At 35.2% G+C, this 144,179-nt stretch overlaps 1 protein-coding gene across 1 annotated transcript; it reads right to left on the minus strand.

The window, feature by feature from the left end:
- Positions 1 to 15,468: 15,468 nt before the first annotated feature.
- Positions 15,469 to 76,515, minus strand: LOC145681360 (gamma-aminobutyric acid receptor subunit beta-like). Its single transcript, XM_081753015.1, has 7 exons — positions 76,499 to 76,515; positions 73,731 to 73,843; positions 70,399 to 70,466; positions 63,820 to 64,024; positions 51,457 to 51,603; positions 45,143 to 45,344; positions 15,469 to 15,655 (listed from the first exon to the last, which is right to left on the minus strand). Exons 1-7 carry the CDS (start codon positions 76,513 to 76,515, stop codon positions 15,469 to 15,471), a joined length of 939 nt encoding a protein of 312 aa, XP_081609141.1.
- Positions 76,516 to 144,179: the final 67,664 nt, after the last annotated feature.

Consider the following 144,179-nt stretch of genomic DNA (forward strand, 5'->3'; position numbering starts at 1 on the left):
GCACTGTTTTTCATGGTTTCTAGTCTTCTCTGCTCCTTTCACAAATGTATTTTCCATCATTTTGTCACCGTTTTCGGTTTCTTTTCACAAATGAGATTTCCTCAGCATTAAAATTTCTATTTATGTAGAAAATGAAATTTATTTTAAATATATTTTAGTAAACTTTTATAAACTCGAACACCATCACAATATTTGTTGTACTTCAACCCGATTTACACCATTATCACACATTCGCTCATTATACTAACACATATAAGTGATTCACAATCACATTGCACCAGAATTCCAGAAGTATGTATGATTGGACACTGCATGATCACACTTTATCACACTTTCACACATTTTGTGTTTTGTTTTCGTCCTTAAATTTTCCTTGTATTTTTGATTTCTTTTACCGTTTCAGGACTCTTGTGGAGGTTTAAGAGGTGGGATTGGAGTAACTAGTCACGCTTAGTACTTATTTTCTTTATGCAGTTATCCCTCATTATGAGTAATACTGTAAAAATTAAGATAAGTCTTATCCTTATTTAGTATTTCATTTATTGGAATATTTTAGATGTTCTCTGAGGGTATCAACTAATGGGTTCCTAATGTGTCTACAAAATAAAATTTTGTGCTCCGCGGTTCTACTTTCCCTACAATCATATATTGTTATTCTCCTCAATCCTAGACGTTGTAAATTTTGATCGTATGGGCTGTGTCCGGACACGTAATTGATGAAATCTCCATGTGGGTTAAAGTATTTTAGTTGTACCTCTTATTGATATTTAGGTTTAGTTCAAATATCCATCTTTCTTTGATACCTTTTTCCGTTTATGCTAGTGTATAACATTATAGTTCAAATCCCTATCTTAGATCATTTACTTTTATTTTATACATTTTAAATGTCCCATTGACCAAATTTACAATCAGAACAGTAAAATAAAAGGAAAGATATTGATATAAATTACTATTTATTGTAGAAAGTTGTTGTTAAAATTCAGCAGATGTTTCAACTCACATTATAATAAGTTAAAGATAATATATAACATATTATCTAAACTCGTTAGTGAAGTCGTTTGTTCATAAATTACATAAAAGTAGTGAAAATGAAATGAAATCTTTAAAATTTACTTCTCACAGTTATGCCGGTTAGGCCAAAGGAGACGATGATGATGAGAAATGTATGAAATGGTGGAATGAAGAAAATGGGAGAACCGCGAGAACAACCACGCACACGACGTTTTTCCATCACAAAGCTCACTTGTCTCGAAATGGGATCGAACCAAGAACCCCATGCACTAAAGATAAACATTCTACCACTGAACCACCGCTGCCCCTACATGAAACAAATACCACTATAGATTTGTGTGTAGATAAAGGTTAGTGATATTACTTGAATATGAAGAACGTTTACTGTACATTAGTAGCCAATGGGTAAATTGACATACGGAATGCCAGAGATAACCCTTAACATAAATTATAACCCTTAAATATTAATAGTTCCACCCAATATTTCTTCTTCCATCCTTGTGTAAAAGACATATGTGTATGCATACTGAAAATATAGTTGGAGCTTTTAGTTTTAAAAGGTACTATTTCCAAAGTAGCAATATTATTTCCAGTTTTCACATTTCTTCTTGTTAAGAAATGTTTATAAGCTATTTTACCATGGTTTAATATAACTGAACATCATAACACTATTCCGCGCAAAAGTACAACACTCACAAAAAAAATGGCTTGAACAACATAAAAGTCGAAGAATTAGTAGAACAAATGTACCAGCAATAAATTATTACCTTTGCAGAAATATGGAAAAGGAATACCAAATGAAATTTATACGGCCAAATGACTGTAACCTCCTTTAATTTCCATACAAACTCCACATCTTCAGATGAATAACCACATAGCTTGAAACTCTCAAATAATGTGATTCTCAAATATTGAAGAAACTACCGTAACAGCTAAGATTCCTCACTTCATGATATCAACTTTGTTCAATTTTCTCTCCACTGTATGAGCAACATTCGTCTCCCACATATTTATCTAAAAATTTGTAAATTGAAGCAATTCATAAGAAAACTAACGAATATTTACAGATGCCTCTGAAACGTAAGTACTTTTTGTTTTACGCTTTTTAGTACATAAACACTTTAATCTGTTTAATATTATGTACAGCTCCTATTTACGAACCTTGGAATTTACGTAGTTAAATTTTCGGATAAATTTGCTTAATTCAATTGTTCATCTCATGTATGTACTTAAGGTATACTTTCAAGTTATTACATAACTTCAAAGTGAACCAGTTTGTCTATGTGAAACATAAATATACGTAAATAGACGTATACATCCTTTCAATTACTGCATAACGTCATATTCTATAATTTATTTTCTCATCTTGTTACTTGGTTTTTCAAACACAAAATTGCTGAAGCAGAGAAACTTTAACAATAAAGCATCGTAATCTGAAACAAATTGCTACACATTTGAACTACACGTTATAGGTGCTTTATATTAAGTCATAACATCCATTCATTTACATTATATTTCAAGTGTGTGGTAAATTTCAAATCGATCTCTAACATGAAAATTATCTGTCGTACAAATGCTGTGCAAAGTGAAGCATGGCATAAGTAAAACTAGTCAGCATAACATGAAACAAGTTGGGATTTACCACAAAAGACTACTGCAGATTGTCCAGCTAATCCCATGCATCGAGGTCCAAGCCAAATACTTTGTATGGTCTCTGTCATCAGGTACTTAATGCAGGATGAGAACATTCACTGGGCAAGTAGTATGACATTAGAAAAACTTTTGAAGTACGACACCATACAATACAAAATCACTATTTTTTTATTTCTAATACTTCAGCATGTTATTAGTTGAAGACACGTATATTGTCCTCAGATTTCTGCATCTCAATTTGTTATACACTTATAAATTAATCTGGTTTCAAGTAGAAACACTTTAAATAGAGTATCCATAATACTTGTCATATATACGGATTAACATAAAGCTATAATCATTTAAAAGTATATTTTCTAAAAGTGTATTGCCTATCGTACTTTCTATCAATAAATAATATTACCAAACTGTATATTTAAAAAAAAAAACCTTTACTCACGAATAAATACGTACGAAAGTTTAAGGATTACCAAGCAATATCCTACAAATTAAGTTACAAAACTGACTTTGTAGTTGTCGTGGATATGCATGAAAAAGTAATGCACGTTTTAGTATGAATTATTACTTCACAACTAATAAAGAACTTCTTTTTACAAAGAAATATAACACTTATATTAAAAAGACAGTTATACAATAGTCGCGTATATGTGTCATGTTGATGTAATAATAAATTTCTTTATGCTAATAAATATACAAATGTTGACAATAGTATAAGAAATCTAACCAACTTCTTCAAGACTTGGAATAAAGAAATATAAAGTAAAATCTTATCTTCCATTTTACATATTACAGTAGTTGTCTTGGTAATGATAGTTTTACTTTCCATTTGAAGACATGTGTGCGGAGAGTAAGTTAGCTAACTATGAGACATGGTTTTCAACATTTATAGCTGGAGTTTGTTTCAGTTCTTGCTTTCCCAAAGAAAATATTTGTTTATAGCAAACAAATATCCTAAAATTTTATCTCTAATTATGATGTGTTGAAGCAACAAAGTCGCATCACTTTTAGTACTGACCCCTTGTGATGACCGGTGAAATGATTGATAGGCTTTTCTCTATCAAACACTGTTCTATTGTAACCAACCTAGATATGTATCAGATAGGTTAATCTAAATACGAACGAAAGATGTATTAAGCTTTCCTTGTTTGATTGCTTCTAGACTAGTATACAATCAACAGACTAATCCTGATAACAAAGAAAGAAACCAAGTTAAAATGGATAAAAATTTAATTTATATACTACTTCCTTGGGCAAGAACAAAACCACTGTAAATCATGCATTTGCATCTGAAATTCAATTAACGTTATTACATAGTTTACGCTTCTTTATCAACAGGCCAACACAGAATACGTTCAGTCGAACATAGAATACACCACGAATACATACCGCATAGTTACTCGGTTTCCATTAAACTATTTTTGCATACACATTTTATTTCTTTTTTCTTTGAGCATTGCTTTAAGTTTACATATATCAGACACCTTTTATTCTTGACGAAATGCAGTTTTATAATCAGCACCTCCATAAAAAATACAAATACTCCTAATAAACTTCCGAACACTAAAAACAGAAAGCAAACATTGACATGTTCTAGAGTTAAAACATATAGAGCAACTGACGAACAATGTTCCTCGCACTTATTTAGATCAACTTTCCACATAAATTGTTTGAACCACAAGTCAACTAACCCACTCTCTCGTGCTCTGGTTATCAAAGCGTTAATCCTACCCAAAAATGGAGACCGTTTAGGTAGGCAAAATGACTGCATCAACTGTGAAATGATCTCTGGAATTATGAAGTAATTATTGCTACATTCAGCGCAAGGCGAAATAATTTTTACATAATAGTTAAGGAACTCAGTGAACTGTATAATGCCAATAGAGTTGTTGGTTCTAACCTGAATCAGTACATGTGTTATGTTAGATGTCACGGTGGCACTTGTATACAGTGCACGGAGGTACGGATTGTCACTGTGTTCAAGCAAAGGCATTAGAGGTTTTATTGTGTATACACGAATTCCTGCATTAACAACGTCCTCAAAGCTACTAATTTGAGTAAAATATCTTGGTACTGTTAAAAAAGACAAAATAGATCCCTGGTACATTGCAGTTATAAGAAGAGTAAAGTATGCCCACAATATAAAGAGGAAGCGCTCAGATCTTCTATAAGGCTGGACAACAGATAACTGAAGGAAAATTCTAAATATGTTAAGATATATTTTCAAAGGATAAATATTGATTTTGTTCACTTTATGAGCCATTGCTATAAGAAATCCTTCCAAAAGAAATATGATTAGTATAAGTAACCAAGTTTGTGGTAGAAATGGAAGGAAAATACTCATCCACTTAGGTATAAGTTTAGCTTTCTGAACTAATATTGCACAATTGGTATAGAAAATCGGGGTAGCGTAGGCAAAATCTTGATATCTGTCCTGCGTGAACATTACAGGACGAAATGCTAAATCTGCACGTCTTGCTTCAATATCGCCCAGACTGTATGACCAAGAGCCGTTGTCGAAACGGATTCCCGAGTTTGGATAATTCAACAGAGGTGTCACAAGTATTGGGGTAAAATTCATGTATTTCATAAGGCATTCAAACATAGTTCCAAAGACTCCTTCAGTAACAAATCCTGATTTGTTTGGGTTGGGAATGATTTTGAGCAAAGGCATTAGATTTGTACCTGCAGACACCTTCAGAGGATAGCCATACATATCTCGTAAATACACTTGTAAGTTATTTTGACGTAGAGTAGTTTTATCTTCCAAAAAATTGTCAAGAGTTGTTTGTTGAACTTTCCTCAAGAAAGGGTTAAATCTTGCGACGACAAAATGTTCGAGAAAATTATGATACTTCTGATTCGCTACTCTTCGTCCCAGTATCATACTATTGGTAACTTCTTTATTCCAGGATATATCAAACACTCTCTCAAAATCTGAATCAGTGTCTTCATCGTAAGATTTAAGAACAATGGCAATCAGTGGTTGATGATAGTTGAAGTGAAACATTGAGTGTATCTTCTCCAAAATATCAGCCATTAAATAAGTATTTTCCGTAAATATAACGATTACACTATTATCTCCAAGCGGCTGAGAATAGAAAAATTCCTTGTTCCTTTGAATGGAAACTCTATCAAATGTCATATTAAATGTTAAAACATGAGTGACTATTGGCAAAGAACTGAATATCTTTGTACTCACAGGTAGGATAGTATCTGTTAGAATTATAAGTTCTTGTACATTTGAAGTGTAATCATTGGTTAGCGCAATTAAAAACTTTAAAATTGCTTGTTTATCTGTTAATGTAAATGTTTCAAGTTGATTTTCGTTAACGGTTTTCTCCTGCACGTGGCAAATTATATGTCCAATGTTTAATAAAAGGAAATTTCTCCCAAGATACCACATCATTTTCAGTTCCCATATATATTCCTGTAAAAGAAATCGACATATTTAGTTATCAGTTCGTTTTCACATAAATTAGTATAACTAAGTTTTTCTTCAAAAATCAATTAATAGTTGAATTAAATAAGTACTTTTATTCATGTTTCATATGAGACCATGATAGTTCAGTAGTAGAGCTCTAACTTGTGGCACGTGATGTCCTGTTTTGATTGTAATTACTGCCAAGTAGGCTTTGTGAATTTTCTCGGGATTTTACCTTTTCCTCCCACTATTGTTATTCCATTATTATCATCTATTTCATTATCACCACTTCCATTGGTAGTACATAATCATAGGGCGCTAAAGTCAAAAAAATTGACAAATTATCATCATGTTCAAAATTATCACATGAAAGTAGTTATATATTCTTAATCTTCCACTGCATTTTAAGCATAAGTTTCTGGTTATTATATTCATAATTTATGTTCTTATATACGTACTTAATACGATGATTAAGAACCTGACTTACTAAAAAAATATACAAAATTTACCAATTTCTTTGGTTGTTTTTCACAAGTGAAAGAAGATCTTGAAATGCAACTTACCACAATCATTGGTAATGCTATTTCATAACAGAAAATATGAACCTGAAGAATCTTCAGTGTTGCCAACCATAGAAATTACAGTGTTGCCAAAATATCAATTCACCAAATTCTAAATTAAGGCAGCGACTAGAAGAACGAAGTCAACTACATTTCATTACGTACATGTTGTCTTTGTATCCCGTGAACTTCTTTTTAAATAACATAATTTTTAATTTTTGATAACTGTATGTTAAAAGTATTTTATTTATTACAATCTAAATACAACTGTTACTTTAACAAGTAGTCCAGAGGATACCAAGACAACATGATACGTAATCAAATGTAGTCGAGTTCGTTCCTCTAGTCGCGGCCTTAACTTAGATTTTGGTGGAATTGTTATTCTGGCCGCACTGTAAATTCTGTAGATGGTAAAACTGAAAATTCCGATACATATTTTCTATTACAGAATAATATTATCTATGGTTGTGTTAAGTTACATTTCATTATCTTCTTTCACTTATGAGAAACAAGCACAGGAAAATGGTAAATTTTGTATTGCTTTTAGTACGGCTGACTCTCAAGGAAGTGGAAGTGTTTTTATAACAGGTTCAACTGTGATTGGTAATAATTTAAGGTGACGCAGATGTAGACTTTATCGAAGGAAGATACCTAGAAACATAAGCAATGTTTGTAGATTAGAATGTAATAATTTGCTGGGGTGGTGGGACGAAAAACAATAAAAGAGAAGATAGTAAAACTAGAGATACGTCCAGGAAATTGGATCTAAAACAAAGGAGAACAACTAGTTAAGACAAAAACTAAGAAAAAAACAGATGATAAAATAAGCTATACATTATGTGGTGTAATAAATGACGAAGAAAATTGAAAATTAAGAATATTAGAGGAGGCATATTATTTACCCCATTGAAAATTCTATGGAGGGCCACCAGCGGCCAAACAGCGGGTCTAAGGCCAGTATCGGCAGCGGCCCGCCAACGACTTTACACTTTGTCCGCCGGCGGCCTACTCAGCGGTAACCTGTCTGCTGCCGCCAAAATGTCGCAGGCAGGTTGGTCAGCGATTTGTGGCTTCTACGGCCGCAAATCCGTACGCAAACAGCCGGACACATTTGTGGAGGCCTAAGATGTATTAAAGGATATGAGATCCCACGAATTTTCTTGTTTCCGTATCTGTTCCTTCAACGTTGAATATCCACTTACAGTATATCAAATCGTTCTAAGGCCATTTGCTACAATTTTTGTTCTTTGTGGGTCAACATTTCAGCCGGGAGTCGTATTAGAATCCTACCACTTCCGGTTTTACTAGAAGAATAGGACCTGGGATGAATTGTGCTCTTAGGCACACGATCCATTTCAAAATAGAGACTCAACCTCTTCACTACATGGGGAATCAAAATTGAAACTAGATATAGTAATAGATTTGAAGTACATCTCTTCTTAGTAGACATATAATAGTGAAAAAAATCTATTCGCGAAACACTGAATAGATAGCAAAAAATCGTTTCGTGCTATATATTGACAATTTTGTTCAATACTTATCAGAGTAGAAATAGTAACTTTCTATCTCCTACGATTTAAATAGCTTTTTAGAGGAGATACAATAGACTTGTAGGATGTAGAGTCCGTAATTTACAAAACATTTCTCATTATATCTTATTATTCTCATTCTGGTACAAATCTTGGAGACAAATCGATATACCTCTTGTACAAGACTTCTCATAATCATTCATACCATTGTTCAGAAGCCTAGAAAATTACTTTTAAAACCAAGGAAAAGTTAAAAGAAACTTCCAAGCGTTGTTATACAACTGAGATTAGAAATTCGAAGTTGACTCGATATCATCCAAACTACTAATACTATAGATCTCCACAAGACTGTTAGGAAGTTCCACAGATCCAGTCCTTTCGACCAGACAAAAAGACTAACAATAGAAATGTCAAATTTAATGGAAATATTCAAAGGATTTTCCTTGGACTTTATCACCTAACACTCCTAATACTCACAGTACTAACTTTTATCATAATCGATATAACTCTGGATTTACTTTTGTATTTTGATATAATATACCTGTCAAAAGCTAATAATTCTATATCCAAAGTTGTCTTGTGATTACACAATAAATAGTGCAGGAATGTTCCATAGAAATTTGGCAGAAGATCCGTTTGCGAGAAAACGTGCCATTTGGAGGCTCAAATATCGCAATACTGGCGTCTCTTTGGTTGAAAGTATGTCTATGTACTGTGAGTATATTTTTCTTTTACTTAATGTTATTTAAAGACACTTTCTTTTAGCTTTCATTATTATATCAAACAATAACACTTTTTAATGGAAATTCCTAACATAAGCTAATGTATTATAAAAATAAAGTATAGGAAAATACATTAAAACAAAACACGTATATCATTTTACGCATTCAATGCAACTTTGAATGAATGTTACAAAAACGTCTAATTATGCAAAAAGCTAAATCGTGTACGTCTGCTTAAAAGACATAAAATAACAATTGACGAGCAAACAAAATATTTAAAAACTTTGGTTGGTTGTTTGTCTGTGAGCGAATACTTTCCTTAGCTTTTCTAGTAATGATTGAAAAGATCTATTAGACGATTCAATAATACATTTGATGCAATTCCAAGTCATTAAGAAGCATTAAGCCATTTGCACTATTGAATCTAGGAAGTAGCTTTTCGATATCTGGCAACTAATGAACTGTAACAACTATTAATAGATTTTTATACAAAAATAATTCCCTTTTTCTTTAATTTAAATCCCACAAATATTCCCTTTACGTTAAAGGAGACGATGAACAATTAAAGAAATTAGAAAGATTATCGGCAATAATTTACGTGAAACTTTTCCGATATCAAATATACTTATGGTTACCAAGTATATCTAAAATTCACGAAAAAAATTAATGTTACTTGATTACGTCGGTTGTACATAGTACCGTAATTATGCGTTCTCACAACTTTCATTTGCCGCGTAATGGAGGCATATAAGTTGTAAACGGTTTCCAGGAATTGCTCAATGATTGTAAAGTCTTTTTATTGAACAAGTCTTTGATGTTTTATAATGCATTCCGTTGCTAATCAAGGCACTTTTCAATAGTGTAGGTTGCAGCTTTAACAGTGTGGATTCCTGCGTTGTTTTCTTTCAAAATTAGATCGCAAGCTAGGTAGATCTGGATGATCTTATTCACGTAGGCACATAGAAGTTTACATTATTACTGTCAGTAATGTTTTGTTTGTAACTACATAACTAATGAATGAACATTAAAGATTAATAAAATGAAGTTACATGACACTATTTACCTATTTGAATACTACTATTAGTAATAGTAAAAATACTACTTTTATTATAAAAGCAAGTGGTGAAAGTAAACACATTCAATAATGCATACAACTAAAATAAAGATCACTGGCCTTTATCATTTCTTTAGAGAAACTGACTGTAAAAATATTAATAATAGGCTTGTGTTAAAAGATCGTTTTTTATTTTCATTTTTCCCAACCAACTAGAATAAACTTTCGTAGAGTTATGCTCAATATGGTCTTTATCCACTTCGGTTGGCTACTGCTTATCATTAAATTTATTGATGGTGACATATACTGACGTGGAACCTAAAATACAAATACTTAGGGATTAAATCAAACCACAAACTCTCATGCTCAAGGTGGCCATGGAATTGAAAATTCATGTGTACAGTCACATTTCAGGTTAGCTCTTAACTGAAAGTTGATCGTTAAAAGTTGCATATGTAATTAGAAATTGCTAAAAAGGAAAGGACGAATATGATTGGTTCATGAAAAGACCTTCTCTCATTTTAAGAATTATATAAGCTGTAATCTTAGAAATTGTATTTCATAATGTGTCCGATAAAGGCAAAGTTAATTTGCCGAATCTGTAACGCTATTATTTATTAGTTAATATATGCTTTGGTCAGAATTTGTCTTTTACTTTATTAATAGTGATATTTTGTGATGCTGGTAATTTAATTTATTTTGTCAAGTTCAATTTGCAAGTCTTGTTAAAAATGCGTAGTTAACCAGCTTGACCACCCAGATTGTCGGGATGTAACTGAGGATTATATGAGGTTAGATTTAGAATTGAAAGTTTCGAACGTCGAAAATAAACAAGAAGTAAAGACAATTTTGAAGAAATGATATACTTGTTGCATTTAACTTACTCGTAGCATTTTCTTACTACCTTATTATTACTAAGAAAAATTCGGATAAAACATTATCCTGGGCTACTATCGCGAGCGGCCCATGACGGTGTTTGAATACAGTTTGTTAGAATATAAACCAGGTAACCCTTTCGGTCTATAATTGCTATTTTTGTCCAATACTGACACAGAAGGAATTATAAGTTTCGACTTTTTCGATTTGAGTAAACTATTTGAAGCGAGCTACACTAGAATATTAAGTTGTTGTATCCATAAGATATAAAACATTTATCGCTATATCTTGTTTTTCTTATTCTGATATAAAATAGACAGAGTGGCGAAAAGACATATATATTTTAAAAGACTTCCGTTCTCATGCTTACTACTTGTCCAGAAGTCTAGAAAATTGATAAAAATAAAGCAAGAAAAAATCAAAGAAACCTTGAAATGTTGTTATACAACTAAGCTTGAAACTTCAAAACGGACTCGAAATGAACCAAACTACTACATGTCCACGAAACTTTGTTAGGAATTCCCACAGATCCTATCTTTTCACAAGTTACTAAGACTTTCAGTACAAATGTCAACTAACAGTAATATTCACAGGATTTTCCTTGACGTAACATTAATACTCACACTATAAACTTAAATGATGGTTCATACAAATCTGGGTTTTCCTTTGGATTGTGATGCGACGTCCATTAGTGGATAATATTTTGATATTCAAAAGTTGTCCTCTGCTTACGCACTGAATAGTTCAGAAATGTTCCATAGAAATTTCGCAGGAAGTTCCTTTGTGGAAGTAAACGTCATTTGGGTATACAAGTATCTCAATACTAATGCCTCTTTGGCCTAAAGGATGTCTATGTACTGTGAGTACATTTTTCTTTTACCTTATGTTATTTAAAAACAGTTTCTTAAGCTTGTATTCTTTCATCGAACTGAGCAATAACAACTCTCTAATGGAAATTCCTAATACAAGCCAATGTATCATAAGAATAAAGTACAGAAAAAATACATTAAAGCAAAACACGGATATCATTTTACGCATTCAATGTATCATTGATTGGATATTTAAGAAAGCGTCAAAATATACAAAAGAATATCGTCTGATTAAAAGATATAAAAATAACAATTGGCAAGGAAAATAAAAAAATAAAAAAAGGTTTTGTTATTTGGTTGTGAGTGAATAGATTACTTAGCTTTCCTACGAATGATTGAAAAGGTCTATTAGATTATTCAATAATACATTTGGCGCAATGCCAAGTCATTAAGAAGTATTAGTTCATTTGTATTTTGAAGCCAGGAAGTAGCCTCATAACATATGGCAACTAATGACCTGTAACAATTATTAAAAAACCTTTTTTTAAATAATCATTCTCCATTTCTTTAATTTAAATCTCACAAATATGCCCTTTAGGCTAAAGGAAAGGACGGAGAATTATAGAAATTAGAAAGATTATCGTAATAATTTTAGTAAAACTTATGCGATATCAAATATATATCACTAACGTTACTTCATGCTCTTTGCCGAATAATAATTGGTGGAAAGTCATACGTGACGTGGTCTGATAGGTTGCAACACATAAATCGATTATTGTCTTTGCCCCTGAATTAATACTTCATTAAGTACAATTTAACAAATATCTCCTTTTATAACAATTGTTCAAATATTTTGCAACGTAAATTTCTTAAATAAAAATTTTAACTTTAATTAGTGGAAAGTTATGATCGCTACATTTGGTGGCTGAACTCAGTAGGGACAGGATCAGTGTGCCTTGTATGTGGCACTTCTAGATAGTTAATGGTAAATACGTAAACGAACTTTCATGTGCAGGTAGATTATTGTTCATGGAATATAGATAATTATATTTAGTAGCTAAGCTTATTCAAGGACCATACTTGCTTGTCTTGAGCTTACTAGTTTGGTTAACCTTCTGCGTACAACTTGTCGAATGATTCTACTTATTTTTATTCTTTTCAGCAATACAACATGTCAAAAAAGTTACAACTCACAACAACAGAATTTCAACGGTGCAACAATCCTTGTTACAATGCCAATATCTCACTACAGTGATTCGAGAAACACAGTGGTAAGTTTCAATTGCTGCAACTAGACTGCTCAACCAATTTTAACTCGCTTGGACATATTTGGCATGTCATTGATCAAAGCTTGATTTCCCCTTCTGTCAAATTTAAAGAAATAGAGTTGTGTGTGTAGATGAAGTGCACCACGCCTCTCACCACCTACAAAATTACAATGGCCAATCGTTTTGCTGCTGTTCTGGGAGCTAAAGGTTGACAGACCATCTCCTTGACTGTTTAGTGTATGTTCTCCTAGTACACCAATATCAACACATGAGTTTGATGGACTGGTCGTATGAACCAGCTATCTTCGAAGCTAGGTAGTATGATGCTAAAATACGTATATTCTGATAATTTATCTCCCTTGTGAGGCTGTACATCGCTAATTGCTCCGGCTAAAAGCCAATTTCATGGTCGAAGGGTATCCTAATAACACCCCTGCTATATAAGCTGAGTGTCGAATAAGAAAGTTAATTACAAGAAACTACAAATCAACACCAACAATTTGCCGCAGTATGTGCATTCTCAGTATTACCATCTGACGAAGCTTACGTGCTACAAACTCGATTATTTTCAAACCATTTGTCGAACGAAGCAGAACAGAAATTGTTGTTCTTGAGTCGAGTCCAAAATAAGTGAATTTATAACGGTCGATAAATGGGTAGTGAGATTTTTTATTTTGTTCCGCTTCATCCTACATCTGCCATTGACCTTTCCTTTCATTGAGATAGGTTGTGTTGATTTTAGTTTCAAAAGAGGTCTCCGTAAACAATATGTTGTTCATTTTGAGCTCAGAAAATACAAAGGTTCAGTAACTGTAGTTTGTCTCTAAAATGACAGAGGGTTACACAGAACTGGAAATTTGACGTTTTTGAAAAATACAAGAGACGTTTTTGCAGAGTCTTGTGAGATTTGGTGTGCTGATTTCCAAATTAATCTCCATTTGTGCCAATAGCATCAGAATATTTTGTAAACTCGATACCGAAATCTTCGCTAAAATCCTATTTGAAAATGAATTCTCTCAATGTTGCATGTACTATCTGACACCAGTTGCTTTTATCCACTTAAATATATGTGAAATACTTGATTCTTGTAAGTCAAATTGATTTTTCAGCAATCAATTTATTACGATAGGTTTAAATGGATAAAACTACTGTTGCCAGATCTCACGAGCTGCCTTTGGTCGAAAGAGTATCAAAGACTTTCCTTCAGGTTAAACTATTAACATCAAATTAAGGTACAGTTTCTGAAAAGAAATCACCAACATACTAATGTAATTTGCTTACATTAAGGTAAATGACATAAAATAGACTATTCGTCAACAGGAGCAAATGTGTAAATGCAAATTTGAAACAAATCTTACACTGAGTAAAACCAAACCAAAAGAACCAAAAGTGTCATTTTTGAGTACGTACTCTTTTTCCTTTCAAACTTCTATTTGACTTGAAACTTCATTTTGACGTCCTCTTTCTACATTCAATCTAAAACCTATCTCGTGCTAACATCCAACAGTAGTCGACAGCATATTCTTGTCCTATTTTCCTTGATATTTGCGCTTCATATCTTTGGGGTCTTGACGGAACCTTTCACTCTGTTATTCACTGATTGATGCTAAATTTTCTGAGAAAAGTCCACATTTGAGTGAAGAAAATGTAGTTCGACACTCTTGGAGCAACACAAAGCTTGAAATTAGTCAAGCATAATCATAACAATTGCTTGTAATTATCCAGAAATTTACTGACGACATCTTTGAAGGCAAAACAAACTTCCTTTGTCCTGCTAGGTTCAAAATGTTTATCTTTCATAAGCCTATGGATATCTGGACCAAAAAAGATGCTCTCTTTCAACTTGGCTTATGACAAACCTGGAAACGTTTCGCACAGGTATCTGAAACAATCGTCATCTTTTGGAATAGCCTTCACAAACTCCTTCATTATACCTAATTTTATATGTAGAGGGACTTATAACATTTTTTTTATATTCTAACCGTTCCGAAACACATTCGTTGTCTTTTGGGCCAGTCTTTTTTACCCAATTATGAATCTTATCACGGCTATCTCACAAACAAATGAAATATGAGAATTTTGTATATCCGCCTTGTTGACACAGATGCATGAAGATAATTTCAAATCACCACAAATGGTCCAACCGATGTCGGCATATATCATTTTCTTGAGGACGAGAGCCACGTTTTCATATACTTCTGTTAAACACACGGAATGTCCAACTGTTACAGATGCATACCGGCTTCCGTAATAATGAAGAACAGCTTAAAGGCTCATTTCCGATGCATCTATAAACAGCCTCCATTCATCTTTACTGTGATATTACATTTATTCAGCAATCCGGGAACATCAGGAAAATAGACCATATCTTCTCTTCGTCAAAATACCTAACAAATTCCTTTTCTTCATTCCTGTACGAATAAAACGAAGTTCCTTTGGCCAATAAGTTTTTTCTTTCAATTTGGCTCAAGAAATCAGCTGTCTCTTTCGAAAGCTCAAGTCTCGAGTCATATCACTAAGTTCAACCTGAGAGAAAAGTTGAGATGATTCGCCTCTAAACAGCTTTTATTTGGTATCGGAGCCTTGAGCTTTTGGATTTTTCGAGTCTGAAGACTGAAAAGATGACTGACAATTCAGCTGAGGTAAAGGCACTGGCACATCAGGTCCATGCGGAACGGGGCGTATGGCCGATGGAATATTCTCAGGATAAGAGATTAGCTTTTGATTTTTGCTGTTATAACCACGAACATGGCTGGAACAAAAGTAACAATCATCACAGTGGTTTTGCGGCTCCCTACACATCATTGGATTTCCAAATCGTAAAGCAGTAATTTTCCTTTGAGCCATAAGCGTAAATCATTAATACACTATACATAAACTTTATGAAGAACCCACGATTTGTACTGGTCTCAGAGTTGCATGCCAAAATACATGAGATACAGTTGTCTTACATAAGCTGTAATGCTTCTTATTCGACTTTTCATAACACTATATTTGCCGCATTTGTAACAAGGCCATATGGCACATTTTCATGTCTCGAACTCAAAGCCATGTTTCACGAAACGCGCAGAGAAAAGCAAGCATTACAATTGTTTCTGTGATGAAGTTTCCGCTTGTCACTGTATCAGCGCAAGTGCAACACTGCAAATGAAACGTTGATACGAACACGGTACGCACACGATCCTCTGAGTTAAAGGGAAATAATCATAGTCCCTCATGAGGATAGCTCTTTTGTATATTTTCTGATGACTCGAGAACAGTCGAGAGAATTTAGTCTTTCCACAGATAGCATGTCCAGGATCAATCCAGGTAAAGCTCGAATAAATAGAAACTGATTCCTGCTAGCTTCGCTAACGTTCCTGCGAGGTCAGCGAACGAAGGTCAAATTCTGAGATCAAGATTCGCGCGGCGCTATTGATAGTGAGAAATTGCTGTGGGGAGGCGAAGGGAAGCTATGGGGAGGTGTCACAGAAGGGCATTCTGTAGGTTTCACCACTGTAGAATGGTAGTCAGATAGGAAGTGAAGACATTCAACACCGATAAAACACGTTTTACGGTAAATGTTCATACAAATCCAGGTAAAACTAATTTTTCTAAGAAAACGTAACATGATAGACATTTTAAAATTATTTTGCTTTAAATCAGCACCAAAAACTACATTAAGTTCAGCTATCACTTTCCTTGTAGTTTTTCATTGCATATCTGTATTACCAAATAGAAAATGTCCACATATGTGTTTATCTACACCTTGCCGCGATGGGGAGGCTGGCGTCCTTTAATGATCCCAATAGCAAACCCAGAGATAGCTTCTCTATCAGAGGGCTTCGCAGGCGGACAGGTCTTTAGGGGTAGGAGCCAGACGAAGAGAGATATTATGATAGTGGGCAGCAACTCTAGCATTAAAACACTAAGACTGAAGATGATTGTCATAGGCAAGACTCAGATGTGGACAAACACTGCCAGTGGCAGGACCGTCTATGGCTGTTTCATTGCAAGGTGGAAGGACTTGGGACATCGCCATCTTTACTCATCAATAGAAAACAACATGGCAACAAAAATATCAAAATGTTATATTAGGAAATACGACACTACTGTTTCATAAAGGGTCCTCCTCGGCAGTGGATGGAAGCAAATCAGGTCTTCCTGGGTCTTCATTATTGAAACCCCTACAGCATAGGAACTTGGAATGTGTGATCCTTGTTACAGTATGGAAAACGGGAAAACCTGAAGAAAGAAATGGAATGCGTGAAGATAGACATCTTGGGAATCAAAGAAGTTAGGTGGCCTGATGGAGAAGACATGTGGAGGAGGGACTTCAAAATGATTTTGTTCAGTTGCTGTAAACGATACAGCAGGTGTCTGTTTTGTCTTGAATAAGAAGATAGAACAAATAGTTATAAGCAATTTGAGATACAAAGAAAAGATAGTATTGTTGAACATAGTAACAGAACCGAGGAATATGACGATAATCCAGGTATATATATGCCTACATCAAGCTACACAGATGATAAAGTAGAAGAAACCTATGAGAAAATAGGAGAAACTTCAAGACAAGGGTAACTGGAACGCAGTACTCGGAGAAGATACGAAGAGAATGTAACAGGGAGTTTCGTCCTAGGAGAAAGGAATGCGAGAGGCACATCACTAGATGAGTTCTGCAAAAGCTATAATTTGACTGTAATAAACACTCTCTTCTAACAACCACTAAGAAGAAGATGCACATGGACAAGACCAGTAGAGAAAGAAAGATATGAAATATACAATATACTGATCTTACAAGCATTTAGAAATCAAGTGAAAAGCAGTAAGAGTTACCCAGGTGCATATGTTCACTTATACCATAATTAGGTTTGATAATGAGCGAACTCCGACTAAAGAAGAAAAGTGTGGTAGCACCAAACAAAAGATAGAACACACCCAAACTAAGAAGAGATGGAAACACGAAAAGGGAATTTGCAACTCTGATAGATTAAGAGACGTCTAAGGTAGCTTTAGCGGGTGATGACACCACCTCGAAATGGGAAGCCATGAAAGCAAGAATTATAAAACAACAGCTGACGAACACATAGGAAGAGAATATAAACCATATATAACAGCAGAATATATTGGAAATTGGAAATAAATGAAATGATGGAGAAAGAAGACAGTTCAAGATAACAAACAAAGAAAAGGAGTACAGAGGATGTTGAAATCACATCAACACAGAAGTAAAGAAGGCCAGAGGAAACTAGATAAAAAAATTGTACAAGTAAATTCAGAAAAATGTACTCAAAGGTAATACTGAAACGTCATGGAGAAAGGTTAGAAAACGGGTCGGTGAAAAAAAGAAATGCACAGACATTATCATACACAAGAATGGGTAACGCTAATAAAAGAGAAGCAGATGACAGGAAGATGGAAGATATACAGAACTGTACAAAGGAGACAGAGTGAACGAAGAAGAAAGAGGTGGAAGAAGCCGTCGATGAAATTGAATTAAGACCATCAATTTTACAGTGCGAACTTGACAATGCTTTGTAGAAAATGCGACATAGTAAACCCCCAGGAGTAGACCAAATACTAACTGAAGTTATTAAGAATCTCGGGATAGCAACAAAGAAAAATACTATTTAATCTTATTAATGAATGGTATATCTCGGGTAAAATACCAAGAAACTTCGAGAAAAGCATCTTTGTGCCAATCCCTAAGAGAAAAGGCCCACGGAAATGCGAAGAACACAGAACGTTAAGTTTGCTTTCACATGCATCAAAAATCTGTGCACAACGAATTGAAGGGAAAATCGAGAAACAGTTATCCGAGGACTAATTTGGATTCAGAATAAAAAGAGAGACAAGGGAAGCAATACTGAGTGTACGATTGATAATGGAACAGCATATCAGAATAAGTAAACAAATTGTAATAACATTTGTAGATATAGAAGAAGTTTTGATTGGAATATCATATTCAGAACCTTGAAGAATCTGAATGTAGATTACATTTGGATTCCAAAGATAGAAGAAAAATATGCCAACTTTACAGGAACCAGACAGATGCTATAAGAAGGGATCAGAAGGAAGCAAGATTAAGTAAAGGAGTAAAGCAAGGATATGGACTTTAACCTCTCTTCTTCAACGTCTATATAACAGAAGCTGTGAAAGAATTCTTTGATAAAAATAATAAAGGGTAAATGTAAATGAACAGGTTTTCAGTTGCCATAGAACTGATAGCGAAGAATGAAAAGGACTTGCAAGAAGCACTTTCAAACTTGAACGACTAACTGGAGAAACATGAAAAATGAAGGTAAATAAGAAAAAAACAAAGTGATAAACTATACAAGAGCAGGAGAGAGTGACAAACATTTGGGTGGAGGGAGAGAAAATCGAAGACGTTAGGACGTTTGCCTATTTAGGAAATCAAATATCCTCGGAGGGAAGAAGTGAAAAAGATATTTTCAGGCTAAACAAAAATTCAATAGGAAAAGATGACTTCTAATATCAAGAAATCTGTCATTGGATATTTGTAAACGATTTATTAAGGCACTGGTATGGAGTGTTGCGCTTTACGAATGAGAGACATGGATATTGAGAAAAGCTGAAAGCATTTGAAGTGTGGTGTTGGCCTCAAATGCTGCGCATATCATGGACAGAAAGGAAAAGGAATAAACACGTACTAAAGGAAGGAAATGAAGAACCACAGATCATGAAGTTATTAGGAAAAGGAAGAAACAGTGTGCTTGGCCATCTTATTCAGCACTCCGCTTCGATCATCATCTTGATAGAAGGAAAGCCAGAAGGAAAACCAGGAAGAGGAAGACCAAGGATAGAATATCTAGATTCAGTTACGAGGAAGAGACAATATGAAGAATAAAACAGCTCTCCCAAGGGAGAGAAAATGTTAAAACCTACATGTTGTCCATCAACCTATTGTTGAGGTGACAAAGAAGGCTATTATTTTATCTAAAATCTTATAGGTTATACAACCTAATAGATAAGAAATTCTTATTTTGGGGGTAGAATATAAGAGGTATTTAAGGTTGAATTTTAAAGAGTATATCTTCATAGACGAAAATTTGTTACTACTTCTAAGTTGTGATAAACATAGTACTTATATTCGAAATGATGCAATGCATACAATTCTTAATTTTGTAAAGAAGACTTTAGAGAATCCCTACAACTGATAAAATGTCCCATACAAATTGTGGTACAATACTTTAACAAATTGCCTCTATATAACTTACTTCTGATTAAAATCATATTGTAGATATTGTATAACAAAGTCCAATATTTGCCACAGCAGAGACAGGAGTTTGTTATAACAAATAATTAGCAGCACATATTATTTCACGTACTTATATGTATGACATATATTATACAAAATATTAGCTCTCAAATAAATGAATCAACACGCAGGTAATCGACATCTTTGGTGTCAATAGAATTTGCTATCTTCCTATTTCATCACACATTCAATTAACCAACTACAATAACACAAGAAACGGGAAGTGACTATGACATATAATTGATATCCCAATTATGACCAATACGTAACAAGTTTCTTATTTCACGTGTCTTAACACTTTCGTTCCTAAGCCCGAGTCAGGCTCGTTTTGTATGTTTATTCCAAAACGCCGAAGCCCGAGTCCAACTCGTTTTTCTTTCTAACAGCCCCTTATGTAACTTATGGGTTCCGGTTGGTTGTCGGTCGTATTAAATACTCATTGAGACTCAGTTCTTGAAGAAATATTATTCACCTGACATCCAGCAAAGAATAAACGACCGTTTGGAGGTTGATTGTTGTGATCAACTTTCTGCGTTTGACTGAAGCACGTTCGATAATAGAGTGGAATATTTTCTTTCGGAAACCATTAAATTTTACAGACGTTGTCTTGTTTGAAGCAAGTAAAACGAATGTAGAAGAAATTTCACAGATTTTAGAAGAGTACAGTTTAGAACCCGTTCGGAAGGTGAAATTGATAATTCAGATTTAGATCCTGATTTCGAAATTTGAAAAGCAGTTGAGCACATCACCAGTGTCATGGCGTGGAAAATCAGCGTCCGTGGCGAGAGTATACGACGGTGATCTCCCATACATATAAGTGAAGCCAACAGACCAGCCACGAACCGCCACCATGGTTGGCGCGAAGCGCAATAAACTTTTCAAAAATAAACCTTACTTTTCCTTGATTTTGAACACTTTTTATTACTTTTTCCTTCCATTTTATATATCTTTTCTTTTTACCGAATTTTTCGCCCTCTTACTTCTTCGCCCAGGGCCATCGCTCTGCTCCCCGGTACTGTACATTAGGACACCCATATAAAAATACATGTCGAGGCCAATCTAGAGAGTAACTTTCCCATGGGTTCCATGCCTAGGAAACTGTATGTTGCGCAAAACGACTGCATTCAACTGAGAGAGTAAGGTTCTAGCTTTGCGAATGCGCCAGTGGAACTTTCCTTGTGCTCTCTAAAGCGTTGTGGCAGTAGTTGAAGATGGAACTGCTCGGGGCGTGTGAAGTTTTGGAATGCACAGGGCATAGCGCCGATTGAAACCCACCTTCAGTTCTGCCTGTTCAATGGGTCTAACATCATAAGCAAGCAGATGATACGTTGTTGGTGTAGACAATTTGCAGCAGGACGCTACAATTTGAATGATGGGGAGTGCAGTGGGAGGTCAACCGTCATCGCAGATGATTTTTTTGGCCTTGTTCGGGAAAGATTCATGCAGAATCGTTGCTGCCCAATAAGGGAACTCAGCGGTCAGTTTCCGCAGATGTCCCGCTCCTTATTACCCTATATTGTCACTGCTGGCAGTTCACACGCAGCGGGAGTATTATTTTTCTAATGTTAATTTTTTTTTCGTTTGTTCAAAAAGTACTTATTTCAAACAGCAGTGTAGCAAACTACCCCTTCTTACATCACCAAATTATATATTCGTAATAAAATTATTATTTAGCAATGTGCTATATTTTTGTAAAAACAAGCCTAAAAACCCTGGTTACTGGAATAAACAAGGTCAGATTAGCCCTGAATCGAAAATGTTAACTTATTTTAATCAATCATTATTGTAACAGCTATAACAATTATTTCTGCTTACTTTTGATTAACATTATTCTTTGTAAACATTACTTCATTAAATTCTATTCGGCCATGATAGAAACCATATAAATTATTGTAGTTTGAACATGGAAACAGAATATTTCTTCTTTGTACCTGGACAACAACATGCGGAAAAACAGATAAAGAATAATTAAATAAGCCTTTACTATGATTAATTATTCTAAATTTAGGTTTAGATATAAACACCTATCTTATGATTTTTTGTAGAAGTAATCCAGATTCACTGTCAAAACATCCCTTCCTGAAACACGTTTGGATCGCAAATTCCAAATGTAGCTAAAGGTTAGCGCAATTTCCCTGTTAGAGACTATAGTGCATTCACCCTTGATTTACGAGGTCCAGGGTTCGCTTTCCGGTAGGAACGTAAAAAAAATAATTTTGTACTCATTTAGTTTCATTACTCACCCATGTCTTTTAGCCTCAAGTGCATACGTGTGGGACATTAAACTGAAAAAGTTATTTTATTTAAGTTGTGCTTGAAAACCCGGTAGTGTTGCACTTCCATCATGGCACGTTGAAAATAATTTTACAGTCAACTAATGGAAGGAGTTGAAAAAAGAGTACTCTTTCAAACCGAATTTAGAGATCAATTTTTACAAGCAACATATTTATGACACACAAATAATTATTATTATACGATGAATAAAGTGTCCGTTTTTAGGATACACACCTCTGTTAGGATACACACCTCAGCAACATAATAAGGAGATGGCATACGATCATACGTCTAACATCAGAAATTCTGTGAAACATCCAACAAACGGTTACAGCATCCAGATTACCAGGAGGTTGCGTGTTGTTGAACAAGATCATACGGAAGTGCGCCTTACGGAACAAACAATAACAAGCACTTATTTAACAAATTGAAAATTAGACATTCTGAGCTGCAAGCTCCAGAAATTAATAGCGTATTTCAGAACGACTTCAGAAAGACGAAGGAACTCAGAATTAGACATTGATTTATGAAATTTGTTCTGGTGATACGGCATAGCAAAATAATCCCTGTGGGTATGGACCAAAGTCATGTCCATATGATCTTCTCAGGAACACTGTGATATCTGACCGTAGGGAAGATGTTCGTTCCATTACAGGCTAAATACGCGTATACAAGTGTTGTTTGGTAACTGCATCCAATCAATAATAGTAAAAAGGATGGACACCTGTCAATTGTAATTCATGTCTTCAGGTGTAGAGATTTTCAAGTGAAAGGAAGTGGTGATGTGCCTTCATACTCTCATCAGTAGTGTCGGATTACTTTCTTTTAGATAGCGACCAGAAAGTGTGCTCCCAGGATTTCCAAAATGAAATTCCTGACATGCAATTCCTGACATTCCTGTTAGTACTCTTCCAACTTCCTCGTCACTATGGGTTACATATTTTGCATCTTTGGTGCGGCAGACCCAGATCAATTCCCAGTAGAAGCACATGATATTTGGATCCTTCGTTCAGTTGTAAGTACCTACCTCTAAGTGTTACTATGGATGATATTGTTTCTCGCCTTCTATACCTGCGTTTCACTTATTTCTCTTCGGTACTGCGTGCAAAGTGAATAATACAAACACGACAAAAACTATGTCTGCTGTTCGCAATCTCCCGTAATTAGTGTCTTCCAAAGCAGGGAAAAGAACGATGTGACCACGACTGGACGTAGAAGGGTTTGGCGGCCAAATCTTATTTAAAAAATGTCGAAATTGTTGACTGTCGAGATTAATACAGTTCTCAGTTATCAAAGTATGACATTATATGAACCGACTTTTACAATGAAAAGTTCACAACATAATCTTACACTCTTAAATATCGAAATCTGCAATTGAAGTCCTCTATGTGCATCAATGGCAATTCCATGACATCCTCCACCTCTAAAATCTTAATAGGTTTATACAACCTAAGAGAAAAGAAAGTTTTATTTTGGGGATGGTGATATAATGGGTATTTAAGGTTGAGGTGTAACAGAAATGGCGAAGCGTAATCCCATAAGTAGGGTAGGCCCGATAAAGTAAAGACATACATAGCATTTAATGAATCATAAAATATTTAAAATAATAGTCAGATTTCTATTTTCCTATTGAGTTAAAAAAACACCAAATCTGTTTATTTTAAAGTGGTTTTCTATGTCTATTTCCAGCACTGCTTAGAGCTAAATTTGTGTGCATATATACATAGTAAGTTTTTGCTCTTGTTTAATTTAACAAGAATGAATAATTATTTATATAAGCAAAACTAGACGGAAAGTACTTTTTTATTCAACAAATGTTTACTTGAGGAGAAAATGCAACGTGCATTAATGGAATATTCATATTTAGCTCGACTACAAATATTTTGAAGTACAGTTCATATTTTCTTCTGTCTGGGATTTACAGTGGGGATGAGGAGATTTCCTCCTCACTTACTGTTTTCATTTTCTGCATATTTGAAAATAGAAGGATAAAAATGAAAGTACAAATTCAAATTTCTTCCATAAGCATTTGTTACTTGCATCTCCCACTTTAAACTAAGTGCAACACTAAATTTTAATTAATGTATCACGTGATAATGATTTCACTAGAAATGTTAATGCTCACAAGTAACTTCATTTGAATGAATAAAAGATGTTTAACATTGTATTCCATTCAGTGGCATATTTAAGGAGGTGGCTTCCGGCCTTAATGGAAAATGTTCCGTTATATATATTGGAAAATGTTCACATTTCCAGAAATAAAGTTAGTAAAGCCCCTTACGAAACATAATTGTAAATACCTCACTGATTCTATGAAATGGAAAATTCAACTAAAATCACACAAAATATTGGTATTTTATACTCTACGGCAGCATTTAGTAAATTTATACATATGCTTAATATATCAGAGTTATATTCTAGAAACTATTATGGACCATACCCGATGTAGAAACAAAACCATCTACTCTGAATAACTCCTGGGAGTATATACCTAAATTAATGAAGTTATCACTAATAGAAATGCATAATTCTACACATAAACTTCTTACTCTCTGTTAAGGAAGTCATTTTATAATATGTTAGCATTGAAAGATGCTTTCAACGCTAAAACTAAACTCCCAGAGGCGAGCTTTGCAACTTCCCAACAATGCACGAAATCCACAGCGATAATAGCTTTGCTACCTGAGCAGAATAGTCCGTAAGCCTGACTAGCAAGCTGGCAAGACTCAGATGGAAGGGTCTCCGAGTGTTTCCAACCTACTATTTTGCTACCGAAGGACCGCGGTGGTTCAGTGGTAGAGCGTTCACTTCTGGTGTTTTGGGTCTTTGGTTCGATCAAAGCTCGCGCCAAGAGAACTTTGTGGTGGACAGATACCGTGTGCGTGGGTTTCCTCGAGGTTCTCTCGTTTCCTCCTACTTTTCTCATTCCAGTTTTTTACTCATTTCTCATCACCACCGTCTCCTTTAGCCTAAGAGACATAACTGTTGGACGTAAAACTAAAATATTTCATTTCATTTCATTTTGATACTTAAAAACGAAATGATAAAGTATTTACTTTATTTTATAAGAAACCAAAGATAAAGAAAATACACGGTAGCAAAACAGGGTAGGCCCAGCTTCACAACCTCATAGTACGCTTCGCCACTGGTAAAGAATATCTTCACAGATTCGTTAATATTTCTAAACTATGACAAGTATATTACTTATATTGGAGAAATATCATAGAAACTACGGTACAGTACTTTAACAAATTGCCTCTATACAGGGTGTTAATGAAATATACGGACAAACTGTAAGAGGTGATTCCTCACATCAAAATAAGAAAAAAAGGTAATATGGACCTATGGGTAAAAGTGTATAATTTCAGAGCTAGGGCTGTCCAAAATCGCGAAAAAGCTAAATTTAAACAGGCCGTATTTCGAATTCCAGAAACTATACTTGGTGTTCTTTATCCGTGTAAAGGAAGTCATGCATACGTAGTTCAAAAATGCACATTTTATTAATGTTCAATGGGTGTGAAGAATATTTCCTGCAGGATGAAATTCTCAGATTTGCCATCAACCGAATTTTTAGATATGCTCTGTCTTTATGATTAGTCCAAAGTAAGGAAATGATAAGTCTTGATAGTAATGAACACGGAATACTTTGGCACGATGTTGGAAAAGTTAAAGGTCGTCAGCAGCATGGTCTTCAGAACTCAGGAAAACACATACTATGGTGTTTTCTTTCACACTTATAAGTGAAAAAAACGTGAAATATACCATGCCGAAATACATAGCATCACACATTATTACGAACATGAAAAACATGGAGCTACTGATTCCAAACACTTCCGACTTCCCACCGAAGCACTGGATGCCTATTGTTGTCGAGGCTTACCTCCTGCGTACTTTGGACTCTCCTTGAATTCACGATTTATCTGAAAACTCTATTGAGAGCATATTTGAGAATTATACCCTCTACAGAAAACCCTGCACACCCATTGAAAATTGATGCAATATTCATTTTTGGATTGTGTATGCGTGACGTCCTTTATACTGATAAGAACGACCATCCACTGTTTGTGGAATACAAAATAGGGTCTGTTAAAAAATTAGCGTTTTCGCGAATTTGGACAGTCCTAGATCTGAAACTATGCAGTTTTATAGATAGGTCCATATGAACTTTTTCTCTTATTTTGATGTGTGTAATCACTTCTTATAGTTTCTCGGTATAGTGCATTAACACCCTGTATAACTTGCTTCTGATACAAATCACATTGTAATGGCTGTATAACAAAGTCCAATATTTCTTACCGTGGAGACAAAAGTTTGTTGTAATAAGCAATTAGCAGTACATATTATTTCAGGTAGTTACAAGTATGATGTCTATTATCCCAAATATTAGCTGTCCCATAGATGCATCAACACTTATTTTATTAACTACATTCGTGTCTACACTATTTGCTATCTGCCCATTTCATCATACAATCAATTAGTCAACTACAAAGCAACATCAAACGGGCAGTGACTATGACATATAACTGACGCCCTAATTGTAAATAATATGTTACAAGTTTCTTCTACATGTATTTAACTTATATTTAATCAATCATTGTTGTAACAGCAATAACAAGTATTTCTGCTTACTTTTGATTAAAATTACTTCTTTGTAAACAATATCTAATTACATTCAATTCTGCCATGATAGAAACCATACAAATTAATATACATTGAGCAACATTAAAACAAATTAACTTTTGTGTCTATACACCAAAATACGGAAAAAATAAGAAAAGTTAAATAAGTCTTTCGTACGAATATATCTTATTGTTTAAATAGAACCACTTGTTGTAGGATTTCTCGTAGAAATAAAGCAGAGCCTCTGTCTCACCTCAAACACGTTTGGATGGTAAATTGCTAATATAGCTAAAGGTTAGAACATTTTTCCTATTTGAGACCCTAGTGCATGTGCCTTGGTGCACGTGTTTCGGGGTTCAATTCCCGGTAGGAAAATAACAAAATTTAATTTTGTACTCATTCAGTTTCACTTTTCGTCCGTCTTGATTTAGCCTGAAGTACATAATTATAGGATGTTAAACTGAAAAAAAAATCATTTATTTCAGTTGTGCGAGGGAAAGGAGTTGAAAGGCTACTCTTTCAAACTGTATATTGAGAACAGTTAATACAAACAATACAATTATACAGTATATGATGGACACCTATAATTATTAGGATGCAACGAATGAAATATCCGTTAGGTAAGAGAGTCCCCTCAACAAAAAAAAGGAATGGACTAAGGTCACACACACCTAACGTCAGAACGTACACGTCCAACAAACACGCTGGAGTACCCAGATAATCAGGAGGTTGTGTGTTGTTGAACAAGATCATACGGAAGTGTGCCTTAGAGAACTTCAGTTACGAGTACTTCTTTACAAATTCAAAGTGGGACATTCTGATCAACAATCTCCAGAAAAAACTAACAGAGCATTTCAGGCGAATGGAATTCAGAATTAGACACTGATTTATGAAATTTGTTCGGATCACACGGCTCTGCAAAATAACCTCTATGGTTATGGACCAAACTCACATCCGGATGAACTTCTCATTAACACTGTAATAACGGTCCCTTGGGAAGGCGTTCGTTCCATTAAAGGGCAAATACGCAATTCAACAAAAATGTTGTTCGGTGACTACATCCAATGAGTAATAGTAAAGAAGATGGATATTGGAATTCTCAATTGGAATTGATGTCTGGATTTGTAGAGATTTCCAAGTGTAAGGAAGTGGTATTGCGCTTTCTCAGTCTCATGAGTAGTGCCGAGTTACTTTCTGTTGGATAGAAACTAGAGAGTGCGCCCCCAAGATTTTCAAAATGAAATTCCTGATATTCACTTAGTTGGTGCTTTCGCAGGTCCCTCGTTACTATAGGTTACGTATTTTTCATCGTCGTCGCGGGAGACGCAGATCGATTCCCAGTGGAAGTACATGATCTTTGGATCCTACCTTAAGTTGTAAGCACCTACCTCTAAGTGTTACTGCGGATGATATTGTTCATCACCGTATGCTATTGTACGTATTTGTGTTATCCATCCCTGCATTCCATTTTTCTTTCTCTTTGGTACTGAATAAAAAGCGGATAACACAAATAGGCCAAAAACTATGTCGGGTTTTTGCAATCTGCAATAATTAGTGTCTTCTGAAGGAGGAAAAAGAACGATGTTACCACAACTGAACATAAAAAGGTTTGGTGGACAAACCTCATTAAAAAATGTCGGACTCGTTAACTGTCGAGGTTGATACAACAGTTATCAGTTGTCAAATTGTGACACAGTTATGAACCGACTTTAGCAATGCAAAAGCCACAATGTGACCTTACCCTATCAGATATCGACCTCGGCAATTGAAGTCACACATGTGTATCAATGATAACGTATGACATCGTCCCCCTCTAAAATCTCAATACATTTATACAACCCTTGGATAAGAATGTCTTATTTTGAGAGTGTGATATAAGGATGTTTAAGGTTGAGGTCTAAATAGTATATCTTAATAGATCCAGATTTGTTAATACTTCTAAACTATTACAAACCTATTACTTATATTTGAAATGATGCATTCTCCCTTAATTTTGTAAAGAGTACTTCACAGAATCGGTACAAGTTATAAAAGGTGTCATAGAAACAACGATACAATGCTTTAACAAATTGTCTCTATATAACTTACTTATGACAAAAATCACATTGTAGTTTTTGTATAACAAAGTCCAATATTTGTTAACGTAAAGACAAAGTTTGTTGTCAAGCAATTAGCAATATATTTTATTTCAGGTAGCTATAATATGATGTATATTATCCCAAATATTAGCTGTCCCATAGATGCATCAACACTCATTTTATTAATTAATTTCGTGTCAACACAGTTACTATCTTCCTTTTCCATCATACAATCAATTAGACAACTACAGTTCAACATCAAACGGGCAGTGACTATGATATATAAATGACACCCTAATTGTAAACAATATGTTACAAGTTTCTTTTACGTGTCTTTAAATTATTTTAATCAATCATTATTGTAACAAGGATAACAATTATTTCTGCTTACTTTGGATTACAATTACTTCTTTGTAAACATTACTTAATTCGATTCAATTCGGTCGTGACGGAAACCATGTAAATTATTGTAGTTTAAACAACATGAAAACAAAATCATTTTCCCCTGTACCTGGGCAACAAAATACGAAAAAATATTTTTAAAAGTTAAATAAGCCTTTCGTACGATTAATTATTCTAAATTTATTTTTAGATAGAAGCACTTATCGTAGGATTTCTCGCGAAAGTAAACCAGGTCCACTGTCTCAAAACATCTCTTAGTCAAATACGCTCCAATCTCAAATTTGTAAATATAGCCAAATGTATATGCAATTTCTCTGCTTGAGACCCTAGTGCATGTGCCTTTGTTGAACATGGTTCAGGGTTCAATTCCCGGTAGGAAAACAATAATATTTAATTAAGTAATCATTCACCTTCATCAATCATCTGTCTTCTTTAGCCTAAAGTGCATAATTGTGAGACATTAAAATACAAAAAAAAAAAACATTTAATTTTAGTTGTGCTTGAGGAACTAGTATTGTTATGCTTCTATCGTCACATGCTGAGAATCATTTTACAGAGGGCTAGGAGAAAAGGTTGAAGGAAGGGTACCTTTTCAAACTGAATTATAACAACAATTTTTACAAACAATATAACTGTGTATAGTACACACCCATCATTATTAGGATACGGTGAATGAAATATACGTTTTGAAGTCTTTTAGTATACTCACCAAATCAACACAATATAAAGATGGACTAAGGGTCACACGCCTAATATCAGTAACTCTGTACACAAATAGGCTGGAGTACCCATAGAGTAAGAAAGTTGCCTGTGTAGAAGAAAATTGTACGGAAGTGCGCCTTAGGAAAGATTCAATAATGAGCACTAATTTTAAAACTCAAAGCGGGACATTCTGAGATTAACAGTGGATTTCAGGCGAATGGCGAAGGAACTCAGAATTAGACATAGATGTATTAAATTTGTTCTGGTGATACGGCATTGCAAAATGATCCCTGTATGAATAGACCAAACTCGTGTCTGGATGAGTTTTTCAGGAACATTATGATATCAGACCCTCAAGAATGTGTCTGTGTACAGGCTACTACTACTACTACTACTATTATTATTATTATTATTATTATTATTATTATTATTATTATTATTATTATTATTATTATTATTATTATTATTATTATTATTATAGGTTACTATTACAGGATAAATAAGTATACACAACACAAATGTTGTTCGGTGGCTCCATCCAATCAGTAGTAGTAACAAATATGGACACCTGTCAACTGGAATCGCTGTCTGGAGATGTAAAGGTTTCTAAATATAAGGAAGTAATATTGTGCCTTCGTACTCTCATCAGTAGTGACGAGTTACCCTTTGCTTAAGCGACTAGAAAATACTCTTCCAGTGTTTTTATTCAGTTAGTTCTTTTCGACATCCCTCGTCACTACATGTTACCTGGCGTGAATCTTCGATATAGAGACCTAGATCGATTCCCGGCCAGAGCACATGATGTTTGGATCCTACGTTCAGCTGTAAGCTCCTCCCCCTAAATTTTTCTGCGAATGATTGTTCATCTTCTCCTATTCGTTGTTACTGATTGTCAAGTGAATAATACGAACACACTAAAAGCTATTTAAGTCCTCATCACCCTTAAGAATATGCAATTTCCAAAGCTGAGTTATTGCAGCCGAGGGTTATAAGAGAACATTTATACATAAAATTCCAAGAGTTTACGTTAAGTAGTTTCGGGGAACCATCGGACGCCAAAATACTATTTAAGATCTCTGTCCCCTATAAGGTACCCACCTCTCAAAAACTCCGACTTACTCGCAGACTAAAATGGAAGGAAAATGCAAGCTTCTATACTTTAAACTTTCAGAGATTTAACAAATGCCAAAAAGTAAACTATTTACGTATTCATCCCTCCTTAGAATATGAAATTCCCAAAATTTCAACTTATTTCAACGCTAGGATTTAGTAGTCACATACAACAAAAAATTGTAAGTTAAGGGTCAGCACCAGTTTGAAACTGAACTTAGATTTTTTCCGGTTAATCTATATGAAGTAGCATTTGTTGTGTGATTAATTAAAATCTGTTAAAACAGTTTGGTGTCACACATCTTAGATTATGTCGTGGAAGTTTCTCCACTAATTGTAGAACCTCCAGGAATATTTTCCAATATGAGAGAACCATTGTTCTTCAGTTCGGGCGAAGTACGTTTTCTTTAAATATTTACGAGAGATAAAAAATAAATAAAGATATTTTCTTAGGTGTTTTCCTTAGTTCACTGATGAAAGAAGTTTTGAGAAATCTAATATTTTATTTTATTTTTTCTTTTATTATTTTCTTCTATTTTCTTAGTTCAATATTGTTTCTTCGATACATGAAAAATAATCTGAGATACTAATATGTAACTTCCTTTCTGTGTAATATTATACTCCTTCAACTACTTTCTTATTTTGCGAACTAATTTCCGGTATAACCAACAAATACACATATAAGTAACAAGCAAAATAGTGCAAATGTTACACGGGTTAACTTCATTTACTTAAACCTTTAAACAACTGGGATTACTGCTGCAAAGAAACAGCTAGTCTATCATGATCAATATTTAAGGATTGTTCCCAAATATTTGTTTCTGGGTTTAAAGTAGGTCTTGGTTACTTTTTATACTCTCATAAAAGATGAACGATAAAGTAATTTTCTCCTGGCTGTCTATTTTTCATTTTTGGTTCGTTGTCGATTATTGTGTTTCATCTATTTATCTGTACATAATCCATTTCATTCATTTATATAGTGGGTGGTAGTAGTAATAGTGTATTGGTATCTTGTTGATAATTTGAGAATGGAAACATATGATCTGATTTCTGCTTAAGAGATACTACTGTCGTAATGTGGAAGTCTAAATAATATATTTCTGTATGTCTGCATATTAAAAACAAAACTTTTCATAAAATTTGTAATTGGAGAACATTGACAAGCATGGAAATAAGTATATTGTCAAGACAGCCAGACATTGCATTCTGAATGGTCAGTATAGGAAGAGAGAGAGAATATTTACTTAGCTTAATGTAATTCATAGAAGTGACAAATGAATAGGAAGCAAATCCATTTAAAATTTAATCCATTAAGATGTAACTTCTATTCAAGTTTCCTTGACCAGTTTGTTTGGCGGAGAATTTAATGTATCTTTTGCTTTAATGTATCTAAAAGGTGCTTTCTAACCTAAGACGGAAGTCGTGAGATCTCTTGTAAATGATAAATAGAAAGGAAGTCGTGTTCCAAAATATAATTTATTTAAGAATCATAAGTGTGAAATGTAATTTTTTTCTACAGCTTTTTTCTTTTCAACATTTGTTATGGATTCGACTAACAACTCGCTAAGTCAGTCAAATCCAAAACCACACATACATTGATTTTTAAAATGTTCTTTCGTTTGTTTGTCTATTATCAATTGCAATATATATTATATATTTACCCTCCGTGATCACACTTGGATCAACCAGACCTCCGAAAAATAATATTTTTTGTTCTGATGCTCTTTTTGTTTGTTGTTTCAAAACTTTTCCACCCATGAAATTCAATTGAGAAACTGACTATTTTTATGGCTGGTACACTGTATCAATTTCGATCTGTCTGCTGTATAAGACGATTGTGAATTGTATTTGGGGCCCAATAGACCCCAATGTGACCGGCATGTAAGCGTTTGTTCGCTTTTTAATTCCATCTATTTTCCTTTATTTCAGATATTTCTATTCATGAAGTATGGCTCAGAGTAAGTTAAAACAAAAAATGAGATACTTGAACGTTTGCTTAACAACTGAGGGTAACAGTGACACAGAAGATATGTTAGGTGGTGATGATTCTGAAGGTAATCCTGGTTACTATCATTGCTGAAGTACAAAATTGAAGCTTGAAATACATACATTTGGAACTATCTTACTAATGACCCGCAAATAGGACTTCTATTTTACCACACTAATAATAACCACACATGAAATTGGGTATTGCTGCTAGTGTGTTATAAACTTCTAACCTCCCTCCCTTCTTCAAGTCAGTAAACCTAATCAATCTGAACGTTAAATGACACTAGGGGGATCTGAACAAAAGAAGAGAAGAGGAGAAAAAGTAGCACATTTAGATACAGATTACTTGCCTTATAACATCCATGTACAGTATATATTGGTCCTAAGTTTGTTATATTATAATTTCTGGATCTAATTAAAACGTAGTTTACTCACAAAATGTTTAATGATAACACTCAAAATATAATTCGCCTTATGCAGAGTCGTTTTGACGTATGACTGACGTCAAACTAAAGGTCATACTACTACAGGAAACATATGTTAGTCGAACTCTTTAGTATGGCACTAGTCACCCGTCAGAACGACTCTGAATAAGGCCCAATATATTTAAACTGATGTATTTTCCGAAAGTTTCTGCATTTCCCTTTCTATTTTACACAAAATTACTTCTTTCTATTATAATGAAGAATACATCCACTATTAGTGGCTTTTTTTCGTATTATATCTAGAAAAACTGTCTAGAAAAACATTTTTATATGTGTCTAGCTACAAAACTTAACAAGTTAAACATTCAGATCTGGCCGTAAAGAAAAATGATATCATATGACACGGACTGTTGTCCATATTAACATATTCATATTTATAAATATTATCGTTATTTGGAACAATGCTAAACAAGTTATTTATTACCTGAAATCACGTGATTTCCTTAGGAAATTAAACACTATGGACCTTATGCAGAGTCGTTCTGACGTGTGATTAATGCCATACTAAAGAGTTCGACTAACATGTTTCCTGCAGTAGTCAGGCCTTTAGTATGACGCTAATCATACCTCTAAACGTTTCTGCATAAAGCCTTATCTATCTACTATTGTAGTATTGTGCTATGTTTTATAGATAATAAGTCAATAAGATACAAAATTGTTTGAACATTTTATTATGATCATTAGAATGAAAAACACTAACATTTTTTCCTATTTCCATACATGTATCACAGAATTTAATATCCAAATTTCAAACAGTAGGTTAAATTTCTTTAAACCCTTAAATTGAATTATTCTTGTCTAATATTTTTCTCAAATACCGAGATAATGACGTGTATAATTTACTAATGAGCTTTAGAACAATGAATAGATCTACCAAAGCTCGACAATATCAAACGAAAATAAATTGGATACTTTTTGTAACATAGAAGTAATAACACACAAATTACACTTGAATAGAATAACCAATTAGTAGCAAATAAGTCGTTACACTAGCTACACTGATAAAACACAGTAACGCGAAACCCAGTGGCGTGCATGTACAAAAAGGCCGATAATTTTTACACGGGGTTGACAGCATTGACAATGTTAGCATACAAAGGAGCATACCCCAGTACTATCCTTGTAAATCGTTCGAGTGGAGTTACGTACATGCGATGTTTTCTGTTACTAACGCATGCTATTATTACATTGTGTTCGATAATGCTGAAGGGCTATTGCCACGCATGACCTGTTTCCCGATTGAAGCATCACGGATGGCACTGCACTACGAGCATGAACCCGAAATTATTTACTCGTTGAATGAATATACGAAAATTAGTAAGAATCGCATACGTTACTTCGGAATTTTAAGTAGAATACACACACGCAGTGGATAGACAGAATTGTATTATTCAATTACATTACCTTAATCCGAGTGATCCCGTATGTGATATCCCAATTTTCAAGTATAAAAGTAACAACTCCAGTTCAAGAACAAGTTAGAAAACAATTACATCTATAACAAAGTAATTCCTAAATTATTTACTGCCACATAGCCAAACTTCGAAGTAAATGGTAAGTAACCATGTGCTCTGCTGAGTATTCTCATTGAAAATTACCGTAGAGACCTTAAAAAATTATATGTAAAATATTTGTTACCTGCACTTTCCAACTGTTTGAGTCACTTTCAAGTGTGTAGCTGCTGCATTTTGAGATCAAGTCTATTTGAAACTCGCTATTACACATGCATAACCGTTCAATGATGCATTTCAATTAACAAATTCAATCATCCAATAGCAAACACACGCGACAAAGAAGATGGTATTTCCAACATACAATTATTTTACTACATTTATAGAATATTTACAAATTATTTCTCCCACCTCCTTGTGTCCACTTCTTACATTGATATTTCACAACCTTAAACAAGATTAAAATCTGTTTGGCGGTGAATCCAAAAAATGATATTTTGCACCAGAGACGTTTGCCTAGCTTTTATGAAATACAATGTTAGATTAGGCAACTGGCCATCCTTTTCCGGAGTTTTGACATCACTATGGCTCGTAATTGGCTGGTCTCAATATTTTGGAATAAACGTTCGTTCTTCTATTCTTCTTATATTATAAATTTTCAACCATTCTTTCAGAATAAAAATTGCATAAGTTATACTTGTTGTCGCTACTCGCTTTCCAATTATGGCTTAGCAAACGAGATGATAAAATGTAACTCGCCACAAACTATTACGAGCTAGACCATGAATAACCAAAAATATAAAGAGCCTAATTTGCTAAACAATTATTTCACCTTGCTCATAAAAATAGCTGGTGAACAAGAAACACATTTTGCGATGTGACGTAAATGTTAAGTGACAAATCTGATAAGAATAAACAAAATATTCTTAACCTGAAATCATAGTTCACACTACTTGCATAATAAAGGAAATGAAATAAAATTATTTTGAATATAAAACATTGCTTAGTAACTCCACAAAACCTTAACATCAATAATATAATAATCAATTAAAGGAACTTTTAATTTCAAGATGATACAGTATTCATGACGTTTAACATTTTTTGGCAATGTTGCATCCAGCAACAATGGTTAATAATAGTAATTCTCAAGTTTGGTTGATCATGTAAGCTGGTCATTATAAACATCATTGATGCTACCTGCTTACCCTTTGCTCATAGCACAATGAAAGATTTTTCAGAACTTATATTTACTTATGACTTAAATATTTCTTGACATATAACATTCAATAATTTTATCAAATCCTGTAGCGGCGCAAAGCGTATTGTGATATAGCGCGTATTTCTGTTGGCATAGTCAAATACATTGTTCTTCGTTAAGAAGACTGAATTGATTGGAAGTCCACGCACATCCTACGTATGAACTTGTTTACATACAGCGCAGTAACTTTGATTTTTTTCTGGGTGGAAAGCATCAATACGCGTATTTGGGCCCCCTCTTTCCATCTTTCTCTTACTCTTTATGGCCCCCTGGATCCTGTGGGCCCTCCCGGATATTAAGGTCTGCGGGGCCGTTAGTTATGCCCTTGGTCCCGTTCCATACATGACAAATTAATTTATATCACAATATTGACAAATCTGAAAACCATACGATTAAATATTTCTATTGTCCCTAATTGTAGACATGTTTTGCTGAAATGGGCCCACGACTCATTTTTGTTTTATTGACCTTTTGTGTGTTATTTTGTTTATGTAATGTAGTGAACCTGTTTGATGGTTCATTTATAATTTCATGTTCGTATCGTATATGGAGTAAGAAAATTGTGTCTTAAAAGGAAGCCCCCTCGAACGATTGGGATCTTCCCTGGGGAGGGAGGCATTTGCGGTCCCTCAAGTTACGGCCCTGTTTACATACTTGAGTTTAATTAAAAATTTTACTTATAATTTATGATTTCATAAATATGTGTTCGCAATCTTATCAATATGAAAATCTCATTAAGATTAAAAATCTCACTGTACAGTGTTAATCTTATAGTGTCGTACACGAACTTCGCAAGTAGCAAAAAAACATTCGGTAATTTGGCGCGTGCTTGACTTTGGCTTTCTACGTTTGCACTTTCAACGCGTACTCTCATACATTCTGTCTTTTGTTCTACTTCCAAGCGATGCTTTCGATCCTTCACAGAGCGTCATAGGACTACTTGCTTTTCATTGGCTATTGCCTTGCCGCCAGCGCACAACGCTTACGTCAAGCTCGAATGGACCACTGAATGCAATGTTGCCCACATATAACTTCGTTACTGGAATCCAGCTTGTGGCATGTTTGAACGCTTTCGAATCAAGCCGGATGCAAACTTGGCTGACTTGTAATGCAAGATTACAGCAACCTATTTGCAAGTCGTCTCTGCTACTTGGGTTTAGCCCTTGATTTCATAACACATCCGCATCCAATGCAGATCGTAACTCGTAACAATTTGGTTGGCCCAAACCATTGTATTTCTAACGTTCTCCCTGATTGGCTTAAAGAGGTCTTATGACTAATCAGTTCTGCTGAAAGAACAAAGAAAGTACGCACAATGCTTGCTTTCTTTGTTGTTTTGTTTGTAATAATTATCACAGTTTGAACCTCAAGGACGATCACTATAAACACACACATTACTGGAACCAAAGTAACCTCAATGAGCAACACAGACCCATACTATGCTTCTGTCACACTAAATGTTTACAGGTGATACATAAAGTAAAACATTTCACTGTATGAGTACTACCAAGATGTAACTTTACCAAAATAGCAATGATGCAACAATGTTAGAGTAAATAGAGTTTTTTCTTCATTTACGGTAGTATACAAAGTAAATCGCTGGAATTAAAAGAACGAAAGACTAAATTACGACTTTAACCTGTCACGATTTTGAATATGAATGCAAATAACAACACTCGCAAGGGCGCCCAAGTTGTGGATTTCAGAGGAGAGGAAGAGCCAAGTTGTGGGCAAGTATAAGCGACATTTCAAATATAGTTTCAAATTTTGCTGCAACTATTCTAAAAATTCTATTGGGTTTTTGATCTTGTGAAGTACAATTTTCTCTAAGGGGGGCGATCACCCCACCTTGCCCCCCCCGCCCGTGATGTGCGCCCTTGATCACTTGTAATTTGTTTCGAAATCGTCATCACAAAACAAATTGTCAATGTAGAGATTATTTTAGTCTGTGCTGTTTGCCAACACCTTCTCCCATTTCATCTCCATCTTACCGAGATAATGATGCCAGTAATACAGATTAAATATACAAAACGCAACAGGAAACACAATTATTGCCGTTGTATCTATTATTCCCTGACTTCTGCACTTTGTTCTCAGATTTCGACAGCATTTTCTAATGATGTTAGGTTTCTTTTCCTTTTTATGTAGATTGTAAATTGTAGATTTCTGTAAGTAAAAATGTTAATATTATAAAATAATCACTGTATAAAGAAATATTATACTCAAATGTTTAATATTTCACAAAAATACTAAGAAATTTTGGAGTTAGGTTTATTCTGTTTGATATGAATGATTATAACGTGAGTTGTATCAATCACACGAATAGGACATCGATCTTAGAAAGGTTCAGCATTATCGACATCGATACAATGAACAGAGTTATATGTACGAAGACAGTATGCTGTTTGAATATCACGTTAAACTAAGGATTTATTTCTTACAAAATCTCAGTATTGAAAAGAGAAGATACGTTTTAATGAATCGCTGATTTCAGAAACGTTATACGTCAGCCATATACCGACAATGAGTTTATGTGAAGGATTGGTTCTTGTAGGATAGCTACACTGTTGGTTTGTGATATGTCAGAAGTCACGCAAATAGTACGTACAATATCGAGCTGCAACAAGTGTCCCTTAGTTGAAAAACGTCCCAAATAATTGACTTACGGCATTATTGACATTATTGCCTTACGACGTTTTTCAAATCAGTGATTCTAATATAATATCTATCAAGAGAAAAAATGTTATTTTCTAACATGTGTTTGACGTAAATTCATTTAGAAGCTCCGTATTTCTGAACCATAACACCACAACTACCAATATACTATCTTAAAGAATTATGATCTGATCTGATATTATTTAGTACCATAACTGTGTTTTTTAAACTTGCAGTATTACAAACTTGCAGTTTAAAAATTACAAATATCTACAACAAAACTTGGCTGTCAACGAACGAAAATATTGTAAATATTTAGGTATTTAAGTATTGTATAATAGTGAGTAGGTAATAATGAATTAAACCCTTACTAATAATTTATCCTTAACTTATTAACAAATACTATTAAAATGTATATCAAGTTTGATCAGCTTTATTGTTATTAACTTAATTTAAATAATTATCTTTTTGGAGTCCGGTCATTTCTACTAGGCGTAAATACACAATATGCACACAGAAAAATCCATTCTCCGGACAGCGGCCACAAATATACGGTTTCCACTTGCTTACTATAGAAATCAGTACGGAGCATACGTTATTCGTATGCTACATAGGCACTACCCTTAGATGTTACATCATGCCGTTGCAGGATGTCTGACATTTAACAGTTTTCTGTATATCACATACATATACTTATGTAACCTTCGTCGGCTATATGTTATATACTTCCATTTGTATGTGAGATCCTGACCGCCTATATTGTTTCATACGGAAAGTATGTATAGATGGAACACTTATACAGAAAGTATTATAAAACATACGTTTTCAGTTATACGTCTCGTGTACGTTGAGTCCAAAACCAACAGAAATTACGTATGTAACCTATCTTTTTAAAAACGCCACCTACATTTTTTTCTCAGTGCATATCAATCGACTCAGAATAACGACAGAAATAGATTGAAGGCAATTGTGGCCACTGCCGGTCTAGAGTAACAATTTACTATCAAAGACTGGAGATATTTTATTGATCTTTCATATTCAATATTTACATTAATCGATTCAGGATGACGAAAAGAATATTGAGCAAATATTACCACTTTCAGTTTAGAGTCACGATTTAGTTTTCTGGATCTGCCATTTCTAGTAGTCCTTTATAGACGATACACATTTAAATTAACTCAGACCAAACAAATAAATTGATTGACAACCTATTTTGGCCACTTCTAGCTTAGTCAATTTGCTTTCCGATTTCTGGACATTTCTAGTGATCCAGTATACAGTATACAACATGCTTAACTTCTAATCAAAGTGACGATAAAAACGGATTGACAGCAAATTATTTCCGGTTTAGTCATATTTTACTTTCCAGGGTATGGAATTCTCTAACGAATCTATATATACAATATGCTAATCAATCATGCGAGGGTGAAGAATGAGGACGATCCACACCTTTTGACCATTTCCCTAAAATTAATTACGGATTCGAGTCACAATTTACATTCCAAGGCATGGACATTTCTAGTGAGCAGTCATCAATCTGTAAATATGATCGGGTGATAACAAACATGACCATTTCAGGAAAATCCCTTTCGGTTTAGTCACATCATATTTTTCGGTACCTACACATTTCTAGTAATGTATTATATAAATAGGCAAATTCGTTGATTCAAGGTGACGAAAGAAATCGACTGATACTAATTTTAAACATTTCCGAAAAGTAACTTCGGATTTAGAGTCACAATTTACGTTTTGAAGTCCATACATTTCTATTAGTCCTTTATACAAAATATGTGCATCAATCGATTTAGGACAACAAAACAAATCGATGGACATCAATTTTAAACGATTCCTGAGATTCATGTTCGGTTTAGAGTCACAATTTATGATTCGGGAATTTCTATTGACCCTGTGTATGGAATATGCACATCAATTAATTTAGAGTGATTGATAGTAATCTTGACCATTTCCAAAAAAATCCCTCCGATTTAGAGTCTGAATTTATTTTCAGGTATCTAGACATTTCTAATAACTCTACGGCATATAATGGATCACTAGAATTGTCCATGTGATTCTAGACTGGAAGTGACTGCTGAAAAATCTTCCAGATTAGTTTCACTGAATTTCTTTCGATGTTCCCTACCACTTGATGTTCATATTGTATACGTATTGTGAATAGAAATACCATGGCCAAGTATATTAAATTGAAACTGAGGACAGGGAGTGACTTTTCGAAAGCGTTAACTTTTGTTTCCATTCAATTCGTTTCTCACCCCTGGATAGAAAATTATATTATTTTTAATCAATATTTCTTCTGGTGAACATTTGAAATTTAATTTCGTCTCTAAACAAATAGAGATGTGGATTTGAATAAAAACTATACAAGAAAATTTAGCAAAAATATGGTTGGGGACCGACACATTATTCACATTCTATGCTATATTTTACACCAGCTTGAAGCAGTTGTGATCTGAGTTCAAGATGCGTTTATTTCTAGCAAAAGTCATATTGAGTAAACTGACGTAGCCATTGGATCATGGATGTTTCTTTGTCTGTTGTTGAAGTACTTGTTTTTCATTTTCACGTCCCGGATCAGTACAATATAATATGAAAGTAAAGTTGTGCGTTCCTTATAGATCTGCCCTTGTGTTTCATTCAATGTTAAAGTTCTGACAAATATCTCCGTGTACAATGATTAATAGATGATAATAAACTACGCAGAGGCGTCGTACAAATCTTCTCATGACATTCGGGAGAAAGTTTTGCTTACTCTTCCAAATTAATCAACAAAAGGTTTGTTATTTCTAACAACTCTTAGACGATTTTCCGAAAAGTTCTATTGCTTTCTGTGGAGGTCTCTGTTCCATTGGTCCTAACACCGTGAGTTGAATCGGATTGGAGATAAGACGAAGGTCAGTTATTGGTGTGAGTATATCCAACATGCTATCTGGTTGTGGCAGTTCAGTTACACCATGAACTTGTGATTGTGTGAGTGAACATGGGACCTCCACGGAGTGTCATAAGTTCGTGTATGCTATATGAGTTTAAAGTGGGATCAAATGCCGCTGCAGCAAGGCGAAAGAAATGCATGGTTCTGGTGAGGGTGTCGTGACTACGCGGACAGTGTAACGGTGATTTAACAAGTTTAGAGACAGTGACGAAACACTTGAAGACGAACCACGTGCAGGAAGACCAACACATGTACAAAATGAAGACCGAGGCGAACAGTTGCCAGGTATGTAGGGAACTGAGACAACACTTCCGTATAAGTGGTGAAACCATTCAGCAGCACCTCCATCCACTCCATGGGAAGCACTACAAGCTGGGTCGATGAGTCCCACATGATTTGACTCCGGGCCAGAGGGCAACGTGAGCAGACACCAGTGTTTCTTTGCTGTCTCGTCTAAAAAAGGAGCCAGTTCTGCACAGGGTGTTGACATGTGATGAGACATGGGTCCTGTACCAGTCTCCACGGTGCCATCATCATTGATTAGCATCCCATGAACCGGTTCTAAAACAGCCAAAACCAGCACTGCCAGAGGAATGTCCTTCTGTGTGTTTTTTTGTAGACTGCTCGCGTCATCGTACATCGGAAACTGTTACTAGCTGGTGAGAGCATCAATGCAACTGTGTCCTGTCAACAGTTGAGTCGTGTTCAATAAAAACTCAAAACTCTGGAGCCAGCACTCCTGAATCGCAAAGATGTCCTCCTGTTACTGGGCAACGCTAAGCTCCATGTAGCTAGAAGATCCGGGACAGCATTCCACGCCTTGGATGGAAAACACTATTGCATCCACTATACTTCCCGGACATTGCACTGTCTGATTATCACCTCTTCCATTCCTTAGGCAACCACCTTAGAGGACGCCAGTTCAAATCCCTAGTACAGGTGCAAAATTCACTTGATACCTTCTTCGCTTCACGACCCACTAAGTTCTACCGCGATGGAATCCATGGCCTTCCAGAACGTTTGCAGAAGATCGTCGATGCTGATGGGGTGTATTTTTGATCTTCCAGGTACGTTTCTGGTGACATATTGATGTTGGAAGATGGTAGGCGAGAAAGAGACATAACTTTTTTGTTGCCTTTATATAAATGGTTATGGCGAGGTTATGTTCTAATGGGATTTCATTCCACGAGGTTGCGGGTAGTAAAGGTTTGTTTATATACATTTTAATACACGTACTTTTGTTACGTGGGGATTTGTTAAACACTTTCATTTCGTCCTTCAGAAAAAAATAATTTGGTTATCAATATATTGTGAATTACTTCACCTATTTTATGTTGTGTTTTGTCATTTGAGGGTGTATTCCTAATCTGGAAATGAATTTGTAATATCCCTTAAACTTAAGTGATAAAGTGAGCTAACTAACAACCTTAAGAAACATGTCAAATAGAAACATAATATGTACAGTTACCAAGGGCAAAGGCTTACCACATTGAAGAGACCAGTAAACACTTGGACCTCAGGCGCGACTTGGTTGTTTGTCTTCTTGAAAGAATTGTTGCACCTACTTAGAAAGAGGATCAATGCATATTCCACAAGAACACCGGCGACAAATACCATGCACACGATTAGCCATATTTCAATTGGCTTCACGTGGAAAGAAGGTTTCAGTCTCTGCCTGCCAGATGAGAAACTATTTATTGTCAACTAAAATGATTTGAAATTGCTTCTGGATTAGAAGAAATCCATATATAAACTACAATCCTTGCAACTATCATCTCTAATGCTAAGCATATGAATCACTAATAGGCCAGAAATTGTATACAAAAAGTGTATTGCGATATAATATCAATTAGTAATAGTAGAATTTATATCGTTCTAGCTTTAAAATATATTTAAAGTACCAATGCTGAAATGCCATATTAGGCCTTTCTCTATTCATAATCAATATACTAAAGAAAACCAAGATAGCGCAAATGAATAGAGATCAAATGTTTGCCTATTTCGCTTTACAAGGTAAAATGCATATTCAAGTATTAAATTGTGATATGAAGTGTAATGAGCCGCGAGAAATATCACATGTATTTTGTGATTGACAGGCGTATACAAGCCTTGGATTCATCATCAAGATCAGTAAAGAGTTTACTAGTGTTGCCACTATCCGAAAGCTATACAAGCACTACGTTCGTACCAAACTTAATGGTACGAACGAGTACGAGCAATACTCAGCCACTATATAGAACCCTCACACAAAAACAAACATAAATAATATGAAAAAGTGCAGAAGAAATATTTAATGTACTTGGTATATAGAGAGACACAAGTATATACGAAGATAAACAATCTTTAAATTAAAACTTTAGTACATTAAGTCTACAACAACGACGAATAATACAAGATGTATCGTTTATATATAATTTATTTAATAATAAAATTGACTGCGCCGATTTACTTCAAAAATTTAAAACACAAATGTATGTCGTCTTGAAAATTTAAATTTCTTTTACTGCGGCAGATTACACCCGAATGCAAACAAGAGTTCGCCAGTCTGGAGATTGAGTACAATCTACAATAGTTCAACAAAATACAAAATAGATTTTGATATTGATATTAACAGTATAAGTCAATTCAAGACAGATCTTTCTAATGTAATAAGAAATAATTGTGGATGAAAGAACATTAATGATATTGCAACTACAAGTGCAATATAACTACAAGTGTTTTATAATATGAATACGAATGTGTTATAATTGCTTAATACCCGAAATTAACACTGTGATTGGGTAGCACACAGCGATTTGTGAAGTAGCACTATTACATTAATCACAGTGATTGTATGAGAGACCGTTCAAACCAGAAGAGACGTTTTGGAACAATTTTTTTATCTAAAATATTTGTCATATATATTAGTTTCTGAAATAATTATTTACTCAGTTGGTAAGGAGTGGGTTTATGCTTGCATCTTCTAATGTCTCAACATATTATATTAGACTGAGAATAATATAATATTTACCTGAGAGAATTGAACATAGTGACCAATGTAAGCAACGACGTCATGACTACAGCAATTCTTCCAGGGACAGTCTCTGGGTTGATGATGAAGCTGCACCATGAAACAAGAACCAAAAGTCCACTCGGAAAATATGTCATCAGCAAATGAGAGGAGAGTTCGCGGTATAAATAGACAGTCAGATACAGATCCTTTTCGTACTCAACTGAGAAAAGAAAGAGAAAACACACGAATATAATAAAAAATACCACCAATATACCAGCAAAAACATTCGTTTTTAACCACATGACGCTATAACTAAGAACTGCACATCAGAGTGCCATGAAGTCCGCGTAGATTCAACTTTAAAACTGCTAAAATACATCTTCCAATGTGTGAAAACGTTTTAAATTTTGTTTCCTTTATTATTCTATGAACCCAAGTGTATCTTACATACTCAGGAATGTCTTGTAGGTAATCTCTTTTAAAGTTTGAGGACTACATATATTTTATTCAATATTATCATAATGTACTAATGAAAATGATGAATCCTACTCATATCTGAAAATACTGCTTTTTCCACTAACAAAATCTAAAATAAAGCTGTGGTATCATACTGCAATATATATATTACATAGAACATAGTATATAGTTATGAGTATGTACCAAGACGTTCTATTGAATCTGTTAAATTGATCACAATCCATCAACATTAATTTAATTAAGGTTTGCCAGATTTTCCGTACCCGGTGGATTTCTATATTTGGGACATTGTGTTTTTACTTTCTATCTCACCTACTGAAAATTACCTTTGCCTCTTTTCTAGGCTCATTTGAGTTCTAAACCAAACTCACTAAAAGCTTATTTGACTTCTAGATTTCCTCTTCTATCAAAAGAAACCCAAGTCCCAAAACATATATTATTGTCCTATGGGTTTTGATAATGATTAATTATCGATGCTCCCATGGAAATGGACCGTTGCTCCCATCCCTAAGCCATTAAACATGTTAACCATAGGCTAAGGCCTAACTTTTCATTTGTACGAGACGCATCCTTTTTTGTATATGATATGGAATATTTAATCAGAATTACTTCTTTATACTGAATATTACTGCAACTCTCTTCCACCTCATATGTTTCGACATCGCTTTCTTGCAACATATGAGCCTTCTTAAAGGCTCTTCTAACGTTAAGTTGCTAGTAGCGTAACCTCCTCGATGATATCACGCCCAAAAAAGTCGTTATATTTCAGGTTTTGTTTTTCTTGTTCACCTCAACCATAGGTTGGTGGCATGGGTGGCGATTCAGGGGGACAAAGGCGGCAGTTGCACAACCACTTTTTTGAAATTACCCATTAATGTATATAGTTTCATTTGGAAATATAAAGTTTTGTAGGTGTTATTGGTTCATAGAATAAAAATGGCGCCATAAAATATTTGTCGTTATATGAGTACGTATTGGTTGTCTTCCCGTGGAATTAAGAAAGCTACAGGAATTGAGTTTGAACTGCCATTCCAGTTTCAATATAACTTTTGCAAAACAAGCCTCATTATTCCTTACTATGATTATTTGATTAATATTATACTTTCTGTATATTTGTTTTCCAAATTTGTTATTAAATAGGCCCCTAATCTGATCACACAATTTTCCAGACAGGTATTCATGAGCAAGGAATCAAATCTCTTCTTACACCTTCGTTGTTTAAGAGTACAAAGGACTTGTATCAACTTGCGTTACTCTTCTCAATTTACTTAATAAAATATGAAACAAGATATACGGTATAACTGAAAAGATAGTATCCTAATAGTTACACAACCTTTCGTCAAACAAAGTGTTACAAGCAACCAGGAAAACTAATATTGATATGAAATATTCATATCATGTCTTGCCCCCCCACTTTTAACGTCCAACTGCCGCCACTGGTTGGTGGGCAACATGGAAATTTTAAAACTTTTATCTCCCTTGGGAGAGCTGTTTCATATTTTGATAAGGCCTCTTCTTAACTGCTTCTAGATATTCTATCCTTGGTCATCTCCTTCCTGGTTTTCTTTCTGCCTTACATTCCATGTTCCTATCCTGCAGGGGTTCGTTTGATGATGACCGAGGAGACTCTACTTTCTTTACCTTTACTGTTGGGAATGACATTCTGTGAAACAGTAGTGTCATATTCCCTAATATTTACATTTTCTAAAGTGGTGTTGTCCCAGGTCCTTCCACATCGCAATGAAACAGTCATAGAGGGCATTCTGTCCCTGCCTGTTTTTGTCCACACCTGAGCCTTGCCGATGTCAATCATCTTTAGCCTCATTGTGGTAATGATAGAGCAGCTATCACAATATCCACTACCATAATATCTCTCTTCGTCTGGCTCCTACCCTTAAGACTCGTTTGAGATGGGATGCCCTCTGATAGAAATGCTATTTTTGGCATAGCTCTTGGTATTATTAGAGCACTAAAGTCACCACTACCGCGGCAAGGTGGAGATATTAGGGAGATATATTTTAGTTTTAATCGTTTTTTTCTTCAGGAACAAATCCGTGATATGTTTGCTGATAATTATTTTTCTATCAATTAATATCTGAAATAGTAGCATCTCCGAAAAAGATTGCAATTATATTTTACAAATTTGTGTAAATATGTAGAACAAAATTTACAAACAAGACATCCTCATTGTAATATAATAAGAGAATGGCCTGCTGCTCATAATTGTTATCCTAAACAAATAGGCAAAGTAAACCACTTTATCGAAAAATATTGTTATTTACTTTTATCTCTCAAGTAGTGCGAGTTTATGGTATCTGAACACAAAACATATCCAGGGTTAACACATTCCGGACAGACTGCGAGTATAGCTCGCAGTGAAGGTTTTGTTCCATTAGAGAGGCTGCGGGCTATGATCACACTGCAATATTTTTTTTTATTCCTATGGAAAGGTGGGTGACGCTCACACCTTGTTTCATGTATTTGTGAATTGTGACTAGTTCACACTCCACGCGCTAGATAGCGGGGTGTTCAGTTATTATGGCCACTTAACTGTAAGCGTACCTTTGTAGGAAGGCGCTGTTTTCTGTCTTCAGCTTCTTTGGTTCATAGGAATGACTAACTGGTGAGCTTCTACAATTTCAAACAAAGAAATTGAAATGATGCAATACCTTTTTTTTCACCTCTTCATAAGGTCAGTAGTGAGTGCATGCATAATTTTCAAGAAACTGAAACCAGAAAACAGTACCATGCTTCTGGAAGAATTCATAGTTGACGTGGGTGAAGCTCCTATTATAAAAGCATATGATGATCTTCAATACCAACCTCCAACTTCATCCACAGCTGATTGACTCACAGTGCGTCACTTTCCACACAAAGTACCACCTTTGGACAACAAATCAATACCATGCTGATTGTGCAAAATTTGCGGAGACAGACATAAAAAAGAAATAGAAAAGTGGGGACGAAGGCAAAGTACATTTTACTGCCCAAAATATGTTGTCGGTCTATGCGTCCCACAGTGTTTTGAACTGTTTCACACAAAGAATAATTACCTGCGATTTATCAGTTTCCATGTGCAGATAACAAGCATCATTGCTGTAAACTCTGACATTGTATATTTTGTGGCTCATTTCCAACACTAACGTACATATTACGTACATAAAGGGCATTTCTATACTTTTTGTACATTGCAAAAAAAAATTCTCGATTTCCATAATTAATTTATACGTTAGAAAAAGTGAGAAAATAAATATCAAGTATTCCATGTTATATGCCTGAGTAAGGTGAACGTTCTGTAGATTATAGAATGATATAATAAAACACAATGTAATGAAAACTCTATTTTCTACGAATTTTTAAAATATGTCAAAAAACCTTCGTCTAGAGAGAAAAACCCTGTATTTAAAGGCTGTCCGGAATGTGTTAAATCCAGGCAAGTCATCTTGAGGCATTTTATATTTCTGAATTAACCAGTGATTCGTTCTGAAACGAAACAACACTAAATATAGTTTTGTACCGGTGCTTATATAATCTTTGTACCACAGAGATAAAATGCCGGGTATCAACTTCTCGGAAACGAGTTTCATTTATATATATATATATATATATATATATATATATATATATATATATGTGTGTGTGTGTGTGTGTGTGTGTGTGTGTGTGTGTTTGTGTGTGATATGCTGTGCTTTTGCCAGGGTACAAAGACAGAAATTGGAAAACTTCATAAAGACGTAAGTACCTAGTGACAAAATGTCGGGCGATAAAAGGCATTTACGTGGGAAGAAACACGTTTTGTCTTCTCCAAACTTTCAGGATTGTAACATCTGACATTACACCTCTAGGGTACAGATTTACAAATACTACTGATTTTTCAAACATCTCCATAAATTTCCAGAGCTTCTTTTGGGAAAGGTCTAGATTCACATCACTGGATGCGAACAATTAATTTGTACGCTGATAATATATAAAGAATAATAGATACTGTTCTATCATTTCTCTTTCTGTAACTTGGATTGAAAATCATTGGGGTTCACACGAACCCTAGCTTGACGAAATACAACCACTACTAAAACTACATATAATTTGTAAGCAAAGAGGACATAAGGGAAATTTTAAAAGTGTGCTGCAAACATCATAGATATTCTAAGGCTTCATCAAAAAAATTGAAAACAAAACGAAATACAGAACACAATCAAACCTGGAACCTGCTCGGATATCAGGTTGCAATTAGGTTACAATTCTCGTAGATATACCGAACTAGTTTACCTCACATATCATGTACAATTCCATATGGAAGTAATAGAGGAAACGAATAACGTAAAAGGTGGCAACTTTGCACTACAAGAATACTCCAATCAATTTCTTTTATATTATGGAAATCAGCACAATATTTATAAAAATTATGAAAAGACCGCTCTGTGGGACGACGCATGAGTCACTTTTCCTAAATAATAATAATACTAATACTACTACTACTACTACTACTACTACTACTACTACTAATAATAATAATAATAATAATAATAATAATAATAATAATAATAATAATAATAATAATAATGTTTATTTCTGTGCCATGAACAGCCTAACGGCAAAAATACAGCACTTTATCAGGCAAGCTAAACATATATTACATACAATGTAAGCTACATACTAAAACAATAAAACATAATGACAAAATAAAGTAAAATAATATCGGATTAATAATTCCTTGTCAAATTAATACCTTTTTTTAGTATCAAAATAAATAGTAAAAATAATATTTGTCAAGCTCTAAAATTCATGCTTTTATACTGATAATAAATTAAACTAAATTAAAAGAATTGGTCAATCTTCTTAAAATTACAGATTTCAGATTCAAAGGAACTAATGTTGACATATTTCTTGTATTATACATTGGTACCCTTATACCTATATTATGCAAGCAATATTCACTATGATAGCTATTGTCTAGTAGTTTCTTAATAAAATGTCTTTCAATAACTTTTCTCCTGTCGCTCAGTGCCTGCAATCCCCAAAATTGACACCAGTATTCATAACTAGGTGAGTAGTAATCTCTATTCATTTTATAGCAGAGTAACCTAATAAAACATTTTTGTACTGATTCAATTTTGTTTGCCAATGTTATACCTATACTATTCCAAATAACTACACCGAACTCTAATTTTGATCTTGCTAGCATCTTGTATAAATATACATATGAACTGGCATTTCTAAACTCAGGCCATTGTTTGAAAACAAACCCTATTATTCTTCTAGTTCCTTGGATTGTATCATTTATATGATAGGTAAATTTCATGTTTCTGTCAAACACTATACACAAATCTTTAATCTGTTCGGCTTTATGCAATGTTACTCCATTAATTACATATTTGCTCACGTAGTATTGGGTTTTGTTAGTATATGGTATGTATTTAGTTTTCTCACAATTTATTTTCAGTAAGTTACTTTTACACCACGTACTAACAGTATCTAGATCTTCCTGCACTAAGTAGTTGTCATACTCACTATTTACTATTCTAAATAATTTTAAATCATCGTCATACAACAGAATATTTGAGTATTTAATTTTCTCAGGCAAATCATTAATAAATATTGAAAAAAGAAGGGGTCCCAGAGGAGCATTATAATTTAATATTATAATTTAAATAATAATAATAGTAATAATACAGTCAAAGCAGAGCCTAATAGTTTCTGTTTCGTGTCTTTGAGTTCAGTCAAAAATGATATACGATACTAGGTTTTAACTACTAAGTTTCAAATTGTAGAAAACTTTCTACGTTTAAAAGATTTTTTTGAATTTAAAAACCCAGCTTTTTAAGGGTGAATACTATTGAAATTTAAAACCTTACCTGTTAATTCCTTTCCCTTCATTTCTGATGTACCAAATCTACACATAAATGTGGGCAATTCTAGGTCAGTTGTGCCCCATGAAAGTTCCTTCATGCGAAGAGCTCCACGAGGATCCCATGACATATTCACATATCTGTAAGGGGCGTCTGAAACAAATTTACGAAACGATAAGTAAGAAGTTCCAGAAATAAAAAGGCTCTTCTGAAATATGAATGTTGTGTGTAACAAAGTAAAGAATGAGTCAGAAAAAACTTGGCCAGTAACTTTGACCAAAAAAGTAGGTAAAGAAATGAAAAGAAGAAAGGTCGTTTTAATACTTTAGTTGACTATAAAGTAAAAAATATTAAACACACAAAAGATATCATAAAAAACTAATTATGGAAAAATGCTCGTACATTACTTTTAATCCGCTTCATAAGAGTTTGCACATCTTCTTCTTTTATTTGATTGGCAGCTGCAGTCCACTTGCGACGAAAAGTTTTCAAGTCAGCTGCCTTCCCTTTTGATGCTTTCAATGTTATTTTAATGTGGGCCCAATATTTTTCAATTGGCCTAAGTTCAGGGCAATTTGGTGGATTTGCCTCTCTTCGAACTGCGACGATACCATTTTCTTTATAACAATCAGTGGCTACTTTAGAGTAGTGAGAGGTAGCAAGATCTGGTCAAAAGAAAACAGAGTTACTGTGTGACATCACAAATGGATACAAGCGTTTTTGTAAACACTCCTTTGTGTAAATTTCGTCGTTAATTGTCCCTGTTGTGATGAACGCCTTGCTTTTTTACCGCATGAACAAGTAGCTTGCCAAATCAAATATTTTTTGGGATATTTGGATGCCTTCCGTTGTTTAAATTTATCCTGCACATTTCCCCTCTTCAGTGCCACGTAGTACTCCTTTCCGGGAATTTGACTGAAATCAGCGACACAATAGGTTTCGTCGTCCATAATGCAACATTCATATTGAGTAAGGTACTGATCATAGAGTTTTCTTGCTCTGGATTTTGTCGTCAGTTGTTGCTTTTCGTCTCGGTTAGGTACCTCTTGCACTTTGAAAGATCGTAAACCTTTCCTTGCTTTAATTCTGTGCACTGAAGATTGGGACACTTTGACCACACCAGCAACTGCCCTTTCCAATAAATTCGGATTCTGACAGCAATGCAGTAACCCTTTTCTCCAGCTTCGGTTGGCTAGTCCCCGGTTTTCTACCTAAGCCAGGTTTTCTTTCAACAGTTAAATCTTGTGTGTACTTTTAAATTACATTTTGCACAGTAGACCGAGGGTTCTTTACGAGTTTGCTTAATTTATTTAAGGACATACCTGGATTTTCGAGGTATTTGTTCACAATTAGTTTTCGTTTTTCTAACTGACTCATCGTTCTTTACCACACCACGCGCACTTCACAACTGACAATCTATTCGTGAGTAAGATCGGCAGTCTGTCCTTGCTTATGCACAGTGCTGCCAGTGTTCATCCTATATACTAGAAAATATGGCGGGAGGAAAGCGGCCAAGTTTTTTCTGACTCATTCTTTATCTCAACAAATCAAATAGTTGATAGGCCTAAATTAGGCCTTATTATATTAGGCCCTTATTTCAACGATACTATAGTATGTCCTTATTTTAACTTACTATAAATCAAAACAATGAAATTTCCTTCTATTATAAATGTGGAAAAAATTATCAATCTTACTGGGGATTTTCATAGCGTGTGGATGTAATGTTCTTTCTACATTAAATTGCATTGTATTTTAAGGCGTAATTATTTCCATTGTTAAAAGAAAGGTATAGGTATGAGTTTTAATGAATTGATGAGTTATGGTACCAATAAAGTCAAGAAATTATAAATGAATATCGTAGTTGAAATAAACACACATTGATTCCTGTTTTGTTGCTTTTGGTACGGACATTTTTTTACATTGACAGCTTGAAGTAAATAAAATAAAACGAAACTAAATTTGTACCTTTTTCAGCAACTTTGAAATGAGGTGTTTATCAAGGACTAAAACTTGGTTTATTTGTCATCATTCTATACATTAACAATTTACATATTCATAAATAATAACAGTACCCTAGTATTCGGTGATGACTTAACGCTCCTGGAACAATTGATTGCACAAAACACAGTGAATTGCAAAAAGATTTAACTAGTTATGTCAAATGGTGTAACAATAGCATCACACAAATAAATAATGATACATGTAATATACACTAACCAGCCAAAACATTATGACAACCAGATAATTTTTGAACAAAGTCTTTGACGAAACGTAAGAGACACTTGATATAGTAGAATCGCTCGCCAGACGGTGACATTAATTTCACTCAATCAGTGCTTGTCCATAGAACAATAAAGATCCACACTTTACCGGAGTTATATTAGAACGAAATTTTGATGGCCAGAGAGCTGAGAACGGGCATCTAGAATCAGCGCGACTTGTTAGGTATTTGCAATTTGTAATGATTAACGTCTTCTATTGGTAGGAAAAGGACGAAATCAGTACCAACCACAGACATGAGGCGATCACACCTCATTTAAAATACCGGACGTCCTAGACTGTTGAGTTTGGTACAACAGGCTATTGTGCAAGCTCTGGCACAACGATAGCAGACTTTAACAGACTTTAATAGTGGACAAAGCAGGAGTGTTTCTGAACACACAGTTCACATAACACTATTAGATGTAGGCCGTCAAACGTCCTATAAATATATCAATGTTAATCACATGGCATCACACTGGAATGGGAATGTTTTTCTCATTATATATTGCAGAGTAATAATACAACGTTGTATGGTCCGTCCTGTCGGCTGCGTCAGAATCGGTCGTCTACCAGAAGCACAGCAACTCGAAACGTGCACAGCAAGACGATTACAGACCTATGTTAGCTCCATTATGATCTCAGAAACTTTCATAAGGTCACGCATATGCTCAGTAGTACTAAGATGTCATTAAGATGGCCCATAACTATTGACCGGTCTTTTCTGGCCATGTACATTCATTCACTATGTCATATTTAAAGAGGATAACACTTTGTTATAAGGGCATCGTTGTGTTGCGATGGTTTAAGGAGTATAGTGCTGAATTTCAATTGCTACAAAAGACCAAACTGGAACATCTTAACCCAGTTGAACACGTTTGTGATACTATTGAATGTCAAATCTAAGGTCATCGATTCCCTTCGTGAAATTTAAATAAAGTTACTTTTGTACACTAATGTGATAAGCCATACCACCAGCAGCATACCAGGGCTTCATTGTACGTGAAAAATGTCATTACTAGTGTCATGCGAGTTAAAGATGGACACACCAGATATTAGTAAGCCGGTTAGTGTACATATATTAGTACTGTTTCTTAATCTTTTTATAGATTTATTAAGAAAAAATTCCTAATACACTATGTACTTTCCTGCTTGCTAACTCAATGTTCTAGTTATCTGCTTATTTTTATATTACATATAATATTAGTTTGCATAAACTGTTTGTTTTGGGGTATTTTGTGTATATACGATTATAGATAACTAAAATCTTTATAGATTTTGGAAATATATATGATTTGCAATTAACACTTTGAGACTATATAAACTTTACTATATATAAAGAATAAAAATTGAAGCATAATAAGTACATTTGGAACATTAGAACACCGCATGCATATATCGAGTTCACATAGCGGAAAGCGAACATAGAAACTACATCGGTTATCTGAAATCTCAAAATACAAAAAATTTATTCAAATTGTACACCATTCAATATTCAAAGCAGAATTATATTAGAACAAGGGAATTATATAGAGGATATTACAAGATTGTAATAGCAAGTTTTGAGTTATTAACTATATAGAAGAGAATACGAATTAGCAAATTTTTAAATTTGCAAAATTTAATATTTTAAATATGAAGATATAACACATTTGGAAAATTCGACTATAACCTTTAAAAATGACGCGTATGCAAAATTATAAATTTTATCTTTGCGAGGAAGCTAGAACTATTTCTATCTCACTGCACGTGTAATTAATAGGTATATAAAATAAGTGATATTCATCATAAGCTAAAGTGCAAGACTTTTAATATTGATATGTGCATAATTTAAAATAATTGAGGTAAATAACTAAACATCTGCTACATATGTACTAAACAATCATTATTAAAAGGATATATAACCGATATTGTATTAAAAGATGCAGGGCATTACAATTCGAGAGGCATGTGTTCAATAGCTGAAATAAATTAGCACAAAAATAAATAAACAAGCAAAGGTTAAACTTGTTTCATTAATGACATTTTGAAGTATTTATGATCGATTTCTTGAATGAGTTATGACTACATATAACGCACATTGCTGAAGTAGTCAAGATCTAAATGAAACGTTAAAAATATTTACAAATATGTTAACTTTAACAATCGTACTATATCGTACGTGTAAGAAAAGATAACTAATTCAACGAGTTCTGTAGTGTGTTGTCAATATACTCATTACAAGAAAATGCAAATGTTTTGAGCCCTGGAATGCTATTAGTCAGTTATTATGTTTATAAAAATAGTTAATACACAAAAATAGTTTATTGACATCATGATTTAAAGTACGTACCTGTTACAATGCGCCACGTACATATCTGTATGTCCATCGGGTAATTATCAAATTGCATTTCACATACGAGATCAAGCAAACAACTAAATTGGAGAGAAACATCAAATAATTGTTTCACAATTGTCATAAATAACTCTTGACCTTATAATTGACCTTTGATCATATATACCTAAAGGGGTAATAATAAATTTATATAATAGTTTATGAAAAAATCGTCCTTCATTTTATTTCGCTGTAAAAAAAAAAGATCATTGAAAATGGTACAATATATCGTATGCTAAAATATCCCAGCTTCACTATACTTGACACATACATTAATTATGAACGTACATGAAATGCTTTCCTTTGTTTTCTTTGGTTCCAGAGTTTATGATTTTCAAAGTTGTGATTTTTGAAATTTTCGCGTAATACAATTAATTATTGTTACGAACAAGAATTAAGGCCCAATATATGATATAAACTCGTTAAATGTTAATATCATATTAAAGAATAATAAGGTGCAGTGCTTACTTATCATAAACTTCGTTAAAATCAACGAAGGGCGATTTTTTCAGCAAGGGAAAACACATTAGTAGTTAAATTAAAATATTCCTACCATCTAGAGTTAACAATAGTTAATAATACATTTTAAGTATTAATTTTCGTTAATTCTCTGATAATTTCGAAATAGTATATTAACACTTTTCTCTGTAATTAAGCGTTCTATTCTTACTTTTGGTCTATTTTTCTCACAATTTAGTAAAGTAACATTATTGCCTTGTGCTATAAATGCCATACATGTTTTGGACAAAATCGTAATTACAACAGTAAAATATTATCAATAGGAGGCTGATATAAACATTATTCTTCGAAGCTAATATATGTAATGTCATTATTTGACAGAGAAAAATAATCACATAATATAATATGTATTCTGAAAGTGTCCAAAGAAATACAAGTGCTCGTATTGCTTTAAACAATTTCAAATATAATGATTTTTCATATTCATTGGTGTAGCTCCAGGAGATATATACTTAACCTTACGCTAAATAGTGTGTAGTCAAAAGGATAAATAAATTAAGCTTTGTATATGAGATTGACAAACATTACAAAATTTACACAAATTAAACACATTATAACTAAAGCTATTAAATTATAATAAAAAGCTTATAACTTTGCTGTTGCCATATGGCTCTTAAATTAATAGCTGTAATTTAACACTCGAATTTTAAAAACTAATACAATTCATAATTTTAGAAAATAAATTATGTATAATAGCATAGAAGGAGTGGAAGTTGAAAGAGCCGAAATGCCATTGGTGTCTGAAGATCGCCATCATCCAGCACTGGTAATCTTATGGTCATATAAACGACCACCAAATCGAAATCCCAAAATAACTTCCAGGGTTACAACTTTAGAAGGGCTAACTTCTTAAAAATGTATAATAATTTATCGAATGTGAATTGGGACTGTCTTAAGCTTTCAAATGATGTTAATGTTGTAGTAGATAAATTTTACGAAATACTTCATAACATTTTAGGTGCAAGTGTTCCTCCTAAGAAACTAACTAACCAAAATTATCTGTGCTGGTTTACGGCTAGTATCATTACAAAACTTAAAGCAAAATCATACCATCACCAAAAGTGGAAAAGTGGAAAGAGGAATATTTCATTTTACAGAGAGGAGTTTCGCAAAATGCGCAGGGAAATAAAACTAGAAATACCGCAAGCTCTTAGAACGTTCATATTAGAAACGGAAAATAAAATATGCACGGATCCTTGTTATTTCTGGAACTACATTGAAAGTAAAACTAAACATATTTCAACTGGGTTTCTTGCCTTTAATGGTCAGGAATTAAAAAACAACAACGATACTGCTAATGCGTTTGCTAATTATTTTCGGTCAGTATACTCAGATGTCGGTACTAAATATAGTACACAAAATTACACTCCTGACAAACCTGTATATGATACATTAGATCTCTTAGTACTCAATGAAATAAAAGTGGAAGAAGTAGAAGAAGCGATAAGAAAATTGAAGCCAAACACGTCGTGTAGTTCAGATAGCATACCACCTTATATACTAAAAGGTTGTATCGACATTCTTAAATATCCCATACATATTATTGCGAATATCTCAGTAAAGACAAGAATTTTTCCAGAAAAGTGGAAAGAAACCATAATCTGTCCGATACCGAAGGCCAACGGAACTAGAGATATAGATAAATTTAGACCTATATCAGTATTGTCACCATTTTCAAAGGTATTTGAACAGATTATTTATCAACGTGTACTAAATCATGTGAAACCTGTGCTATCGACCTATCAACACGGCTTTGTACGTGATATATCAACATCCACGAACCTGGCCATCATTACTAACTACATCTCAACGGAGATTGATAAAGGTAATCAGGTAGATGTAATTTATACTGACTTTTCTAAAGCCTTCGACCTAGTGGATCATGACATCTTACTAGCCAAACTAAACTTTTTCCACTTTCCTCAAGAGTACAAATAGTTAATATCTTCCTACTTAAGTAACCGTAGGCAATCAGTTCTTTATAAAGGGTGCATCTCTGAAAAGTTCAATGTTTAGTCAGGAGTTCCCCAGGGCTCAAATCTCGGACCGCTTTTGTTTCTCTTAGCAGTGAATGATTTGCCGACTAGAATTAAACATGCTAACTGTCTTCTATTTTAGACGACCTCAAAATATATATTAAGGTAGATTCAATTGATGATTGCGAGAAAGTACAACAAGACTTAAGTAACATTATGGAATGGTGTAATAAAAATAAATTTAAGATGAATGTAAATAAATGTAACTTCCTACGTTTTACACGTAAGAGTAGTTATGTAGACTATACTTATTCGATTTATGGTACAAAATTAAGCTCTCCCAAGTATATCAAAGATCTTGGAATTTTCTTTGATCAAAATTTAACATTTAAGCATCATATGGAAACAGTAACGAGCGAGGCTTATAGAAACCTTGGTTTTATCATGAGGCTAGGTAAAGAGTTTCGTAATGATTTAACTTTAATGAAATTGTACTTCACTTACGTTCGGTCAAAATTAGAATATGCTACTGTTGTGTGGACACCATATATGCAAAATACTGTGATAAAATTGAGGGAATACAGAAAAAATTTCTAAGACTTCTAACGTACAGGAAAACTGGGCTTTACCCGAAATACGAATCTTACAGAGAGTTACTGGAGAATTATCAACTACCCACTTTATACCAAAGAAGAAGATATAATGATCTAATATTTTTATATAAATTAATACATGATAAGATTGACTCTATTGAGCTGCGTTCGTTGCTTTGTTTCCAAGCCCCATCAACCAGAACAAGGATAGGAAACACATCTACGTTTTATCAAAGAAAGGCAAGAACAAATATCCTTCGGAAATCTTCTATATGGAGGATAAGCATTTTCCACAATGAAGTCCAAAAAGACTTCAATATTGATATATTTAGCATGTCGGAAAGTGTGTACAAAAGAACAATTAAACAGGCATGTTTTGGAAACGGCATATAAAGAGCACATGTGCTAAAGACAATATGAATGTGTATTTTTAAATTGTCTATTTTGTAATGTGTATTTCTTTTAATTATTTGTATATCTTACTGTTTTGTATTATTATGTATTTCGTTGTCAAAGACAACACAATAATTGGGCCTAGAGCCTGTTGTGTTGTGCTTGAACTAAAATAAAAAAAATAAATAATAATAGACATGAGTTGCTGCAGGGCCGTGCTGGGATACTAATGAGGGCGGTGGACAAGTCTACTAAAAGAGCGCCCATACAAACGGGAATATATATATATATATATATATATATATATATATATATATATATATATATATATATATATATATATATATATATATATATATATATATATATATATATATATATATATATATACTTTGAAAGAAAGTATGGATGCCTTTCTATATCAAAATCATCACCAAATTTGTTTTAGTATTAACGTAAATAGCTAATTTGTGCCTCCTAGACTTGGTGACCCTAACAATGTTTTTTGTAAACGGTATAAAATTATGCAGGTCATCGTTATGGAGTTTCCGCCAATCCCCATTCCCGTTCCTCTTGGAGTTCGAATATTGGTTTAAGAAACTTTTTTCACATACTATCAGTCTGTGATTTTCCCTCAGAGTCAGTGACAATGTTTCGCACCCATACAGCACAACAGGCATGATTATCGTTTTATATTTTAAGCTACAAATTCCTCAACAGAATTCGCGACAACAAAATATTTTAACTGAATAATAACACGAAATCTCTGCTTTCAGTTGCCATCAAATTTTTTGTGATTATGGTTTTGGTCTGTTAATAATGATTCTAGATATTTGAAAGTATCCTCTTTGTCGAAAGAAAATATTTAGTATTTTAGCGCATCCATAAAGTGCAGTATTACGATCACGACAAACTTCCATTTATTTAGTTTTCTTCATTTACTTTTAAGCCCATATCTCTGCAAGTTTTAAGTAAGGTTTCTGCATTCCTTTCTATTGTTCTATCATACCCTATTAAATTTACATCATAAGTATACGCCATAACCTGGTAAATACAATTCAGCTCTAGGACCTGATTCCTGTCTTTGATTTTCCTTATAGTGTTCTCCAGAACAATGTTAAATAATAATGGCGACAACGCATCTCCTTCTTTCAGGCCATTCTCAACGTCAAAGCTCGTGAACAAGAATTTCTCTACTCGAACCTTACTTTCGGATTCATTTAAACATATCTTAATTAATCCACCTTTTTCGGTATTGTAAGTTCTGTAAGCATGTTGTACAATGTTTCCCTCCTGCCCTAGTCTAAAGTCAATAATTGATGTGCCAGAATATTGTATTCCCATTTCTTTTCAAGTATTAGTTGAATAGTATATATCTGGTCGATAGTTGATCGATTTTACTTACATCCGCTCTGATAATCTCCAATAATTTCATCTGTGTATGGAGTCAATCTTGCTAATAGAATGTGTTAGAAAATTTATTGGATGTTGACAAAAGAGAAATGCTTCAATAATCATTACATCAGTTTTGTTGCTTTTCTTCTGAACTGAAACAATGATTGATTCTTTTCACTCTTGTGGTAATTCCTCCTTGTTACATATAAGGAGAATGAGTTTGTGTATCGTACTCTACAAACTACCCCCCCCCCCAGCTAAAATTAAGTCAACCAGAATTTCGTCTACACCCGGCGATGTTTGTTTCTTTAATTTTTAAATAGCGATTTCTATTTTCGTCCGGTTAGGTTCTGGAATATACGGTTATGCTGTATGCATTTCACTTTCTCCACGCACATTAATTTTTGGCTATGTGCTAAGCAAATCGTCAAAGAAATCTTTCCATCTATTTAAGATGCTATTCTGATCAGTGAGAACTGTTCCTTTAGCGTTCTTTAATATATAAGCACGAAATTGATAGCCTTTTTAAAGTCCGTTGATGCATTTATAGATGTCCGGAATATTTTTATTTTTTACTATTATCTTCAAGTTAATTAATTTTAGCTTTCAAAAATCGCGTTTCTTTGTTCTAAAAGTTTTGGAAGTTTTCCGTCAGATGACAGTGAAATTTTATTTATTTATTTATTTTATTTCTTATTTAAAATGGCGGAGTTAAGGCATAACCTTTGCTTCCACTCAACCATTTATATATTTTTTTACAACCGGATTTCATAATAGTTTTTTCTTTTCTTTTTCTTTTTTTTACAATCGGATCTCATAATAGTTTTTTCTTTTCTTTTTCTTTTTTTTACAAGGAGAATAAGAAGGATACACACACACTTAGGCAACATTAAAGAGCTACAGACATACAGAACAATACAAAGAAAATAAAACATGAAAAGTGAAAATGAAACTTATTACATATAAAATAAACACTAAAATAAACAAGCGACAATGCTGAAGACATGTTAAACTATACAAGGAGAGAGAAACAAAGAAATCAATCTTGATTATATATAACATAAAATATATTCCTTTGATTGACTATGTATAGATAAAATGATGCACATACTTAAGTGATTGTGTATAATGCACATGTATCAGAAGGGAATAGAAAACTTTCGTCCTACCTTCGCATTGAAACCGCCTAACAGAATTTTCATATGGTATTGCAGGAGATGATCAAATACTCGTTCTATTCTTTCGTAAAAACTTTTTTATTGTCATAATTATTTTCTGTTGGGCATGTATGGTACATTTAAAACAATAATATTTCACCACTGACCCTTAAGAGAAGTAAAAGAAAATCTACCATTAACAAATTCAACCCATGTAATTGCTGATGTTACGTATTCGTTTGTGAATGAAAAGCCCTGATCCTAGTTGGTAAATTTAATTCGTTCCCCGTAAAAGAACGTAAAATTTCCCTACTTGACTCCTCCATTTGCTACTAATCTAACTTCCTGATATCCCACTAGGTCCATCTTCTATTTCTAAACTCATTCGTTACACATTTTAACGCGCCTGCCCTATAGAGACTTCTTATCTTCCATGTTCCAATTCTCATGTCGATTTTACTTTGCTGAGTTCGTGCCAAGTTATTAGTTCTGATCCGAGGATTCTGCAAATATATCTGAACAATTCTTTTTTTACAGGATGAATTGTTAGCCCCACACCAAATTCCCAAGCTGGAGAATCACCCCTTGTCTGTTCGCGACTGCTTATTCAGTATATTCTCAGCTAACCTCTATATCCCAGAGACCTTCTTCTCGATCCACAACCTGAGGACGCTGGACGTGGTGACAGGAAGACCACATTTTACGGAAATTAATATATAAGTAGCTATATTTTAGAATTACAATAGGTACTAATTATCCGAACACTGATTTAAAACACACAGGAACAATCAATATGCTCGGATATATGGATGTATATTAAGACTGTGAAACCTTCAGTGCCGTAAAAATCGTAAATTAGAGGCTAGTGTCAGTGTAGTATTTCATGAATGCATCGTACGTTTGACTATCCGAACTATTCTTGATGTATTGCGTTGTTTCGTTTTATAGCTACATAACTTTATAATATTTTTGTACTCTTTACCTGTTCTCTGCCAATAGCAACTGTATGAATTTATAATACAAATCTGAAATACAGGAAAATAAAATTTTAAAAAATCTGATATTTCGGAGGACATCTCATGTAAAGGGCGCCTTATATTCTTCACAGCTTCTTTATTAACAATCACTATTTGAATTTATTATATAAAGCTGGTACACTGGATAACTAAAACCACTTATCTATAATATGATGTTTCGTAGGGCGCCTTATGTAAAAGGCGCACTGTACCTTTCACGGGTTCTTTACCAATAGTAACTGTATGTATTTATTGTACAGAACTGTGGTGTACAGAAGAGTAAATAAAATCGTTCATCTTTGATGTGGACTCGCAAGGGCGCCTAATTTAAAGGGAGCACTGAACCTTTCACAGGTTCTTTACCAATAAAACTGTAAGAATTTATTGCTAAAAACTTGTACCTTTATTTATACTATGATGTTTCGGAGGGCGCACCGGGACACGTCCCGGTGTCCCGGTGGGCCAGCACGGGCCTGAGTTGCTGCACAAGTAATAACCATTGAGTTAGTGTTATTCATCATCTGAGTTAATAATAATGGACTTCAACACAAAGCAGATTCAATTTTACTTCAAATTTTACAATGCATAATGCAAAAATGTCAGACAATGATAAAAATAATTCTATATTATTTTAATATGTATATGTATTAGAAAATCGTAATTACTTCATCCTGTAGACCAAGGTACTTTCTTTCACATCTCCAAACAGAAGAAGAGTTCTGATGTCTGTGGTTCCTTTAATGATGCTCAAAGACCTCATGGGCACAAATGTTATCTGAGGCAACCACATCCGTCTTTTCACTTCACTAGAGATGAAGATAGTTGAGTTCGGTTTTCCGTGAATTCGAGGATCCACCCAATAGAACCCAATCAAAGTATTCAACATTATTTGCTGTAGTAGAGAAAAGGATATTAAGTTGAATGTTTGGTTTATCTATTTTTGGTGCATCCTGATTTAATAATAAATCCCTGAAATTCAGAAAATTTAAGGCATGCCAAGACCAGTACGATCTACAGCTATCAAATATGCAAAAATTTATGTTTATGTTAGTGGAATCTAAATTTAAGACCTACTCTTCAAACGAGTTATTGAATGGTTAAACCGAACATGCCCAATCACTTTTCTACTGCCTTCATGCCGCAGGGTACCTATGAAATGAGACCAACGACCCCATATATATCTTTTATAACTTCTACGCAGTATATTGTAAGCTACTTGCTAATTAACACATGTTATTTGGAATGCAGAGAAATATTTTTAAATTATATTTTTTTAAAATTAAAGTTAAACATATATGTGTGTAATAATTGCAAAGCACTCGTTGATTCACCCTTCATATGTCATTCTAAATTGCCAAATCTAAACTCTGAATTACACATTGTATTTAAACGTCAGACGTGATGAATATTAAAACGTATTACTCCTATGATGTTGAGGATCAATTATTATTTTAAAAATGTCGATGTTTTGAAAGTTGTTCAACTCGAAAGAAACTAAAGGAGTTTACTCATGGTTACTTTGGCAAGGGCCTCAGATGGTAGAGGTTGACAAACAGATGTAACAGCAAGTACCTGTCAAGCCTTATCTAAGGGTACTGTTATTTTGGTACTAAAGCCTCAGGAAGTTAGTCAAAAAGGGCAACAAAGATAAGGAGATAATCGGTGACTTAGAGGAATTGAGAGGATTTAGGAATGAAATCAATGTAGGAATAAGATCAGTATGGAACCGCATTTAATACATGTGAGAAGCATCCATAGAGGATAGCGCTAAGTTGAGACATCGGAGTAGATGATGAGTCGAATTTTTTAAATGGATATCTTGAACGAAAGCAAAGGTAGAGGAAATAAAACGTGTCTAGCATAGAATGTTTCAAGACCTTGCATATGATATGCAATTTCTTTCAAGGAAACTTCAGAAACAGAATGAAACTAGTAAAAGATCGTTCTTTACTACTGGTTCTATTTTGACTAGTTGGGTAGCTTGCTCAATTAGAAAGCAATTTGTTTACATTTGTTTGCATAACGGGTTCAAGTTTATTTAAAGAATCCACTAATCAAATCTTTGTTTGATACGTTTCTAATTGGACAAACTTCGCAATTCGTCAAAATGGAACCACTAGTGAAGAATGATCTCTAACTAGTTTCACCCTGTTTCATAATATAAATATGGACGAGTTAAACAAATAAATTTTTATATATTTTCCTTTTGTGCTGGATTCTTTTTGTAATTAATTGAGCAATGGAAAGGCACGAAATGCATTGCTAAAACTTCTTTGTTCTGTTACCTACCTACGTGTTTAGCGTGCTGACGATATATTTGATCTCAAGTTTTTCTGCGTGCGTAATTTTTCTGAATTCTATATTGTTACTTAGAGTTTCAGCTGCGTTATTATGGTTCAATTCTGTATTGTTTTTAATTTTTCTAACTTTTTAATTTTATACAATATATTTATAAGCATAAAAGTATAAATATCCTTTCGGGATGGCACTGGGGCAGAAAGTAAAGCAAACACTGTTTTTCCGCTGTAATTTGCATATGTCACTATTAGTTTTGCGCCAGTCTTTATCTGTTCTACAAGGCAATCCATCCCCATGTAATACAATAATGGATGAATGGTCCAGACATGCTTCTTCACACCGTAGCAAGTAATGTGCTTTGACATTAAATTCTCGAGATTCAGTGTACTTCTTACAACGCACACGTTCTCACGAAACATTTAGTTTTGTGTTACATTATATACTATTACAATAAATACAATGAAATGCAAAGTGTAATTACACATACAAAACATGTAAATGTCAGTAAATATAAGATATATAGCTTACATCAGATGTAGTAATATTCTGCTATATTTACATAACTATACCTATCTATCTGCCCTTTAGTGTAAAATGATGCAACGCGTACCTTCTCGAGCTTTATAATATTCCATCTATGAATTCTTTACTGTTTGTTTTATATTATCTATCAAAGAGAAAAATATAATTATATACACCAAATCATAAATAAATATCAATAAAGGTAAAATAAATACTTTAGTATACGAAAATTAAATCAATTTCAATCATTATTTGCAAACTTTTTCTATAAGTGTACAAAATACACAGCTCCACAATTAACTTACTTTTCTCTTACATTTTAATAGAGGAATTACGAAATATAAAAGAGTCAGGACAAAACGATACATTATAGTAAAATATAACAGATTGCACAACTGTACTAAATATAGTATACAGTATAATAGTAGCCAAGCGTGTACCACAATATTCGCATACAAACAATATGTCCAGCAAGTTCAAAACAACGCAAGTATACAATATGTGGTCAAAAGTATCCGGAAACCTGGCTGAAAATGACTTACAAGTTCGTGTCGCCCTCCATCGGTAATGCTGGAATTCAATATGGTGTTGGCTCACCTTATCCTTGATGACAGCTTCCACTCTCACTGGCATACTTTATATCAGGTGCTGGAAGGTTTCTTGGGGAATGGCAACCCATTCTTCACGGAGTGCTGAACTAAGAAGAGGTATCGATGTAGATCGGTGAAGCCTGGCACGAAGTCGGAGTTCCAAAACGTCCCAAAGGTGTTCTATAAGATTCAAGTCAGGAGTCTGTGCAGACCAGTCCATTACAGGGATGTTATGGCGTGTAACCACTCCAGTTTGAACAGGTGCTCGATGGTGTTGAAAGGTGTAATAGCCATCCCCGCATTGCTGTTCAATAGTGGGACGCAAAAAGGTGCTTAAAACATCGATATAGGCCGGCGCTGTGAGAGTGTCACGCAAAACAACAAGGGGTGCAAGCCCCCTCCAAGAAAAACACACCATAACACCACCACCTCCGAATTTTACTATTAGCACTACACACGCTGACAGATAACGTTCACCTGGCAATCGCCATACCCAAACCCTGTCATCGGATTGCCACATTGTGTACCGTGATTCGTCACTCCACACAATATTTTTCCACTGTTCAATCGTCCAACGTTTACGCTCCTTACATCGAGCAAGACGTCGTTTGGCATTTACTTGTCTGATGTGTGGCTTATGAGCAGCCGCTCGAACATGAAATCCAAGTTTTCTCACCTCACGTCTAACTGTCATATTACTTGGAGTGGATCCTGATGCAGTTTGGAATTCCTGTGAGGTGGTCTGGATAGATGTCTGCCTATTACACTTTACGTCTCTCTTCAACAGTCGGCGGTCTTTGTCAGTCAACAGACGAGGCCGGCCCGTACGCTTTTGTGCTGTACGTGTCCCTTCACATTTCCACTTCACTATCACATCAGACACACTGGACCTAGGTATGTTTAGAAGTGTGTAAATCTCGAGTGCAGACTTCTGACACAAGTGACACCCTAACCACGTTCGAAGACCTGAATTCCGCGTAGCGCCCTATTTTGCTTTCTCACGATATCTAATGACTACTGAGGTCGCTGATATTGAATACTTGGCAGTAGGTGGCGTCCGGATACTTTTGATCACATAGTGTAGATATACCACTTTTGACAGTTCCGTGTAAAAAACACATAACTACCAAAAACATATTTCTCAAATACTACAAACAAATATATATCAAGTTACAATCCATTAGTAGAAAATGCTTCAAAATTTGATGTTGTAGGATCATTCTAACAATCCTTCAAAAGTAGTCCAAAATAGAATTTGGCACCTTTCTGAGAGTGATTAAGAAGATATGCCATATATCTTGTGTCTAAGATTGCGTGGGTCGCGTATCTATGAAGTACTTTATGAATCCACATAGAACATAGGAAATATAACTTTCTTGATTTGAAGAGTAGGTATTCCCTCTGAATTTATGGCAGCTAATCTAAAAGACAAATATAGATAAATGCCGAATTTTCCGGCGTTTCATATATTGACGTGTTTGAAAAAATACAACATGAACAAGCGAAAACAGTAAATTAGAAGGTAAACACTTCAAAACAATTTCAGGAAAAATTTGAGACGGAAGAGGACACGATACGGAAAAGAAAGTTATGGTCCTCCGTAATCAGGAACAAAACTGGAAGAGAATGAGAGAAGACGCTTCCAAAAGTAAAGCAAATTTCAAAATGAATGATTGTGATTATTTATATACTGGAGATGATCTGGAAACAAAAATGAAGAAGAAAAAGGTTTAGGATAGGCATAAGAAATGATCTTACAAAGGCTGATGAATTTGCACTTGAGTTGTGAACAATACAGTTATGCAAGCAAGGCAAGCACAATTAATACGAAAAATATATTTTAAAAAAAGAGTTAACAAAATAACCGAAAGAATTAATCAACAGTTGCGACAAGAAAATGGAAGCCTGAAAAAGAAAAACGAAATATGGAAGTTGGAAATAGTACAACTAAAAGTAGAAAGGGAAAAAATTACAGAGAGTAGATCATCGTATTCAGCAGTATTTACTGGATACTAGAAATAAGCACAAGGAAGTACGAGCACTTAAGCAGTAGAGAAAGTAATTATCAAACAAAAGTCCAACATTTGGATGAAAGAAAAAAACAATGAGGAAATGTAGAGGTATATAGGAAATATTGCTCTATAATTAACCTGAAATGAGGATAGACCAGGGTCACATCTTTGGAAAGCAATGAACATACAAAAATCGAAATAGCTGCAGATGAAAACTTGGAGTAAGTCCGTTAATAATAAGAAAACTAATGAAGAAGTAGTAATGGAAACATCCAAAAGCAAGAAACAACTCCTATTAATATATTTCTACACAGTGTTCCTATTTAGGACATGATTTATAAGTTGGTAGAACATACTTTTGAAAAGGGGAAAATGGCAGGAACAAAAATGAAATAAAACTAAGATTTAGGACAGGACCGAAAACATATACAAGATGTAATGTTATTGTGAAAGTTACGTCAAAAGTAAGACAAAGGCTGTTGCAAAACGGAAGCATATATTACCTATACGAGACCCATGCAACAACAGTAGTGAAATGCTTATGATGGGTAAATAAACGTGGCATGGAAGAAGAACAATTCTATTTTCATTCTGGAAATGAAAAGGATACATGTGTGAACAAAGACAAACGCAAAGTATGCATCCCTTGCTTAAAGCAAAAAAGGACAGTGAAACTCTAAAAACAATTAAGAATGTGCAACCTACAAAATGTGTGACCGATCATCACAAGAATTGACTTCTAAACGAACGACAAACAAATACAAATTTAAATTTAGAGGATTCTTGTACAACGACATGAATGATTAAGGTTATTAAAAGAAACTAAAATAACAGTATTTCAGATTAATGTCATGAGCAGCAATAGCGTGATGAATGAAGTAAAAGACTTGCCAGACAAAAGAGAAGCATTCCAAGTAAGAATTCAAAGAATTCAAAAGCCGTGTACAAAAATAGAAAGTTAATTAACATGGAACGCTTGGAATAATCAGTAACTAATAACCACACAGGTGAAAAATATATTTTGCAAACGCAAAAGGAGCACTAGTAAATAAAAATAAAATTATTAAAATTTCAATCATAATGCAATTTATAACTAATTGAACTGTCTGCCTTGAAGTACAAATTATCTTACGGAAATTTGAACTAATAAATTGTCATTGTAAATTTAACACAAACTTCCAATTATTTTTAGACAATATTAAGGTTTTCTGTCAAACATTTAAGGAAGAAAATATTTTAAACCGATATTATGCAACAGCTAATAAACTGATAAAGAAGGAGAAAGAGTAGATGTGCTTATAGTGAACCACAATCGGGTAATCATAAATGAGGAAAAGAAATCCTCCACTTAAAGACATAGGCAATTTAAAGTCAAACATCAAACAATAACCTCAGTAAAAGTGTACAATGTAATCGCTTAACTTAATTATATTTCTTGAAACTCTAGTTCATTTTCAATCTAAAAATATTTTTCCAAAAAGTACCAAGTAACAATACAACGATCAATATTTTTACCCCTTAACACCGAAGTTTAATTTGTGGATTGGTCAGCAGGTGAAGTACTTCAAACAATAATGTTCGCTTTTTTATCCTTGTTTCTTAACAACAAATAAATTATATTAATCAATTAATATTACTAGATGACAATAAATCAGGAAATATGAATTATCCGAATAACTAACATTGGCATGGGGTTCTACACTACACCGTGTTAGATTTCGTATCAGACCAAGTGTCACTGAAGCATAGTAATCTATGATAACAGGCTAATATTAACATTCTGCTTCTATATACATGTATTTAATTAAACCTGTATGCAAATTGTTAGTAAAATGTTTACCTACCTGTTCTGTTTCTTTGATAATGGGATCTCTAAGAATAGTCATCTCTAACCATATTGAAGCAGGGACAACTATAAATAAAGACAGAACAAAATTAGGTTTTTGAACATTAATGTGTTTACAGAGACAATATTTACGAAATCAAGTACGTAAAATGGAGCACTGTTTCCAGTTTGTTCAAATGTCGATGCGTATGGGAGCTACGTGGTCCACTAAGAGATCGTTCATCTCCGGTTCCTTGATTCTTCCCCAGCTCGTATCATGTGATTCTTGTAGTGGACAAACACCGAGCGTTTGTGTTTAGGGGATCTCCCGTTTCCTTCCACTTAATTCACTTCTGCATAGCACACATTATCACTATCATCATCACTGTCTCGCTTAGCGCCATGCATAATCATGAGGTGTTAAACTAGAAGTTTCATTCTCAAATGTCAATGCGATGAAAACTTTCCCCTTACACGAACTAGTGGTTCATTGGTAAAGACAACTCTACTTATTACTTCGTAGAAAGATAATTCCGGCATTTTCTTCATTTAAAAAACTCTTACTTAGGAAAACAGACAGTTAAGTTTTTCTTAAATTTGGACTACTTTTATATTTATGTAGTTTTATACTTAGGCTAGATTTATTAGATAATAGAATTCTATTTAATGTTCTAAAGTACGTACTTTGTTTGAGAAACAACGATTTAGTTTTGTGGGTAGTATAAAGGTGATGCACCATCAGTTACTATTCAGCAATTAGAGAATGGAATGTGAGGGAAACAAAATCGGCCATACTTACTTATCAAATACTTAAAGGTATATTTGAAACGCTTGGTCGTTTATCAAGTTAGAACAAACATGAACCTGTATCTCACAGGAACCGCGCCAAGACCTCCAGCATGTTAGTACATACTTTCCTATTCATTGCGTTGCCGTTTGGATTAATATTGAAACCAATGTGTTAATATAATCACTATAGAAAGTATAATATAGGAACAGAAACACTACTAACCAAATTGAAAAGGATAGCCATGTATTTGCTTAAAGTTTTCTATAAAATGGCTTCTTTAAAGTGTAAATTAACATAGTGAGTTAAAAAGTGTATATATAGTGTACAAATAATATATAATATTGTTGAAACAAAGATCAGTGAGACATATAATAGAATATAAAATATGTAGCAAGAGTAATAAGTCAAAAATGAGAATATTTATACGATATATAAACTCAAAGAAATTCTTTAGAGAATATTCGCTATTTGGATCTCACCAATAAAACCAAGAATACTCTCCACTAAGAACAAGTTTATTTCCCAAAAAGAAGCTTTGATTATAGGATCAGTCAGTTCTGAACACTTTGAACATTCTGCAAAAATATTCCGAATATTCAGCGGACAACAGTATTCATACTACAAATAATGTCTCGCAACACATAGGAAAGTCTGAGATGAGTATTCCTTAACCATTCAGCATAGGATTACTTATCATGGCGAGTAGTATGCAATGTCCATTTCCAATTGTCCAAAAGATGTTTACAATAAAGATTGTTTTCTTGGCCTCCGTAGACTCCACTTACCAATGAAAGCTCTCTCTGCGGACAACGGACAACGAGATATTGAGTACTCCAGCGTAAGATATACATATAATGCCTGCTTCGTTACTACTCGTCGTTTTCATCTCCCTAGATGCCAACATGTCTGGGCATTGAATAGCCACAGAGGCACATCCTTGGTGTTTTGACTGATGGAATTTCAGACAAGAATGTTTTGTACTTGAGCTTCTTTACTCAGCATATTATACATACTTCTAATAACGCCTTGAGAGTTGGTGAAAATAAGCACATGAACGCAGACGCAAGTGAAGTGTGTGACCAATGGCAATCTTAAATGTTGTTAAGTCAGCAGTGAATACTGACCAAAGATGATGCACACTAAATTTTGTATTATCCACGTCCACAATGAAGGTACGGCCATTGAAATTCTCATCCTTGGCAAAACATGTTTACAAAACATTAAAATCAAAGAAACTTTTAACAACGATTGAAAGACATACTGGAACTGCTAGGTGCAGTTTGGTATTTTTGGACAATAGATGGTCGAGCTTGTGCGGGCACGCCTGCAGCGGTGGAAGAGCACAAACCTGTAGTCAAAATAGATGTTTTCGTAGGCGACAATATGTCATGGGCGTGTAACAACATACTCTATGACAATCGAAAATTTGGTCAGACTGCAGAAGAAAACTACAGCGGTGATAGGAAGTAATGTTAATGTGCTGCATAATTTCTAAGGGTGGTTTCACTACGATAAGCTACCTGTTGCTCGTTAGCTAACTGTGTGAATTTTCGTGTGCAGAGATAAATCAACATATGATTAAGCGTATATAATTTAACTTAGACCAAATTAGGCTATATTTTGTTAACAAAAGTAATTTCACGTCATACTAGATACTTACTAATCACGTGCTCAAACGACTTACAAACGGAAGTCGTGAGAACAATTTGTGAGTAACTTAGTGGACTTGTTAAATTTTGTATGATTTCTATTGGAAATATCAGAGCATCATATTATAAGGTGGGAATATAGTTGTAATAATAGCTGTGTATCTAGTAAAGAGTGTGCATGATATGGTTATATATACTGCAAATTGGTGAAGCAACACTACTCACACACAGAAAAGAGTAACTCAAAAGTTGTAAATAAGTGCTTTAATGCTAAGTGCTAAGAATATGGAAACTTATGAGGTTCCGCTCAATCGAGATTGAAAATAATTAAATTCAAGGAATAATGTGCAGAGCCAATGACATATGAAAAATGTTGGTCCAAAATTTTAGCTTTCCTTGTTAAGTTATTCTTCAAAATCTCTTGAGATGATAGAGCAGGTACACTGGTAGTCGAGCAGAGTTCATATATAAAATAAATCTGGTCCCAAACAATAGTCAGAGGAGAACTGTGACTACTTGTAGAAGCTACGTTATGTTCCGAATTCCAGCGCTTCCAAGATATCAAATACAGGGATGAAAAATGGAAAATTGTTGAACATGTTCTTCAGTTGGATGAGGATTAAAAGTGACAGGAGCAATCTGACAATTCCGGATAGCCTCACACATTACACTAGGAAACCTTGCCATCTAAGTTGACTGTCACCTGTACGTTCTAGAACTGAGCCAGCAGACCCTTGACATATGTAAGTTCAATCTTGGAGGTATGTCATATGAGGCCGTATGAGGGGTATTCAGTCATATTTTAGTTTATTAATAATTTATTATTCATTTTCTTAAGCACTAATTAAATATTTCGACAAACAAATTACCATCATATTTGCATTAATTAAATATTATTATGTGAAACCTTACTTGTTCCATTCTCATATTTAATAAAAGGAGGTTTATTCTTCTGATAGTCTTCGGTAATGTTAACGTTCAAATACATATCACCACCATAAGTAGCTGTTATGCTCATAGGGAGACTGGAAAGAAAAATAAAGCGTAATACTTTAAAATAATGCGCGGAATTTAGAGATCTCATGAAGCACATGAAGAATTTACAATGAATGCTAATACGAAACACAATAATATTAATAATATTGCCATGTATTTTATTCTTTAAGGCAACCCACATCATATAGCCTTGATGCTAAAAGAAGCGCTAAGCTTGAGTAAAGAAAACAAAACAAGTATCTTGTTAGAGGCTACACTCTAAAGAAATATGCTGTATTCACTAACATATTCTATACTTTAACACGTAAACATTTATAAAGAAATAAAAGAACAAAACTGTAAATCATAAGTAGCATTAACAAAAACACAGTTATTACACCGTGAATATAAGCCAGCCTAATTGAAATTTATACGTTGTTAATGGGATGTAAATAAAGTTCTAATTAATAGTAAATGTTTATTCAAGTAACATTTTTCGGTATCCTTCAACAAATATAATCAGTAGTAATGAATATAATCGGAGCATGAAAATAAAGGAAAACTACATCATTATCGTGCTCCAACTTACAGTGATAATTTTCTGATGAGAGCTCATATATTTCAATCACAACGTTATACTCTAGATCCACGTCTCAAATAGCCTCTGTACTAAACGGAATGCAGTACTCCAAATCACGCAATTTATAATGTTTGCGAGTTTGAAACGATGAGCAAACTCAGAGCACTACGGTAGATTAACTCTAGGATTTACTGCTTTGAATATCTTTTGTCTTATAACGCTGGCGTCATCCATCCTAAAATAAATTTGTTAAAAAAACTTCGTCTGATTTGCAGAAGACTGATCTTTTTCTACCTATTCCCTATAAATTTTACTGTTTCGTTTGGGTAAGTTATCCTTGTGTTCACAAATCTACACAATTTTCAGGCGATTGCTAACACTCTTCAAAAGAATGGTAATTAAATGTCATACTTTCCAAAGAATGGTCAATGCAAAAGAATGGTCATATCTTCAAGATATGACTACCGATGGAGGGAACTCTGAAGGAAGTAGATGTGTACTGACACATCTGTGTCGACACCGTATCGTTTATCGTGAACATGAGTTCAGCCAACAATCCTTTTGGAAGTCGCAGCATCACTAGGTACCAAATCTTAAAAATCGACCACGACAAGACGAACGCGAAACCAATAAGTGCACAAGTTGATCAAAACCCAGTAAACACTAATTTAGAACAGAGACATGTGACTCGTTTTTCTCTTTCATAAGGGCATCCGTGTTAATAAAATTCATCTGAACTTGGTGGAAGTGTATGGTGATGATGTAAAAGATTATAGAAATAGCGGAGGAAATAAGGATTGATATTCATAGTGGTTGGGATATTCTACACCAACACCTTCGACTCAGTAAGGTGTGTTCCAGATGGATTCCTCACAATTTGGACGTTTTTCAGACGCAAACACGGGTGGAAATGTGTCAGAAAAATTTGGATTTTATGGACGAAGATAACTACTTCTACCAGCATGTAGATACAGGGGATGAAATATGGTCTCACTAGTATGATACAGAATCTAAAGAGGAGTCCACGCAGTGGAAGCATCAGGGCTCACTAATTCCAAGACTTCAGGACAAAGAAATCGGCTCGCAAGTTTATGGTAACTGTTTTCAGGGAAAGGGAAGGATTTTTTTTATTGATGCTATACCAAAAGGGACATACCATCGCAGGGACTACTTCCAAAAAACTTGAAAATTGACGGCGAGCAGTTCAAAATAAACGACGTAGAGGTGCAAATCATCGAATTTTGCCTCTTTATGACAACGCATTTGCACACACATCTCTCGTTTTGCGCAGGCTGCTATCACAGACCATGGAATGACTCAACTTTTCTACCGACCCTACAGTCCTAACCTAGCGTCAAATTATTATTATCTCTTTCGTCATTTGAAAAAAAATACCTCAGAGGCCAATGATTTTCAACAGACAAGCAGATAATGGATGCTGTGATTCAGTTCTTTGACTCCAAGGAGAAATCTTTTTATGTTGAAGACATTGAGTAATTTGGAACAAAATGGAGACGATGCACAGTGGAGATTTCATCGATCCAAAGGAACTTTATTCAGTGCATGATGCACATTTACCTATGACAAGTTTTGACGTTCTATTTGACTTTAATATGCGATTTCTTTGATAAAGAATGTTGATTGTATATTATTTTCCAAAGAAGTAACACATTTGTGAGAGAGGTAAACATGATTGCTCACAATTGGTGAAAGGAAAACAATAGGATTGATGTGATCAGCTTATATCTAAATAATCGTTTAGTGATAATAAGTACATTATACTAGGTAGTCCGGACAATAAACAAGAGTCAACGAGTAAGCCAAACTGACGGGAAAAATATGTTCATTAGTCAGAAGAATCATTCACACAAGACGCTTTTAGCAACCGTAGTACTTCGGACATTATGTCTGGATATTTCGTCTTGGTAGAAGCATGTTTACTAGCAATATACGTATGGATCAGAGGAGATCAGCAATCTATGAATTAAATCCGTTTTGATATTAACTCTGGATGATTTTCTTGTAAAGAGTTCCCTATATTTTTTTATTAGCCCAGTTTCCAGCCTCCTATGCTTCTTCGGAAAGCTGACCTAGAAGGGATACATTTTACGGCCTGCTTCTTTGCCTGACTAAGCACGACATTACGCTGGCCTTTCAAAAGATATGCATCAACTAATAACGCCAAAAGTTCATCTTCTGATAATTTCGCCGGAACTCGAAGTTCAGCGCTTCGAGATTTCTTGATTTCCTACCCCACGTAGGGGAAGAACAACAAAGCCCCTTGACGATCGCGTTTTATGCCCTCCGTAGTTTTAATTCAGTCGCCTTCCACAGTTCCTTGTTGCTGATTGATTCCACAAGATTTAACTTTTCTGTTTTGCACTTTTGAGGTACATTCTGCAAATACTTTCCTCGGACATTTTCAATAGAAGTGTCCGTTGGTAGAACAGGTGCCACGTTGAAGTCCACTTCATTTTCAAACCACGTTGCGTTGTATTCTAAAAACCTCTCCCGATGCCGATTGGCTGTGTCCCATTTTACTTGTGTATCATGAATACATGTCCTTATTATTGTTCGCGAACTAGTGCTCAATCCTGCCAGCCCGTTTTCTTCCATTATGTAATTCGTTAAACCTTTCAACTGCTTTGTTGACGCATGTTGTTCCCACACGTCGAATATAGCACGCCATGTAAACACGGGAGCCATTTTTACACCACGTATTCACATTCTTGCGCAAAGGTGCGCAAGGTTTCTCGATTGTTTTCAGTTCTAACCTTAATAACCTTTCAGGTGAACCTAATCCGCAGGCTGTACACCACAGAACACCCACTTAAAATATTGTCTGTAAATCACACACAAGAATTTTTCCAAACGTTCACATACACTCTTTTTCCACGCTGTTCTCCAGGAACCCTACAATGCAATTCAAAGTTCAAATACTTTATCTTCCCTTCAGACAACTTCAATATTAATCCAGCACTGCACCTATCACTATCCGTAAGCAAAGCAGGACACAAGTCAAAAGAACTGCTAGCACAAAGCATATCTGTAGCTGGCTCTGGGTGCGCGCATTTTGTTGTCTCCCTTCAGGCCATATTTGAAACGGTTTAACGCGACCATCGCCCGATTTCTTGTCAATTTCAAACCAAGGGCATATTTAGCTACCTACATCGCAGGTATTCTTTGCTACATTGCATGGTCGCAAAATTGAATAAAGTTCCCTTAGATAGATGAAATATATATATATATATATATATATATATATATATATATATATATATATATATATATATATATATATGTATACGTATATATATATATATATATATGTGTGTGTGTGTGTGTGTGTGTGTGTTTGTTTGTTTGTAAAGTTGATACAACGATCTTACAGACTATACTTATTACATTCATAGATGTGCAACGCTTCATAATTTATTAAAAATGTATTTTTGGAATAGTCCAGAAGATATAACTGTTATTATCCAAAAGAAACCCAAGTATAAATGGGATGAATAAAATAAAGTTCACATTACAAGGAAGTAAAATTTCTATATTAAATTGTCAACATGGCATTTATAAAGTTATTAACAATATTTGCAACGTGTTAGTTTAATTACATGGTATTTGAAAGATAACTAGGAATCTGAATGTTTTTACTATTATGTTATGTTATTAATCTTAATGAAACTTTTTGTGCATAAATACAGAATTTCATTCTTACACATCAATTCACAGTATGATGACAAGATGTTGAACTACTTGACTATTCAGAAACAACTTCAGATTGCAGGATGGAAAAGCATATGGCAATCGGAGATTTCTGTGTTGAAGTTGTACATGCAGTAATGGGTAGAACAAATAAAGAGATAATCATAAACCGTCATTCGGAATTTACAACCAAGGTTTGGTTACATAAGTAAAGAGTTTGGATGCAGCATTGAATCACTGTACGATAAAAATTTGGAGTAGGTGCAAACTGTATTCACACGTATTACTCAAAAATTCACACAGCATTCTGCCTGTAAAAGAGAGCTCTAGAGGCAGTGGTATGTACTGAGTTAGTGAAACAGGTAATGATATATCCGTGAATACCTATTTCAAGAAGTTAGCAACTGAAGACTGTGAATTCAGAATTTATACATAAGCCTAAGATTTCATTCCTATTCGTTGAAGGATGGTTGGTTCAGATAGTGCTTACATTAGATGATCAACTAGCACTATGTATTCGTATGTACGCAAAGTATACTATGTATTGTGTCCTATGTACAAGGTGTTCCACATAAAACCGTACGCCTAACATACCGATTAATAGTCTCTAGTTAAATTTCTTGTGGAGTGACAACACTCTCGAAAGTTGGCTACACTGCACTGCATTTTATCGGAACGTTGAGTGCAGCGGTGTGTTCGTGCATCAGTTTGTGAGAATATCGTATTGTTCAGTTGATGCAATGTGTTGTGTGTTGAATGAGTACTTGTGTTAAGGTCATCCAAGGTCCCCGGACATAAACTCCTCCTGTAATTTTTATTTATGGGGCTCACTGAAAAGCAAAGTGTATGTTGATACTCCTCACACAATAGACGATCTTAAACGGTACATTACTAGAGAAATTAAAAACATCACACCCGTAGAATTACAGCGGGTTGCTAGTAACGTCATTAAACGAGGGCAGCTATGCCTGGATCCCCATGGCCACAACTTCAAGCATCTCTTATAAACAGGTAACTGTTTAACGTTACTATTATCTATTCGCTGTTAGTCCGTAATTGTTGTTAAAGTTTTACTTGAATCTCGTGCGTGAGGTGTACTGCTTTTATGTGGGACACCCTGCACTATGTACAATGTATAATGTACGCAAAATATAATTAAAATTATTTAGGTACTTTTCAGGGGCGTCATTTCAGACTTTGCTTGAGGGGGGCAAGAGCACCATCGACATAAAACTTTTACGTTTTGAATTAGTATATTAGTAGACAATTTATTAAAGTGTATATATATATATATATATATATATATATATATATATTCCTCAAACCCTTGGGGGGCAATTGCCCCCTCCTGCCCTCCCTAAATGACGCCCCTGGTACTTTTATAAAGAGATGCACGCATTATCGAATGATTTTCATAATCAATTCACACCCCGTACATACAAAGATTATTATTTCCTGAATTTTAGTATTAAAAGCGCCAAGGAGTACTACATATTTTCAATCTGTCTTTTACAATTAAACATACCTCAGATAGAGCATTTGAAGAATTTGAATTTGTGCACATGCCTTCATAAAGTCCTTACTTGATTCTAACATCCTTGCTGAAATGTAATATGTCAAGTGCATTATTGGAAAAATTCAAGATCGAGAAATACTTGTAAACTGAATCACAGTACAGTTACAACGCATCTAATAAGTTATTGAATATTGAGTTAAGATTAAAATACCTGCCACATATCGAAATATCAAGAAAGATCGTACTGGTTCTTAGGTTTCATGATACATTTATGTTATTCATATACAGGGGATAGACAAAAATATTGAAACACCTGGTATAAAAGAGGTAACTATTTCAAACATGATTTGTCTTCGTTTACATTGTTTCCAATTACTTGCAAGTTTATGTATGGAGAATTCCAGCACAACATTACGATAGAGACTGTTTGTTGCTATGGTGATCAATGATTATTTGGACAGCCATATATGGTATTCTGCCGGAACCCCCATCACCCTGCATAGACATGTCACTGCAACGGACCGCATAATCACTTTGAGTGATCAACTGCATCCCATAGTGCAAACTTTGTTCCCAGATGATAAAGCCGTGTTTCAAGATGACAGAGCCAATGTTTATATAATCCACATCGTCCAAGACTAGTTTGATGAGCACGAAGATCAAGTATCACATCGGTTAGTGTTGGAGACCAAAGTACAAGTCCGCTACCCACCACCGTTGTCTACAACAATTTGCAGTTGCTTTGGCGAAGAATGATACAACATGCCTTTGACAACCATACGCTACCTCCATTTCTCCACTCCCCCTCGACTACAGACCGTTCTGAGTGCCAAAACTGGTCCTACTCGCTATTAATAAAAGTTATGTGCAATTTTTCAGGTCTTTCCATACTTTTGTCTATCCCCTGTATTATGCATGTAGATAAGTGGTTCTATAGTAATTGTCCACATAAATTGTTTGTTAATAAGGTTTTACCTATTTTTATTAAAATTATACATTCGTGTACAAAACGTAACAACGAAACAGTAGTGCTTTAGTATGATATAGTATGATAAGTTACTTAGTACTGTTTTGTGAAGGTTTGGGGAGTACTTTATATGTTAGAATTGTTTTTTCTGTACATATTGTTGTGTATTCTAATCCTGACTTCTTCGGTTCGAAACGTTAACACATATCTGCTAAGATCCCTTCAGTTCTACACAATCCGTATTATTTAAGATATGAGATAATGATACCGTATCCTTTATACTTAAACACGTTAAAATATGTATTTTATTTAATTCTAATGTTAGTGTGTTAAGTAGCGAGAATATGAAATAACAATAAAAATTTAAGATATTGTTATACTTACAAAATATCAACCCAAGCCGCATTGGAATATCGCTTCTCATAAGATCAGTTATGTCAAGCAGTGCTTTGCCTGGTCAGAGTAAAGAATAGTTACTGCCAATCTTCACTACAATGTGTTCGCGTTGTGCGGTCCTCCCACGCTCCTGAGAAAATTTCGAGATGTACAGTACTTCCAAGAAAAAAGAGTCCCCAGTCTAAAGAGTGAGCATTAACGACTTGGACAGACGGTGTGCAGACCACACATCATCTCAAAGCATGAGTGTCACAAATTAGCTGGCAGGCCACAAGCCCGTGTTCAGTTTTGTTTCAATTATTCTTAGAAATGTGTTTACCAGTTGCGCCATTAGTTCAGTTTTCAGTTGTATTGAGAGTTTGGTATCCCAAACAATTATATTGACACCACACACGCCAACATTAAGACTCGCTCTTAGCAAAGCACTTACGTAAGACCAACAACATGATGTAAGAGAGAAGTGTAATTATCCTTTATAAATGGAAATGGCCATACATTTAAAATGTTGTGAATACAAAAGGCCTTGGTGAGGAAACCATTCACATGAACCACTTAGCGTAAAGCGATAGTCGTATTGCGATAATGGAAAATATTTATCAATATCTAATATAGTTACATCTACTCCTGTAAATAATGTTGTTTATAAGGTGTTCTATATTATGCAATAATTGTAGATCAAAGGAAACACAACAATACAAGGCGATACATTCTTAATGGTACCCATTTAGGTTATCCATATTTATCTATTCATTTTTTTTTACTTTACCGCCAACAAGTACTAATAATAGAAGTACCATAAGATCTAGAGTAGTAGGGGGAGACGTTCGAGTAATTTACCCCAATGGCCCTTGACAAAAGACACAGGATCCCTGCTTTAGAGTCTATGACCTTGGGATACCTAGGACCACTCCTATAAATTTTGGCCGGAATACCTTAGTAGCCCCCAAAACTTGGAAGCGATACCTAGGTATCCTATTCCCTCATTTTTTCATATATGGTATAGTTGCATAGGACAAGGATGTACCTCTATAAGTTTTATTGTCCATCTTGTTCTTTTTTATGGGTAAAATATTGTCAAATATTAGTATTGCCTGTGTTCACCATTTCTTTGATAAACCTTTAGAACACGATATGCTTACGTGCTTGAGTACAAAGCCCTTTCTCTTTTATAAGACGTGGGTACATTGATGCTCTACCTTAAATTTGAAAGGGCACATAGAACCAGTACTTAAATTTGGGAACTATCAGAAATGAAAATTTGATAAATGTTCTCTAGGACAATAATACACATTTCTGTAAAATTGATTTGTCTTACTTATTCCCTCCTATGGATAAAAAAATGAAAAAAGTAAATGTAAACAAAACATCGTACAACATGATAAGTTATTGATCTAATTTATATTCTTTGATGAGGTTCTATCACGTTACATAGTTATACGGTTGAATACGAGGGTCTGTTATTTTATAGAACGTACAGAACATGTGTACATTAATACTTCTTTCTCAAACTTTGGGAGGGGTTAACAGGGTCACCACTTAAATTTAGAAACTTTAGATAAATAAAATTTGATAAATATTTTGCGACATTAATATAATATTGTAAATTTGGTTGGTCCTTCTTAACCATTCTGTTAGTAAAAAATTCCCAAATATTAGTATTGTATTAGTATTGCCACGTGTTTGGTTATTGAATTAATTTATTTTCTTTGATGAGGCTTTAACACGTTATACGATTGTTTCTTCATATAGAAGGTCCAACGGCATATGTACACTCATTTTCTCCTCTTAATTTTGAAAGGGGTACTTTAGTACAGCTTTAAATTTATGAATTGTGTATAAAGCAACATTTGGTAAATGTGCTCTAGAATCCGGGTGTATATATATATATAATTTGAATGTTCCTGCTATAGGTAAAAAAGTGCTTTTAAAAATTCCAGGTTTTTGACCCATTATATCATTTTTGATGAGACTTTAGTGTATTATATTATTATATACATGAGAACAGGAGTCAATCCGCTTTCATAACACATGAATATACTGATGCTTTCTTTCAAAATATGGGAAGGATACATAATACCACCCCTTAAACTTTGGAATTGGCAAAAAATGAATTTGATAAATATTTTCTATGACTAGAATATATATAACTTTCGGCGGTCCCCTTCCATGACTAAAAAATAACTAAAATATTCATATTATCAAGTGGTTGTAATCAAATATTAACATTGTCAGATGACACTTTACTGCAACATATGATTATATGGTTCAGTACCGAGTCAGTTTTCCTGTTTATGAATAAGTAGTTTATAGTTCACTAGCATGCATTTTACAGTAATAAAATTTTACAATTAGCACTTATTTCACGTCTATTGAAGAATTATTAGTGCACTTCCTGTCTATAGAGAATTTCCTTGGCGTTGATGAAGTAAATGTATGAAAAAAATTCCATATATAATACCAATTTCTACGAAAAATTCCTTTTTCCCTATTTGAAAAATTAATATCAAAAATCCCACAAAATAGGATTTTTCTCACTGTTCTAACATGATGATAAAAGAAAGAATTTAGCTTTCTCTCTCTCTCTCTCTCTCTCTCTCTCTCTCTCTCTCTGTCTCTGTGTGTGGGGGGGGGAAGGGGTTCGTGTTTTACAATATTTATTCTAGACATTTTCAACAATCTTCTCCAAATTCTTGATGGTTTTAGGTCATATGAACCAAATTACTTTACTCCGAGGCCATTTCCCTCGTTGATGAATGGAGGATTTGAAATAATTTAATTAAGTTTACACTAAAATATAGGCATCATTACCGTCCCAGCTATCAGTCATTTAAATAATTTACCACAAGGGAAAAAACTTGCGACAGATTGTTGCCGCAACCTTGTGGATCAATTATAAATATATTGTCCATTTAAGAATTGACACAAGACATCTTCGTACTGTTGATTAAGACCGAATCGAATATACGTTCCTTACATGACTTTTCTGTGAGGTGAACGGTATTTGGTTCTCTTGGTGAGAGCTTTGCATCATTTTTCAGCAGCAAAGATACATGAGATGTGAAGCTACAGCTTAAAGCCTGAAGCACTGAAAAGCGCTCAAATTTCAAATTTCAATGCTTTACCATTGGAAAATAAACCCGAGGCCAAATATGTTTTGTACCGGTTAAGAAGAAATATACCACAGTAATTTTCCTCAATTGGACAGTTGAAGAAAGATATTCTGCTAATCGTACAGCCAAATTCGTCGTTTCGTAAATACATTCAATATTTCTAAAGATTAAAAGCTTGTGAAGTAGACTTGCTGATTCGCAGCACAGCCTAATATCAAGGTGGAGTCCTCCATATTCTACTGGCTTAAATGTGTGTCTTTGGGAGACGATGTCCCACGTTAGATTCTCCCATTGAAGTTTATCGAACGCGTTAAAGTGATTCAGATTCTACTAGGCCTCGCCGTATACAGTATAACCTCACTGCTTACGTATGCCAATCAATAAATTCAAGATATACTGTATATTCACTTTAATGAACAGTTACTTTTGTAAGTTTGTAAGTAGAATATGGAGAAAAGGAATTCTTTTGGTTCCTCCAATAGACTTATTATTAGCAGTTGTTGGTAAATTCACTTAGGTTGATTACGGACTCCAATAGTCTTCACTATACATAAGAACTCTTGGGTTAGTCTATAACATATATTTTGAAGGAAATATAACTAAACATTTGGAAAAGCATGCAGGATGACAAGAAATAACCCGTAAGAATGATTGTTGCCATACATTTATTAAACCGAAAGCATTTAACAAAACAATGCGGAATACCAAAATAATGGGTATTTAGGAACAATATGTTCAGCCAGTTTCAAGGTGGTCGCCCTTGGCAGCAACACACACGTCCAAACATGCTTTAGAAATGTTTGACAATGGGCCGCAGGTTTTCGGGATACAATCAGTTCCATTCACGACGCAGCAATGGCATCAGCAACGCCAAACTTCTGTAGCGTGTAGTGCATACCCTAACCTCCAAAATCAATCATACACCGTAGTCCATGGGGTTGAGATCCGAGTAGTAGGCGGCTATTCCGCAGAAAAGATAAAGTCCGGAAACTGAGTTCTCCACTTGCGATCGTTTCATCCTGTGGCCTGGGGCAGAGTCCTGATGGAAAGTCCATTTCGTATCACGGAAATGTCGCTTGGCCCACGGAAATACCACGGTCTCGAGAATGTCGCAGCAGTACACCTCGTGATTGATCTTGAACCCTTAATCCCTAACCCACGGCGGTCTTGCTACTTGCGTAAATTAGACCCCAGACAATGACGACTGTGGGTGTTGGCTGTGCTCGACGATGGCTAGGTGTCAGGAGCCTTTGCGGACCAGATTCTGTCATGTTGATTGTTGTGCGCATTCTTCACGGTGAACAGCTTCTCGCCGGTGAAGAGAATGCACTCCTATCGCTGACCTGCGACCCGACGCTTGAGAAGGTGGCATCGTTCGAGTCGCACGTGCTTGTTTTCGTAAGTGAGAAGCTGAACTTTTTAGAGCTTGTACGACTTGAGGTTGAGTCCCCTTTTAGTCATTTGCAGCACCGGTTGATCCTGGTATCACGAACGATTTTTTTCTTATGGACACCCTGGTATTTCGTTGCACTCGGATTTCGATGATCTTGTTGTTCTTGGGCGTGTTGACGGTGTGATTTCTTCCTCTTCCTAGACGGTCACCTTCATGGCCGAGCGCCTGGAATCCGAACTGCTTCTGAGACTGTAGTTTTTGGAAAACCAGGTAAACGAACAATTTCACATTGATACTTTCTTTGACAAAACAGTTCCAACACTGCCTTGTGTTTGGTTGACTTTGTGAAACAAAAATGAAATTCCTCGTTAGAAAGCCTAACAAATATGTACAGGGACAGAGGTATCCCACAAAACAACACTTACTTGACTACAGGACACTAAATTCCTCGCAGGATACACGAAAGCTTGTACGGGTTATTTCTTGTCACCCTGTTTAAGAATAGTGACAGACCTGTGTACATGATTTCAATTAAGCTAAAGTGAATTTAATAATGTTTTCCATTGAATTAATCCAGACACTTAATGCCATCTTGAAATTTATATAAATTATGTATATATGCAGTAAACTAAGGATGATGTATAACTAATAGGAGTGAATTATTAAGAATCGAATTGGATAAATGTGGTTGTCAGATCATACAGGATTCTGAAGAAACACACGAACTGGATGTTTTCTACTGGAAACTCATATGGCTTCGAATTGAACCAGGGATCTCTTAGTTCCAAACTATCCAGTTGCAGTATTCCGAAACTCAGGATGGACAAGGATGAACTTAAAATACGAGGGTCATTCGGAAAGTAAAGAACGTTTTGCGCTAGCGCATGTTCCCCCACCCCCGCTGCCGCTGGGTTATTGACCTGGGTAAGCTTTAGCCTCAGTCTGGCACCAGCTGCAATCCGCTACGGTCCGTTATTGCTTCGCTGTGCGACTGTAAAATGGGCGATACAATTACTGATCCCGCCAAGTGTGAGGTTCGTAGTGTGATAAGATTTTTGAATGCAAGAAAAGTGCGTCCGATAGAAATTTATAGACAAATCACTGAGGTGTATGGAAATGTAATGAATGAAGCATCAGTTCGTAAGTGGTGCATTATGTTTAATGACGGACGGACGAATGTGCACGATGAGGAACGCTCGGGCCGGCCTTCTGTTGTGACTGACGAACTCAAAGGAAGAATTGAGCGGAAAATTCAAGGGGATAGGCGATTCACTATTGATGGGCTGCACGAATTCTTTTCTGAAATTTCAAGAACTTTGTTGTACGAAATTGTCAGTGGTGAACTTGGTTCAACAGTTTGGCGGCAACTGTGTATGCCGAAGGCATAGAAAAACTTGTACCACGGTATGACAAGCGTTTAAATTTACACGGCGACTATGTCGAAAAGTAACTTAAGTATCACATAGTATGTAACACAAATTTCGCCTCTGTATATCAGTTATTAAAGTGTTTATACAAAAACGTTCTTTACTTTCCGAATGACCCTCGTAGTAACAGTTCATTTAAGTAATCTTCGAAATAAAAGAAAATTCATGGTGTGTACTTAAGTTTACTCTTCAAAATATTGATTTTTCTAAATTTTCATATTTTGACTTTTAAAACCCTCCGTATATTAGAATAACAAATGTATATATACAAAATCTGTCCCCAAAGTAATGTCACCTAAGCAACAAGTATGAAAAGAAAAATATTTATTTACATGATAATAAGAGCAATAATACATGTACACTAAAATTCTTCAAAACATTGTCTTTCTGCGTCCATACTTCTTTGCCAGAGGGATTTTCAATCTCAACACGCATCCTGGAAGACCTGTTTAGAATGCATTTAAAACAATTTCACAAATTGCTCTCACGTCGTTAATTGTTCTGAAAGGGTGTCCTTTCAGGGGGAGATTTCAAACGGCGAATCAAAAAGAAAGTTCGCAGGAGCCAAGTCGGGACTGTAGGATGACTGGGGCAGTGTTGGCAGCATGGGCTGGTACATTCTCATAATGAAGTTTCGAATCGTTGCTGATGTCTGATTTGATGTGCCGGATATTTGCTTCGTATCTTGAAGACTTCTACGTAAAATTTAGACAACGCTTGCCCCGGGAGGTACAAACACACGCTGGACGATCCCCCTGATGTCAAGAAACACATTGTCATCATTTTTGTTTTTTCTTATTCGAGCCTTCCTGGGCGAGGGGACGCCAAGGTATGCCACTCAGTACTTTACCTCTTCGTTTTGTAGTCGTACTGGAATATCCACGTTTCATCACCCATGATATTGTCTAGTTTGGGACTAACTTGACGCACATTTTTTTCTAATGTACAAATCCTTTTTCACTATCTAGTAGACGATACTTTTGCAATATTTAACCTGTCGGCCATTAAACGAACACCCCATTTGAATGTCTGTTTCCAAGAGTTGTTTTACACAAGTCACATTTACGTCGTTTCTGAAGGTTGACAGGTGTCCACCACGGGTTTCGTTGTCGATCTTTTCACGGCCTTCCAAAACCCCATGTGTCATCGACAGACCTATTTTTGCGGTAAACACTCATTTCTGAAAGCTTGTTGAACTATTCTAAAAGTTTTAGCTGCAGACTTCCTGAACTTAGACAGTGAGAGTTGCATCGCGACTTGTACAAGAAACGAAACAAATGTTTACGAAATCGCCCATCTTTCACCCCCGAGAGCTCTGAGATAACTATGCAAGCACTCGCTCGGTAGTTGACTTACACCACCATCGATCCTGATGGATAGAGCGTGCTACAACGAACAGTTGCTTCACAATAAAAGATAGGACCTTACTTTTCGGACAGACCTTATATTGCTACAATTTCTAATCCACTTTTTCTTACATTTTCCATTTATACTAAATTTGTATGTAACTAGATCCTTCCCGCCGAAGGAACAAATTTCATATCCTTCAATTTTTGCCATACAACTCTCTGTAAACAGAATTTATAATACAGCTTGCCAATCATCATTTATGTTATGGTGTCATTATGGATCGAATTAACCTTCTGGATCACAATAAAGTATAGTTCAAGTTCTTGGAAAAGATATTCCTTGTGTTTGTCTAGGTTTCTTTTTTATTGGTAAGTGTACAGTGGTTTTCTTTGGTAAAAAAAAAAAACATATCAATAACGTAACATTAATAAAAACAAGTCAAGAGACAATTGAGGTATTGAGCCAACAAATTGACAGAAATGCAAGTGAAAAACTTGTAAAATAAAATAAAATGCAATTTTGAATTTAACAGATTGATTTCACTGTAAAAAGCGTACATTTAGTTTAAAAAATAGCAGCTTAATTAATTGGATTAATCAATTAAAATTGGATCCAAATAATTACTTTCATTTTGTATCTGGGACAGACACTTTTACCACAACCGAATACAGAGATCAAAAGCGCTCGGTTAACTTCTCTGGCACTAACGGTAGAATAATAATGCCCGGTTTCAAGAATCATAAAAGACTAATGCCAAAACGTGGAAAACAATAAGGTAGAAACTGCACTGATATAATATTGTTAATTGTATATTCACTTGGACTAAAATTGAATTTTAGAGGCCGGGGTGGCTCAATGGTAGAGAGTTCACCTTTGGTGCATGGGGTCCTTGATTCGATCCACGCTCGCGCCAAAGTGAACTTTGTGGTGGACGAAAACAACGTGTGTGCGTGTGTTTTCTCCCACTTTCCACCATTTCATTCATTTCTCACCATCACTGTCTCCTTTAAGCTAGGCGACATAACAGCATTGATTTTTAGAAGCTTCAAGTTAGAGTTGAATTTTCTGAAGATAAACCTGAAGTCACTCTATTTCTTGCTTTCATTTAAATTACGCATTCCCTTTCGTGCATAAGAGGTGTTATTTAATATATTTTATTCATTTGATATTTCAACGGTTTAATTTTCTTCTAGTGGAAATGAAACAACAAAATGGCATATTACATTTTAAATATGTGCTTCAATCTGCGGAATTCAATGTCTTATTTTCCTACCTTTTTAAAAATCAATTAATTGATAATATTTTGATAACCTTGATAGAAAATTTCAGGAAGGCCTGTGAAGAACATGAGATGAAAATAAATGTTGGAAAGACAAAAGCCATGGTGATTGGAAGGAAAGGGTCGGAGTCTAAGATAGAAGTAGGAAGGGAAAAAATAGAGCAGGTGACTAGCTTTAGATACCTGTGTAGTAGTGATAATATCGTCGGATGAGAACCAGAAGAACGTAACTCCATTTTCGTAGTTTTACAGGCGAGAGGACAAAAATATTATTTTCTTAGAAAGATGTGTTTTTAATAAGATGGTAATTGATACAGATGATTACATTACAACAGATGATAGACACGGAGAACAGATAGTGTTACTTTCCATTTACAACAAGTGAGGCTTTCAAAATTATGTCCTAACATGAAGAAAACGAAAACCGTTCCTCTTGTTCTCATGCGACGATTTGAAGTGAGAACGTGAAATAAAAGCAAGGATAGCCTTTAGGAAGAAGTGAATACTGTCTTGTAGGACTTGGAACAGAGTTGAGAAAAAGACTCATAAAATTCTTCGTGTGAGCATGTGAAGTATGGGTTATAAACATAGATAATATTCAAACATGTTGAAAAATGACTGGAAGTTTTCCAAGTGTGGATATAGAGAAGAATGTAGAGAATTAGCTGGGTTGAGCGGACAACCAATGAGAGGGTGTAAGAAATTGTAGGAGAGAAAAGAACAACCTTAGATATTATTCAGAAGAAGACGAGAAACTGCTAGGGACGTTGCTAAGAAGGAACTGTATCATGAGGAACGTGCTAGAGGATATGGTGGCAGGAAAGAGAAGGAGGGGGCGAAGGAGACTACAATTAATTGACGATATGAAAACAGAAAAATAATACTTGAAGGGGAAGAGATTAGCAGAAGACCGAGGAGAATGGAAGCTTCTCAGTTGCAGCAAGTGACCTGCCAATAATGGCAGAATACCTATGATGATGATGATGATTTTGGTAATCTTTAATATTGTAATATACATATAAAAACTTGTTCCTTTAAAAAATGAAATGAAATCTTTGAGTTTTACGTCCCACGTTTATGCCGGTTAGGCTAAAGGAGGCGGTGATGATGAGTAATGAATGAAAATGGTGGAATGAAGAAAGTGAGAGGAAACGGGAGAACCCCGATAAAACCCACGCACAAGGTGTTTGTCCACCACAAAGTTCGCTTGGCGGGGGCTGGGATCGAACCCGGGACCACAAGCGCCAGAGGTGAACTCTCTACCAATGAGCCACCGCTGCCCCCTTGTTCTTTTAAGTTTTATACCGTGCGTACGGAGGGAATTGTGCGACACCTTAAAAAATAGAATGTAATTATTAGCTCTCGCTTGGAATTGTCTTCAGACTTTCCACATTTAAGGCAGGAATTTTCATCATATATTCATATATGTAGTATGTGGCGTAGAATATATTGATTCTGGCTTCACTACTCTTCACGGTTACATGAATAATCATATGGATACAAACATAGAGCTAGTCACCTCGCCTGGTAATTTTCCACGTGGAAAGATTGATTTTCAATGATTTTTACGGCCTTGTCCTCGCTCTGAAAAGGTTATTTGCTCTAGAAAGCTTTTAGTACAAAACACGCAACAGCTTGCTTACACCATATAATATTTTTTACAAGAATTTATCCTTTGTAGCTATTGTAGTTATAATATTGTTTTCCTGGCTTATTTGGTGGCACAGTAGTTCAGTCGTAGCTCTCCCTGCTAGTCTAGTAGCGAACGCGTGCACCTTAGGTATATGTAGTTCTGGATTCGATTCCCGCTGGGAGAGCCTTTAGAATTTTAACCGTCCTCCATGTTTCTATGTCCCTGTTTATGTTGAGTCTAGTAGTTCTGACCAGTGTTTGACAAACAAAACAAAAAGTCAGTTTTTTAAAAGAAAGAAAAAAGTGGTAGAGCGCTTAGATCTGATGCATGAGGCCCCTGGTTCGATCCCTGCACAAATAAGTTTGCGGTGGACTACATCAGGCCTGTATCCAGGGAGGTCTATGGGGCAGGGCCCCCCCTAAGTTTTTGCTAGCCTCCTCTAAATTTTCACGGTAGGCTTGCAAATGGACTATAATATGGTGATGAACTACTATATAGTTGGATCGAGCCCCCACTAACTTCAGCCGCGCACCCCCCTACATTTTTGGGCTGGCTACCGGTATAGACTACATCTGTCCCTGAGTCTTCCTTGGGGTACTCCCGTTTCCTCCCACATTCTCATTCCACCAAACTTTGCGTCGTCGTCGTCGTCGTCGTCATCATCATCATCATCGCTTTAATCATCGTCTTCTTGGCCTAAGGAGTATAATCATTGTTCGTGAAATTGGAACATCTCATTTCCTTTCACTTTATGGCTTATTTGCTATAATTCTTGCCATTTGTTGTACTCTGGTCCGATTTCCGGCAGGAATATAGTAACTTCGTATCAAGATTCAAACTGTTTCTTGTTATATTAATTACATAGTCACTGTGTTGGAGCACAAAATGAAACAAGCACTTCTTTAAACCAAAACTTAACTAAATTTCATTCGACATCGTACTTGGCGTATTGATAAAGTGCACAACAAAAGATGACTGTCTTAAAACATCCTATTTTTATCTTAGCAAAGGCCGACAGTCCCAGCATGACTAATAAGGAGGGTGTCCGAAGTGTAAATCTCCGATTTCAAAAATGTTTGTGCAGATCGTTAGGGGGGTTCATGGAATAAAGATCGGCACAACAAATTTCGGCGGAAGTCCATATTTGGGTGGGGCAGTTCCCCATTTGCGATTTTCTGCTTTCATAGTAAAAATCGGCCTTTCGATTTAAAAATTTACTTATTGTTGTCGATAATCGTTGTCATTCGTCTTCTTTTGCGTAAAGGTACTTCAATTGTGGGTCGGGGATCCCTGTGTGTGTGGGGTTCCCCTGACAATTGTGATACATATTACCCCTTTATTTTGACAAGCAGAATTCAAATATGTCATTAAAAGTATTTGTGGAGCACATGCGCAGCACAGGTCTCTACCTAGTTTCTGGGACGCTGAATCACAAGTTGAAAGAGAACTGAAGGGCTTGAAATAGGAGTTTGGCAGAATCCTTGCTTACTTTATGGATTGTATGTTTTACAGAAATGAAACTGCTCGAAAAAATTTTCCGCGCAAAGATTTTGCAGCACCAACTACATTTTAGGAATGTTATATCTTTGCACTCATTGCATATGATAGTGTCGTTTAAGGAAAATGAGAAACTCAATGGATTAACGAATTCTGGCGGCCTTGTAGCTACATATCCGGATTTATACCAACTATATTGGAACACATCATGGTCTCTTGGCGATGATAGTTGTTCATAAACAAGCGATTGCAACTTTATAAATGTTGTTACATTTGTGAAGTTGTATATCAATTTGGTGTAAAATTATGGAATCTGTTATTTTCCGTACAAAATTCTTTCATATTCTAAAGCCCCAAACATCCCATGATTGTACAGCCTAAGTTGTTAACGGTGGAATCTGTTTGATAGATAGCGTTTTGTTGTCTGGAATGTGTTGCTGCATCTCTTCCTCGTTGAAAGATTATCACGAATCTACAATTAACACTTGGGGGCTGTAATAAAGTTTTCTTGACTTGTGGTCAAAATTGTCCTGTCGGTTCTTGCAATACAATATATAATGGCCCAACTAAATTTCCACTGGCAGACATAAGGGGCATTATTGTATAGCTATGAGATAAGGCATTGTTGGATTGTGCAGAAGCTTCTACTTTTTTTGACCTTGTATAGCTAACTTACGATTATAGTGCAGTTCCATGGCAAAAGCACTTTGATCAGAATTCTAAGTATTGTCTATATGGAATTCCGGTAACGTATCCCTGACTTCTAGCTGGAAAGACATGGCCGAAGTTTCTATTTGTTCTGAATTGTCAACGTCTGTTAGCGACACGAATTTTTTTATTTCTCGCGACACAATATTATATCTCCGTTTAAAACGGTCAAACCAACTTTTGGAACAATTAAAGCTTTCAAGATTAAGTTCTTTCGCTTTTTCAATTGCCCATTTCCGAAGATCCATGTCATGTACAGGCATGAAATCTGTTTTGGCTTCAATGAACTTTGCATACACAAAATTGGAAATAGATGAACATTTGTCATTGCTTGTTCCTTGATTATCAATTGGATCTTCTCACCGATAAAGTGGCGGCACATGTTTTACTTTTTTAAATTTAGTATGTACACTTAAAAATTTTCTTTTACCTCGAGGACTTGAATTAGATTTCCAAAAATCGACGACTTTTTTCTTGTACTCTATTCGTGCTGCATCACCTTTAAGGATGTCACTTTCTACAACTTCGAATTCCGGATAGTCTACGGCTATGGACACCGTTAAGCATTTATCGATGTCGAGTTCTGCCGTCTTTTCGACAACAAAAATAGGATCTTTCATACCACATTCTAAAATATCAATGAAAAATGATGCCAATTCTTTTTCCTTATCTGTAATAATTGTTGCTACATATTTTTAAGCAGGAAATGCAGTTTGTAAAAGTGAAATTATATTCATAGGATTCATTATGAGGTTTCACGTTCCTTATCCAATTTAATATCCAACTTATCCAATTTATTAACACTATGCAAACACATTGAACCTAACACCAGGAAAAACGCAATTCATAACGCGCTATAAGACACTGGCTTCCTAGTGACAGATATGCAATCTCTATATAAAACGATAACTGGAAACAATGTCTGTACAAGGACGCGTACCGTTCGCGAATTGAGTAAACAGGTTTCTCGCGCATGGTTTAAACAGCGTCAAATAAACTGTGAGTGTATTTAACGTTGTGCACGCAACTTTTTCGTTGTTTTAACGGCTGTTTACCTCGTCTGGGGTACTTTTTAATTTTGTTTGTACAGCAATATAGAACTGACTGTGTTCTTTTTCTGAATACTATTTTTTCTTAATTTTAAAATACTCATAAGTACCAAATAAATGCATGCAGATAGTTTGTCCATGTCTACATTACTTTATGCATTGCTTACGGTCAGAGAGGCTTCGTTGAAGCAGCAGTTGGGTAAGCAAGTGGAGAGGGGTCCTCGCTCCCTCACCCTGGGTAATCCAAAGTCATTGGATTAGCTGATGTCTCTGCAGTTTTCTTTCATATTTTGTTTCTTCGTTATATTTCATATACTATTTCCATTAGTCACGAAGTGACTAAAGGGTTTTCTAGTACACATATCTAAAGGTTCTGTATGTACATACTTGCTAATCGTTAATTACAAAATATCAGATATTAACACAATTTAAAGTGAATATGACATCACCTACATTGTAGTATCGTTGTTGATACTAATTCCGGATGAGCGTTTCATTCCTGTAAAGCATACAATCCATAAAGTAAGCACGGATTTTGACAAACTCCTATTTCAAACCCTTCAGTTCTCAACTTGTGATTCAGATCCCAGAAACTAATAGAGACCTGTGCTGCACATATGCTCCATAAAGTACCTTTAATGACATATTTGAATTAAGCTCGTCAAAATGAAGGGGAACATGTATCACACTTGTGAGGGGAACCCCACACACACAGGGATCCCCGACCCACAATTGAAATATCTTTACGCAAAAGAAGACGAATGACAACGATTGTCGACAACAATAAGTCAATTTTTAAATCAAAAGGTTGATTTTTACTACGAAAGCCGAAAATTGCAAATGAGGCACTACCCCACCCAAATATGGGGTTCCGCCAAAATTTGTTGTACCGATCTTTATTCCATGACCCCCCCTAACGATCTGCACAAACATTTTTGAAATCGGAGATTTACACTTCGGACACCCTCCTTGTAAGACTTTAACTTGTTATTTCAACAGCAAAATTATGGTGTCGAGGATAACTCATATCCGGTGTTACCCCAAAGACTGAGAGATTCAAGTACGCGCCTTTGGCGTGGGATACCTGGGAATCGATTTCCGGCATAAGCTGATGTGCTTCGGATTCCAAGTTATCAGTAGGCCCAAGCAGTGGCGGCGTAAGGGCGGAGCGAGAGGTGCCCCCGCCCGGGACCCCGCTTTGTGGGGGTCCCCGACGGTAGGTAAAAAATAATTACTAATGGACCTTGTTAGTATGAGCCGTACAAGGACCGTCAAGGTTTATAATCCACACCTTACCTAAATGTAAACGCAATTAATTGTCAATCAATCAAATAAGGGATGAAACAATAGAAATATCTGTCTAATATAGCTAATCAATGCTGGATTTCCGTATAAGCTAAACATACTAAGCTTCGGGCCTCACTCTCTTGGGAAGCCGAAAGAAATTTAAAGAAAAAATTGAATGTAGATTAAAAATAAATAAAATAAAAGTTTCATTATCTTGAAGGCTCCCAAAGAAATTTAAAGGAAAAAGCTCTGAATATAGGTGGAAAATAAAGTAAATGTTTCATAATCTTGGGGGCCCCCAAAGAATTTTAAAGGAAAAGGCTGGATGCAGGCGAAAAAATGAAACAGACGTTTCACTTTCTTGCGACCCCCCAAGAAAATTTAAAAAAATAAAAGTCGAATGTAGGTGAAAAATAATTAAAACAAAAGTTTTACTCTCTTGGGACCCCAAAGAAATTTAAATTTAAAAAATTATGCGGATTAAAATATGAATAAAATAAGTTTCATTCTGTTCAATAACCTCAGAGAAATTTAGAGGGAAAGCTGAGTGTAGATTAAAATATAATGAAAGTCACAGTATATTGTGTTAATTTACATCTAAGGTCTTATGATGCAAGTAATGGGGCCCCGTCTGCTAGCCTGCTTCCTAAACTATCACTGTTTATTTATTTATTTATTTATTTATTTATTCATATATCAGTTCAAGAAAAGGGTAGAAAGAAGGGATCAACGTATATAATGCTGTATTAGGGTACTAGCATTCTGTTCCTAACTAAAAGCTCTTTGGTGCAGACGCTATAGTCGCTCATTCACTTGTTTTCCTTCTGTCTTTATTCTTTTGTCCTTTACAAGTCGAATTTTCAGCGATCGAAACCCATTTGCTTAGCTGATTTCCCCATTTCTGCTCTTGTTTTTTGGCGTAAGAATTTACATTTCAGCCCACAAATTTAGAGTGAAGAAAATGTTCAATAAGAAAACAAGTGTTCAAATAATCAAAATACTGCAGCATTATATTTAACTCCTGATTGTTCTCATATGGAACACTTGTCACAAATCATTCGATTTGTTGACATACAACGTGATTCCGTTCAAGTTCGGGAAGCATTTATTGATTTCATCTCTGTCGAATGAAAGACTGCTGAGAGTATTTCTGCTGAAATACTGAAGAAATTTCAATGTGATAGGCTTGGTATTAAGAATCCAGAGGCCAGTCTTGTGATAATCAGGCTACAATGGCCGGGCAATATTCTGAAGTTCAACCTTTCATACGGAATATAAGTCCTTTGGCCATTTTCGTTACTTGTAACAATAATTCATTGAGCCTTGTGGCTTACATGCTGCGCACGTTAACGTTCTGGCGGTGACTTTGTTGGGAGCAATGGAACGTTTGTTGGTATTCTTCTTTAGATCTACTCACCGATGGAATGTGCTGCAAAATCACGTAAAGATTGGTCTGAAACGTGAAAATGACACTAGATGGAGTTCAAAAGCAGAAGCTTTAAAGGCACTTTCTAGTCAATTGGATGAAGTAATTGATTCGATGGAAGATCTGCGTGACACTTCGATTGAAGCGCTTCATACTAGGAGAGGTGCTGGTCTTCTTGCAAGCATCCAGTCATTTAACTTCATCGCTTTACTATATTTCTGGTCTGCAAATCTCTCTATATTGATCGGATCCAAAAATGCCTTCAATCTCAGGATATGAGTTTCAATCAAACTCTTATTCAGTTACAGAGCCTGGGTAACACTATTAATATCTGCAGACTTGAGCTGGGCAAGATTATATCCACAGCTGAAAGAAATTGCAGGCTATGAAACAACTGTGGGTACACACAGTAGAAGGAGATGCATGTCTGGAGAAGCAAAGAATGAAATGTGACTGCGCAGGCCGAAGTGTGAGAGCGAGGAAAGGCTAAAAGCATGTTGCTCTGATTTGGCTTTGTTCTATCCGAATGACCTGGATGGCTTATTATTATTTCAGGTTTATAAGGATTTAATGCGTTCAATAAGGTGTGCTCAGAAAAATAAAGAACAACTTGACTTTTTACCACAAGTTATCCTGAAATATGTATCTTCATTGGGGCTTAAAATTTACTAAAGTTTGGCAACCGCTCTTCAGATTTTGATAACACTGACCATGTCTGTCGCATCATGGGAAAGGTTTTTCACCAAAATGAAATTGATAAAATCACACTTGCGTTCCACAATGAGTCAGCAATGATTCACGAATCTAGCCATCGAAAATGAAATAGATCCACTGGATTCTGATAATATAGTTGATATTTTCGCTGCTACCAAAGCAAGGAAGGTTACATTCTGAATGTTGGTGGAACATGAGCTGATATGGTAGTGGAACTACTGTCGAAAGTAGTTTCATGTTTCAAGTAAAGGCAATAAAAATACAAAAGTACCAAAAGAAAATGAAATTTTTATTTTACGTCCCACGATTATGGCGGTTAGGCTAAATGGGACGGTGATGATGAGAAATGAATGAAAAGGTGGAATGAAGAAAGTGGGAGGAAACGGGAGAACCCCGAAAAACCCACGAGCACGATGTTCGTCCACCACAAAATCCGTGACCCCAAGCACCGGAGTTGAACGCTCTACCTCTGAGCCACCGTGGCCCCAAAAGTACCAAAAGAGTAATAAAAAACTGTCAAGATTTGTCAATTGACTGGTGATAGGTGGTAATGAAAAGTAGGATGGTATAACCCGTAGTAGAATTCTGTGCTCACATATTTAATCTATAATATCACCAATTATTCAATATATTCAGAATTTTTTTGTTATAATATATTCTAATACTAAGTATGTTACTAAATGGTAATGGAAATAGTCATAAGTAACAGAATATAAACATGACTGAATTATTAAATACAAAATAATACAGAAGTATAATCATAAAATAAGTGCGAAATCTGGAAACAATAGTAAAAAAAGACAAGCAAGAGAGATATATTCTAGTGTTTAACTATTCATTGATATTTCGGCAAAAGCAGCGGGACTAAATAGATCGTACATTATCACTGGAGAGAAACTAAATGTTAAAGTGAATGGGGCTAATTGTAGGAAGAAAAATCTAATCAAATAAAACCCATCTAACGTAAATTCAGACAAGTGAGAAACCATGAATAAACTGAACCGTATGAGAAATTGCGCAAGAGAAACACCAAAGGCGAGAGCCGAACCAAAATATTCTAGAAAACATAGAGCTTACATTTAAAAATCGCATCGGTTATATTATTATTTGCAAATTTTGCAATATCAGCTCCTTCTTACGTTTTGTACATACATTTGTCTCTAACTGTATTATTAGGAGCATTACTCCCACTATTCCATATAATTACAATACGCGTTGATACTACGATAGTATACTTGTAGGATAAATTCTGGATTCTTGATTGTTACGTTTTGTTTGTTCTTAAGATTGTTATTTCTGTTGTGGGTTGTAGTTTCCGTTACATTTCTATCCCTAATCCTTTTTCTATCGCCTCCTTTGTTTAAAAATGAATAAAAAAGAAATATATGCAATGATAATTCTGGTCCAGTTTTATTTGTAGGTACCAGCCTCTAGGCGGTTCTAAGCATTTAAAAAATAGACAGGGATGCTGAATGTCAGCCCTATTTGTCTAATATATCCCAGATTATAATGATCTAAATACACACACCAACGGAAAGGGGGAGGAGCAAACAGAAAGAATGATTATGTAAATGAATGTCAAAAGTAGAAGTGTATAAATCATGATTATTTGAAAAGGGGCCCCAACCTATTTCACTGGCTCCGGGCCCCAGTTTGCCTTACGCCGCCACTGGACCCAAGTCCCACACAGCCTCTCTACTGAAAGGAAATTTAGCCTCATAATCTACTCTATCCAATACCTCGGTAAAGCTATTAGAATCACCTTAACATCCTGTGAACCACATAGATACACCTTAACCCCTGCACATTGAAATACAAGAGTATCATAAACTTTTAGTAACAGAAATTGAGAATTTGTCTGTGTCTGTGCTATGAGCAAAATTTTACGTAGTATGTATGACATTTATACTATACCAAATTATAGAGAACATAGTATTATTCGTGTATGACATTTATATAAGTCGAAATGATGCCATCTCCAGTTCCTATTACTTTTTTATGTTCATCTTCGTCATCGATTATGTTTACACAGGTGAATACATAGTTGAAAAGAAACCTGCATGGATCCTGCAAAACGTAACCCAAAGACAGAGTTTTATTAAAGATACATATGGCAGTGAATATAATCATTCCTTTGATGGGATTTATATATAAATCATATTCCATTCTAAAACTATCATATTTACCTATGATAGCCAATCGAACTAAACAACTTAGTCTTTTAAAAGAACTTTGTTTTGTTTAGTCGATTAATTTTAATCTGTTTCACACTCGGGCAACCATAGCAATTAATTTAGCACCAATAAAGCAACTCATCCAGAGACAGAGCTTGGACGAACAATTGTAATTGAAGGCCAGAAGTGCAAAACGTCCTAGATCCGCCGGGTTTTTTTTCAGTAGGAAAAGAAAAATGAAATGAAATCTTTGAGTTTTACGTCCCACGCTTATGCCGGTTAGGCTAAAGGAGACGGTGAGAATGAGAAATGAATAAAATGGTGGAATGAAGAAAGTGGTAGGAAACGGGAGAACCCCGAGAAAACCCACGCACACGGTGTTTGTCCACCACAAAGTTCACTTGGCGGGGGCTGGGATCGAACCCGGGACCCCAAGCACCAGAGGTGAACGAGTAGGAAAAGAAAACATTGAATGTTCATGCTGGAAAGTTCTTTTTCTGCTTTATCTTAGGAATGGTATTTCTTGTTGTCCCACTTTAAAGCTTCAACTACATAATGTAGAAAAATAAGTAATATATATATATATATATATATATATATATATATATATATATATATATATATATATATCATTGATTTACTATATAATGCCTTTATAGCCTATTTACGGCTATAGACTGCGAACGTTTTGCAAAACATAGATGACTATTGTAAAATCTGATATATTGTTAGGGATTTAGGATTTAGATTTTTGGGCTTCCGGTATCAATGGTACTTTAGCCCATCACTTTTGAGGGATGGCGTCCCTCGTCGAGCACAGTACCTGGGGAAAGGAAACAAAGAAAGGATTGGGGAAAGAAGGAAGCTAACTTTGGTATAAGTTAGGTACCAACCCTTCATTTGCCTGGTGTGGATGAGGAAAATACAGGAAACCTCATTCAGACGGCTAACCTGGGAAAGCAATTATATATTTTCGACCGAGATCTCCGCCGGGAATCGAATCCGTAACCGCTCGCACCGAAGACGGGACCGTTAGGAACTACGCTACGCGGGGCCACTTAAATATTTTTTGGCCTTCAATATTTTCTTGTGTTCTTCACTTTCTGTTGTCAGTACTTGATGTGTTGTACTTTCAACGTGTGAATAATTGATTTTATTTCATGGGATATGAATTAAATTGTATTTTATAATTTGTGTTACATATTGAAGTGTGAATATAATGTTACATAATTTGTAAATTTGAAAGAATTGCTAATCACTTTACATTGCATAAGTTTGTCATGTTACATAATAGAAAGACATAAGCAGAAATACCCAGAACGAAAGTCTCGTTTTAATGTATCTCTTCCTTTATGCACAAAAAGGTTTCTACATTCATGATCCTTTTCTTCTTAGGACTTACATTGCGTTTGAGCTTTTATTACACGTTGCAGGGATGAACACCTAAGTAGAAAGCCACCTCCCTTCCATCTGGCAATAAATACTTCACTAGGCAGTTCAAATTTTTCTAGACTTTTAGTTTTTCACTCGCAGAGCTGAAGGGTATAAGGGAATACCGCTGGAGGATACATTTTCTGAAGTTTTTTTTTTTAAAAAGAAGAAGAAGTCGGAATCTTCCATTCTTTGTGCAATCAATACCTTTCCAATTTGCTTGGGCAAGTATTCAAGTATTTTGTATCTTAAAACAAAGAATCTTTGGTGTTTTTCTTGCATTGACAGTTTCCAAAATGATTGAGATTTTTTTTGTAAGCTTATAAATCTACACTGAGTAAAATCGATTATCCAGACAACGGCATATTGTATACACGACTCCAAAAGTGCATTACCACCTGCAATTCTCGTTTTCCTGCAATAGCAGTCAACCCAAAAAGCTCGGCGGTTGGGTTGGTTCCGAATTCGAAAGGCGTTGGAGCAAACCTCAATTTTGTTAAAAATATATCAGTGTGGCAAACTGAAAAATAAGAAAATAAAACAAATTGTTAAGAATGACAATTTTATTATCGTGACGGAGTTGGATGACATCAAAAGTTACAAAATGATCTTACTTAAGCAGTTCGAAAAAGATGAATGGCAAAAGAAACATATCAGAAAAAAACATTTCTCTCCTTCTCCCCCCAAAAAAATAATTTTAAAAAAGAAAAAGTTACATAAAGTAAAGGTTTAATATAAAAGACTCACCCAAAATTTGGAAAATTGACACGCGAAAGGCAAGAATAACTGAACCCAAGTGAATAAAATTGTGCACAGATATTGCAGACGTAAAATGTGGGAATACAGGCTTCATATTTTCCTGAAAAAAAACGGTAGGGTGGGGCACGGATCCCTCCAAACCCTTGATCACGAGATATCAAAAATGCTTGTAATAGTATGTCAGATGTGTGTAAAGGACATGAAGAATTGTAACGAAACTTTTTCTATGGACAACACGTAAAAAATAAAGGAATACGAGGTTTTAATGTTCTGCGGAAAACAGTTTTAGGGGGCAAAAGCCCCTAAGAAAAATTATGAAATTTGACGTCCGAAAGGTAAGAATAAGTTAACCGAACTGAATGAAATTCTGCACAGATATTATAAACATAAAATGAGGGAATACGGGTTTCTTATTTTCCTTTAAAAAACGGCTAGGTACGGCGCGGAATCCTCCAAACATTGGATCATGAAATATCAACAGTACTAGTAACAAATGTCAGATGGGTGTAAAGGACATGAAGAATTACAACGAAACTTTTTGTATGGACAATACGCAGAAAATAAAGGAATACGTTTTTTTTATTTTCTGCGGAAAGACAGTTTTATAGGGTAAAACTACCCACCCCAAAATTTTAAAGTTGACGCGAGAAAGATAAGAAGAAGTGAACCGAAGTGAGTGAAATATTGCACAGATATCGTAGGTTTAAAATGAGGAAATACGGGTTTCGTATTTTCCTGCGAAAAAAGGTTCGGTGAGGCACGGACCCCTCCAAACATTTGATCACGAAATATCAAAAGTGCTAGTAAGAGTATGTGAGATGTGTCTAAAGAACATGAAGAATTGCAACGAAACTTAATGTATGGATAATATGCGAAAAACATACGAATACTGTTTTTTTTTAATTTTCTGCGTAAAAATGGTTTTACGGGGAAAAGTACCCACCCAAAATTTTGAAAGTTGACGAACGAAAAGCAAGGACAAGTGAATCGAAATGAATGAACTTGTGCACACATATTGTAGACGTAAAATGAGTGAATACGGGTTTCGTATTTTCCTGGAAAAAACTGTTGGAAAGGGCACGAACCCTTCCAAAGTTTTGATCACGAAATATCAAAAGTACTAGTAACAGTGAGGTGTGTGTAAAGGAAATGAAGAATTGCAACGAAACATTTTGTATGGAAAATAACCATAAAATAAATCAATACGAGTTTCTTATTTCCTGCGGAAAAACTGTTTTAGGGGTCAAAGGCTCCCACCAAAAATTTTGAAAGTTGACACCCGAAAGACAAGAAGAAATGAGCCGAAGTGAATGAAATTTTCACAAGTACTGCAGACGTAAAATGAGGATAAGGGTTTTATATTTTCTTAGAGAAAACAGTTAGGTGGGGCGCCGACCCTCCCAAATGTTTGATAACGAAAAGTCAAAAATACTATTAATAGTATGTGAGATATGTGTAAAGGAAATGAAGACTTTCAACGAAACTTTTTGTATGGGAAATGCGCTGAAAACAAAAAAATACGGGTTTTTCATTTTTGCGGAAAAATGGTTTTATGGGGCAAAAGGCCCCACCCCAAAATTTTGAAATTTGGCACCGAAAGGGAAGAAAAAGTGAACCGAAGTGAATAAAATTTTGCTGAGATATTGTAGACATAAAATGAGGGTATACGGATTTCGCATTTACCTAAAAAAAAACGGTTAAGTGTGGCACGGACTCCTCCGAATCTTTGATCACAAAATTTCATAAGCGCTAGTAACAGTATGTCAGATGTCTGTAAAGGACATGAAGAATTGCAACAAAACATTGTGTATGGAGAATACGCAAAAAGAAAATGAATACGTTTCTTATTTTATGCGGAAAAAATATTTTGTGGGCAAAAGAACCCACCCCAAAATTTTGAAAGTTGATGCCCGAAAGGTAAGAAGAATTGAGCCGAAGTGAAAGAAATTGTGCACAGATATTGTAGACATAAAATGGGGGAGTATGGGTTTCGTATTTTCCTTGAGAAAACGGAAGCGTGGGGTGCCGACCCCTCCAAACCTTTGATCACGAAACATCAAAAGTACTATTAATAGTATGTCAGATGTGTGTAAAGGACATGAAGAATTCCAAAGAAACATTTCGTATCGACAATACGCAAAAAATAAAGGAATACGGGTTTTTTTATGTTCTGCGGGAAAACGGGTTTAAAGGCTATAGCCCCACCCAAACTTTTGAAAGTTGAAGCCCGAAAGGCAAGAAGAAGTGAGCCGAAGTGAATTAAATTGTGCACAGATACTGCAGACGTAAAATGAGGATACGGGTTTCGTATTGTCCTGGGGAAAACAGTTCCGTAGTGCGCCAACCCCTCCAAACCTTTGATCACCAAATATCAAAAGTACTAGTAACAGTATCTGAGATGTGTGTAAAGGACATGAAGAATTGCAACATATCTTTTTGTATGGACAATACGCAAAAAATAAAGGAATACGGGTTTATTATTTTCGGCGGAGACTGTTTTATGGGGCAAAACAACCCACCCCAAAATTTTAAATTTGAAGCTGGAAAGGTCAGAACAAGTGAACCGAAGTGAGTGAAATATTGCACAGATATTGAAGGCTTAAAACGTGGGAATACGGGTTTCGTATTTTCCTGGAAAAAGGGGTTGGGTGAGGCACGGACTCCTTCAAACATTTTGATCACGAAATATCAAAAGTACTAGTAACAGTATTTGAGATATGTGTAAAGGACACGAAGAATCGCAACATAACTTTTTGTATGGACAATACGCAAAAGTAAAGGAATATGAGTTTCTAATGTTCTGCGAAAAACGGTTTTAGGGGGCAAAAGACCCCATCCAAAATTTTAAAAGTTGACGCCCGAAAGGTAAAAAGACATTAGCCGAGGTAAATGAAATTCTGCACAGATATTGCAGACGTAAAATGAGGATATGAGTTTCGTATTTTGCTGAAGAAAAAGGTTGGGTGAGGCACCGACCCGTCCAAACCTTTGATCACGAAATATCAAAAGCGCTGGTAACAGTATGTCAGATGTGTGTAAAGAACATGAAGAATTGCAACGAAACATTGTGTATAAAAAATAACCAAAACAATAAATGAATACTGGTTTCTTATTTTCTGCGGAAAACTGTTTTAGGGGTCAAAATATCTCACCCAAAATTTTGAAGTTGACACCCGAAAGAAAAGAAGAAATGAGCCGAAGTAAATGAAATTTGCACAGATATTGCAGACAGAAAATGAGGTTACGGGTTTAGTATTTTTCTAGAGAAAACAGTCGGGCGGAGCACCGACCCCTCCAAACGTTTGATAACGAAAAATCAAAAGTGCTACTAACAGTATGTCAAATGTGTGTATAGGACATGAAGAATAGCACCGAAACTTTTGTATGGACAATGCACTGAAAACAAAGGAATACGGGTTTTTTATTTGTGCGGAAAAACGGTTTTATGGGGCAAAAGAGCCCATCCCAAAATTTTGAAATTTGACGCCAAAAAGTAAGAAAAAGTAAACAGAAGTGAATGAAAATTTGCACAAATATTGTAGACATAAAATGTGGGAATACGAGTTTCGTATTTACCTAAAAAAACGGTTGGTTGGGGCCCGGACTCTTCTGAACCTTTGATCACGAAATATCAAGAGTGCTAGTAACAGATTGTCAGGTGTGTGTGAAGCCCACTAAGAATTCCAAAGAAACTTTCTGTATGGACAATACGCAAAAAATAAAGGAATACGTTTTTTTTATTTTCTCCGGAGAAACAGTTGTAGGGGGCAAACGAACCCACCCAAAGTTTTGAAAGTTGATGCGCGAAAGGCAAGAAGAAGTGAGACGAAGTGAATTAAATTGTGCACAGATATTGTAGACATAAAATGAGGGAATACGAGTTTCGTATTTTCCTGGGGAAAACGGAAGCGTGGAGCGCCGACCCCTCCAAACCTTTGATCACGATATATGAAAAGTGCTAGTATGTCAGATGTGTGTAAAGGACATGAAGAATTGCAACACAACCTTTTGTATGGACAATACGCAAAAAATAAAGGAATACGGGTTTTTATGATCTGCGGGAAAACGGTTTTAGGCGGCAAGAGACCCACCCAAAATTTTAAAAGTTGACGCCCAAAAGACGCGAAGAAGTGAACCAAATTGAATCAAATATTGCACAGATATTGTAGGTTTAAATTGAGGGCAAACGGGTTTCGTATTTTCCTGAGAAAAACGGTTAGGGAGCTCGGACCCCTCCAAACCTTTGATCACGAAATATAAAAAATGCTGGTAACATATGTCATATGTGTGTAAAGGCCACGTAGAATTCCAACGAAACTTTTTGTATGGACAAATACGCAAAAAAAATAAAGGAATGCTTTTTTATTTTCTGCAGAAAAACAGTTTTATGGGGCAAAAGAACCCACACCAAACTTTTGAAAGTTGACTCCCGAAAGGTACATGTTGTCTCAAAGGTCGAGGGCATTCTTTATTGCTATTTTAAGGAAAAAAATTTCTAAGTCCAGCTTCGGGTATCTTCGGGAAAAAGTAAACCAGGTTGGAACCTTGAAGTCAACCTTTGCAATCGGGAGAAATTTTGCAGATGTGTTTTTCTTCTTTTAAATAGAATAAGACTTGTTATTAATTGTATAAAAAAGCAACATTGATTGAAATGCGTAATAATTCAATATTTCGAAACTTTGTATTAATATCAGCACATGCCTGTTTGTCATTTAGCTCTCCATACGTAATGAAACATTTAGATACGTAAACGAATCTTTCCATATCTGAAAGAATGCAGAAAATTAATACATAGAACACAATTCTCGTCTGAGTACTAAAATAAAAGTCAAAATGGAACAGAAACAGCGTTTGCAGAGGATATGAATCAGAGCCTTGTACGGGCTGGGCGTGTCCTGTTCGGCCCGGACACAAATGCTATAGGGCCGAACCGGGCGCACATATTTCCGAGTTGGAACCGGGCACTCAAGGACGGATTGGAAACTAATGTTGTCCCTGAAATGTTCTCCACTACCCCTGCCTTTGCCGTGTTCCTACGGTCTTACTGTCAGTCTATGTTAATCGTAGTGTGTTTGGGAAACTGACTCTTTATTCAAGACTGCAAAATACTGTAATACTACAAATATTACTACTACTTCTATTATTACTACTACGACCACAGTGAATACTACTATAACTGCTACGATTTCGCGTCAGAGTTGACATGCCTGGTGGTACAGAATTTACCTTCTAAGTACAGTATTTTATAACAAGACTTGTCAAACAGGGTGAAATATCCCTATTTTCATTTTCCAACCATTTTTGACCATAAATCGACTTTTGCGAGGTGAGAAAGGAAGATACGACAGAAGGATAACAAAGTTATTGTAGAAGCATTATCGTCAATATTTTGCATTCCAAAATACGGAATGTTACTTAAAAAACATAACTTTAAAAGAAATATCTACTAAAATGAAAGAACAATCATGGCATTTTAGGCGTGTGCCTAACAGTAATATACAAAATAAATAAATAAATATTACAATACTTTTGAGGGTCTAGATCATTTAGATTAGATATTGGTATTCCAAAGGTAAACAAATGAAATGTTTTTTTTCTTTTGATTGAAAACGTGATTTTGAATTATATATATATATATATATATATATATATATATATATATATATATAGACTGTTATACAATTCGTGTAATTTTCTACAGCACTGGGAGAAGATGAAGTTTTCACACCATTAATATAAAATTTGGCACTCTTATTGAGATATATCTGAATTTTTCGAATTTCTAAAGGAAATAGAAGAAAATTAATGTTTAGACCCCTTTTGGAAGTGTAAACACAGAAGTTCATTTTCCTCATGGGAGGTTCAATGTTAAATTTTGGAAGCAGTTTTCTCCAATAATTATTCGTAAAGATTTTGGGGCAAATAAGTTGTATTTGTTACGAAATGCAAAAACACTCATTCACAAAGCTAGTAAAGCCGTCTCAAACATTATTTTGGGAAGGCCCCCCTTCGGATGTCACATAATTAATGCTCCAATGCTCCTTACATGTAAGAGTGACTGATAATGGGGCTATAGCCCACTTTCAAATGTAAGAAAATCACCAGAAATATCCTTAGTAGGGACATACGAGAAAAGGTGTTTTGTTAATTAGTGTGAACTTTGGCGTCATTGTAGCAAAAGAGTATGCATTTTTGAAATCTGGAATGCAATTTTGGTAACGCACCGCCTTAGGGGGGCACAGGGGACGAAGCATTAGATGATGTACCTTTATAAAAATTCAAAATTTTGTTCCGGAAAAGCCAGTGAGCGTCAGATTTTTCACAAATGTCACAGAATTAATATTCTAATGCTCCTTGCACGTGCCAGTAACTTATGTGGGGCTATAAAACCCTTTCATAAAATATCCCCATAATTCTTCAATTTATTTGAGGTGACCTTTGTGTTGCCTCTGTACCATATCGGGTTGTGCATTAATGGAAGCCATGGCTAAAAATAATATACATCTCCTTTCCCCCGACTTCGATCCGACATTTTGTTCTCGAGTTACGGCTGTTTTGGACATTTTTCCGACTGGTTTTTGGCTGGTCATAGCGCCAAAAGGAAGCATTGTGCACCCAGGTTGTCTTATCATGGTGTCAGGAATGAGCTCTCAAACGTTGTAAGTGTTGTTTTGAAACACCCTCTATATTTCTATCCTGTTTCTGACTAGCTTCTCTTTGCCAATCAGTTTCCAGTATTCCCAAAATAAACCAAAAGTGAATTAAATTCACTAAATCGCCTTCCCCCTACGCTTTCTTCTTGTATAGTACTTATTATATATTTATATTGTAATTGACAGAGATTGCCAATATTGATTGAAATATCTGGTTAAAATTCTATTAGAGGAATTCCCTCTTCAGTACAGAAGTTCCCTCCTTGCATCCTACCGCCATTTTAGGCGAGATGGGATTAAGTAAGATGGAAATTCCCATCTCGCCTAAACTGGTAGACATTTTTACTTTGGAGATATAAGTGGCTGATAAATCGTTAGGAGAGGTGGGATTAGGCTAGATGGGATGGAATCATCTGAAAAAGTAGGGGTACGGTAGGTAGCGGCATGACGTCACGCCGTCCCCCATGCCTATATTTGCCCATTGTAATTGCTTAGGAAGTGGGATGACGCGGTACACAGTTTTTTGGAGGTGGGGATAGGGTACCCCGCGTTCCCACGCACTTTAACCCCTGCTGCTAAGTATTAACTGCTGTGAGGACTAACGAAAAATATTATGTGTTAATAATAATAATAATAATAATAATAATAATAATAATAATAATAATAATAATAATAATAATAATAATAATAAAGTATCTGAATGATACAGATATTTTTTCAACTTTTATTACAATTGCTGTGGGTTCCCATGAATCTGGTTATATTGTTTTTGTAAGGAATAAAGAGGCTTCAAACAACAATATGATTTGTATAAAAGAAAAAAGCCTTATCAGTTGCAAGAACTGACAAGTGGCCTTGTGTCTGTTTTTTTAAACACAATGTTACGAGGCACAGAAGCCACCACGCCTGCGGTGTGCTTGCTGTTTTGCCTCAGGCAGCTTCAGTACTAAAATTAAGACTTTGCTTCAGGCAGACAGTACTAAAATTCTGTCAATTTATGTGTAGCTATCAGCAACCACACAGGTTCTTTGAAACGCTGAATTTTACAAGAAAGGTTTTGTCCATTGGATAGGAAGCGAACGAAGCCCATCGTACGTTGTAATCCCTTCCCCTCTTTTGCACACTGTGTGATATTTAACTTGTATACTGTAGTAAGTTACAGAAAAGAGAATGCTATTTTTTTAAAAATGACATTATCGAATAAGATTGACCATTATTACAATATATTCAAGATGAAACATATTCTTTTAACAGTCGTCGTACCTAGTTGTCTGCACTGAAATTCCCATAATGTGCTTTCTTCTTTTCTAATATGAGCTCCGAGCTTCTTCGTGGCTAAGTGGTTAGCGTACGTGCCTTTGGCGTGAGAGACCCGGGTTCGATTGATGTAGTTCGCTCATGAGTTCGGTGAGAGCTCATGTAGTTCGGGTTTATCAATTAATCAGTAGGTCCCATCTTATATATCTTCGCTGCTGAAAGGGACGACAAAATCAACTCAACTCATATTGAGCACCATAGGAGATATAACTCCGAGGTGAATTTGGTCCCTGGAAAACCTCCCAAAATCATCAACGGTACGAAATATGTCTGCAATGCAACATGCCCATCATTTCCAACTCTATGCTCTGTGATCTAGTTTGCTTTTTATATTTTCAGTAAACTAGACAGACAAAAGGAAGAATAGAGGCTTTCTTCCAGAAAATTGTGTTAGAGGGTGGGGGGTCACGCAGGCTCGTATCCACGGGGAGTGTAGGGAGCCGGGCTTACCAAAAAATTTTACATTAGAATGATTTATGAGCATTAAAGTAGTCAGCCATTAGGATTTTTTTGTTTTAGGATGATACCAGATTCGACTCCTTGTGTAAGCTCAACTTTCAGTATTGTTTCATTTGCAGGTCTCGTCTCATACAGATTCGTTGAAAAACCTCTAAACATGTGCTATGACTAGTATGCGAACTAAAGTTTTTTTAGCAAAAGAGAGAGAAATTTCTTGCTTTAGACTCTGCCCTGTAATCCAGTTTTTCTGGAGGCGAGATAGTATGGTTGGGAACAACCTATCAGATTCAAGTTCCGAACCCACATATAAAAGACCTTCCTTTATAACCTTGTTGTATAAAGATGAAAAACAAAAATATACTGATAGCTCCAGTAATAGATATTATAGCAAAGAGATTTAAAAAATAGGTTGTTTTGAAATAGAGAAAGGACAGTACCTGAGCTTTATTAGTATTACTAGCATATATTACCCGCTTTGCTAAGTTAAAATGAAAATTTTAAAGCACAACTCCGTATTTCATATGTTTAGTACCCGTGAAATATGCTGTTTTCGTTTTTAATGGCATCGATTTAAACAGCATCGGAAAGATCATTGATCATCTCGGCGACCCCAAAAATCATGGATTCGACACCAATAATGGTAATTTTCGGTCATTTATATATATATTTCCTCCTCCCCTATGTTGCGGGCCATGGCAACGAAAGTGTCACTGTTCATCTCAGCGACCCCCCACAAATGTGGATTCAGCACTAATTAACGGTCATTATCCATTATCTTTAAATATCTCTTCCTCCCTTTCCCGCAAGTTGTAGGGTTGAATTTGAATTTAAACATGATCGAAAGTACCACTGCTCATCTAAGCGACCCAGAAAACTATAAATTTGACACTGATAGTGGCCATTATCGATCATTTTATGTATCACTTTCTCCCCTTCCAGCAAGTGGCGGAGCTGATTTTGCATTTAAGCCAGATCGAAGATGTCACAGTTCATCAGAATGATCCCGAAAACTATGGATTAGGCACTAAAATTGGTTATTTTCGATTATTATTATTATATATAGCTCCCCCTCCCCCGTGCTGCGGCACAAGAAATCAAAATTGTCACTGTTAATCTCAGCTACTCCTAAAACTATTGATTCGACATTAATATTACTCAATTTCGATCATTTTTAAACGTTTATCCCCCTCTCCTCCATTTATCCCTCCCCCTTCCCAACTATTAGGGCTGAACTTGGATTGAAACAGCATCAAACGTGTTACTGTTTGTCTCATCGGACACGAAAACTATGGATTCAACATTAATATCGGTCATTTTTGATCATTTTCAACTTTCTCTCCCTCTCGCCCTCTTTTTTTTTTTTCAACCAGGACCGGCCTGGGAACCAGACAAGTTGGCCGAGAGTTACCAAATTTTGGACACGGATACCTTGGTTCAGGTCCCAGACCAAGGTGAAGCGCTTTTGACTAAATTCGAACCAGGGGGATCTCAGAAGGGCGTTAACCCAGACATTTAAAGTAGTAGAGAGTGACCGATACTAGTGTCGATTTCATAGTTTTCGCGGTCGCTGAGATCAATGGTGATACTTTCATTAGCGATGATTTTCTAATTCAGCCACCATTGTATGTGGGCCGGGAGTCACCGGGGTGGAGAATTGCGAGACATGTAAAAATAATGGAAAATGACCGATATTAGTCTCAAATCAATAGTTTTCACTGTCGCTGAGATGAATGGTGATACTCACACAGGCGTTGACTTCCAAATACTGCCCCCATCGGCTGCTGGCCAGAGGCATGTTTTTTTTTCAAAATTGGAACCAGAGGATCATAGGGGCTTTTATCGGAATATGTAAAAGTAGTAGAAAATGGCAAATTTTAGTGTCACATTCATAGTTTTCGCGGTATCGGCTGGAGGCCAAGAGGCGATTTTTTCACAATTCGAACCAAGGGGATCTCAGGGGGCGTTTACCGGGACATGTAAAAGTAGTAGAAAATGACCAATATTTGTGTCGAATCCATATTTATCGGGATTGCTCAGATGTATAGTGACAACCCCGGCCTTCAAATACGTGTTTACGTTCAAATTCAACCCCCATCGGCCTTCCCAATTAAAACACATGTATATATATTATTTTGTTTTCCATGTAGTTAACATTAATGTCATAGTAGATTAAATGATAAAATTCGAATTAGTAACTCTGTTTTACATTGCTCCATACATACACTGGAGCAAATCCCGGGGGGATGAAGGGGACATGTCCCCTCAAATCTTGGAACTGGGGAGATTGTCCTCCCCAATAATCCGATTTGAAATGTGTTTTTTGGGAGAGAAATTTGATTATTTGTGTCCGATCGCTAGAAAGGAAAGTGAGATGAAATTAATGTCCACTCAGAATAAGCCTCAAATCTGCCCGCCTCCCAATGTTGAAGACAATTCTGCTCCCCTGATCCTCTACAGCATTGTTCCTCGGCTACAGAAATATTTTGAACATCGCTATATATGTATATATATAATATGGGAACGATCTTACCTGTCCCCTCCTAATGTTGAAGACAGATTTGCGCTGTTGCATACATGTTACGATACAAGTTTTGGGCCTTATACTGTCAGGATACGGCCCTGTCTAAATTCGTAAACGGGCACCAAACACACGTACCACGGATAAGTGAAGTTGAGGGAACTACAAACGATAAACATTAACATAGAATGTTGACGGAAATTGTAGTCGAGTTTAGCACCGGAAGCGCGGACAGATAAGAAATTCACTTCTTTTTTAAGTTTAAGCAATGCTTATATGCAAAGGAAATAATAATTAAGAATTAAAATGTTAAACATGATAATGAGTCGATAATGTGGGAGTTCACCTTAAAATCTCAGAGACACCAGGATAGAAAAACAGCGTTTTTCTGTTGGGTTGGAACATGAATGAGAGGTGTCCTGGTTCGACTCCCAATCGAGCTCGGTACACATTAAAATGTTATGTAATAAAACAATAGGAGGACGAAGTATGACACTGAGTTGTACTTGGTTGGCTGAACGCAACAGGAATCTTGGCCGACTGTACGCATGATCATACCTAATGTGTGAAAGTTCTATCCTAGATTCGAAGTAAGTCACTGGCGAAGCCGTAAAGGGCCGTAAACTTGCTTTGAATCGGTCGGAACCTGGATTCCTGGATTTTGCGTTAGGAGTGTAATGAATGTAATACAGGAGATAAATAGAGGATGAGTCAGGTAAAGAGAGATTTGTATGTGAGTGATGGCAAGCAGAATTAACGGCGATCTCTGATGTTTAACTGAGATAAAGAGGAAAAATGCTGTTGTGAACGATAATTGCACGACATGGAGGATATTCCCTCTCATTAAATTTACTTTAATACATTCATTTACTTTAATAATTGTTGGTCTCTTCAACAAATTACTTCTGTTTTCTCATATAAAACTTTGTGTTGATGAAAAATTTGGATTTTGCAGAAATTCATAAACAGATGCGATTTCGGTATTCAAACAAATACGGAAATAATATCTTCTCTCTCTATTGTTGTGTCTTCTTCCATCTCACTCTAAAGAGGCGGGTCCAAAGTTACAGAAATCCCATCCCTCCTTTTGTGGGCCGACCCAAGGTTATGTTTACCTTACTTCCCGAGTATATAAACGCGAGTTTGGAGCCCCGCGGGGGCCGACAGGAGTTTTTTTCCCGCAGTGTTTACCTGGAATCGCTACGCGTGTAGACTCCACGCGGTGAGTATGTAATCAAAAAACATGTGAAAATAACAAAAACTCGCGTGCGGTGGTAAAGCCAGTAAGGTAGTCGACATACACTCATGTTTGCCAACTTAGGAACAAGACCGAGAGTAAGCAACCTCCTCCTCCGTCACAAAAACGGGTGTTCTAAGGTGAATTTTGTCCAAGTTAGGAATTTTTAACAGTTAAGTGATTTTAAAAGCGAACTTAGTCTCTATTTGCCCGTGGCAGACCAAAGAAATCTAAAGTTTTTTCCCCTATTATTTTGGCCGTGTTGGTCGGCTGAGTCAGCAAGCATAAATTGAACTTAGCCGAGTTGTGTCTCGTAGAAAGTCTATGCACTGTAGACTCAAACTGTATTAGGCAGAAATAGTCTGAATTAATGCTGTAATGTGTTTTAATTAGATTTCTCGAAACTTAAGAATTTAAGAATAATTTTAACAACTTTATAAATTTTCATTCTGTTGTAATGAGATAGTCTCGGAACGAGCTGAAACGTACTCGTCCCTTGTTGACAGCTTGAATTAGAACTATTAGCACCAATATTATTAATAACGCCCGATGAGCGTGTAATTTTCCCGTTGTTCCGAGCAAATTTGGTTCATTTTTAGGTTTACTTCAATTTTTCCAACTTTCTTACAAACTCAAGTTGTGCGCGTCTAGCAGACATCAATGGAAAAGCTAACAGCTGGTTCTGTGATTATTTCTAGTGTTTCAGGGAAACTCATGACCACTCATATACTCATGAAATTAGCCAGCAGGAGTCTATAAATTTAAAATCGAGGTATCACTCTCGGCTCTAGCCGAGTGGTATGTTGTTAATACATTTTTGTATTTTTTTTTCTTTTTCAATTTCTTTAATAAAGCTATTTAATTGAGGGAATGAATTTAATTTCCAGAGAATTTCTTAGGAAATTACGTGTAGTAAGGAGGTCAATTTCTTTCCTATGTTGGAAGATATGCTGTATGAAGGTGCAATCCTCAAATACCAGTGTTTCGATCGCCCACCTCTCGTAGGTGCCAAGTTTAGTGATTAACTTTAATGCTCTACCATTTCTGGGTCTCGATGGTACATGATGGACGCCGGGCCCAGTAAAGAATCCGATGCACTTAGGGTGCGATTCGACCCCTTGAGTTCAACCAAGCTTTCGGCTGAAATCGAGATGTACCTGGAGTGTCTTGACCCAGGTCTTATTGAAGCTACGCCATGTGTCACCTCATCACATTATTATTTTTTTTTCTTATTGTTACGGGCCTCCGTAACATACATACCTGTCGTTTCTCGTTTCTTTTTGTTCATGAACTCAAAATCCTGGACAAGGCTTGCATAAATTTCTCGCCGTGCTTTTTGCTTTTCAATCCTGTCCTTGAAAGACTCTGTTATCTTATCCCATATGCAATGTCTACAATCCACAAGTTCAATAACGGTTAAAATATCGAATGGAAAAATTCCTGCCATCTCTAAAAATCTAAGGAAAACTAGAAAGGTAAGAATGCAATAATACACAACCTTTTGATCCAGTCACTGTAGCTAAAATGCAGAACTCTATCAGGCGGTCGATCCCGGTACAAAGGGGAGAGGGAAAACTTGGATACATAGCTTTGGTCTTTGTTTTCAATTGCCATTCTACACATTATTTTTTAAAATGGGAGATTTGGGATAGTTTTGGAAGTGAGAGAAAAAATCTGTAACAAGTGAAGCATGAAGTCACATCCCTATTGTTGAGATCACAATCAAGAAAATGCCAAGTGAGTAACTTGTCCTTGGAGCTTGGGAAAGAGTGTTTGATTGTGTTGGTTTCGTTTCAAAGTAATAATTCTACTTTGACTTGTCAAAAAATATTGTATTCAATCACTGCTTATTGAGTGGAACCGGGAAAAGTGATCTGCACACAATTCTAATGAAAATAAAAGGAAGTAATAATAATCAGGATTTTTTCCATATGCTTATGTTCACAGTGTATCAAAATTTGAAAATTACGCTTAAATTAATTTCCAGAATGTATTGAAATTTAAATGCATTAATAGATTAAAAAATATATAATCAAAGAGTGTGTGTGAGAGAGAGAGAAACAGAGAGAAAGAACAAAAATTAAAAATTAGTGGAAAATAATCAAGAACTTGGTTATCTAAATTTTCTATATTCTATTTGGTAATAGCTATTTAGAGGGAAACCAGTACTCTTCAAACATCCCACATTTTATACTTATTTAATAAAGGGAATTAGCTACTCCAAAACAGAGACTGTAAAAAAATAATAAGCTGTTCCGAAGTTGTTTATAGGACAAGATAATAATAATATTATTGTACAATTATAATAGAAAAAATGGAAACAACAAAATTCCAAAGACAAGAAACGAAACAAAAATACACAGCGCCTTGTCACTCACTCTCTTCATCTAACCCACTGGCCGGCCGACATTATCGGCCACATGTGCATCCAATCATAAGAAAACATTGCCACCGACAAAATCGGTGTCGGCGATACCGCCGACATTATCTGGGGCTTGGCCGACAGCATCTGCGTGTCGGAGGATCGGCCGATAATATCGGTCGCGTGTGTAAGCTACGATTTGAGTACATTGAAATCGATTTCACCGCCGACATTATCGATGCTTCCACCGATATTATCGTTACCGTGTGCAAACGCACTAAGACTTCTCTTTGATCTGTATGTAAACTTTTGTCAGTTGATGCAAAAAATATGTAAGTTTGTTCTACGCTCTACAGTTCGAAACTGATTTTATAAGATGAACAGACTCCCCACACTTGAAAACAACATAGACAGATTTTCTGAAACTTTCGTACGTTGTTAGCTGCAATATTCATGTACAGGTAATTATTCGCGGAGATGTTTACATAGAATCAAGGAAATCTTTACGATCTATGAAGAGAAAGAAAACAGACTTTGTTCTTATTTGCTGTCAATCTGCATTCCATCGGTTTCTTTTTCTCCGCGGACAATCCTAAGTTCACGCACGTGACCTAGCGAGGGAAGAGAGAGAAAGAAATCTACCTGGTTAGATTCCTATCTGCTGTTCTGCACTGTCGCAAAATGCAGCCAATATCTTAAACAGCTTTTAAATGGAAGAAAATTAATTTTTAATTAGCCCGCTATAATATTAACTTAGCAAGAAAAAGTAAAAGTGAACATGCAATATTAATACTAATAAACATTTGGCCGAATTTTGAACTCTATAAAATAAATAGTTTTTATAAAATTTTGGAAAGAAATATGCTATGTTATTATATATATTAGGGATGGCCAAAAATTTTCGGATCCGGATATCCCGGTTCCAGTGAGATCCGGATCCGGATCTTGCCGGATCCGGACCTAGATCCGGATCTCGGATCCGGATCTCGGAACCGAATCTCAGATCTGGATCTCGGATCTGGATCCGAAATTCGAATCTCAGATCTTGATTCGTATCCAAACCTACATCTGAAATTGTGATCTTATAAAATTGAATATCTAAAATTCGTTAAAACTTTTTTCGGATTCACTGATATAGTAGGTTGCTGTGCTTTTAAATGTTTCCGTAACACGTTTGTGCTACCTTTGTTCTTTATTTTATTTTAACCTTGCAATATTTACATGTTGCACTTTCTGTCGAAGTCGCTTTAGTAAAATGTTTCCAAGTTTGATTTCTTCCCATTTCAGAGTATAGTGAACTGTCTGAAAACTGATGTAAATGGTAACAAATTCTTCTGTTTAGCTCCTCTTCGAAACTTAATGTTAGCTTCACATTAATAATATTTATTTTATTCTTAGAAAATAAACTTTCTCCTTTTCTCATATACAAATGAAATATTTTTTAGATAAGGCCCTTTTAATCGCAGGAATACTAGACAAAACAAACTCTTTATTAATAGTAGTTTCTGACTCACTAGAGTCCAACCATCAACAAATGTAATAATGAATATCTTTCACTTCGAAGGTATATACAACAAAAAATATAGACTGATTGGCGTGAGAATTTCAGGAGAGCGTTATGGCTGTGTTCGTTGTATGACTTTATTACCTAACTTATGGCTTGCCCTTCTGAGGTCGGTCGTTTGTTGAAGGAGTAAATATAAAAGAGATTTCTATTATTTTTTCTTCACCCTCCATGTTTCTTTAAACATACATTGCAGGAGGTAACAAAAACATATCCATGCGTCGTATCATTGAAGCGTTTTGTGTTTTGTATATGAAAGTGTTCAAAAATATTTAACATATTCGCATTTGTTCATGTGATCTCAGGTTCAATTCTCGGTGGAAACATACATGAGAAAATTGAAAGCTGAAACAATATGAAAATAGTATTTAAAAGTCAGGAAATTGATATTAAAACCTTAGCTATATATTGGACTGTAAGGCTGTAGTTAAATTAACCCACACGTTTCGTGATGATATATTACGTCGTTATTGTTTTTTCACTATAAGCTACCAGATACATCCTCAGAGGCCACTTTACACTGTAGTAATCAACAGATGAAAACATTGGAAAAGGAATGGAAGGAAGGTATCCAGAGCCTTAGATCAAGGTACTAACCTAGCATTTGCCCAGTATAACTGAGAAACAACCCTGGAAAATCCTCAGTCAGGATGGTTGGTCTCCGAATTCGAATCCGGTGTTATCCAATTGCGAAGCAAGAATCCTAACAAGTAGCCTGAGCTCGGTCCGTATTATTATTATTATTATTTAATTAATGTAATGTTTTAAAATTAGTGCAAATTAAACCGTACTTTATTTATTGCTGATGTTATAGTTAATAAGTCTACATGAGACATCAGTCTGCTATCAAGAAAGAATACTAGAACGGGAATTCAGGAAGCGGGGGTAAAGAGATTAATGAGGATGAGGAAACTATGTACGATGCAAAAACTGAGTAATTATGACTTCGTCACAGATATATTCACTTACATACGTCAATTAATATTTCTCTGATACAGTGCACTCTTACTTTCTATAGTGGCAGGAAAATGGCCCGCTTTTGTAAAGGAACACACTAAGCACGTGGGTATATTCGCGATGTCCGTGCAAACAAATATAGGTAAAACTAGAAAGAAAATAGGGAAAGCGAGGGGAAATGATAAACAGCCCTTCAACTTAAAAAAAAACTAAAAATAACTAAACTTAGAGCTACGAAAGACGCGAGACGAATTTTATTGAAAAGATTGTTTTTACTTAGTGATTAGTTCTTCTAACTGTGAACATGAATTAAAAAGAAAACAAGTAGCTAGCTCCGAGTTTCGCAAACTAGTTGAAAAGAAAATATTGGATAAAATTTAATAATAAATAAGGCATTTATGATAATTAAAACAAACTAAATTCTTGGCACGACAGTCCTTTGGTTCCTACCAGCGGCCTTACGTTCAAAGTGGGGATGTGTAGTCAACGCATCGACACCCGAAGTCCTTATGCCGGCTTTCTAGACTGGAGTCCGCTATCTCTTACTTAAGATAACTCCCCCACGATGCTGGGTCAACATCGAAATTGTTGAATGCCTCTCCGGAAATTGAACCCATGACCACGGGCACCGAAGGCAGGCTTTCAGTCTTCTATAGACGAAAAGCTATAGTTACCCACATTATCTAATACAGAAATAAGTTCTGATTCTCTAGTAGCTGCTGATGGTGATAGTCAAGGTTCACCGAAGCATGAACCCAAACAAATGAACTGAGATATAGATGTCACTGGAACGCCTGAAAAGTCATTTTGGGTAAGTGAATTGCCCCGAATGTCCGGAATTGTCAGGATGAAGGGCGATGGTGATGTGAAATGCGGGGCTGTCAGAGGTACTACTTATGATAATTTGATTTATAATCTATGTTGCCATAAACCCTCTTCAAGAACATAACTGTTAATCTTAGCTTTGAAAATGTTACATAAGGAGTTTTATTGCTATTATTGGGTTGCATTAGGAATTATCGGATTTATTTTAACGCTTAATGTTTACATCTCCTCTAATTTACGAATATTTAAATCGCAATTATACCCTTAAGGTCAATTAGTGATATTTTAAATCATGAAATGAAATGAAACCTTTAAGTTTAACGTCCCGCGGTTATGCCGGTTAGGCTAAAGGAGACGGTGATAATGAGAAATGAGTGAAATGGTGGAATGAAGGAAGTGGGAGGAAACGGCAGAACCCCGAGAATACCCACGAGCACGATGTTTGTCCACCACAAAGTCCACACGGCGCGTGCTGTGATCGAACCAGGGGCCCGAATCACCGGAGGTGAACGCTCTACCACGGAGCCACCGCACCCTTCATTTTAAATCATTTCGAACCAACTTTATATACGGTTAGTCTTACTATATTTGAATAATTGAGATCAGAAGCAGTCTACACGCTAAGTCCAAAAGAATCTTGGCCGACCTCCTGATAAACCACGTCTTTCAGAAAGGTGAATTGTGGCAATCTGATACCCACATGAGGAAATCTTCGGTTCAGTGTGAAAGCTTCCATAAGAACCAGCACTCTCATCAGTGAAATGTGCTTTGCTAATTTTTATTCAATGTGAAAGTACCTAACTATTGCTAAAAAATGGCATTTATTTCAAACAAGTCGCCATTACAGTTTTCGTATTTAAACACAACACTCATGAAAAGTCATGTTAAAGCGCCCCTGAAAAGAATATATATCTGTTTTTAGTTTCTCGTGTTCCCCAAAGTACATGCGGAATTAGTGCAAGTGCCTTCCGCTCGCACTACCTAGGTACAAACGGCTACGATCTTGGTACTAGCACTTGTTTCGGTTTCCAGATCTCAAACATTTATCTTTCAGCCTGATTCTATGTATGAATCCGAAATTTCAAATCTAGATAAGGGGCACCAAAATTCATAGTTTATTCTCGGTGCTCATATTGTGATTTATTAAATAATTATTAAATCTAATTGTAAGTTATACATTTGATATTTTGAGCAGACTGAGCAAGATAAATATACGTAAAAACTAGTCACTAATCATAACTGTTTATGTTTTCTTAACTGTCAATGAAATAGGTGTATTGAGGAATTTTAAATATTCGTGTTTTGTATTCCGGTTTCAAATATAAATATGTATGTATTTCATCTCGGTCCTGCAACCGGGTGGACCTAGATTCGACATTCGAACTCTCATCCGGATCAAATCAGATTATTTTTGAGTTAGGCAAGCATTTAATCTTTAGTGTAGATTGAAGGAGACAAATAGACTTGCCAGTATTCTTCTTAATTTTCTGTTTTCTTCTTCACTGTCAGGACTTCGTGAAATTTCTTTCGGCGAATTTTTGATTTTCAAGTTTATCACAATTTGGGTGGGATGTGGGTTTGGATAAGAATCAAGATCTGAGATCCGAATTTCGAACCCAGATCCGAATTTCGAATCCAGATCCGGATCCAGATCCGAGATTCGAGATCCGGATCCAGATCCGAAATCCGAGATCCGGATCCAGATCCGAGATTCGAGATCCGGACCTAGATCCGAGATCCGGATCCAGATCCGGATCTTCGGATCCGACCAGATCCGGATCCGGCCATCCCTAATATATATAACGTTACCCTCGCGTTCCTCCTCAGTTTTAGCCCTTCTATATATAAGAATTAACATTTCTCTTTATACTTATTATGGACATAACAAAATGGATACTCAGAACAGTTTTTGTTTTCAAACACTAATGCCAATAAGCAAGCATATCTCCATGAGACAAGCATATCGTTTTGTTTATTTCTTTCTTTCTTGACTCTTTTATCTAGTCGATCGCCTGAAGGCAAAACATCGCACAGCAAACAAGCTGCTTCGACACGTGCCAACGACAGAACGAAAGTCTTGATTTTAGTACTGAAACTACACTCAGGCAAAAAAAAGAGCAAAATGCCCGCAGGCTTCTGTGCCTTGTAACATTGTGTTAAAAAAAACAGACACAAGGTCAGCTGTCAGACACCTGATAAGACTTTTATACAAATCGTCGTTGTTTGAAGCCTCTTTTTTCCTCATAAAAACAATATATCCAGATTCGCGAAAGCCCACAGAGATTGTATTAGAAAGTTAAAAAAAATATCTTTATCATTCAGATCATTTATTATTATTATTATTAGTAGTAGTAGTAGTAGTAGTAGGAGGAGGAGGAGGAGGAGGAGGAGAATTACCACATAATATTTTTCGTTAGTCCATACAGCAATTAATACTTAGCAGCAGAGGTAAAAGTGCTTGGGAATGAAGGGGACGCCGTCCCCCACCTCCAAAAAATGTGTACGGCGTCCCCACAGTTCCTAAGAAATTACAATGGGCAAAGATAGGTATGGAGGACGGCGTGATGTCATGCCGCTACCTACCGTTCCCCTACCTTTTCAGATTCACTTTATCTTTGCTTAGCAGGAAATCGATACAAGAGTTAGTAGGACAGCCACTCTTTATTGATAAAAATCGTAATTTGGCGTTATTAAAAACAATATTTCTGTGTCTAGAGGTAGAAGAGAGGGGACCATGGAAGTTACTATTGCCACGTACAAAAATGAAACCTGTATTCAACACTGACTACGTATAATTCAAGGATTTTTTTTAAAAAAAGCAAAATGCTTACACCTTTACAAAAGTAAAATTAAAATAATTACTAAGAAATACATTCATTGAAAAACTCAGGGGTGGCAAGTCCACCGTTTTAAATCCGCTGCAGAGCGTTCGAGTCCAAATTCAAGTGAAGTTAACGCATGGAAGACCCAGGTTCGATTCTCGGTGGGAGTTCATGTGATTCAGATTCGACGTTAATTAGTAGGTCCACGTTTTATATAGCTTCGCTGCTGAAAGAGACGTTAAGCTCAAAATCAACTCAAGAAAAGTTAAAACAATGAGAATGTTTTCTACTGTTTTGTCGTATGCAATTCTATGTTAAATAAAACTACATACACTATTTGATAATGGAAGCATTCGTCAGAAATACAGTATCCAATAAATAAAACTTTTCACGGAGGGTTTATCTGAAGATACATACAAATATTGAAAATAGTTTAAAAAGGTGCATAATGCGGAAATACTATTTTAACGCGTATGAACTTAAGGCTTCTAGAACAGCAAGTTCTGACCAGATATTAACACCGCAGAACCAGAATATGATCAAGGGATGGACTAAACCTGCGTTTCCCAACCGGTGTGCCGCGGCACGGTGGTGTGCCGCGAATGGGTCGCTGGTGTGCCGCGAGGAAATCGGAACAAAATTATTAATTCTATAGCAATCAAATTGTAAGACATACAGAAAAAGGTATATTTGTATTTCAAATTACTACTATGAATCTAAAATTTAAAGTTTCATACTGTGTTACTTTTCTGTAGAACATTTTTCTGTACATTTCTAATTTTGAAAAAAAGTATTTGTTATCATTGTTATGACCATTATTGCTTCTTTATTGTTGCAGACTATTTCGTAACTTGAAATTTTAAAATATTATACAATCCTTCAGGCAAAGTAAACATGCATACGAATTACCTATATTTGTGTTTTAAAAGTAAAAGAGATTCGTTTGTTCGTTCGTTATTTAGTGATCCTTCTTCTTAATGAAATGTTGGATACAGATTTCCAAAAAAGTGTATTTTTAACAACTTGAGCCCTATATTTGATTGTAATTGTTTTCTATTTTTAAATTAAAATGAAAAATAAGCATAATGATTTACCACGGGGAAAAACAGTGGTCTAGCTTTCTTCTCTGTGAGAAGGATGTCAGTAATCAGAAAAAAATACTACAGTATTTTATATTTTCAAATAATAATAATAATAATAATAATAATAATAATAATAATAATAATAATAATAATATGTGTGCCGCGAGAATTCAAGTTACCCTGAAGTGTACCGCAAGTTGAAAAAGGTTGGGAAACGCTGGACTAAACCATAGTTTCCAAATTTACCCAGTGTAAATAAAGTAGGATTGAAACCCACTCTATCCAGTGTACACCTGAGCGTCACGGGGGGGGGGCTGTATCCCTATCCCCTATAAGATTCTTCTTGGATCCGCGCCTGTTGAAACCAATTCATATTTCATAACTTCATACACGGCACAATCAAGCACTGAATCTATTGAAATCTTACTACATAAAATAATTATCGAGTGTCTACACATTTTCTATTAAAGCTCATATTATATTCTATCATAATATAAATTGTCACTCATGTAGTGTGTGCTAATATAACTAGGGATGCGCACGAGACAAGATTTGTGGCTGTCTCGTCTCGAAAATATGCTGTAAAAGTGATGTCTCGACTCGAAAAATGTATATTTCTCTATTGGAAGTGCCATGTCTCGACTCGAATTTTGTCAGGAAAATCCTGTCTCGATTCGTCTCGTGCGCATCCCTAAATATAACTCATAACAAAAATGTTTTGTTTTAAAACAAAATTAAACGGTTGAAGTGGACTCTGCCGAGTAGAAGACATCCAATTTATTAAACCGCCTCGCAACTCACTTGGCACCACACTTAGGTTACACTCTTCACCTTTTTCCCATGCTATCTAAAGTATCGGCTAATCTTAAATTCGCATTGCCGATTCGGGTTTTCTAACAAGAATTATTATGTTGCAACTTAATTTGGATGTGAAATCCTGACTTAATTAGCATTTAAGAACTTCGAAGTCTGCATTAAAATCATGACAGAAATATACTTAAATCTCAGTTCTAAATTTTGTCTACCTTGCATCTAAATACTTGTGCTGTCATTTCTTTCAATGTTGGTAGGAGCCGAAGTTCCAATTGATCCCAATTTTTCGCTTTAATCCCCTCTATTTGTTCATAAAATTTTAGAGAAATATTATTATTAACAAGCAACACTTCTGAAGTGTAACACTCCGATCTTGATAAAATTTGGAAGGTAGATACTATACATGAAATAAACAAATACGTGTTTCTTATTTTCTGCGGAGAAAACGGTTTAAAGGGGCAAGAGACCCCACCCACAATTTTGAAATTTGACGCCCCAAAGGCAAAAACCAAGGAAACCGAAGTAAACGAAATTTTACACACATATTGCAGATATAAAATGAGGGAACACGTATTTGGTATTTTCCTGGAAAAAACGGTTAGGTGGGGACCGGATCCCTCCAAAACTTTCATCACGAAATATCGAAAGTGACAGTAGCAATATGACAAATGTGTGTAAAGGACACAAAGAATTGCAACGAAACTTTGTGTATGAACAACATACCAAAAAATAAAGGCACACGTTTTTTTTTATTTTGTGCTGAGAAACGATTTCAGGGGGCAAAAGCTATCACCCAAAATTTTGAAAGTTAAAGCCCGGAAGGCCAGAGGAAGTGAACCGAACTGAATTAAATTGTGCACAGATATTGTCGACATAAAATGAGGGAATACGTTTTTCTCATTTTCCTGAGAAAAAAAGAAAACCGTTTAGGTGGGACACACACACCTCCAGAACTTAGATCATGAAATATCAAAACTGCTAATAACAGAAGTGTTTGTAGGACATGACGAATTGGAACGACACATTGTGTAGGGACAATACGCAAAAAATAAACAAATCAAATTGTGTGTAGACATTATATGTAAAATAAGGGCTCTCGTGTTTCTCAAGTGTTCCTATCCGTTTTGCTTCAAATTTGGCATACCAATAGCAAACTGGAAAAAAATTGACACGTGTTTTTCTTTATGCTGAGAAAACATTGCAAGGGTTAAAGGTGCCTCCTGAAATACTATAAAATACGCTATACTGTTTGTGTTTGCTGTTATTTGATCTGCCAAATTTGAAGAAATCGGATGGAGACACGACACTTGTGAAACACGAGAGGCCATATTTTACATATCCAATATCTACATATAATTGCTTTCGCTTCGGTCCACTTCTCCCGCAACTCAACGCCTCGATTCTCTCACATTTTTTTTTCTTTCAAGAAAATACAAAACACGTATTCCCTCACTTTACCTCTACAATATTAGTGGACATTTCATTCACTTCGGTCCACTTCTTCTTGTCTTTTGGGGTCAAATTCCAAAATTGTAGACGGGGGCTTTTGCCAACCAAAACCGTTTTTAACCAAAATTAAAAAATGTATTCGTTCATTTTTTGCGTATTGCCCATACACGCAGAGCTTCTCCGTGGCTAAGCGGTTAGCGTACGCGCCTTTGGCGTGAAAGAATCGGGTTCGATTCCCGGCGGGAGCTCATGTGGTTCGGATTCCACGTTAATCAGTAGGTCCACGTCTCATATTGCCTCGCTGCTGAAAGGGACGCTAAACTAAAATCAACTCAACCCATAAACGCAGTTTGATGCAATTCTTCATGTCCGTTACACACATCTGATATACTGTTACTAGATATTTTAATATTTCGTGATGAAGGGTTTGGAGGGGTCCGTGCTGCACCTGGCCGTTTTTTCCAGGAAAATAAGGAAACTTATTCCCTAATTTTGTGTCTACAATATCTATCCAAATTTCATTCACTTCAGTTCACTTCTTCTTACCTTTCGCGCGTCAACTTTCAAAATTTTGGTTTTGGGTTCTTTTGCCCCTAAAACCGTCTTTCCGCAAAAAAGAAAATCATATTCTTTATATTTTGTCCACACAGAAAGTTTTGTTGCAATTCTTCATGTCTTTTACACACATCTAACATATTGTTACTAGCATTTTTCATTTTTTGTGATCAAAGCTTTGGAGGGGTCGGTGCCCCACCCAACCCATTTCTAAAGGAAAATACGAAACCCGTATTCACTCACTTTATGTCTACAATATCTGTGCACAAATTCACTCCCTTCGGTTCACTTCTTTTTGCCTTTCGGGAGTCAACATTCAAAATTTTGTTTGGGAGGTTTTGCCCCCCAGAAACCATTTTCTCGCAGAACATAAAAAACCCGTATTCACTTACTTTCTGCGTATTGTCCATACACAAAGTTATGTTGCAATTCTTTATTTCCTTTACACACATCTGACATACTGTTATTATTACTTTTGATTTTTCGGGATCAAAGGTTTGGAGGGGTCTGTGCACCACCCTACTGTTTTTCCCAGGAAAGTACGAAACTCGTATCCTCATTTCACGTCTGCAATATCTATGCACAATTTCATTCACTTCGGCTCACTTCTTCTTGCCTTTCGGACGTCAACTTTCAAAATTTCGGGTGGTGGCTTTTGCCCCTGAAACCGTTTTTCCGCAGAACAAAAAAAAGTATTCATTTTTCTGCGTATTGTTAATACACAAAGTTATGTTGGAATTCTTCATGTTGTTTGCACACATCTGACATACTGTTGGTAGCACTTTTAATATTTCGTGATCAACGGTTTGGAGGGGTCCATCCAGCACCCAACCATGTTTTCCAGGAAAATAGAAAACCGTATTCCCTCATTTTACGTCTACAATATCTGTGTAGAAATTCATTCACTTCGGCTCACTTCTTTTTGCCTTTCGGGCGTCAATTTTCAAAATTTTGTGTGGGAGCTTTTGCCCCCTAATACCATTTTTCAACAGAACATAAAAGAACCCGTATTGCTTTATTTCTGGCGCAATATCCATACAAAAAGTTTCATTGCAATTCTTCATGTTCCTTATACTCTTTCTACATAGTGTTATTAGCATTTTAATTTTTTGTGATCAAAGGTTTGGAGGGGTCCGTGCCCCACACGACTATTTTCTCCAGGAAAATATGAAAACCGTATCCTTATTTTATGTCTACAATATATGTTCACATTTGCACTCACTTTGATTCACTTCTGTTTGCCTTTCGAGTTCAACCTTCAAAATTTAGGGTGGGAGCTTTGCCCCCTAAAACCGTTGTCCCGCAGAACTTAGAAAAAACCTGTATTCGTTTACTTTTTGCGTATTTTCCATACACAAAGTTATGTTGCAATTTTTCATGTCCTTGACACACATCTGACATACTAGCACTTTTGATATTTTGTGATCAAACGTTAGGGAGGGTCCTGCCACACCCACTCCTTTTTTCCAGGAAAATAGCAAACCCATATTCCCTCATTTTATGTCTACAATGTCCGTGCACAATTTGGTTCACTTCGGTTCACTTCTTTTTGCCTTCCCGGCGTCAACTTTCATAATTTTGTGTGAGAGATTTTGCCCCTAAACCCGTTTTTCCGCAGAAAAAGCCTTCTCCATTTTTTTTTTTGTGTGTATTGCCCGTACATAAAGTTTCATGGGAATTCTTCATGTCCTTTACACAAATTTGATATACTGTTACTAGCATTTTTGATATTTCCTGAGCAAATGTTTGGAGTCGTCCGTGCCCCACCTAACAGTTTTTTCAGGAAATACGGAACTAGAATTCCCACATTTTATTTTCACAATATGTGTGCAAAATTTCATTCACTTCGGTTCACTTCTTGCTTTTTCGGCGTCAAATTTCAAACTTTTGGGATGGGTTCATTTGCCCCCCTAAAACCGTTTTCCTGCAGAACATTAAGAAAACGTATTCTTTCATTTTTAGCGTATTGTTCATACACAAAGTTTCGTTGCAATTCTTCATGTCCTATACACACATTTGACATATTGTTACAAGAACTTTTATTTTTCGTGGTCAAATGTTTGGAGGGGTCTGTGACCCCGCGGCCGTTTTTTCCAGGGAAATACGACATTCGGATCCTCATTTTACGTATTCAATATCTGTGAAAATTTTTATTCACTTCGGTTTACTTCCACTTTCTTCATTCCACCATTTCATTCATTACTCATCATCAACGTCTGTCTCCTTTAGCCTAACCGGCATAACCGTGAGACGTAAAACTGAAAGATTTCATTTTTTCTTCTGCCTTTCGGGCGTCAACTTCCAAAATTTTGTGTGGGAATTTTTCCCTCTAAAACCGTTTTTCCGCGGAAAATAAAAAAAACAATATTCATTTATTTTTTTGTTCACACATAAAATTTCGTTGCAATTCTTCATGTCCTTTACACACATCTCAGATACGGTTACTAGCACTTTTGATATTTCGTGATCAAAGGTTTGGAGGGGTTAGTGCCCCACCGAACCGTTACTTCCAGAAAAATACTAAAACCGTATTCCCCCATTTTATATCTACAATATCTGTGCACAATTTCATTCACTTCGGTTCACTTCCTTTTGCCTTTCGGGCATCAACTTTCAAAATTTTGGGTTTGAGGTTTTTTCCCTTAAAACTGTTTTTTTCACAGAAAATTTAAATAAATGTTTTCCTTTATCTTTTGCGTATTGTCCATAGACGCAGTTTGATTAAATTCTTCATGTCCTTTACACATATCTGACACGCTGTTACCAGCACATTTGATTTTCCGTGCCACGTTCCGTGCCCCACCTAACCGTTTTTTCGAGAAAAATACGAAACTCGTATCCTCATGTTACGTTTGCAATATCTGCGCTTAATTCCGTTCACTTCGGTTCACTTCTTCTTGCCTTTCGGACATCAAGTTTCAAAATTTTGGGTGGGAGCTTTTGCCCCTAAATCCGTTTTTCCGCAGAAAATTTTAAAAGGCCGTATTCCTTTAGTTTTTGCGTATTTTCAATACAAAATGTTCCGTTGCAATTATTCATGTCTTTTACACACGTCTGACATACTGTTACTAGCAGTTTTGATATTTCGTGATAAAAGGTTTGGAGGGGTCCGTGCCCCACCCAACCGTTTTTTCCAGGAAAATACGAAACTCGTATTCCCTCCTTTTACGTCTACAATATCTGTGCACAATTTCATTGACTTTGGTTCAGTTGTTTTTGCCTTTCCGGTGTCAACTTTCACAATATAGAGTGGGGCTTTTATATTAAAACTTACGTAACTTTTTCTTTTTTATGAGATTCTTTTTTTGGGGGGAGGTGAGGAAAGAAATGTTTTCGTCTGATATGTGTCTTTTGCCATTCATCTTTTTTGAACTGCTTAAGTAAGATCATTTTGTAACTTTCTCCGTCATGATCCATCCATCTCCGTCATGATAATATTATTGTCATTTTTAACAATTTGTTTTATTCCCTTATTTGTCACACTGATATATTTATTACAAAATTGAGGTTTGGTGCAGCGCCTTTCGAATTCACAACCAACCCAACCGCCGAGCTTTTTGGGCTGCCTGCTATTGCAGGAAAACGAGAATTGCAGGTGGTAATGCACTTTTGGAGTCGTGTATACAAATAAACGGAGTCCTTATTTTTACTACGGAAATCAGTACGGAGCATACGAAATCCATATGCTACATACATACTCCGCTTTTTCCCGCTTAGATGTTATACGCCGTTGTATGATATCTGACATCTAACAGTTTTCCTTATATTACATGCGTAGTATATGTATGTAACATACGTCAGTTAAATGATACATACGTCCATCTGTATGTGAGATCCTGGCCATCTATATACAGTTCTTTCATTTGTATGGAAACTGCGTTTAATCAGAACACGTATACTGAAAGTACTTATAAAATATACTTTTCCAGTTATACGTTTGTTGTACGTTAAGTCCAAAAACTACAGGATTTACACACGTAACATACATTTTTACATACGCCACATGCGTTCTTTTTCTCAGTGTGTGCAGTTCATGTGGATATCGCCATAATTAGTTTCTTTGTTTGCCATTTTTGTCATCGTAAGTGTTGCTACTTTTTCTTTCTTCCTTTATTTATGTTTTTTTTTATTTATTTATTTATGCAAAGTTTGCTTCACATGACAAAGAACTGTCGCCTTGCATGGTCGTGTTGGTAGAGGTATAGAAATTTTGATGAATAATTTACTGCTGGTAGGAACTGAACCATTTATTAAATGTTTATGAAGCGACTAATTTTGGATCTTGTTTGCAACTAAGATCAAATGAAGGATTGGAGCTGAATATTTTTTTAGTTACTGGGAATTTTCCAGTGCAGCAGTGTGATTCATATGAATCAAAAATACTTTAAATCCATGAACTAAATTGAATAACATGCCAAGTCCTTTTATTTCGGATATTATTCTGTTGTACTGGAATTGTCCTCTATTTAAAACCTATTTTGAGTTGGAATTAGCATTTTGTAGGCTTTGAAACATAGAAGTCGACGAATAAAAAAACAATCTACAGAAAAGTGAACTTGTACACAATTCCAGAACTGAATTATCTTTGTTAGTTCAAAGACGGATATTGCACTAGAAATCGTTGTTAATTTAATTATTTTCGTAAGATTTTGATTAAAATAAATCGTTTGTACTGGAAACAGAAATTAGGATGAACACAAAGTTTGGTCAATTTGGATTTTATAAGAACACTTTATTCACGGAAGTTGTATATGAATAACTCAGTCTTTAGGATACCACAAGTACACTGTTATAATATCGAAGAGCAACAAATGCTAATATAAATTCAATAAGTTTTATTTCAAATATACTTCGGAGTTTTGAGTTTGATTGTACGAGCACTTAAATATCTTTTGGCAGATAAACCTGTGGATTACCAAAGTTTTCGAAGGTACAGACGAGAGAAGACATTTACTTTAATTTTTTTTATTTTAAACTTGTTAGACAGTATTTCATCCTATAAAATTTAAGATTAGGCTTCTTGTAACTTTTCTTAAGATCGGAAACTATAAATGTTTCACTTGCTGTGTACATTGCGTAAAGGTGGGGTACAAAAAAGGCAAAGGTAAGCCTTGACAGCAGCAAATTCTAATGCCTTAGACGAAAGTTTAGTGTTACGGAATACCAACTCCGTGGTTCCTTCCACTCGTAATAACTAGTCATGATATGTCTTATGTGATTAAAAGATTTAAAATATACCGTGAAATAACACATTAGAACAGGCGTTATCCTGAACACAAGGAAACGTTGAACTGGCATTCCATAACAGTCCAGACTTTCCGCTGAGGTATTCTTTATCCACTGTTGTTAAGGTTCACCTTTGCCTTCTTTGGACCCACCTTTAAATAAGAGCAAATCTCGGAATTCTGTTGAGACCGCTTGTGCAAATTGTGCAATACAAGAAATCCGTTGCGTACACATTACGCACGTGTAATATGCAGTTTTTGATGCCTATGCTGATATTGACGACCGTTCAACGGCTTCTCATGTTCGCAATAACAAATACTGGAACGTATCATATCCAGCTTTCGAACACCAATTTTCCCATAGGCATACATTCATTATATAGATTACCAGGAACGCTCCCCCTCAAAATCGCTGTTCTATCACATATCAAACGTTGTTTTAGCACTACCTGACAGAAAAAGTCATTCAATTATTTATACTATTTATTTACAATATACTACACAAACAGTACATACAAATGTCAGTAAATCAGAACCAGACATTAATGATTTTTCTTTTTCTTTTACACTCTTTTCTCATGAATACGTTCTTACACGAACAAAATACCAGATAGATTAACATTAATCTATTTATTAATTTTATAGTATGTAACCCTATGTAGCTTAAAATTCTTCATTTTCTACTTGTAACTATCACTGAGACAGTGGGTGGGAAACGGATGCCCCATGTGCAAGACGTAGGCGGATCGACCACCAACTGCGGCAGCCTGAAGTCGAAAATTTGGAGAGCCGATGGCGGCTAAGGCAGCGGTACCGTTACGAAATTACATGAATGCAGCAATTTTGCTACCATGTCGGTAATAAGACGGCACCCGCCATTACCGTTAGTGCCGCCTTAAACAGGTTTCCGGTCTCTATTTAACTGCCAGAACCGCCACGTGGCCTCTTCGTAATCGCCAGTGCCGCCTTGAAACCGCCAGTAGCGCCATTAACCCGCCACATATTCTATTCGTTGCCGCCATTAATCCTCTACTCTCAATTTTGTCACACCGTAATTGCTTTGTTATTTATGCTCTGAGTAGTTTTATACCAATACATGGCTAAATTTTGGTACTTGAATTATTTCCCTACCCACAAATATACGAGTCACTCAAATACGAGTCAGATCATCCCAAAGGGTTATTCCATAATCACAATCATGCTCTACAACCGAACATTCACGGATTGTAGAGACGCTGCTATCTTCTTGGAAATCCACTACGCTGTAATTTATGCGCATCCTGTGTGCCTAAGCTTCTACCTAGGTAGGCTCTAAATTTCGCAATCACTTTTTCTTTTCTTTCTCCTTAATCAGAAATGATATAAATAATGAGGCAGTCATTCGGCCAAGTACTCTGTTAAATAATAAAAATTGTAAGTCACTAGATGGCCCAACTCAGTCGATTTATATTGGCCTGCACTTTGAAACTTGGTTGCTATCTTTGCTAAACCCTTCTCGGAATAAACAACTGCACATCGCGTCGCCAGTGCTGTCAACAACATGAACAGTAATGTTGCTAAACATAACTCGAAAACCCGCTAAAAAATCTTAATTTTAATGGCTATGTTACTTTAGTCTCTATACGTCATTTAAAAAGTCGCTAGTTCCCTATTCGAACAATCATAAATGAACAAAATTTATGGCTAAAATATATTATTAAATCCCTGGATCTAGGGACAGAGTCGCTCACTATGCAACGCTGTGCTTAAGAAACGCGATATTAATAACTCAGCGGACGTTTCCGGGTTCGCACGATCACGTAGCCATCATTTGTCGAAAAGAATCTATAACACCACCTGGCGGGAAAGCGTCAACTGACATCTAATTTTACGACGACGATAGCCATTTCTTTTTCACTTCGCTGGCTTTCTGCCAAAAAGGGACAGCGAACCGATTATAGTCGGCGGCAATTTGCACACGGGCTAAAGAATGTATTAGTATTAACCTACATAGATTACAATCGAAAACTTTCATCACATTTTCATCCAATAATATTACTTATTTACATCTACAAACCATCATTTATGTTTCTTAGGACATTCTTTTATTCCTATCAGAAAAAAGAACACAAAATAAACGAATTACGTTTTGCTTTTCGCATCACATAAGAACAGCATTCAAAGCATTTAACTAACTAACTAACTAACTAACTCTATGGCCTACGGAACCCGGAAGTTCAGTGCCGCGTTCAAAAAGCTCTACACTGACTTCTATCCTTAGCTAATTGCATCCAGTTTCTACTTTGTATTCCTATCTCTGCGAGATCCATCTTAATATTGTCCTCCCATCTGCGCCTAGATCTTCCTAATGGTCGTTTTCCTATGGGTCTACCAGTCAAGACTTTGAAAGCGTTTCTACTTTCTTCCATTCTAGCTACATGGCCTGCCCATCTAAGCCTCCTAGACTTGACGACCCTAACAACGTTGGGTAAACCGTATAAACTATGTAGTTCCTCGTTATGAAGCTTCCACCATTCCCCATTCTCGTTCCTCTTGGGTCAGAATATTCTTCTCAGGATCCTGTTCTTAAATTTCAAAGCATTTGGAAACTGGATTTCAATTGTAATTATTTTCCTTCGTCTGCAGCATTGCAGAAAATAATTTCGATACGTCTCATTGTTACTCGGTTTCTGCAGTATTAGAATAATTTTCACAATAACATTCACTTTCATTTTTCTCTTACCTTTCTTTTGATTCACGTTTGTGAAAGGGATATGCGTATTCTTTTTGATCAAAAAAGTTTCATGGAAAAGAACTCTGCAAAAAACACAAATATTCCTAAAATATTACCTATCAGAAGTAACAGAAAACAAACATACATATGCTGTAAAGTTAAAATATGTACAATTGTCAACGAACAAGGTTCTTTGAACTTCTTTAAGTCAGCCTTCCACATAATTTGCTGCAACCACAAATCCACCAACCCTGCCTCTCGCGCTCTGTTTATTAAAGTATTAATTCTACCTAAAAATGGAGAGTGTTTTGATAAGCAAAATGACTGCATCACACGCGAAATACTATCTGGAATTTCAAAGTAAGTGTCTTTGCATTTAGCAAAACTTTTTATGTAGTAGTGAAATAACGGGGGGAAGAATATTACACCAATAGAGCTGTTTTTCCCAACCTCAATTAGAGCATGTGTTATGTTAGATTCAACAACTGCTTTTGTATAAAGTGCACGAAGATATGGATTGTCACTGTTTTCCAGCAGAGACAATATAGGTTTCTTTGTGTAGACATAAATTCCTGCGTTAAAAACATCCTCAAAGTTACTAACCTGAGCAAAGTGCCGTGGGATCGTTAAGAAGGATAAGATAGATCCTTGGTACATTGTTGCTATAAGGAGTGTGAAGTACACCCACAATATAAAAAATAAACGTTCCGTTCTCCTGCTTGGTTGTTTAACAGATATCTGAAGAAAAACACTAAAAATGTTCAGATATACCTTCACAGAATGAATATTCATCCTGTTCAGTTTCCGAGATATTATAATAAAGACTCCCTTCAACACTAATATTGTCAGTATAAGTAACCAAGTTTGTGGCAGAAATGGCAGGAAAACGCACATCCACTTAGGTAGAAGTTCAGCTTTCTGAACTAATATTACAGAACTGGTATAAAACACTGGAGTAGTATATGCAAAATCTTGATATCTGTCTTGCTTGTACACTGCAGGTCGAAGTGCTAATTCTGCACGTCCTGCCTCAATATCTCCCAAAGTGTATGACCAAGAGCCATTGTCAAGACGCATTCCAGAATTTGGATAATTTAACAAAGGTGTTACCAAAACTGGGGTAAAGTTCATGTATTTCACAAGGCATTCAAACATAGTTCCAAATACACCTTCACTAACAAATCCAGAATTCCTCGGGTTTGAAGTGACTTTTACGAAAGGCATTAGATCTCTACCAGCGGATACTCTGATTGGATAACCATACATATTATGTACAGACATCTGTAATTTATTTCCTGAAAACACTGTTTTGCCTTTCAGAAAACTAATAAGAGGTATTTTGTGAACTTTCTTTAAGAAAGGGTTGTATTTTGCAACAACGAAATCGTATGTAAAATTATTATATTTCTTGTAGGATCCTTTCTGCCCTAGCATCACATTATTGAGCATTTCTGCATCCCAACAGATATTAAACACTCTTTCGAAATCCAAATCAACTTCTACATAATAAGACGTAAGAACAACAGCAACTACTGGTTGACGACAGTTGAAGTAGAACATTGAACGTATTTGCTCCAAAATATTCTTAAGTGAATAGGGATTTTCTGTTATTATAACGATTACACTATTTTCTCCGAGGGACTGGGAATACTGAGATGTCATATTCCTAAGCGTGGAAACTCCTTCTACTGCTGTATTTAGTGTTAAGCCTTTAGTAGCCTTTGGCAAGGAATAGAAGATCTTTGGACGTAAAGGCCACTTACTGTCTGTGACAATTATTACTTCTTGCAAATTAGAAATATAATTGCTGGTTATGACTTCCAAGAATTTTGAAATTGCTAGCATATCTGACTCCGTAAGTAATTCAAATTGTTTCTCAGTAAGGTTGTTACTTTGGATACCGCAAAATCCACTGCTAAATAACAAGTAGTACTTCCAAAGTGACCACCACATCATATTCAGTTTCCACATATGTACCTGTAAAGAAAAGTGTTTATAATACTTTGTCATTTTTTAATGTCACCAAAGATCATAAGTTTTACGAAGAAAAATGAAGTAAGCGTGACCTTAATTATATGCGTATAACTCATTTCCACACTTCCTGTTGTGCAAAGGTTCTACTATATATGTTTTCAATTTATCCTCAATGTATAAATTTGCCATATTAACACGTAATTATCTATTTTTAATATTTACCTTCTATTTAAATGGATTTTATTCTGATTGTATTTAATTTATACTTTCCTGTATACGTCTTGTATATGTTTAGAAAGCTATAGTCTGTTATTGACTAAATTAAACCGGCACATTCTAATCTAAGCTATTTTAACAAGTCTCCCTTCTTTTGGACTTCTTTCGAGGAAGTTCTTAGAGAAATTTCAAGATGATTTGGCAATCTATTGAAATTCTTATTAGATATAATAAAATTAAAAATGCGTAGGATGGCCACAACACCTCATCAGAGTGTAAGTAGGAAGACCTAAAACTACTCTTGTACTAATACACAGACATAGTTGTCCGAAGGATCAATGTGAGAGTGACGTGGTCAAGCAGAACGAGAAGAGTACCAAACCACCATTCCCTTCAATAAATACATACAGCTTATGAATGGAATTAAAATATACAGGCCACAGCATTAAAGTTTCTTTGCTGTAATTCCTTAAACTAAATATTATTGTGCTCCAGTTACTAATGAAACATTTTATTTTACAAATTCCAACTAAATTATAAACCGTTTGAGGAAAATTTCTCCCAACGTAAATTCAACCCCAAAACTAAGCTACCCTGGTAGAATTTCCGTAAGAACATGACTTAAGCCATCGTTAGGGTATTTAATGAAATATTTCTTAATAATACAGCAAAACAGCGAAGTCGTATTTCAGAAATTTATACAAAAAAAAAACAAAAAACAAGACTAAACTAACCCTTATGGACATTCTCATCAGAACTGATTTATGGAACATTGTAAGAATGGGATTATTAATGAAATATTTTTTTATGAAATATGAGCAAAGTCCATTGAGTCCTTTTTAAAAACTCTGAAAAGAAACTCGTTCCCAGTAATGAATGAATACTTCCAATTTCTTTTTTTCGTAAACAGCAATTTACACAATATTATAGAGTTACTCATGTAATATATATTTATGAAATATGAACAAATTCGCTACAGTCATTTTGGAATGTATAGTCCGGAAAAAGAAAACCCGAACAATAAACTATCCATCAGTGGCGTATTTAAGGGGGCTTCCGGGCTTAAGAAACTTTACCTTCTATTTTAAAGTAATTGAAATATCTCGGAAATGTTCATATTTCGAGGAATAAAGTTAGCAAATCCCCCCAAACAAAATTGTAAATACGCCACTGCTATCCATCTTATATTTTTTTTAGAACAAATGAGTTATACCTTACTATTAGGTTATTAATGGAATACATATTTATCAAACATGAATAAATCGTCTGAGTATTTTCTCATAAAATCTTCCGAAAATAATCAGGCCAAGAATAAAATATCTCTTGTATGTTTTTTTTTTTTTTTTTTTTTTTTACAAGTGAATTATATTATATGAGAAAGTTCAGAAAACTCATCCCCAATAATAAACTACGTCATGTATATTTTTTCAGGCAAAATGTCTAATGACGTATTCTCAGGTTATAAACAAACTATTTATTTCCAAAATATGATCAAACATTCTTGAGTTGTTTTTGAGAAAACAGTTCGAAGAAAACCACTCCTTCTCGATTTGTTTCCAGAGAAATTGCTTACCTCCAGTATAGGCTATTTATACAAAAATTTATTTATGAAATAGAAACAAAATTATTAGAATCTTTTCGGGAAATCCTATGTTGTTTAATTTTAACACTACAGTAAACTACCTATAATTTTAGGGGTACGAAAAAATAAAAAAAATAAAAACAGAAGAATCACATTAAAATACTAAGTTTAAAATTTACTTAAGATACGTTGCACAATATGGCGCCTAGGCAGTGTACGAGGGGCGTAGTATCGTCTTTTACACTTTATTTTCTCGTTCCAGTTGACCACTGAATATGGGAAGGCAATCACAGACACCTAAGACCTCTAACGATCATCCTCTTGTAAGACTCTCACAAAACTCCGTGAATCCGACAATGTATTCGTAGCTGAGAGATCAAGTAAGAAGACAGTGCTTAAATAAATGATACATGAAGCTGCCTTCACAGCCCTTCCCCTTTCCTTACGATGATGGCTCCCTGCATTAACAAGATATCCGAAACATGTTCCACGAGCATTATAATTTTCGTTCGTAAACATTAGTATTCCGAAATTGCACACTTTTAAAATTATCCCCATTTGCTCGCTTCCTTTCTCGTCAAATGTCTTGCTCAAACTCGATCTGCATAGGAGAACCAAATTGATACATCAGAACAACATTAGGAGTCGAATTATCAGATTTTTATTACATTCGATTCATTTGATATTGGTTGTGATTATCAAATAATAGTAGTAAGTATCACTTCACCTTATTAACATCCTTTTAATCTCTTTATGTATTTCCTCCTTATTTGTTATAATACAGCATATAAGGTTTCTCGCGGACATTGACAACGATATGAGAGTGTACTTTCCTTCTGTGATTTTAACAAAACCAATATTTCAGCAGTATAAAATAACAACCTTTGCAAGACTAACTTACTACTAGGCAGGGGTAAAAGTAAGGGGAACGCAGGTGGACACCGTTACCCAACGTATGAAAAAATCTATGGCGTCCCCCACTTACTAAAAAATGAAAAAGGGGCAAAGATAGCCAAAGAAGACTGCATGACATCTTAAATTTTCAGATCCACCTTTAACTCTGCTACTAGGATACATAATTTTGCTAATAGTTACATTGTTGGTGAAACATCTCTGTTGAAACTTTAATAAAGAAACAAGTTAATTTTTTTTCTCTGACAATTGTAGGTACATCTCTAATGTACCCTCGGTGCTGAAGGAGAAGTAAAACATCAATTAAACCGGTCGATATTTATCAGCTACCATTATATGGTGATCAACGTTTAAGCCAGAAATAATAATTGCTTATCATTTCAGGTTGAAATACAGGCTTCAGATAGAAGGTAGTGACTACGCATGTGACACTGAATCCATCTACCAGAGCAAACAAATCGTTGTCTTTTACCGGTTTATCTGTGATATAACCTCCCCAGACTGATGATATGTCTGCTATTTTATAATGTTTCACATAGGTACATGTAGCATATGATGGAATTAAAAAATGAAATAAAGAAAAGGTAGGAAAGAATGGACAGAAATCTTTGAGCGTATTTCTACAACTAGGTTGAGATCTTCAAAGATTATGTTTTTAAGACACAATCATCTCCCTTTACCTGGTTATATTAAAAAATAATTTTGAGAACTTGTATTCTTCCACCTAGCGTAGCGATAGCACTCTTCTTAAATACATTACGAAATTATGCTAGAAGATTGTTGACTGTGCGTTCGAAACAGAGAAAAATTTAGGATTGTCATTCAATTATATTCCTTTTAACGCACACAATGATATTATCAAGATAAATAAAAACCTAGCATATTGGTAAACATTTACGTAAAACATACAAAACCAAGAAAACGAAGACAAAAAACGTTCCTGCTAGACGCGTACGTTGACGTGTTGACGTATATTACCATTTTCATTGTTAACAAGCCCATTTTTGTACTATTTGAAAAATGAAATCGTCGCTATTATAATATGGCAAATTACGGATGTACTAAAATATAAAATAATACTCTTGATAAAGTAGATACTTTCAAAAACCTAGGATCAATATTAAATGACTAAAACAATATTCACTAAAAAATTAATTGTCGACTAAAAGCAGGGAATTCGTGTTATTATTCAGTTCGAAATCTTTTGTCGTCACAAATTCTGTTGCAGAATTTGAAGCTTAATATATAAATATAAGCAAAGGATATATTAATATTGTTGCGAAGTATAGTAGCTTACTTTGAGGAAAGAACGTAGACTAAAAGTATTTGAGAACAAGATTCTGAGACGAACATTCGGACCCAAGAGGAACGTGAATGGGGTCGTGGCGGAAATTTCATAACGAGAACTATATAATTTCCACCGTTTACCAAACATTGTTAGGGTCATCAAATCTCTGAGGCTCAGGTGAGTAGGTCATGTAGCCAAAATGGAAAAAGTAGCAACGCATTCAAAGTTTTAACTAGAAATTCAATCGGGAAGCAACCAAGGAAGAACTAGGTGAAGATAGGAGGACAATATTAAACTTGATCTCTCAGAAATAGGAACACAAAGTAGAAACTGGATCGAGTTGACTAAGAAGTCGGTGGAGAACTTTTGTGAACCTCAGGGTTCCATATTCCATAGAGTTAGTTAGTTAGTTAGTTAGTTGGTTAGTTGGTTAGTTAGGGAGAGCAAGTCGGTCGAATTCATTAGTGGAGTCAGTCTATATCATCTTCACGCATAACGGCGACTTAAATTAGTGCGTTATTTCACACGATAACACTTCAATGTAACTTAGTTTCAGCATGTGTGTATCCTAGTGGTACATAAGTAGGAGTTAAGTTACGTAGTAAGTACATGTTCACAGTCTTAAACCTCATAAATCACCAATTCTGCATACAGAAATAAAGCTGTCTACATTGACTACCAGCAATTACACTAGAATTGAAATTTGTGGATTAAAAAAATGATGGCGTCTCAAAAATAAGTTCATTTTAAAGCAAACACTTGTACATAATCCACTTCTTATTAGAGGAACTTAGTTCTTCCCATAATACTTCTAATAATATTATTATTATTATATAAATTGCTAATTTTAATATCATGAATTCATTAAAGTAGGTTTTTCTCACGCAGCGCACAGATAATTGCTTTTGTGTTAGTTCGTGTCATTTTACGTTTTGGCAGCAAGATTGTTCACCGACATAAAAGTTTCATGTTTTTGATTAGTATGCTATTTGTTTAAAAAAATGTCCTGAACTATAGGGCAATTGTCCTCCCCAAGTAACGCACTTGTTTCGTATTTACATCTAAATCATTAAACTTTGCTATCGAGAGTATTATTTTGTGTTATATTTGTTGAATTGGAAGATTCACACTGATATACTTAAAAGAAAATTTAGAGGATATCACAAATACAAGAGGTGATATTTTTTATCGTGTTTTATATGTAACAATCTACCGACGCAATTTGTCTTTGCCATTCACACTCTAAAATTTCAATACAGTTGGTACTTCACTGCAGATGAATTTCTTCAACTATATCAATGTGCTTGTTTTCTTGGTTCACTCTTCTGCAACACTTTAAACCTGAATATTTGTACACGAAGCAAATACTTCTAAATAGCATTTAATTTCATCTTGTAAAAAAAATAGAGGAAAACAAAACTTAAAGGCTTTATTCATCTTAAGAAATTACTGGCCAACTTCCATTAACATGAGAATGAAACTGGTTGTTATTCACAAGTAACAGTGTCTTTTAATGTTACAGATGCAGACAGGGATGGGGTAACATGAACGTTTCGTGAAAGATATTATTTGCATTCATTGTTATAACAAGAAGATATCCAGAATAAATTGATCACCATAGCGTTTTGTAGAAGATTGAATTAGAATTATGAAACATTTTATTAAATAGGCAAATGGTAACATAAGTATTTTTATAATGTAAAAATAACTTTTAATACAATATAATTGTATATTATTGTAATATTCTAACTAGTATGTAGATAAATATTTATAGTATATTAGAAATGCGTATAATTCTATAGCATGAAGTTTTAATTACAGCTCCCTCTACTTCATATTTATTCATATTAAATTTTTCACATATCCATATTTTATTGCTTTCTAAGAATATTTCACATTGTGCGAAATAGTTTCCTATATCTCCAGAATGGTTTGAGATATCAAATTGCTGTAAACGGAATTACTGTCTTTACGTCTAATGGAAACCAGATGTATAATTCGGTACGATAATTAGTTAAATATTTTTTTAAACAAACCCTTTTCAAAATATGAAAATTTTACTCTCTTGTAACTTTGTTCAGAGTTATTCGAAATATGTTATATCATCATTGTAGTACTCGACATTATATTACTTTGGATGTGAATTGTCATGTCCGTTTCATTTGTATTATTGTTGTCGTAACCTAATGCGATACTGCGGTTTCGCATTTGAATCTTTGCGACACTGTAGTTACCTTAATTTCTGTTATGGTTACTTTTCGTTTTACATGTAGATTTAAAACATATAATAATGCGGTTATGCTATGTGTTATTTACGATTCACATATAATAGGATGTATGCGAGTGTTATTGTAGTTATAGAAATAACCATTTTGTTTTTATCAATTTAATTATTGAAAATTTTTATATTAATATTTATGAACATTTTGTTTATCATTAAATGAAAGAATAGTTTTGAGGAAATGATTTTAGTGAGTGTAAATTTTATTTGGCTTGAATCATGACTAGACATAGACAAATATGGAACGAGTATATACCTTAGACTTATAGATGTTGGTCTAATAGAAGTCAAGTAGATAATACATTTTTTAAATGTTCAGGTTGGATTTCCAGTTCGATACGGATATTTTTCTTATTGAATTTTACATTATAATTACTCCCGACTTGGGAAAGCGAAATTGGCTTGTTTTTTGACTCATGCTAAGATCATACCTTTACTGAACTCCTGGTAACATAGTAAGTACGTGTACTTATGAGCATATTTTTTCATCATTTTTGTCAATGCATGAACTTACATGATGGTTTGTGTAAGGTAAATGACTTCCGTACTTGGAAAAAAAAATTTAAGACAGAAATATATAGCATTTTTTACAGATAAAGAATTTATAAGTTAACTAGAAGTTAGTTTTGAAATATTCAAAATTTCTTTTTTACTTTTCTTTTTTCGTAAGTAATTAGAAGACAATGAAATAAAAATACATTTGTGGATAAAACTTTAGTAATTACGTTGAACAGAGTCTGTGACAATATTCTCAAATAACGCTATTTGAAAAAAATGATATGTTACATGAAAACACGATTCATCTAATGCGTTGCAGAGCATGTTTAACGGTTTCTACTTTCGTTATTTGCATTAAAGAATGTTTTTAGATGGTCCACTCTATATGTGGAATGTATGGAAGTATCATCAAGTCTGGAAAATGAATTATAACACGAAAACAGGGAAAATTATAGACAAACATGATTGGACAAACCCGTCATTTCTGGCCAAACTAAAAAATAAAGTTTGTAACTCAAGAATGAAATGTCCTATCAACTCATCATAAAATAACGTAATGGAACACGTGCCGTAACACTGTTAGCGTCGAAACATAGAAGGAAATTCATGTGTCCTTCTACAAACGAAAACTAAAAATTCAGTAGCTTTATTTTTGCATAACTTCTCAATTCGACAGGTAC

Source organism: Thermobia domestica, chromosome 3 (genome assembly GCF_964235325.1).
Source record: "Thermobia domestica chromosome 3, izTheDome1.hap1.1, whole genome shotgun sequence".
Classification (NCBI taxonomy): Eukaryota; Metazoa; Arthropoda; class Insecta; order Zygentoma; family Lepismatidae; genus Thermobia; species Thermobia domestica.

What these genes read in the sequence shown, in the direction of transcription:
- LOC145681360 (XM_081753015.1), bottom strand. An exon ending in TTATCAAAGAAACAGAACAG is followed by an intron (nt 64,025 to 70,398) that starts GTAGGTAAACAT and finishes TCTCTACTACAG; the next exon opens with CAAATAATGTTGAATACTTT. An exon ending in GTTTGGAGATGTGAAAGAAA is followed by an intron (nt 51,604 to 63,819) that starts GTACCTTGGTCT and finishes AATTTGTTTCAG; the next exon opens with ACGCCCCTTACAGATATGTG.